We start from the raw sequence: 112632 nt of genomic DNA, 5'->3' as shown, positions 1-112632 counted from the left end.
CCTGACCCTCCAAATCAGACTGGCCCAGGTCCTGTTCAAAGCCTACCAAGCATACTCCAGAGAGACCATCTCCCTCTAATCTTGTAAGCCAGGTCAGCATAGCCTAACTGAGGTCCTTGGTCCATGATGGTGCCCTCAGTAAATTGGGGGTGCTAGAAATACCACTTTTCTTTAACTACCAGAAAGCTTCAGTGAACAATTAACTGCAAGAAAAATTCTTTCTCTGGGTGGAGTAAAGAGAAAATCTTTCATCCAACTGCAGGGAATAATGTATACTCCTTTTCCACTTTAACCATTATTTCTGGGCATACTGAAAGGAATATGGGTTTGTAGTCACTTCACATCTGGACATGAGGTCAGGCTCTGCTATAAAAGCAGGGGGAGCTTTTGCATGGCTATGAAGAATGCTCATCTATATGCTAAGTCACTTTAGTCGTGTCTGACTCTGTGCGACCCCAGAGATGGCAGCCCAACAGGCTCCCCCGTCCCTGGGATTCTCCAGGCAAGAACACTGGAGTGGGCTGCCATTTCCTTCTCCAATGCATGAAAGTGAAAAGAGAAAGTGAAGTCGCTCAGTCGTGTCTGACTCCTAGCGACCCCATGGACTGCAGCCCACCACGCTCCTCCATCCATGGGATTTTCCAGGCAAGAGTACTGGAGTGGGGTGCCATTGCCTTCTCCAATGCTCATCTATAAAATAAGACTAATAACTTTATAAGTTGTCATTTAGTCACTAAATTATGTCTGATTCTGATTCTTTTGCAACCCCGTGGACTGTAGCCAGCCAGGCTCCTCTGTCCATGGGATTTTCCAAGCAAGAATACTGGAGTGGGGTTCCATATCCTTCTCCAGGGGAACTTCCTGACCCAGGGATCGAACTTGTGCCTTCCGCATTGGCAGGCAGATTCTTTACAGCTGAGCCACCAGGAAAGCCACAGCTGGAAGAATAGAATTATACAAAATGTATAGCTAAGTGAACATAAATCTAGCACCCTGATTTTTGCTTCTAATACCATTCTCCAACAACAGGGACCAGGGCTTCATGGGAAGAAAAATGGCTGATTCCAGAACTAGGATTTCCCAGATGTTGCTAGTGGTAAAGAATCTGTCTGCCAATGCAGGAGATGCAAGAGGCATGGGTTCCATCACTGGGTTGAGAAGATCCCCTGGAGTAGGAAAAGGAACACACTCCAGTATTCTCACCTGGAACATTCCATGGGCAGAGGAACCTGGCAGGTTATAGTCCATGGGGCTGCAAAGAACCAGACACTACTGAGCACATAATCTTTCTTTTCCAGAACTGAGGCAGCAAATATACAAGGTGAACTGGGAGCCTCTTTTATGGCCAGGAAGTTATGAAGTGCTCACACAAAAACACACAACAAAGACAAAAAGAAAGATGATGGGTATATTGAAAGGGCACTGGAGAAACTGAAAGAGTTTTCAAGGGCCGAAACAATCTGAGAAACAAAATTTTTAAATTGGATTTGGATTATAACCCAAAGTATAAATTAACTACCCATGAGTCCACATTGATATAAACAAAGGATAAAGTAAAATAAATGGGGAAGAAGAGACAAATCTCTGAAACCGAAGAATCCACATACTGTGTGTAGATACTGCCTCCTTCAGGAGGGTTACACAGCTCCCTACTCCTTAAGTGTGGGCAGCTCATCATGACTACCTTTCACAGTGACTGCAAAGTGAGGGAAGGAGTCAAAGAGCAACTTAGCAGTGGAGATGCTTGACAAATACTAGCCCAGTCAGGTGATCAAGGTTCAACATCAACAGTCCTAAATCATGTTCACAGTATGTACTCTTAATAAGATGAGATGAGAGTGATACTTTACCTCTGTGATATTCTTCTCTCAAATTCATAATAAAAGTCTAATAATGAGAAAAAAAATAGCCAAATCTCCATAGAGGGACAATGTACAAAATACTTGACCAGTATACCTCAAAAAGATCATCAAAACAAAGAAATTTCAAGAAATTGTCACAGCCACGAGGAACCTAAGGAGCCACGACAACTACGTGAAATGTGGTATTCTGGAACAAATACAGAACACCACTGACTCGATGGACATGGGTTTGGGTGAACTCCGGGAGTTGGTGATGGACAGGGAGGCCTGGTGTGCTGCGGTTCATGGGGTTGCAAAGAGTCGGACATGACTGAGCGACTGAACTGAACTGAAGGAGACTTCAATAAATTACAGACTTTGGTTAGTAATAATGTGTCAATACTGGTTCATTACTTGTGATAAGTGTACCATGCTAATGCCAGATGTTAGCAGTAGAGAACAATGGGTTTGGAACATATGGGAACTCTCTATACAATTTTCACAATTTTCCTGTAAATCTAAAACTATTCTAAAATTAAAAGCTCATTCTTTAAAAAGTAGTATGAATAAAAGTTTGAGTCACTGGAAACTGCTTATTTTAAATATATAGCAACTCAACCTTTATCATCTTGTTAAAATAATTGAAGCCACCTTGGTGGCAATGTCAGGATTTAGATCTAAATTGATAGTATAAACTGGTTTCAGAAACAAATAGTACCTTAGTTTAGTGGGATAGCTCTGCCCTCTAGTGGCTTAATATAATGTCTACAATTTGTGTCAAAGGACAGCCTTCAGCTCCAGTTTTGAAGTTTCAAAGCCTAGACAAGCGTCAGAGCCCTTGACCTCCTGGAGCATATCTCCACTTCATTCATATACATAGATCTTTGCCCTTTGAGTGGTATCTGAAGAAAGGGACATGAATAAATCAGCTGATGGGAACATAAATAGCATGAATAGGCAAGAATTGTGTTAGTCACTCAGTTGTGTTCAACTCTTTGCAATCCCACGGACCATAGCCTGCCAGGCTCCTCTATCCATGTAATTCTCCAGGCAATAATACTGGAGTGGGTAGTCATTCCCTTCTCCAGGGGATCTTCCAGACCCAGGGACTGAATCCAGGTCTCCTGCATTGCAGGCAGATTCTTTGCCTTTTTTACACCATTGGACAATGTGAATAGAAAGTTTCAAAACTATTTATATACCTTTACCCAGTCATTTCATTTTTGGAAATTGTTCCTCAGAAAGTAATACAAGTTATAGTAAAAGGCTTAAGCTATTTTAAGAAATGTTTCATATAACAGTGAAAAATTAGAAACAAAGTAAATATCGAACAATCAGGGAAGTATGGAAGGAAGTAAAGAAGGAGGTGAGAGAGGAAGGAAGGAATGAATGTAGGAAGGGGAAAGGAAACTATACCTACATGATAGTTTTATTACACAGTCAGTAAAAACATACCCAAGAATATTTAATGGCATGCTTAAACTGCTTGTGATAGAATGTTCAGTAAAACTCTATAAACAGTGTGATAAAAACTTTAGGGACTAGCATAGATGATCACACATACACATACATGCTATGCTATGCTATGCTAAGTCACTTCAGTCGTGTCCGACTCTGTGCCACCCCATAGACGGCAGCCCACCAGGCTCCCCCGTCCCTGGGATTCTCCAGGCAAGAACACTGGAGTGGGTTGCCATTTCCTTCTCCAATGCATGAAAGTGAAAAGTGAAAGTGAAGTCGCTCAGTTGTGTCCGACTCTTAGCAACCCCATGGACTGCAGCCTACCAGGCTCCTCCATCCATGGGATTTTCCAAGCAAGAGTACTGGAGTGGGGTGCCATTGCCTTCTCCGTACACACACACACACACACACACACACACACACATATATATATAAACAATGATACGTATTTCTTAGGTCACAGTGTGCAGGAAATGTAACTTTATGTTCTTATATCTCAACTTGATTTTTTCTTTTACTACCTCATTGTGCCTGATGGCAGGAAATGAATCTAGTCCACTATGAGTTAGCTAAGTCATGCCAGGATACTCCCAAGCACTTTGTGTTTAAACAGTCAATTAAGGATTTCCCCCTTTCCGCTTCCTTCCATCAGATTCCGTTCCCCAGATGTTCGTGTCCCAGAGCGGGGAAGACTGGTCTTTCACTGTCCTCCGTCCTTCACTGGCACAGGTTGAGCCATCGTTTGCATACACAGTCATTTGCATTTCTAGGCTTGCATCTTTTGAGACATCTGTGGCTCCACTGTGGGTTGTACCTCAGCCTTCCCTCAGCCCTTCTCCACACCTTTAGGCCAAATGAAACACTAGGGACTTTCCAAGCCTCCTGGACCACCGTTAATGCAGGGGCTGGGCCCCTGCTAGGCTTTTCCTGCCTCGTTCGCTTCTTCACTTCTGCTGTGAACTCCGGACTTCTCTGTCAATGTCATTATCTTCTCAGACTTCCCCAGGGCTCAGGATCCAGTTCTCTGCTTGAGGTGCCCAGCCCCACTGCCCTGAGCCATCTGTCATTCCACAAGGTACAGGTGTGTCTCTGGGACTGACACCAGCACGAAACTCAGACTTCCCAAATCTCTCCTTCCTCAGCTGTGAAATGTTTGTCAAATCTGTGACCCAAAAACTAGACCTTACATCATTTGTTCTGCCAAAGTCTACTATTTATAGAGTAAAATTTAGCTTTTGTACAAAAAAATCAGACTCTAAGACACAGAAGGACTTCTCTGGTTGTCCAGTGGTTAAGACTCAATGATTCCACTGCAGGGGGCACAGGTTCGATCCCAGGGCAGGGAACTAAGATTCTGTATGCTGTGCAGCATGGCCAAAAAGGAAAAAAAAAATCATTGCTTAAAAAAAGGGGGGGGAAATGACTCAGAAATCCTTTTTCTCTAAGTAAAGTGTCTTTCGGAAATGTCAAGTCTATTTCAAAAACCTAAGTACTGATGATTGTCTCGTTTCTTTCTCTTTGCTTTCCTATTGTAAACTTATACTGACTGCCCATGGAAAAGTCTCGCTGGTGATTAAGCAATTTGGGAAAGGAAAGGAGTAAAAAGAAGTGAATATATGTACACATACACAAACATTTATGGATGCTTAAACATATGTATTTATATAAAGAACAGGAAAATCAATTCAACAAAAGGTTTTGATGGTTACCTATACATGTATCCCCACATTTCCTAAATTCCTAGAAGGAATAGGTTTCGACTCATCAGAAAAAGAAAATGGTATATAAAATGGTATATAAAAATAAATCAATGAACAAAGTCTCTGACTCCCAGCATCACCACTCGCAGTGGAGGAGGAAAAGGATGGTATCCAACCCATCTCTTGGCCTCACCCAAAGGCCTCTTCTCTTCAGTCTCTGTGTTACATGATCTTTGACCACTTTCTTCTTGAACCCTCTCTTTCCCTCAGCTTTCACAGCACCAAGGTCTCTTAGCTTTTTTCCTAGTTCTTTTATCCACCTCAATTCTGAGTCTCTTGCTGTAATAAAATGAGACACTTGCAGGTTCTTGGAGGGAAACAGGGCAATCTACCTGAGGGAGTACTGTCTAAATTTGTGGCCAGAGGCTGTACTATGGTAATAAAGAGGACTGCACATTTACTTGAATCGGACAGGCTCTGTGACTACTTTATCCAATATGCCAGACGTGACACTGACGAGGTCACACTTTAAGAGACTGACAGCTTCTACCTCTGTCAGGAGGAATCTTTTCTCTAGGAGTCCTGAGCCACAACATGAAAGGTGAACTAGCCTGAGAATAAATACTCTGCTGCAAGGAGCCCAAGCTAACCATGTGATATGCCATTTGGAGACAGGTAGGGAAGATTGAAGCAAGAAGAGAAGGGGATGACAGAGGATGAGATGGTGGGATGACAGAGGATGAGATGGTTGGATGACATCACCAATTCAAAGGACATGAGTTTGAGCAAGCTCTGGGAGTTGGTGATGGACAGGGAAGCCTGGCATCCATGTGGTCACAAAGATTCGGACGAGACTGAGCAACTGAACTGACTGACTGACTGAGGATGAAAGGGTGGTTGTTTTAAGTCACGAAATTTTGGGTAGCGTCTATGCTGCAATGGATAATTAGAAAAGATTCCTTCCAATAAAAGGGGGCTAATACTATAGTAGCTCTAGGAGGAGCTGTGGTGAGAATTACCTTCACAATAGGTTCCAGAGTTTCTATGGGGGGCTTTTCTTTTTAGGAAATTACCTTGATAAGCCAAAATAAGTCCCTAAGAGGATGAGGTGGTACAGAGAAATAAAAAGATATAACTAAAACACCTTGAATTGAAAATGGACAGGCATTTGGAGACAGGGAAGAGCAAAAAAAAGAGAGAGAGAGGAATGCAGTGATAAAGGAAGATAAATGGGAAAAGGGGCAAATAATGTGGTCAGAAGCTAGAAAGCAAGTTGCAGAAATGACCAAAAGATTTTTTGAAAACATGAGCATCTAACAAATTTGATTTATTTACATATTTGTGATGAAAATCTATTTCTCCAGAACTTCCATAAAATTCGGTATTAGCATTAGATTAGAAATTAAATTAAAGATTAAAAAAAGATTTTAATAATTTACATTAAAAAATTTTGATGGAAATAGAGAAAAATGATAGCCGCATGTATACAGACTTGGTGAGAACAGAGACAACAGGTGGCAGTTCCTACATGGTATTAAGTTAGAATAGTGGTTCCCAACAGGGAGTGATTTTGCACCACCACCCCATGAACTACAGGGAACATTTAGTATTGTCTGGGTACACTTTTGTCATGACTGGGGAAACGGCAGTCATGACATTTGAACTGGCATTAAGTGGGTAGATACTGGGGATGCTGCCAAAAATTCCTTCAGTGTACTATACAGCCACCCACAATAAAGAACTGTACAGTCCAAAACATCAATAGTCCCAAGGTTGAGAAATCTTGATTTGGGAGGATACAAAAGTTCTGAGTCAGATGTGTCTGTGAGAACCCAAATCTCCGACAGAATTAATAAAAATCTTGGAGAAGGTGTTAGACTCTGCAATCCATGGAGTAGAATTGCAGTCAATCTTATCTAAATTATCAGGGAAGGGTTATTGTAGTCAACATCTGGGTTATGACATCAAATAAGAAAATTGATTTAGTTACGGTTCTAATTTGCAAGTAACTGAAACTAACTCTGGGAAAATTAAGCAGGAAAGGAATGTATCAAGCAATAGTGGGTAGCTCATAGAATCCCTGGAAGAGGTGGAGAATATGGCCCAGAGGCTATGCAGAAAAGAACAGTCATAAACGCATACTGCAGAACGGGTCTATGGAGACAGTGGTGCTCCCGTCACTAGCACAGACACTGCTGGGATGAAGGGAGGAAGTATGGAGGTACTAGCAATTGTGATAGAATGGATGCTTCAAAAGAGAAAAGGAAAAAGAAACATGACGTCAAAAGAGTCTATTACAAAATATACAAATTATACAAATATACAAATACTGGGACTTCCGTGGTTAAGATTTCACCTTCCAATGCAGGGGGTGTGGGTTCGATGCTTGGTTAGGGAGCTAAGATCCCACATGCCTCATATAAAAAAAAATATATATATATATAGAACAGAAGCAATACTGCAACAAATAAAATGTTCCACATCAAAAAAAAACCCAAAAACTTTTAAAAAAGCATACAACTATCTTTAAGCCTTCACATTAAAAAAAAACCCTCAGCCATTTAGGCTAAAAGCTTCACTGTCACCTTTGACCTCATAATCCTAATCCAAGTCAGAACACATTGGATGATTAAAATATCCTCCTAAATGGGCTCTCTGCTTTTGTCTCCCACCTTTAACCAATACTACCAGCCACTGGCAGGTTAACCTCCACAGAGCATCATATGGATCATGGTGCTTCCCCACAAAGAAATTACAAATTCCTTTTGCCAAAAGAAAAATACCCAAACATAATTTGACATCTTCAAAACGCTCTTGTGTTTTGCTCTGAACCTGGTTTTCTGTTTTCTCTTCCATTACTTTTAGGCAAATGGTTTGCAAATGGAGCTGTAAATATATTAATACCATACTTGAACTTGAAAAAGTTCAAGTGTGAGCTTGAGAAAATGAACATATTTCTCTGAACCCATAAAAATAGAGCACGGAAGTCATATAGTCTACAATGCTCCTTGGGAGACTAGAACGTGGAAATCATATGGTCTACACTGCTTATCGGTCTCACTGGTAGCCCTAAATCCAGTGTCCAACATAACAGGAAGGTGAACATTAGAGCACAGTCTTTCTCATGTCTTTTCAGCTGATGCAGTGGGATTCATTTCCAAGTCCAATCTCTTATCAAATGGATCTCTAAGTTGCAACCCAGCATGTAGACATCTACATCCCACATAAACATTTCTGTTAGGACTCTTAAAAGAACTAGGATTTATTAACAATTCTGAAAGTTGAAAATGCTTCAGTCTCTTTCAATCTCTCTGCATACAGTGTGTATTTAATGGAGCAGGTATAAATCACAGACTGTAAACTCAGGTATGTGATAAATATTGTGTTTATTTAAATCAACTGAATTTTAATTATGAGCCTTCATGTATTTGGTTTCTGAGAAATTCAATCACTTTCAATATGATGGTCCTGTTACAGAAAGTACAATAAAACTAGACTATAGGACTTGCCCAGTTGTCAGTGGTTAAGACTCTGCCTTTCAACGCAGGGGGCACAGGTTCGATCCCTGGTCAGGGAACTAAGGTCCCACATGCTGCAGAGTGTGACCAAAAAAAAGTTTTTTAATAAAAAATAAAATTAGGTTATTCTCTCTTTATGGAGAATAAAAGTAATAAAAGTAGGTTTTAGAAACAGAAGGGCATGGGTTAAAAAGTAATCTAAAACTATAGGTTCAATGGAAATATAGATAGCAATACTTAGAAAAAATATCTCATTTTTGGAGAGCAATGAATGACACTATTGTTATTATAGCTAATGCTTATAACATGAAGCATTAGCAGAGATAGGCACTCTCTCTGTCCATGTTCTCCTCAGTAGTTTTGAGCTTTACTGGTGGTTAAGTTGGACAAGGGACTATGTTCTGGCCCACAGAATGTGAGCAGAAGTGAACTTTGCCCCTTTTAACCACTCACATAGTGGTCATACTATGAAATCATTTCTAGCCCTTAAAAATACCAGACAATGCTCCATGCTCACCAAAGTGGCCTTGAAGGCCGCATGTTTCAGATGGTATAGGGTCAGGTGGGAAGCCACTTGGGCATCCAGGTCACCTGCCTTCAGGAGACCCTCCCTGCCCAGGGCACATCAGACTATCATGTAAGAAGGAAATAACTCTACTGGGATTAAGTCCTTGAAATTTGGAAGTTTATCTTCTAGAGCAGCACATCTCAACCCATCTCAACCTACAATTATTATGTGTTTGCTCTGTACCTGGCTTTGCTTTAAATGCCTCATATGTATTAACTCATTTTGTACTCAGATAGATACATCAGCATGTACTATAATGCCATAGTAACAGACTAATTTGTTGTTCGGTTGCTCAGTTACATCTGACTCTTTGAGACCCCATGGACTGCAGCACACCAGGCTTTCCTGTCCTTCACCATCTCACAGAGCTTGCTCAAACGCAAGTCCATTGAGTCGGTGATGCCAATCATCTCATTCTCTGTCATCCCCTTCTCCTCCTGCCTTCAGTCTTTCCCAGCGGTGATGCCAATCATCTCATTCTCTGTCATCCCCTTCTCCTCCTGCCTTCAGTCTTTCCCAGCATCAGGTCTTTTCTAATGAGTCAGCTCTTCGCATCAGGTAGCCAAAGTACTGGAACTTCAGAACGGTGCAGAAATACAAACCTAAAATGGTCATTGACCCCCAGATTCACCACACACACCCTTATCGCATTTCTTCCCCCCATCCTTTCTGCTTGTCTAAATCTCACCTATCCCCTAGGATGGAACAAAATGGCAAGCTGGGTAAGGTAAAGGAAACAAAAGAAGGTATTCTAATTTGTGTTCATTTTATACAAACAGGTAAATCTAATTCTGATTTATTAAGAACTTCTTGGAGGCTATGCATTCCTATCATCTCTCCTACCAGTATAAGCTGATAAATGAATCACCTGCACACAGATTCAGTTTGCCTTCTTTAAATGTAAGTGCCATTGCTGCTAAGATGGTCTCCTGACCACGGGATGGTGGATCTCACTCTTCTGGTGGTGTTTGTAAACTGGATCAGCATTGTTGTAGCAGGCTGCTGCCTCAACCACCCATTTTGGCCTTTCCTGCCATGAAGGAAAGTTAAGGCGAACCAAAGTATGAGAGAATGAGGAGGCCGTCGACAATAACAAGCATATGGGAGCTTATCCCTTTGCAAGGCACACAGTTCAATCTACTTCTGCTGAGAAGGACACCAGAAAGCTGGAAAACGTGGATTACCATGCAATGTTACTTAACAGCTAATATATTTCTTGAACAGCTGAGCTTGGAAATCGGGGGGAGGTAGGGGATACGTTGTTCATATAAAAGACAAGAAAGGAGATGTTTCAAAGCGTAGAGAAAAAATATCTCTAAGCAGGAGGAAGAAAGCTCAGAATCCCAGGAATGGAGAAAGGAATATTCTGCAGGCTTTAGACATGACATTAGCCCAAAAGAGGACACAGCTGCATAAGTGGCCAGAGGTATAGGAAACTTCAAAACAAAGAGAAAAAACTAAATGGCACAATTTTTTGTCGATTTGTTTGGTGGGGGAGGGGATTGGCCACACCACATACCATGTGGGATACCAGTTTCCCAACCAGGGACTGAACTCATGCCCCGCCTTCAGAGGAACATGGAGTCTTAACCATTAGACAGCTGGGGAAGTCCCATAAGTGGCACAAGTTTTCAATGATGGAAAGGTGGAAGAAGAGTAGCCTGTTACCCAAGCCCACATGCGCACACCAGTGTTGTCCTGGGAAATGTTTAGCAATAGCTATTCCAAAAAAGCATTCATCCATATGCATAAGGTCATTATAAAGTTTACTAGGAATAAGTGCTTGATTATCTTTATTACTACTGATACTGAAGAACGTACTATCAATTACTAAATGTACTAAAGAAGTTGCTTATATCACTGGCCTATGAGTTCAGATCCGACACGAATATAAGTTGATATTCTCTATTCATTAACAAGTAAGAGAAATGTGAAATGACAAAGGCATGTCAGGACTTAGATCATCCACGATGATGTGTAAGATTTCTTTCCTGGATCAGATAACAGATTTTAAATACTGGAAGAGTATTTCCTCAATATTCTGTGCTATTCATAATGGAACAGCCACAGACACAACACACTTTTAAATCGAACTTGCAGTATTGCCATTTCTCTATCACCTACTTAAGACTAAGCAGTCAACAAAACAATAAATCAAGTCTTGATTAATTTATAATAACTAGTATAACTAATTTCAACCTCCCAGCAAGATGTCACTGAAAGAAGAGTTGGGGAAAGATACACAGTAGCACACTGCTGCTGCTGCTGCTGCTGCTAAGTCGCTTCGCTTCAGTCATGTCCGACTCTGTGCGACCCCAGAGACGGCAGCCCACCAGGCTCCCCCGTCCCTGGAATTCTCCAGGCAAGAATACTGGAGTGGGTTGCCATTTCCTTTTCCAATGCATGAAAGTGAAAAGTGAAAGTGAAGTCGCTCAGTCGTGTCCGACTCTTAGCAACCCCATGGACTGCAGCCTACCAGGCTCCTCCATCCATGGGATTTTCCAGGCAAGAGTATTGGAGTGAGGTGCCATTGCCTTCTCCAAGTAGCACACTATTATATAGTATTTCCATCAGACATAAATAATAGACGTAATAAATAACCACATGTGTAGAAAATAACTTTTTTTACCATAAGTGGTCATAGATAACTTCTGGAGTCCTCCAATTTCCTAATCTTCATCATGCCTTTGAATCTGATGGGTCTGCTGTTTCCAATCATGTTTTCTCACTGTTTTTGTTGTTTAGTCTCTAAGTCATGTCTGACTCTTTTGTGACCCCGTGGTCTCTAGCCCACCAGGCTCCTCTGTGCATGGGAATTTCCAGGCAAGAATATGGGAATGGGTTGCTATTTCCGTCTCCAGGGGTTCTTCCCAACCCAGGGATCAAACCCACGTCTCCTGCATTGGCAGGCAGATTCTTTACCACCAAACCACCAGGGAAGCCTATGTTGAATAATACATTCTTTGCAATAAAAAAACACAGTAAACCTGCTAGCCTAGTAAAGCAAGGAAGAAAAAGTGAAGCCTGTGAAAAAAATGTATGAAAGAATGGAAGGAGGTATGTGTAAAGACAGAGCTTGGTGCCCAGTGCATTCAAAGAGCATCCACTAGTGACTGTAATCACAACAGTCATAATAGATGCAGAGGAAGATGATATCCATGATTTTACTATCTATGAGATTATTTACGACAAGGATAAGAAAAAAAATTTAGATATAATTTTCATCTTTAAGATAATGAAAAAACTTGACCTCTAAGGTACAGGCAGAGAAAGCAATAAACATAAGTAAGGGCAATATCTCAAGATTTACAAGGCAAAAGAATATTAAAAATGACTTAGAAAGCAGGAAACACAACAGTACCATTGCAGAAAATGACATTTGTGACATGGAATGCACACTTGAGATTTCCTTTTAGACTGCAGGAAAAAATATGACAAATGTATACAAACATTAAAAATAAGAAAATGATAAATTTGTAAACAAAGATTAGAAGTACAAATTTAAAACTACAGATATTTCCAGGTGTAGCTGGGTGAACAGGTGGACCATGATACTTCAGACACACACACACACACACACACACACACACACACATACACACACATACACACATACATCCCATAGTATCAGAGAAAGATCAGTCAAAAAATTTAAATAGAGCTGTGTTGTAGGCAGGAGAATGTCTCCCACAAAGTCCATCCTAATTCCTGGAATTTGTGACTATGGAAAGGTGAATTAAGGATGCAGTTGAAATTAAGGTTGTTATCAGTCGATTTTAAAATAGGAAGATAAATGTAGATTATCTGGGTGGGACCAATGTAATCACAAGGGTCCCTAAATGTGGAAGAGGGAGAAGAGTTAGCATCAGAGTGTTACCAAAAGAATGTGTGGGGTCTGTCTGCTCGCCGTCCAAAAAGCCAATAAACAGACTAGGTTGGTGGAAAAGAAAGTTTGCTTTACTTCAGATGCTGGCAACTGAGGGTGGTGGGCGAAGGACATCTGTCCAAAGGCCAGCTCATTCCATTGGCAACCAGTGGAGCAAGAGCTTTTATAGGCTGAACAAGGGGGCTACATGCAGAAACAGCAGTCAGCTCTAACAGTCATCATCAAATTGGTCATCGGTGGTCTGACCAGAGTCATCTTGGTTATTTTAGGTACAGTTATTCTTCAGTTCCAAGGTCCATTTGTTCCATTTCTCTGAGGCCAATTCTCATAAATGTGCAGCTCGTGTCCTAGGTACAGTCTAGTCATCATGCAGTTGACTTCTCCACTGGTGTTTCAGTATCTACAAGGCAGCTCACAGGATATGGCTCAGAATATTATCTAGAGTCCTTGAGAAAGAACTAAAGGTCCCTGACCATGCTTGATGACTACATTATTATTATTATTATTATTTAGTCTCCTTTGACTGTTTTCCTTTGTTTCCGCATTTCTCATTTCTCTGATTAAACTTATTCTTTGACTAAAGTTTTCCACATACAAAAGGCAGACAGATGACATGGTGAGGGTGCAAAGACCACAGGGTCCTGCTCCATTTCAGCTATATCACTTAACATTCCTGTCAGCAGTGCCTGAGAGTTCTGGTTGCTGCACATCTTCATCAAATGCAGTATTGTAAGTCTTTAATTTTAGCAGCTTTAGTGGAAGCATAATCGGTATCTTGTGGTTTTCACTTGCATTACTCTGATGAATAATAGGGAGTCCCTGGTGGCTCAGTGGCAAAGAATTTACCTCCAGTGCAGGAGACACAACAGATGTGGGTTTGATCCCTGGGTCAGGAAGATCCACTGGAGGAGGGCATGGCAACCCACTCCAGCATTCTTGCCTAGAGAATTCCATGGACAGAGGAGCCTGGTGAGCTATAGTCCACAGGGTCACACAGAGTCGGACACGAATGAAGTGACTGAGCCTGATGACTAGTAACATTGAGCACTTCGTTTATGTGTTCTATGGTGTGTGCTGTAATTTTTGGATTAATGACTTCTTCCTTTATCTTATACTTTGAATAAGATACAGTTTGATCCTTTGGTTCAAATACTTTCAGGGCTGCGGGTTGGCACTCTCTTTAAGCAAATTCACTAAGGCCACACCCATGGCCATTGATTTCACATCAAATATGGGTAATAATTGAAGAAAGAAATGGCAACCCACTCCAATACTCTTGCCTAGAGAATCCCATGGACAGAGGAGCCTGGCAGGCTACAGTCCATGGGGTTGCAAGAGTCAGATATGACTTAGCAGCTAAACCGCCATGGTGTGTGTGTATATATACATATATACACACATACACACACACACACACATATATATATATCCTTTTATGTAGTGTTTGTTTGAATTTTTGCCCATTTTTAATTGGGTTGTGCCTTAGTCAATTAGGGCTGCTATAATAAAATGCCATACACTGGGTAGCTTAAAAAGAACATTTTTCACAGTTCTGCAGGCTAGAAAGTCCAAGATCATGGTTCCAGCATGGTCTCTTTCTAGTCGATTAGATCCTCCGCTCTCTGGTTCATCTTCACACTGCCTCCTCCTCTGTCTGTACGTGTGAGGTCTTACTCTTGTCAGGATACATGTAACGGCATTTAGGGCCCACCTGAATAATCTAAAATACTCTCCTCAGATCAAGATCCTTACTATAACATCTGCAAAGACCCTTTCCCCAATTAAGGTAACATTTACAAATTCCAAGAATTCGGACCTGATATGTACACAGGTGTCTTTGCAAGTATATAAAAACACAATTATTTTTTATATATACTTTTGGGGACTCAACTCATTGAATATTTCTACTGGCTTTTTTTTTTTTCTTAAGGTTTTCAATGTAAGCAATCAATTGAAAATGTTATGCCTTGTATTTCTTTTTCTTGCATTATTTCACTGAAGGTAATACTTTTAGCCCTAAAATAGAAACGTTATAAAATAATGTGGATTTAATAATTTATAAACAATTTCAAGTTCTTGCATGGTTTTACAAAGGTTAATGTGATTCAGTTTCATGTTTATAAAGACAATTCTCAAATCTGTATTGCAAGCTTTACCTCCCTCTGGAATTCCAGGATTTGATTTCTAAGAGCTTCATAGATTTTTCCACTTAGATAACTCATTAATGCCTCAGCATTAATCGTCAATCCAAAAGCAGCATTTCTATTCCAAATTAGCTTCCCAGTATCTGTGACTATCACTAGCACTGTTCATTTACTACAGATTGAAATACCAATCATCTTTGACTCCTGTCCTGAATTTATGCATTCAGCTTTCCATTGCTTTAAATACTCAGAAATATTCTTTTAGATAATCTTTCACCTCTATCCCCACTGTTGTACCGGGACCTCTCACACTTACATTTCTCCATAGCTTCTTATCCAGCCTTCCCAAAATTCAGTCTCTCTTTACAAATTCATCCTTTTCTGTTTTCTCCAGAATTATCTTTCTTTAGCCCACTTGCTTATGCTATAGTTCTGCCTGTAGCAGAACTTCCATTCCTTACTCGGTCCTCAGTGTCCACTTAACTCAATCTTTGTAAACACTCTTTATATTGCTTACCTTTTTAGGTATGGGTCTCCATAGCCTGACCATAGACACTTGAGAACAGGGTTGGGTTTTACTCTTTTTCAAAAACATATATCATTTTTCTCTAAATCCCCAAGTGAGGATTTGTAGAAAATATTTTATAAATGTTTGTTGATGAAGATTATGACATCCTTTTCTGAAGGGTGGGAATAGTTTGATAACCATAATGGTGCAGTTATGCATGACTTAGCTAGTTTCTCTCTCCAGGAAACTGCAGAGGAAGAGTGCAGTGCCAGGGAATTTGGGCATCTCCCAGGAAGAACCCCAGGAACGGGGGAGCCTGGTGGGCTGCCGTCTCTGGGGTCGCACAGAGTCAGACATGACTGAAGCGACTTCCTGCAGCAGCAGCAGCAGGAAGAACTTAAACTATCATAAAAATTCTAATATAAAACTTTAAAAATAAATGCAAACATTTCAGTTTCCATTAACATCTCCCTTTCTGAAGATCTCTGGGATTAAAAGATAAACTGAGTCATTAAAAATTTAAAGGGTTTATTTTTTAATGATGCTGATTCTAATCTTCTGCTATTTCATACAGTGCAGAAAGAAACATCATGCATACATCTTTGCACAGTTTGTAAGCAGATAAGGTAGAGGGTCTGGAAACAGAAAATCAGGTGTGGCTTTCTTGGCATGAGAAGTCATTTCTGGCCTAAGCTGTTTTGTGATCTAAGCCTGGCCACAACGCTTGTCCTCAGGTCTCAGGAATTAATGATCTTAACGGAACAGAGAACTGGACCATAAAGAAGGCTGAGTGCCAAAGAAATGATGCTTTCAAATTGTGATGCTGGAGAAGACTCTTTAGAATCCCTTGGATTGCTAGCAGATCAAACCAGTCAATCCTAAAAGAAATCAAAGAATATTCATTGGAAGGGCTGATGCTGAAGCTGAAGCTCCAATACTTTGGCCACCTGATGTGAAAAGTCAACTCATTGGAAAAGACCCTGATGCTGGGAAAGACTGAAGGCAAATGGTTAGATAGCATCACTGATTCAATGGACATAAACCTGAACAATCTCCGGGAGATAATGAAGGACAGGGAGGTCTGGCGTGCTGCAGTCCATGGGCTCTTGAAGAGTCGGATATGACTTAGAGACTAGACAGCAATAACAACAAAAGGGAACAAAGCAAAAGAATGCAGAAACAAAACTGTTATCAGGCAAGAGAAGCAACAATGCATTAAGTGTAAAGACTTCCAGTTCTAGTTCACTGGTAAAGGTTAGCCTGAAGCCTCAACCATCAGATCAACTGGAACCTAAGGGATGATGATGTTGACCTTTTCTGACCCAAGTGACTCCAATCAACTAAAGCTTAGATTCTGTTAACTGGCCAAGCCCCTTTATGAATATGCATGTACCCTTAGCTTAAAAACTTCCCCAGCTTTTTAAGAAAGGATGCACTGCTTTGGAAAAGATTCCCAGGTGTCTCATCACATGCTGCAAGTAATAAATTCTCCCTTTTCCCCAGCTTTGGCTTGGTTGTGTCTTTTGGCTCAACATCCACCAAGAGGAGAACCTAATTGTTGGGGGAACAGATTCAGCAGGCTAAATGCCTAGAAGTAAAAAAACAAAACAAGAGTTTTGTAAGATGTAAAGATAACCCATACAGGAAAGGAGTTGCCATTATTTGGTTTCCATTTTTTTCCCCATTAAAACAACTGGGACTTAACAGTAACAGGAATTTTTGCATAACTCCAGAGTTCTGCAAAAATAGTTTGTACAGATCAATACAGCAAGTTCCTATTTGCCCTTTTAACACAGTCACCACACTAAATATAATAAAGAAAATTCCCAGAGTCCTTCATGTGGGAAGTTTACTACCAAAAACTGGGTCTATACTTGGTGTCACTTTGAAGGAATGGATATTGACTTCAGTTCAATTCGGTTCAATCTCAAAGTCGTGTCCAACTTTTTGCGACCCCATGAACCACAGCATGCCAGGCCTCCCTATCCATCACCAACTCCTGGAGTTTACCCAAACTCATGTCCACTGAGTCGGTGATGCCATCTAACCATCTCATCCTCTGTCATCGCCCTCTCCTCCTGCCCTTAATCTTTCCCAGCATCAGGGTCTTTTCAAATGAGTCAGCTCTTTGCATCAGGTGGCCAAAGTATTGGAGTTTCAGCTTCAACATCAGTCCTTCCAATGAACACCCAGGACTGATCTCTTTAGGATGGACTGGTTGGATCTCCTTGCAGTCCAAGCAACTCTTAAGAGTCTTCTCCAACACCACAGTTCAAAAGAATCGATTCTTCTGTGCTCAGCTTTCTTTATAGTCCAACTCTCACTTCCATACATGACCACTGGAAAAACCATAACCTTGACTAGATGGACCTTTGTTGGCAAAGTAATGTCTCTGCTTTTTAATATGCTGTCTAGGTTGGTCATAACTTTCCTTCCAAGGAGTAAGCGTCTTTTAATTTCATGGCTGAAATCACCATCTGCTGTGATTTTGGAGCCCCCCAAAATAGTTAGCCATTGTGGGTTCTGATAATTAAGGGCAAAGGAATTTTCTTTGTGTATAGCATGTGTTGGGGCGGAGTCCTTAAAACTAAGGGTGCTCTTAGTTTTAAACCCAGCCCTTTGATTTTGGTTCTGGCTATGCCACTAATTGACTTCACTACCTTTTACAGGCCATGTCCCTCGTATGGGCCTGTTTCCACATAAAACATAGAATGGTAAGAGCTGTAAGGGGAAAAAAGATATTTAAAGTTATAGAACTGCCTTAGACTACTGGCAGAGATAATGAAGATAGAGATGGGGTCCAGGATTTCTTGAGATCTGGAACCCTTCATTGAAATGCTGGGAGGAGGAAACAACAAAGGAGACTGAGGAGTAGCAGGTCCTGGAGAAAAAAGTTAATGTGGGTCCTGAAACCCAGGAGAGTGCTGAGTATCCATTATTCTGAGCTGAACGTGGAGCAGTCCAGTAATCACTGGCAATATGGAATTGTTGGTGACTTTTGACAACAGCAATATCAACAAATTAGTGAGATTAAAAGCCAGATGACTGCCAGTTAAGGAGTGAATGAATAAAATTATTTTTGATGCCTTTATAAACTGCACATGCATGTATCAAGCCTTCAGCTCGCCTAATTCATGAGCTTCTCTTGGATCTCCTTCAGATTCTAAAGCATTTAACCTGTCCAATACTCCTCTCAGCCTCCCGAGATTGCTCTAAACTTATGAAAGTTCTTCCTAAACAAAGACGTCATACAAAGGAGCAGGGCAAAGAGGCAGCAGTGGGTTTTCATTATTCTATTGCTCTATCCCTGTATTAACTCATCCCGTATTCCCTAGCCTCCTCTATGCTCAAGCAATATTAAATTTTCTTAAATTGGTAGCCACCCAGTGAGAATTTATCACCTGTATTTCACGCCTTTCATTCCCTACCCTACACCTTCACCCGTCCGCTCCTCATTTATTTAACTTGAGAGGCACAAGTTCCCAGTTCCACCCCGGAGGCACAAGCTCCCAGTTCCACCCCGGAAACAGAGGGCGGAGAGGGGAGAGGGGAGGGGGAAATAAAGTGGTTCCTACAGAGGCTTTGAGTGCATGAGCGAGTCCTCCGCCGGACCGTTTTTGCTGCCCTCCTGGAAGAGCGGGGTGGAGGTTTGGCCGACGGACCAAGTACGGGTGCTGAGCAGGCTCTTACGGAAGTCCATTCGCCATTGGGAGGGCCGTAGAGGCTGCTCTGTGCCCTTGTTGCTGCGGGCCTCTTCCTGGGTCATTCCCGGAGCAGGAGCTGGACTGGGGCTGACACCCGGGCTCCCCGCTGGCCGCCTCGGCGCCTGTGTGACCTCCTTGCCGGCGGAATGTGGCGAGTACGCCGGGCTGCCGTGGCCTGGTAAGTCCGGGCTCCGACCTGGCTCCGTTATTTCTGGGGCGTCCAGAAAACGGGGCTGCCCCATCACTACCTCCAGAGTGTGCAGATAACTCTCAGGCCAGGCGGAGGGCAGTTAGATGGTTCCGGGATATTTTAGAGGTCCCAGAGTCGCAGGAGCCCTGACTGGGTTTACCTGAGATGCTTGCCCCAGTACTGGCCCTTGTCCCTATTCCTCTCGGAAAATTCTGGGCCCATTTCAGTCTTGGCCTGTTTCTGTTGTCCTTTTGTGCCTGCCCCTTCACCCGTCTGTCCTCGCTGTTATCTCTGTCTCTGGTCGCCCCTGGTTTCTGTCCCCTCTCTCTCTGGGCTCTATGGTGCTTGCTATCCATGTGTCACCTTTTCCGCGTCTTTTTCTTCTACCTCCACGCTAGGTTTACATTGCCTTTGCAGGTACCTGAGCTGTTCTGTTCGGATAAAGAGGACTCTGTCTCTTTCCTTAGTCCGCTGAAGAACGTGAATGGAGTCAGATTTGGAGCAGTGACACATACAGTATCAGAGATGGTGATTAGAGATATTTTCTTAATAACAGCTTTCTTTTCAGTGTTCATGGAGGGAGAGTTGCTTTTTGGATGTGAGGTGGTGAATGTAGCGCCACTTTTCTAATCACCGTGTTATTGTTGACCTGGTCTGACTTAATCCTAAACCGAAAATGATAGAAGTATTTACATTTCTGTGGGTTACTATGTGCATTTTAATGAAATTAAATTTGGCTCTAATTTTTACACGTAGTTGTGTTCTAATGTTCTTAAATACCTTCAGATTTAACTCACTGTTGACAGGCATTTGATGAGAAGTAACATGTATCAAGCAAAGTTGGAAAAACCTGATTTCCTGAGTTAACTCAGTCTCTAAACACCTGTCCTGAAGATTTTTTTAGGAGTGTTTTAAGTGGTGTAATTTATAGTGTTTGTAAGCTATGGAATCCATTTGCTTTATATAGATTAACCTTGAGTCTAAATTTAAAACTGAAAAACATACAATAGTTGTAGTTTTAGTCAAATAGAATACTTGGATAAGTTACTTCTGACCTCATGGAATTTTAATTTCTGAGTATATCCACAGCCTTTGGTACTAAACTAAGTTATTTACAACCTTTTTATTTCTACTTCTCAGTATTTACTGGGGAAATATATTTAGTTTTCTTTAAATAAGAACAGGAAAGACTTTTCAGAAAATAGCACACTTTGTTGAATTGATTAAGATATTTAGGGAATGCTTTAAAAATTGAGTTTAGAAACTAGATATCAACTGATAATTATTGATTCAGTTGGATTCTGTCAGCTAAATTGTTTCTAAAGTTACTAATGACTCCATAGTCATGGTTTAAGATATCTTATGTTGACTGCACTGTTGAGCTGCCTGCCCAAGTAGAGATGAGGAAGGTCAGATGCCCCATCTGAGGAAACTCAGATGGAGTTTAGGTTCTTACTCTTTAAACAAACATTCTTTGACATGTATATCTAAGTACATACTCAAAGACATGTAAGAAGACTAATGACCAACATTTATATAGGTGCAATAAGTATTTGCATAAAATTGTTGAAAAAATAATTACATGCTAGGAAACAGTGCTTAGGTTAAAAGAAGATGGATAAATGAGAATAGATGGTTTCTGGAGTGAAGGTCGGGGAGCCTTGTTTTGCATCACATTTGATTTTTAGTTTAGCCTAAATATAGAAGTATATATTCAAATTCTTTTCCACTGTCACTAGTCATTCTACCTTAGGTGAGACAAGTTTAAAAAAGCAAATTGGAAAAATAAGGATCCTTACCAGGTTTTTCTGAGAGTTAACAGTAGCGTTTGTGCAAACATCTGCCATAATGCCTGTCAGTTACATACCCCTTTCCCGTGACTGTCCTTCTTCACAACATAATTTCAGTGTTCCTCGATTCCTTTTTCTTAAGATATTTCTAGTCCCATGTAATTAAATGAAATATTTTAATTCTTTAGAGCGGGGCCTGGCCCGTAGTAAGCACTATGACTGTGTATTGAATAAGATAATCAAGTGTGTGTTTGTTGGTAGGAGACTTTCATTCTCTACCAGGAAGAACGAGGGAAGAGCTCAGATAGCAACATGTGCATTTAGATCCTTTTCTCTTTGGGGTGTTTTTTGTTCTCTTTCTGTTTCTGGGGAGCCTGGTACCTGAGGTGTTAATTTTTTCTTAATTTCCATCCCTGAACCATCTCTGGATTGTGAGACATGAGAAGGCAAAGAATAGATGTTGTAAGCTACTGAAACTTTTGTGATTAAAAGTAAAAGTTTATGTGCCCCTTTTTGTATAAGTGCATCCATAATTCACGTTTATTTTCTTTCTGTTTAAAGAAAATTTTAGTCATTTTATTTATGTCTGTGCTGGGTCTTTGTTGCCTCACAGGACTTCCTGTAGCTGCAGTGAGTGGGGTCTACTCTAGAGTCAGGGCCCTAGGGCACATGGGCTCAGTAGTTGTAGCGCTGGACTTAGCTGTCCCCCAACATGTGTGATCTTTCCAGACCAGGGATTGAACACATGTCTCCTGTATATGCAGGTGGGTTCGTGGCAACATTATTTTTTGCTATTTTAACACATCTTTTTTTCCAGTTTTATTGAGATACAATTGACATACGTCACTGTATAAGTTTAAGGTGAGCAGCATAGTGATTTAACTTAAATACATCATGAAGTGATTATGAAATAAATTTAGTGAACAGCTATAGTCTCATATAGACTCAAAATAGAAAAAACATTTTTGTGATGACAATTCTTAGGATTTACTGTCAACTTTCATATATAGCACATCAGCTGTGCTGATTATATTTATCATGTTGTACACTACAGTCTTAGTATTTATCTTCAGTTCAGTTCAGTCACTCAGTCATGTCCAACTCTTTGCGATCCCATGAACCACAGTACACCAGGCCTCCCTACCCATCACCAACTCCCAGAGTCCAGGCAAACCCATGTCCATCGAGTCGATGATGCCATCCAGCCATCTCATCCTTCGTCATCCCCTTCTCCTCCTGCCCTCAATCTTTCCCAGCATCAGGGTCTTTTCAAATGAGTTAGCTCTTCGCATCAGGTGGCCAAAGTATTGGAGTTTCAGCTTTAGCATCCGTCTTTCTAATGAACACCCAGGACTGATCTCCTTTAGGATGACTGGTTGGATCTCCTTGCAGTCCAAGGGAGTCTCAAGAGTCTTCTCCAACACCACAGTTCAAAAGCATCAGTTCTTCGGCACTCAGCTTTCTTCACAGTCCAACTCTCACATCCATACATGACCACTGGAAAAACCATAGCCTTGACTAGATGGACCTTTGTTGGCAAAGTAATGTCTCTGCTTTTTAATATGCTGTCTAGGTTGGTCATAACTTTCCTTCCAAGGAGTAAGCGTCTTTTAATTTCATGGCTGCAGTCACCATCTGCAGTGATTTTGGAGCCCAGAAAAATAAAGTCAGCCACTGTTTCCACTGTTTCCCCATCTATTTCCCATTAAGTGATGGGACCAGATGCCATGATCTTAATTTTCTGAATGTTGAGCTTTAAGCCAACATTTTTTCACTCTTCTCTTTCACTTTCATCAAGAGGCTCTTTATTTCTTCACTTTCTGCCTTAGAACTATAAATTTGTGCCTTTTGACTGCCTTCATCCATTTCCCCCTTCTACCACCATGCCTGTAATAACCACAAATCTGATCTCTTTTCTAAGTGTGAATGTTTGGTTTTGAAGTATAATTGACCTACAATGCTGCATTGGGTCCTATTGCACAGCATAGTGATTTGGTATTTCTGTACCATTTCAAAATGATCACAGCGGTGAAGTCTAGGTCGGATATGTCACTAAATAAAGATATTTTGTTTTCAAATTTATTGACAGCAAGTAGATGTCAACAGCTAATAAAATAAGTCTCTTTTTTCCTTTAGTTTGGATTTTTTGGGCCATGATCATTACCCACATATAGTAAATCGAGGGACAGGCTCTGGAGTCCCTCTGTCTAGGTTTGAGTCCCTCCATTACTTCTTACATCAGTGGGGACCTTAGTAACTTATTTATATCTGTCTGCCTTTTCCTTGTTGATAAAATGGGGATGATCTTTATACTTTTATCATAGGATTATCAGCAAGATTAGCTGAGTTAGCTCCCATTGCAGCAGCGTCTGGCACACAGTAAATGGTTAGTGCCCGTGTGCTATCGTGAGACAGGGTGTAATTGGTCAGGTGTGCCCTGTGTATTTTCCCTTTTGCATATTGTTTTGTTAATATCATTTCTTTACATTGTTTCCCTGTCTGATCTTTCTCCCACACCTACTTTTCTTTCAGTGAGGTCTGCCAGTCCTTAGTGAAACACAGCTCTGGAACAAAAGGAAGTTTACCACTACAAAAACTACATCTGGTTTCACGAAGTATTTATCATACACATCATCCTACCTTAAAGCTTCAGAGACCTCAATTGAGGATGTCATTGCAGCAGTTCTCCTCTCTAACTAGCCTTCCTTTACGTAAACTGAAACTTTCTCCAGTTAAATATGGCTACCAGCCCCACAGGAATTTTTGGCCAGCCAGATTAGCAGCAAGACTCTTGAAACTCCGGTATCTCATACTCGGATCTGCTGTTGGGGGTGGCTATACAGCCAAAAAGGTGAGTTTCACTTTGCTACTGCTTTTCCAGCTATTCCAGCAAATATTTTAAAGTTTCATAGCATATGTCATTTTTCTTTAGTGCAGTAGAATATAATGAGATGTTTAAACATTTATCGTGTGTCTCTGTCGTGTGCGAAACTGTTTTAATGGTGCTAATAGGAAAATGCTCTCAGAATCTTAGTTATTATAAGAGGTGAGAATGGCCTAATGGAAGGAGCACTGACCTGGGAGTGAGAATACCTTGGTTTGATTTGCAGCTCTGCCATTTAGTAGCCCAGGAAGGGAAGTTAGGTGGCATGCTCCTGCAACCACTTCGTGGCAACTGTGGGACCAGGCAGGGTCTCCTGATGCCTGGTTTGTTTTCCCTCTGTTCTTCAAATCATGTTTAAAGTCAAATCGTGAAACCTATTTGAAATAAAAGTGTATTTTGAATTTTTCCATTTTTTGTATTTAGCAGAGAAACATTTACATGCTTTATACACTTGTCTGTTAATTTATTTTTAGAAGAGCAAAGGCCACTTTGTTTCTCAAAATTGTGAACATAATACATTACTCTTAGCAGCTTAGCAAGTTTTAACAAAATAAATTTAGCTAGTTTTTCTTTATATTTTATATGGCATTCAGATCATTTGACTGGCATACTTTCTTATCTTTTAGACTTTTGATCAGTGGAAAGACATGATACCTGACCTTAGTGATTATAAATGGATTGTGCCTGACATTGTGTGGGAGATTGATGAGTATATCGATTTGGGTTTGTATCAACATCAGAATACTTTTCTTGGTTGTCTCTTTAGGAAAGAAAAATAGTTGTATTGAGATAGCTCCTTAACTCTAAATTTAAGGTTGCAGCAGTTTTATTTTCATAATGAAAGTGATAGACTAGCAGAGGAAAAATTGGTAAGAAACAAAAATAATCCACTGGTTCATCACTTTAATACAGCTGCCAGTGTAGTTTCTTTTAATTGTACCTATTTTGTGTATGTGGTTAATGTTTTACTTTCCTTTTTAAAAAAGGTATAGTCATAGTGAACAAACACTTTGCTATCTTGTCTTTTGTTAGCTAACACATTTGTCAGCATTTTCTACGCTGCCAAGCAGCCTTCTTGAACATCATTTTCAGTGTTGTATGTTACTCAGAACAGCTTCACCTAACTAACTCTCCTTGAGTACCTTGGTTACCTCTACTTTTTATTACCAAGTTCCTTAAAAGCCTGCTAGTGGCCAGAGTAATTTCTCCTGTTAGTCTGCCGTTGTTCCCTTTTTCTAGTAGTAGATGAGAAACAGGTATATTTGATAGTTGTAATTGCCAGTAAGTCATGGTGATCTTTAGGGGAAAAAAAAAATTGTCTGATGAAATTATTTTCCTCAGGTCTCTCTTTATAGACTTTGTGTAGACTTTTTTTAGACTTTAGCTTAGGTGTATGCAGGGATGGATTTAATCTCTGCATGCACTATTCACAACACTTTATTAAAGATTGTTGCACTGATAAAGATATATACAGGAAAAGCACGCCTTCAAATTATTTTTCTAACATATATGAGGAGAGCTTTTTAACTTGATAAATTCAGCACACAGTAATGGCTATGAGCCTCGGTTCTGAAGCTACACTACCTAGGCTTAAACCTGACTGCCTCACTTTGCTGGGTGCACAGGTCCTGTTACATCTCTGTGTTCCATTCCTTATCCGTAAAATGGGGCTGATGAGAACTGTTTTGTAGCATTTCCACGAAGATGGAACAAGTTAATGCTTTTATTGCATTTAGAATAAGACCTAATACATATTTTTATTTTGAGAAACTTTGTGTTTTATCTTCTCCAGAGAAAGTTAGAAAAGCCCTTCTTGAATTAGAAGACACTGTAAAGCTGTACCAAACTTGGACAGAATTGTTGAGTATTTGTAAACAAAAATAAATACTTGGTCACTTTATAAATAAGGTTAGCAAAAATAAAGGCTTGTCTTGGGTTCATACACAGGTTTTTCGAAATGGTAACATAAAAGGAGAAAGAGAAGTAATGAAATTCTGTTCTTGAGTTTAAACTGACATTACTTTTTTAGAATTTGGGCCAGGTGCTACAGAAGATTTTTAAAGTACTTCTGATTCCAATCCAGTGTTAACATTTATACCTTGTTTCTGTCTCAAGGCATTTAACTTATGAATCAAAAATATCTAAGCCATATGTTTGAGTCTTTTTAAAAATTTTTCATGGCTTATAGAATATCATCAGAATAACACATTGTTTCAGATACATGTAGCAGTTATAGTTGGAATAGAGAGAAAAATGGAAAACTATTTGTTTGTATATGATTATTTAAATTGTATAAATGGTTCAGTAGTCACATTTTAATTTGGAGACTATCCTTTTCTTTTCTTCAGAGAAAATTAGAAAAGCCCTTCCTAATTCAGAGGACCTTGCAAAATTGGCACCTGACTTTGACAAGATTGCTGAAAGCCTCAGCTTACTAAAGGACTTTTTCACCACAGGTAAGGAAAGACCTGTGTTCGATCTCATTTAAAATATCAGGAAACACAGAGGAAAGATACTTAAGATACATTCATATTTTCCATCTTTTAAATGAAAATGTTTAGTACAAATAAAAGCCATGTTTTTTTATTAGAAAGATAAAACAAAATTTTGTTGCTCCATAGTTTTAATTTTTTTTAATTTATTTATTTTTATTTTTTGGCCACATTGCACAGCATGTGGGATCTTAGTTCCCTGACCAGGGATTGAACCCACGCCCCCTGCAATGGAAACAAAGTCTTAACACTGGACCACCAGGGAAGTTCCCGTGGTTTTAATTTTTGTTTGGCCCAGCAAAATGAAGGTTTTCAAGAACTTAAACATCTTGGCTTTAGTTAGTGAGGGGAAAGTAAGTCACTTGTTCTTGACAAGCAGATGAGACTTCCTGTGTGTTTGCTTTCATAATTGATTAGAGCCGATTTTAAAACGTTTGATTATAATGGACCATTATGAGTAGAATTTGCTAAGGTCAATCCTGGTGTATTTGCCCAATTCTGCCCTACCATAATATAAATCTGAGGTCTCAGACATCTTTGTTTGCTCATTTCTGTTAAATTTTACATTTCTATTTCCCCTTTTGCTGATTTTTCACAGGTCACAAATTGGTTAGTGAAGTCATAGAAGCTTCTGACCTACTTCTCTTGTTAGGTGTGTAAACAGATATTTTTGCTGATCTTAACATGTCTTTTAAATGCTTCTAATAAACTAGTTGCAAATAAAATTGCAGACCAAATTTATAATGCTGCTTGTGCTGAATTTTAAAATGTCAGAATTATATTGGGCAAATTCATTATCCTAAATTTAGGTGGAAATAATAATTATTTTGTGATAAAACTAAAATTCCGAAGTATGTATCTATATTATAAGGTTAAAACTGTTAAAAAGAAAGTTTGCTTAATCAAACTATTTTCTTGAACCAGATCTGGTTGTTTCTCATAATTGAAACAAAGTCATTTTAGTTTGTCTCATCTGTCTGGTCACAGTTGACATTTTTACTTTTTTTTTTTTTACTGTATGTGGTCTCTTATGGCAGTAGTGTATGGCCGAACTGTAAGTACTCTCATGTAAAATAATCTTATCAAAGATTCTTATTTTTTAGTTGTACTTTTCAGTGACATTTTTAAAAATCAGTTAAACAGGTCCTATAATGGTTTTGAAAAATTTTTTTCTTAGGTTACCACTTTGTTTCTTAAAATGATTTTTGCTCTAAAAATCCACTTACCTTTCAACTGACTAAATATAATATGGAATTTAATTTAGACTTTTGGCTTCACTGGAGAATTTATAAGACTGAATATTTATCTTTAAGGTTCACCTGGAGAAACGGCCTTTAGAGCGACAGATCCCGGATCTGAAAGTGACAAGCGTTATAGAAAGGTAAGTATAAAGGAGCACTCTTCACATAGATAGTCTTGAAAGATTTTTTTTAAGTTTTTACCTACCCTGGAAGATTTTAAAATGGTAACATATGAGAAGCAAACATAAAATTATTCAGTGGAGGTATTGTTATTATTCTTGGTACAAAATGCAAGGCATTTATGCAACAGTTCTGGAAATATAATTGGATAATCCAGTTTCCCTCAAATATATTTGAGAAATATTAGTTTCCAGGGTTTCTGCAACAAAGGGTTTTGTTGTTAAATATGTGTGGGGGGAAACGTATAAATAAAACAAGCAGGCTTCTTTTCTCTGGGATTTCTCAGACTTTGATATATGCATGTGCATTGTGAAGCTATAAGAGATTCGTCAAAATATGCAGAGTTTTCTAAATATATTTACCAACAAAACCCCTTTTTCCATGAAATATCTTCTAGATACCAATGTTTCATGATATATACTTAAGGGAAATCTTAAGGAAATAACAAGTTTGTTACTGGGGGATATAGATTTCTATTACATTGGTAGTCAACAAAATTAACGTATGGAGTTATTTAGGATATGCTAATTTCCATACATGCTTTAAAATCCATATGAAGTTTTAGGAGATTTGCTGATATAGAATAACATGCATTGTTATGTATTTATATTCATTTTAGCCTGATACTGTCTTAATCTTCACTTTTTTTATCTTTTCAAAATTGTAATATAAGTGATTCCTTGAAAGCTTTTTTCAAAATAATACCTAGATAAATAGATATCTGGAAAATACTCTATGAACATTTAAAAATTAAGTGCAAACATTTAACAATTAAATAATGAAGGTTATTGTGGTTTTAATGCATTGAGGTAAATAATTTCACGGCTTTTGGGGGAAGCAGGAAGAAAATAATTCCTTTGTGTAGATTTCCATCTGGTTTCCTATCCTTCAGCTTTGAACTTTTTACATGATATTCCACGTGTCAATTATATTTCAAAAGATTTTTTTTTTTTGTCTTTTAACTTGATCTTTTGGAGAAAACATTTTTCAAGATGTGTTTATATATGTGTGTGTGTATTTTTTTAACTTGATCATTTTTTATATCCTTTTCCATTTCCTTTTCCTTTACCCTTGGTGTTATTTTGACCAGGGACACCCTTGACTATGCATGCTACTGGGAAGAAAAATCTGAATAGAAATTAGCCTTTGATGATCAACTTTTTTTTGAGCCAAAGGCTTGACCCTTGATGCAGGTAGATTTAATGTGCAGAGAGAAACGAATGTATCTGGGGAGAAGGAACCTCTATTAACAGAGGTGGTAGTATGATTTTCAAGTGACAAGATTTCTTGTTGCCTAGATCAGTTAGGTGAGGCCTGCATCTCTGTTCTTTTCTGACATGGCCTATGATTGTTTTGGTTCATGAGAATCCTGCCTGTTTTGGACCTGACAGATAATTCCCTTATAATCCTGCTAAAGTGATAAATGAGTAGTAGTAATTGATAAATGGTCAGGAGCTCCGCAGTATAGAAGAAACAAGAGAACTAATCTCTGAAAATTTATATTTACAGATTTTATTTTATACAGTAGACATGAGAGCAAATTTATTGCTTTATTTTATAATTCACTTTGCTTGAAGATAAATACTGCTGTAGACTATTTCTTTTAAACTTTTCCATAGTTTATGGTGATTATCTTTCCATTAAAAACTCATCAGTTATTTCCCACTATTTGTTATAAATACTACATCGAGTTCTAGTTAATCCATTTTCATAGGTTAAATCAGATAGTATTAAATGTAGTATAAATATTTACTATATAGAGAAAGTATTGTCAGCATCAACTGGTGGTTTTGAATTTTATTAATATGCTGCATTTTTTCAAGGCTTAACTGTGTACCTGTGATGTTTGAAAATAATGAACTATTCAGACAAGATGCAGATACATGGATTGTAAGAAACTTGTCTGTAAATGGATGGTTGAATGTAAGCATGGACAGGGAGACCTTAGCAGAAACCTCTTTGAAATTACTCTAAAATATCAAATTTGAAATTTTGGGCAATAATCAGAGGTGATAGGATGGAAGCCAGGCAACCCACTCCAGTGTTCTTGCCTGGAGAATCCCAGGGACGGGGGAGCCTGTTGGGCTGCCGTCTATGGGGTTGCACAGAGTCGGACAGGACTGAAGCGACTTAGCAGCAGCAGGATGGTAGCCAGAGTTCAGGTGGTGCCTTTTTGATTGGTTTAGTCTAGTGTCTGAGAGCCCCAAGATTGAAAAGCGAAGTCATGACTTAGCATAATGATCGACTGGTTTATACCAAAGTTTCTAGCTAGACTTATCTTAGAAATGTAAATGTGAATTGGATTTTTTTTAATGTAATAAAAAACATTTCTATGAATAGAACTAAAAAGAAAAACTTGTTCTTTTTATAAGAGAACACATCTGGAAAAATACTGGTGAGTAGAAGGATAGTTAGGAGCCTTTGTAAGTCAGCTTAAGTGAAAGTGACAGGGAGTTGCAGGAATACAGAGGTTGATTGACTTGAGTCAACAGAATGAAAACAAAATAGATTACCTGTGGTTCCCAGTCTGGAGTTGTTAGACTTTAGGTGTTCTGAAAAATTGTAATTGAGGTCTTCAGAAAGTCAAAAAGCATATTTTTCCACATAATGCTGCACAGGCTAACTAAACATCAATCAAATTTCTTTGACTTTGCCTGGGTTTATATCTGTGCAGTTTGTGGGCAGTAATTATGTCAATCAAAAGTTCTTTATGTATTTTTGATAAATAAAAAATGGAAAAGTACTGAAACTACATTTTAGTAAATGCTTTTAATCAGAATATTTTAAACTTGTGTCCACTATAGAAAAATACTGGAAAGAGCCCTTAGTGTGAACTTAATAATGTTTTTGAGACCTGGATATCTGAAGGCAAATTCAGAATTGGAGTGGCAAGCCTTCTTTAGTGTTAACGGACTCGCCTGGTTTGTAAATCCCCAAATTTCTGTATTCAGTCATAATATGCATAGTAACGGGACCACATAGTGTATCTCCTCTTTTTAGATTCAGTAACATTGTTGTATTCTAGTGAAAATTTGTTAAATGAGACATTATCTTTGCTTTTATTCTATCATGTTTCTGATTGGTCATAAACATCTCACAGAAGTAGGGAATATTATTCTGAGGGTTATAAGTACATTTATAATTTATAGAAACTATTTGAAGTCCAAATCATAAAGTGTTGTTACCATTTTAAAAATAATCATTAAATAGTAATGTTCTTCCTTCCCACATGTCACTGTAATTCTTATGTGTGGCTTTACTTACTTTGTACCCCCCCACTTCTCTATTCCCTTTTCTGTGCCTAATTTTCCCTCGTCCTCAAAGTCCAGCTTCATGAAGCCTTGTGTTAACCATTTTAGTCCCAATAATTATACTCTTAACATTTAAGGCCTTAGACAGATGAAACACTATTTACTTTGGGTTCCATTCTTAGTATTTAAGGGGCTGTTTTTGTCGCAAAATCTCTGTTCTCAAAGCATGTAGGATATTGCTGAACTCTTAAAAAAAAAATCTGTCAATTGATTTAACTCGGTAAAAGGCTAATTTAAAGTAAGTAAATTTGGCTAATGCTAACAAAAGTGGGCCCAGATTTTTATGTAATGTGTGTTTTTGCTCTGATTACCTGTGAATTTCTCTTGGCCTTCAATATTTGAACAACTATTGAGGAGAGTAAGAATGTGAAGGAGCACATGTACTTGGATTTCTGAATTGTAACAAAGCAGTATTGCTTAAGTGGGATTTACATTTCTGGAAATCCTCATGCAACAAATGATGTAAACTGGCAAAATGAAATTCTCAGAACCAGCACCATCAAGAAGCAACAGATTCAGGAAGCTTAAGTTTGCTGAGCAGCTAACGGCTAGCAACTGTACATGATTAGATACTTATTTTATTCCTTAATAATAAGCATATTGCATTTTTATGTTTTTTTTACATTAAATATATACTGTGTACATAACACTGTCTTTAGGTGTAATAATTTAGAACAAAGGGGATTTGGTAGAAATTGTAATTTTGATAAAAACTATTGGTAATAGACTGATTTGTCCATCTTCTAAAATTATCATTTGTAGAAATTGTCCAAATAGTGAAATAGGACATGGTATTTCTGACTGGGGCAAGTTAAATAATTCAAGTTGAAAGACTTATTTTCTTCTGATATCCAATATTAAACATATTGTGATTGGCTCTGAATATCTTGAGAAGAATTATATATTACTAGGAGGGAGAAAGGAGAAGGCAATGGCGCCCCACTCCAGTACTCTCGCCTGGAAAATTCCATGGGCGGAGGAGCCTGGTGGGTTGCAGTCCCTGGGGTTGCCAAGAGTCGGACACAACTGAGCGACTTCACTTTCATTTTTCACTTTCATGCTCTGGAGAAGGAAATGGCAACCCACTCCAGTGTTCTTGCCTGGAGAATCCCAGGGACGGGGGAGCCTGGTGGGCTGCCGGACCCGCACAGAGTTGGGCACGACTGAAGCGACTTAGCAGCAGCAGGAGGGAGAAAAATAGGAAAATAGATTTTTATAGCTAATAGCAGAATTATTCAAACTTTGAAAAGTAGATTAGTGCCTAGAAATATTTTTTAAGTGGAACGGAAAAGTTTTTACTTTCACAAAGTTGTTTTCTGGACCCCAAACTAATAAAACAGAATTTGGCAAGCTTTTTCTTAGAGGTCCAGGTTGGAAATATTTTAGGTTTGCAAGCCCTATGGGCTCAGCCAGCCCACTATAGTTTGCCAGCTCCTTCTCTAAAGAGTAATTTACATGTGTCCTCTGAAGTGTTGTAGTTTTACCATTTTCCTTATTTATGTGTGGATTGAACCTGAAGGGTCAAAGACACTGAAACCAGTGAGACTGTAGAGCTCACAGGATGCTATCTGGTGCAGGCGTTGGGGTCACACTGCCTGTGTTCAGACCCTGCCCTTCCAGTTTTCTGAGGTGTATGACCTTGGATAAGTTCCTTAGTTTCTCCAAGTTTTTGGTTTCCTCTTCAGTAATAGGGGGCATGCTACCTGATAATGGTTAGTGTGGGCATTTCGTAAAGCCCTTCAGCACAAGATCTGGCACATAATAAAACTCAATAAATATTTATATGATGATATTATTATCTTATACTTTGAATTGTTGCATAAGTTAACAGCATATTAATGTTATTTGATTAATTTCTTCTTCTTTTCTTATTTCCTGTTGAATGTGTTCTGGGAATTGTGATAAGTGGGAAAAATGGATTGTAGGGTTGATGTTTAGCTTATTTACAGAGTAAGCAATTTTTAGGAAACCCAATTTGGATTTTATGCTATAAACTTTGTGTATTTTTGCAACAAACATGTGCCAAGCCCTAACCTATGTGCTGGCCATAACATACCTGAAGTGTCAAGACCTTATTCTATGTGCTAGGTATAAAAACAAACAAGGTATAGACCCTGCTCTGCTATTAATATTTAGAATACTGTTAAAGATAAGTATTTTTATTTTTTTGGCCATGCCTTGTGGCTTACAGGATCTTAGCTCTCTGACCATCAAGGATCAAACCTAGGCCTTAGCAGTGACAGCTCCAAGTCCTAACTACTGGACAGCCAGGGAATTACCAAAATGCAGTATTTTAAATGTATTCACATAAAAATGAGTCACAATTTCAAGGTTTTAAAAAATAACCATCAACATTTAGAGGTCTTTTAGCACTTTCAGTTTGTGTCTTGGTTTTTGGAGTTGAGTTTCTTGGTCTGACACTATACTTTTTTAAAAACCGGAAAACATTGTACATACAAAATGGGACCATGAGAGCAGCAGTGTCAAACTGATAGTAACCAAGAGATGTTTTGAGAGTGTATCACATGTGGTTGTTTACAATAACTATTTTTATAGACCACAATTACTGCATTTTTAATATATATCATTTAAAAATTATGTGCTGTTTCTTGAGATTAAAATGTCTGACCTTGGGAAAATATTTATTAAATGTTTTGTTCATATAAGGATGTATCTTACACAGGAGGCACACACATTTTTCTTCCTCCTTATTCAACATGGCCTTGGCTTTAAAAGCTAGCCTAGCAGTGCTTAGATAAGTGAGATGTGATGCCTAAAATAAAAGTAACCATTTATAGTTGTATAGTATAGTGTAAGTAGTTTTTTTCTGTGTCTAATTCTTGTTTTCTTCCTACTTTTTCCAGGAGGTAACAGTTAATTTCAACTACCTTCACATAACAGTGCTTCAGTAACAGACTTGGAAGGAAAGTGAGGTGTCACTAGGAGGAGGATGTTTTTCTTATACTTAAATAGCTGTTAGAGTATTTACCATACAGTTTGTATATACATGTAAGCAATGGATTAGAGAGGGGTGTTTAAGTTATCAATAAATAAGAAACCTGTGCGTGAGAGACCAGCACAGTTTAGAAGTGTGGAATACTTTCATACTGCTTTGGCATTTTATAAACTATAATAATGGGGATTATGTTCATTAAAGCACAGGCACATTAATGTGTAAGCCAACATGGGATGCCTTCTTTAAAAGACAACTATTTTGAGAAATCTAAACACTTAGATGAGTAGAAGCTATTATGATAAATGACTGAATAAAAATGAGCTGGGTAATTTCTTTCTGCCTGATGAAAGGCAGGGATACATGAAATGAAAGAAAAGGACATAAAAAGTTATGCAAATGATGAGGCTAGTGAGTTGACGTTGCATTTCTTTCAGATTTATCAATGACCATAAAAATGTTTATTTAAAGAATATATCAAAAAAAAAAATACATCTAAAAGAGAACTGCAGTTTTTTATAAGTATATTTTGTACTGTTGAATTTGGAAACAAATGTCGAAATTTCAGTTATGTTACTTGCCACTTTGACGTTCTCTTACTTGTCATGCAGAAATATCAACTAGTTTCATCCTTTGATTTATAGTAAGTCAACCAGTTTCATTATATTGGTACATCTTAATGTATTAAACCTAAGAATCAAGGTAAAAATTCCCCTAATTGTTTAATATTTCCCTTAAAGTGCTGTACTATAATACAGCTTTTCTTTTTGTATTTATTTCTTTTCTGCTAAACTTTTTTATTTATATAAATGTTTGGATTATATAAACTAACTTATTAAGCTTCCGGGTGAGTCTGCTAATTAAAATGTAAATGTAACATTAATTAGTATTTCATTTTAAGAAGCTTTATGATTATATTAAAGAAAATAAAATATTTTTGGCAGTTGTTTATAAAGCTCTGAGGCTGTTTGAAACTCCTAACTTAGATTATTTTAATGAGTGTTAATTTTCCTAACTTTTAATTTTTATGACTTGGTAAAAATTGAGCCCATTGTTCTCCCAGGTAAACTATTCTTATGAAGATTAAAGGGTGACTTCATTGCAACTTTACCTTTTAAGGGTTTCTAATTGAGAAAATACAAGGTTCATAGCATTGTCAATTCCCAATTGTTACTTCTCCTACATTTCTTGAGGTTGATTATCTAATAGACCAGCAATTAAAAACACTGTATAGAAAATGACATGTATTTTAGTTTCATTCCACAAGTGAATGCACTGCATTAGATGGACATTTCATTATTATAAATGGAATGAGATTTTAGCATAGAAATAGTGATTACTTTGTACATAGGTCCAAACTGAGTTTCTTTTCTTTTTTGTTTTTGCAGCAACTGTATTATCTCCATATTTTAATTATGTTCTTTAATGGAACTTGTGCTTTAGTAATTAATGTACCCTTGGTTATATTCTCAGAGGCTGTTTTTACTTAATGTTAGAACAGCTCATAAAAAGTGAAAATTCAGTCACACTTCTTAATTTGTTGTTGTATAAAACTAAAACAATACCTCAAACATTTTTTAATTAAAAAAACTCTTAAATTTTAATCAAATAAGATTATGTGTTTAGGCATGTAAAATTTTGAATTAATGTAAAACCTTGATTAACTTGATGCTCAAAACTAAGTTTTCAGGGATATTTATTGATTTATTTACTTTTTGGCCATGCCACATGGCTTGCAGAAATCTTAGTTCCTGGACCAGGGATTGAACCCACGCCCCCTGCAATAGAAGCAGGCAGAGTCTTAACCACTAGACCACCAGGGAAGTTCCTTAAGGGATCTTTACTTGAAGACATTAGATATCAAAGAAAAATACTTACTTAAAAATAATGATTTAACACGTAATTAAGCTATTATATATTCTCCATTTAGTCTTAAGAAACTTTAACAGTTGAGAATTAGATTCAGGACCGCATATCAACGCTTGAAAAATCAGTTTGGGTTTTTTTTTGCCCCCTATGTATCAAGTCGGGAACATAACACTGGTTCATATTGGCAGTTCAAAAATACGGGTCACAGTATCTGTTTTCTCAGTGTTCCTGGTACTCATTTAGTTAACTGTAGTGCCACCTTCCTTGAGCATTCCAGTTAGTCTAGGTTTTACTGTATGTTGGTATTATATCTGGCTCATTTTATTCACCAAACAGTCACTTACTGCATTTTCCTTTTCACTTTTTAGACTATGGTGTTTTATATTTGAGACATAATTTTACTGAGGGGAAAAGTGGAAATGTGGTACAGAGCCCAGTTATATAGTGGCTCTAAAGGTACATAACTGAGTTTCCATTTTTGTTACAAGCTATCCATTCCTCTCTAACTTACATCTGTTCCTTTTTTGTACCCTTTGGTTTAACATTGTTCTCCTCCCCAATTTTCCTCTTCTCCTGGCTGTAAACTCATGGCAGGGTCTGCTTGGTGAGCTCATTCTCTTACAACAGCAAATTCAAGAGCATGAAGAGGAAGCACGCAGAGCTGCTGGCCAGTATAGCACGAGCTATGCCCAACAGAAGCGCAAGGTGATGGATGGTTTAAGGGGGCTACTGATTTGTTTACACTAATCAGCCATTTCTGCCAATATCACGTCACCTTAATCCATTCATGGACTAGAATTATGAGAAATTAGTTTTGACAAGATAAAAATATGAAAGATAATACAGATATGCAACTTTCTGGAGTATGCAAACAAACCCAAAATATTAAACATAGTAATTTATTTTCTGAAAACTAGATTATCTGTGAGGGTTCATGGACTTGTACTTAGATAATTGTGAATTGTGGTTTACTTGGCCCAGTTATTGAGTTACCCTAAATCTGTGGCCAACTTGTCTATTCTCTTAAGTTTTCACTTCTAAAATGAAAAGGGTTCCTGTGAATGACCATGTTAAATTAAAGAATGAAATGGTTTTGTTTTAGTTAAAATGATTCAGCAGAGAATTCTTTTTCCTACAAAAGAAAACTATTTTGACTTAACTTTCGGACAGTTATTCTTAAATACTTTGATTAACTTGTAATAAGACTTTTGACATTTATTAACAAAGTCAGCACAGATTTTCACCTTGTCCACTGAAAAATTGAACATTGGAAATTTGATATAATTCTAGTCACTAAAGGACAGATTCTAATAAAACTCAGTGTAACACTGTACAAATATTTGCTTATCACCAAGAAATCCTTAAAAGTAATGCTTTTGGCTTTAGATGATCCTATAATGTAGATCCACAGTTTAATGTCCTAAAGAGACTAGAGTCAAATGAAGTGTTTAAAATGATTTTTAAAATTTTATTGTAAAATCTTGACATCAGCTAGTTACATATATTAGAAAAGTTTTACAGTTAGGTACAAATCTTAAGAAAAATGATCCAGTCATATAATTAGTTTCCTGTACATTCTGATATTGAAATCAACCAATACTACAGATAATTAGTGAAATGATCCTGCTGGCTAACCCTGTCGCATTTGGTGGTGGTTAGTACAGTACTAATTATAGTTTATTTTTTCAGTGTCGCTTCCTGGCTTTTCTCAATTCCATGGCTGTGAAATCAACTGCTATATGTCATTTAGCTTTCAGTAAATGAATAATATAGGTGGAAATAGAAAACAAATTATTTTCCTACTTGTGTTAAATCACAGGAGGACTTAGTGTAAATGGTGCTTTAGCATTCTCTGTTCCTCATGCTGTTCAGAGTACCACTTAAATATACTAACAAGTTGGATGCTCAGGCTAAGCTTCTGTCCTTAACTTCATTACAAAAAAGAGGGAAAGAAACTGTTATGTTTTGGTGTGTTAGTTAGAAATATGAATATAGCTCTTGTTTTCAAGACCAGTAGATCTTGTTTTTTTCTTAATGGTAAAATAATTTACAGTGAGCCCCATAGATCTGCTATTTTAAGATTCTAAGATACAGTTTAAGATTATAAATATCCTATTGAATCTGACAATTTAAATGAAAGCAGTAGTGAATACTGTTATTTTCTACACTGCCAAGGGTTAGTGTTCATTTGGGGCCTTTTTTCAGACCTAGAGTTATCCTTCCTCTTCCTAATAGTCATCGGATTATCCATATATAACCCTTTTATTCCTCACTCTCCATGTTTGTGAAAGAGCTACTGATAGGGCTGTACCTCTGTCTGTTTTGTTTATTAAGATGTACTTAGAAGCGCACAAAACGGGGCTTGTTCCTGCCCACTTACCTTGTGTGAAAGTTAATGAGACGAAAAACAATTTGTGCACCTCTATAATAGTATCATTCTTTCACTGTCCTTAAAGATGATTTCCTTACTGTATCTTCCCTCCTTTCCCCTTATAGTTACACTGGTGACTTCAGCCTTACATTGTCATAATGACCAAAGTGCTAATTTGATGAGACTTCTATCTTTCCAGGCATTTGAGGTTTACTTGAGGTACAAAACCGCAGCTACTTTTTGTCATTTTTTGATGCTTCTTTCCTACTACATATTGTAAATATTAGTAGGCCTTTTTTTTTTTAATGCTTTTTTTTTTTTTGTAATACTGTGCAGCATGTGAGATCTTAGCTCCCTGACCAGGGATCAAACCCGCACCCTCTCCAAGGATCATAACTGCTGGACCTCCAGGGAAGTCCCTATTTATATCTTATTGGTAGCAGCTAGTAGATTTTCCCTGTATCATCCAAGCCGAGCAGCTCATGCAGAGATAGTAGATTAAAACTGCCATTGGTAGATTTGCCTCCTGTGAATGTATGTACGCATACATAGAAACTTTTGCGAGTCTTATACTCCATATTTCAGAATGGCTACAATTGCTTAGTAGGAAGAAATGCTTAAAATTTAAAAATCAGGCTTGGTTTTGTTAGGAGCTAGTAAAGGTTTTTCTTTTTCAGCTTTAGCTTGTTTCTGCAGAGGGTTCCGCTCTTTCTCCATCAGTTTTACAGCCCTGGAATTGTAGGAAAGCTCTGGTTTCAAGACTATTGATACCCATTTCTGTCAGGGTGAGTTTTGACCTAATTTCATAATAAAAACTAAATATATTAAACAATAGGACAAGGACTTACTGTAAGTAGCTGAATTTTACTAGTAAAGTGCATCAAAGTAAAATACATCCCAGGTTGCTAGTTAAGACTTCAAATAAGTGATAGACTAACAATAGCATGTATTATTCTCTCAAAATATGTCAAAGTATCTTATCACTAATCTTTAAGATTTATTTTGTGAACCTAAAGGTTTTAACCTTGTTTCCTGTAAAATCTTAGATCTAATTCTTGACTCATCATCAACTTGTCTTTTATATAATATAGTATTAACCTTTTAATTTAACGTTAAGCAGATAGGAAGTGTATTGTTGAAACTATGCATGAGTTATTCCTAACAGTCACACCAGAAGGGCACATGATAAATTTAAATACTCCTAAAAAGTTGTTACTAAATACTAATATTAGCATAAAAATTGTGTTTGTAATATTTTAATAACCTTATATCATTTTAATTCTTTATATATCTTTTTTATTTTACCAAATTGTCAAGGTTAGTCCTTTATAGTCCTTGGCTTGTATAAACATTCTGTTTTGTGTAATTATATTGCTTTCTTAATTATTGCCCCAGTTGTAGAGATATGTTGGATTTTGTACTGTAACTTAGATTATATTGCATGATATCATTAAGTATTCACATCCTATACTAATGCTGTTTATATATTTCATACCACTTTAACTTCAGTTGGATGAATATTTAATGGAACAGTAAATCAGAGTAACTTTCCAGATGAATTGGGATTATAATCTGCATAACAATTTTTGTGATCACATTATTACAGTGTGATGTCATGCCATATGATCAAAATATGGAATTAATTTCTTCATTGGCCTTCAGGAGTTTGTTCTTTGGGTTGTGGGCTCCTCAACATGCTTGTTTTGTCACATTTTAGGAGATGATTAATAATTCTTGTCCATTTTACACAAACACATAGTCACATGAAAAATGCTTCTATCCACAAGTTGCTGCTTGCTGTACTGGAGTGAGAAGCAGTAATACAAAGTTTGTTTTATGTTGCATTTTTCTCATTTGCAAAATAAAATTTGAAATTTTTAGACATAGGCTTTTTAGGAAAAAGCAATTGTGGATTATGTACCTATCATTTCTAGCAAGTATTGTCATTTTTATTTAAAAGAAGTTTGAGGGGAATTTTGAGAAAGCATTTGGAAACAGGAATTAAAATCTCAAAATAACATTTTATTGCATGGATAAGAGTTATTAATGTCCACTTCAATAAGCAAATCATTTAGAATATTTTCATGTGTATTTGCTACCATGAGGTCTTGGCTGCTTAAGCAGCCAGTGAAATCAGGATGAATAAAGATTTACCTGAGTTTTAACTTGATTTTTGTCTCCTATGGAATAAAATCATGTTTAAAAATTTTGAGTACAGAAATTAGATAATTATTTTAAGATTGAGAATGGCAACTTTGGTATCTCACTAAGGAGTCAAAGCAGTTATATAGATTTGTCATAAATGACATCATTTTAATTGCAATTGATTATTGTGTTTTATATTTAGAATTGTGATTACTTTAAAGCTTGTCGTAGAATAAAGTTCTTTATTTTAAATATCTTATCTTAGAACTATTAGCATTACTAATAATTAGAAGTAGTTTCCCTAATACCTGTGGATTTTATCCTACTTTTGTTTTATTTTCAAATCAATTGTTTGCTTTACTCAACTTCACTGCCTCTGATGCATTCGCTTTATTATGGGTTAGAAGATCTTGCAGTGGAACTAAATTTAAAAAGCAAGCATCTGGCTCCACTTAAAGCTCTGAAAATGCAATTGTTCTTTGCATATATTAAACACTTTCCTACTTACGGAATGAAAATGGATAAGTGTTTGCTTAAAAGATAAACTATGACCAATAAATTTTTTCAGTAGCTGTACATTATAACGCGTCTGACTTCTGAAAACATTATTGTAAGGATTTCAGTGCCTTATTTCTCAAGCATCCAAGTCCCTGTGCTTGAGTACAAAACAACCTGTCAAGGACCTAGTAAATGTATGTGTCAATCTATTTTTCTAACAAGCCAGTCATAAGAAATGACTAGAACGGCAATAAGAAGATGATTTCTTTTTAAGGTTTTCATTTATATAAACTTTTCCTGAGCTGTTTTTGTTGATGAATAAGATTACTTTTTAAAATAAGCATTTGATTTAAAATTTCCTTTTATTAAATATCCATGTAAAGTGTATAGTTTTTACTCTTAAAAATGGTTTATTTAAAAAGTTAACTTACTGTATATTCTATATAAACATAATTCTCAAAAAAATTTTATTTTAAATATTTAGGTGTCAGACAAAGAGAAAATTGACCAACTTCAAGAAGAGCTTCTGCATACTCAGGTAATACTAATATAATTCATAGTCAGGTAAAAAGAACCAAAGAGTTTGTCTTATACTCTAAATTTGGTGATGTGGGAATTTATCTTTTTAACTGAGCAAAGTTTGTAGTGATTTAATGATAGAACCTTATTATTATCAATAGATGCCCCCACAAATGCAAAAGCTAATTGAGAAATAAGGAATAATGAAGGAACTTGATAAGTTTAATTAACTCATTTATGTGTAAAACCTATTGTTGAGTGAATCATATGCTTTTAATTTTAGAGGAAGACTATGGCAGAAAAGACTGGGGAAAGTGACTTGTTCTTGTATAAACCTGTGCTTGTATTTTTACATTAATTGGCTAATTAGAGGAACAGTTAAAAGAAATTGGAGTGAAATCTATCACAGTTCTCTAAAGTCCAAACCCAATCAGATAATAATCTTTCCAAAGGTATTAATATTTCTGACACTAAAGAGTTATTCTCTTATAGTTGATGATACAATTATTATTTTAAAGACTTGTTCTGTGCAATGTAATCGAGTAGAGAACATTCTCCTGAAAAATTGCCACGTTATCCACTCTATCATTAATTATTCTCTATAGATACAATGATATGTGGTAATTCCGTTTAAATTAAAAAGACTCATCAGGTCTCTTTTTAGAGAAAAGTACGACAAAGCAATTTAAATGAAATTAGGAACCAGTGTATGTTGAGTCTCAGGTTTTCTTAATATCTATGTATTGATTCATATACTCAACTATATGTTAGAATCAAGTGTGCTCTGAGCAACCCTAATATTGTCATGGCTTCACAGCTGGGTGATTATAGTCTGCAGCCAGAGATTAAGAATCACTGGCCTCAGAATGTGATCTCTGGAGAATTAGCATCAGTAATACTCTTTGGGAACTTGTTGGAAATGCAGATTATTGGTCCTATCCCAAATGCACTGAAACAGAAACTCTGGATGTGGAACTTAGCAGTCTTTGTTCTTAAAAACCCTCAAGTGATGTTGATGAGTTCTTAAGTTTGAGAATTATTGGCCTAGAATTTTGCATGATGGCCCATAGCACATCTCTGTAGGAAGCCTGCAGATTGACATATACTAAAGAGTGTTTCCAGTCCCAGAAAATGTAGCCCCCATATTTGATTCGGTATTTACCAAGTGAACCAGTAGAAATCCTACCACCGTTATATATACCTATTGATATCAATCTTTCTATTTGTTGGAAGGTGCTAGGCATTGATGAAAGTACTTTATGGAGAATTCATGATATAATAATGACATTACCTATATTAATAGTGTCCAGTTGAAATAAAATGCAAGCTATATGTACTTTAAAATTTTTGCATTAAAATAAGGGTAAAAAGAAATAGGTAAAATTTTAATGTTAATAATATATTTAACAAAGTAGATCTAAAATAGTTATAGATCTAGTTAGTATAAAAATATTAATGTGGTATTTGTGTATTTGTACTGAATTATAGAAATCTGATGTGTATTTTATTCTTAACACACACCTTAGTGCAGACTTGCCACATTTCAAGTGCTAATTATCCATATGTGGCCAGTGGCTACCATCTGTATTAGACAGCATAGGTCTAATTCTTAGATAACTACCAGAAGTTTGTTGTGTGTACTGTTACTGAATATAAATGAACAAGTTCTGTAAAAATATATTTATAATATAAACCAGCCTATAGTTCTACCTGTCTCATACTATATAATTTCTTAAATTTATCTTAAGTTGGACATTCTCTGAGGATAAAGCCATGATCTCTTGTTATTTACTTTGTGCTTGGAAGATTGTAACAGCCTAACATATTTTCCAAGAAAAATTTTCCATTTCTTTCTTTCCATTAACAAAAGACATGTTACTGTAAAGTTGGACAAAAACATCCAGTTGGTGGGATGGGGAGGGAGGTTGTGGAGGGAGGGGATATGTGTATACCAGTCACTGATTCATGTTGATGTATGGCAGAAACCAACACAATATTGTAAAGTAATTGTCCTCCAATTGAAAATAAAATTTAAAAAAATCCAGTTGGTTGTAAGAAAGAGTAATTCTTAATAATTTTCTGAACTTGGTTAATGTTTATAGAAGAAATAATCGAGTATAAACAGACCAGTTAGAAAAGGATCACATTTATTGGTGTAGCCAAGCATCTAATTTGACAAAAAAGCTTGTATAAACATATTAGTCTTTTAAATTGTTCTTATGTCAGTATTTTAAAAATTATAATGTGTAATCTCTGGTCATAGAAGCTTACCAAAACTTAAAAGAGTTTGGGCCCTCAACTCAGACCTATATTCAAAACTATGTGACCTTGGATAGGCTCCTAAGCATCTCTAGCCTCTGATTCCTAACCTGTATAACCTTGGCCTCACATGAAGCCTTAAAGGAGTTAAATACAGGTGAAACACTGAGTAAAGGGCCTGTCGTGTAACGCATGGTCAGGTACCGTTAGCTATTTTTATTTTATACCATTTTAATAAAATAATATAGGGGCATAAACAAAATTTGAATTTTTGTCAAATGTGCCTTAACTGAAGATTTAAAATTTTGATGCAGGAAATAGTGCTTCATAGAGTATACTTAAGAGCTTGCCTTTTCAACTCCTTTTATTTTTAGTATTTTTATTAATTTCTTCAACATAAACAGCAAATAATTTTCCAATAAGATGCCAATTATAACAGAAAACTATGAAGTTCATTGTTTGAGATAATATTCATCATTATTTTGTTCAACATTTTCATAGTTAACTTTTAAATAAAATAATTCATTTTAAGTGCTTCAGGATCAAGGAAGATTTTAATTTGTACTTAATGTTATTTTTTAACCGATTGGTTTCTTATGAAGTTACTTGTATTACTGTGTTGCAGTTAAAGTACCAGAGAATCTTGGAACGGCTAGAAAAGGAGAACAAAGAATTGAGAAAATTAGTATTACAGAAAGATGACAAAGGCATCCATCATAGAAAGCTTAAGGTATTTTAAGTGTGTCTTAACTTGTTAGCTCTCAAAACTGCCACTTCACATTGTGTCTTCATCAATACCAGTTTTTAAGGAACTGCAAAGGGTTCTATCATCCTTTTCTTTCTAATCTTATGCCCTTGGGGGAAAGGGAGGTCTCGTCTTTTGTTAAAGACTTTGTAGATTATAGTCTCCGAACATTTGTTTTTTTATTAGATCCATAAATTCTTCATACTTGTGAATCAGTGAATCAGTTTATTTTTTTATGAAATATTAAACTTCCCTAGTGGCTCAGGTGGTAAAGAATCTGCCTGCAATGCAGGAGACCTGGGTTCAATCCCTGGGTGGGGAAGATCCCCTGGAGAAGGGAATGACAACCCACTCCAATATTCTTGTCTGGAGAACTCCATGGAGAGAGGAGCCTGGCAGGCTACAGCCCGTGGGGTTGCAGAGAGCTGGACACGACTGAGTGACTAACACTTTACTTCTAGGCTTACTTCATTTCTGCAGCTGTAAAATCAGTAAGTTAATAGAAAATTACATGTGTCCTCTTTATTGCCTTACTTGTAGTGCCACTGCATGAAGAGCCCATTTTCTTCAGTTTTACAATAGTTAACATTTTCTTCTGGAAGGTTCCTTAGGCATTTTAAAGAATTTTTGAATAAACATGCTGGTATTGTTATCAGCACATTGATAATTACCATTATCAGTAAATTAAATATTATTATTCCCCACTAAACAACCTGTATGTGCTACATTAAATTGAAGTAATTCTTTTTTTTTAACTTAAATGTCATATAAGTAAACAGAAGGTGTATGTAGCAAAACTTCAATAAATCATGACACATGCATTTTGTGGCCAAGGTCCAAGGATATACAGTTCTGGTTTAACCAACATGTATTAGTAGTTCTGACTCCAAATTACAACTGCATAATACTAGCATGACTTTATTTATAAGCCAATATGTGGCAGTTGGAAAAGTCACATCCAAGTGTTAATAAATACTGAGAATTTACCTGAGCAGTTGTATTTTCTCTCATTAAGTGAAATAGTAATGAAGATTTGAAAAGTTTGTTGTTTATCTTTAGGTCCAAGGGATAATAGTTGCTTTCCTTTTAATTACTTGTAGGTGTTTAGAGATGAAAGGAACTTCAGGCCCTCATTTTGTTCCTACTTTGGTATTAAAACTTACCTTTAATTATTAAATGCTTGGTAGTAGCCTTTTTCCCAGGCCTGTTTATATGTTCAGTCATTCCTCAAATACTTGAAGTTTGTTATTTTCCAGAAAACTTGTTTGACCCTGGTTTTACTGAGAGAACAATACAGGATGTCTGCTCCTGGTGCTCTCATGTTTTAGTCTGCCCAGTTATCAGTATACACTACTCGTCCTTACTGATTTAACAATAATTTTGGTGATTCTTTCTCTACTTTACCTTTTCTTCAGTCTCTCTCTCCCTCTCTGAGAGGGAAACACCAAACATTCCTTTCAGTTGGTACCTGGCTTATTGAGTGTTCATGGTCTTTCTTTGTTGGGCACTTAATATTAGCTCTTCAGTATTTTTTTTTTTAATATTTATTTATTTGTCTGCCCCTGGTCCTTAGTTTTATCATGTGGATCCTTAGTTGTTCTTAAGTTGCAGCGTGAAGGATATTTAGTTGTGGTGTGCGGATTCTTAGTTGCAGGCGTGTGGGACCTAGTTCCCGGCTCTGGGATCCATCCAGGGCACCTAGCATTGGACGCTGGGAGTCTTAGCCACCGGACCACCAGGGAAGCCCCTAGCTCTTCAATGTTAAACAGTAACCTCCCTCTTTTAGTGTTTAATTGGAAGATTAGGAAATCCTGAATTAACATACTGTGTTAAATCAGTGTCTCTTGAAATAAATTGGATAAGAAGCTATGGAATTTTATTCTATACTGTTTTACATTTACTCAGAATATAATTATGGGAACTCTTTGAATTTATCAGCTTTTTTATCCTGACACATCTGTGGGTTTTTTAAAATGTTTTCTGTATTTTATAATATTGATTTTTTGAATTTTATAGAAATCTTTGATTGATATGTATTCTGAAGTTCTTGATGTTCTGTCTGATTATGATGCCAGTTATAATACACAAGATCATCTGCCGAGGGTAAGTGAAAAATTAGTATACAGTGAAATTGCCCATTAGCAGAAAAGCACATTAGTTTTTTTAAAAAGTTACGTGTGTGTGTATACATAGACAAAGACAAAATTTTCTCTATAATATTCATGTGTTCTAGGTGATGTCTCAAGCATTGAATGTTGTTGGACTGTTTTGGTCCTTTAGTTTACTTGTATTTATACATAATGAAGGAGGGCTTTCAGATATTTGGCATTATATATACATGATGTCTATGATATTAAAATTCCTGCTTGGTAGATAAAATTAGGTACATAGGAGAAATATAACCTCACAGAATTGAAAATGTCTTTATAAAGAGTAAACTAGCTATGGAAGAGATTTATGCAATAGTAATGTTAATCTGGTTTTAAAACTAGTAGTTTAGCATTAGTAATAAAAATTTGGCTATAAATAATGGATCCAATTGATGTTTTATTGTTTATTTTCAGTACACATCCACGTATAAACTATCATTTTTTTTTTTCTGGATATTTTAAAATCATTTAACTGGACAGTTTTTAAAGACTAATTCCCAGCAGCATTCCAAATGTATTGAATTTAAGTTTGTATCAAAAAATTTGAATATGTGGTATTTATTTTGTGGTAAGGTTGTTGTGGTTGGAGATCAAAGTGCTGGAAAAACAAGTGTGTTGGAAATGATTGCTCAGGCACGAATATTTCCTAGAGGGTCTGGGGAGATGATGACACGTTCTCCAGTTAAGGTAAGAAAATAGGCCCTCTGGGTCAATAGACTTATTGTGGTGATCGTTGTCTAATGTATTTAAATGTTGAATCACTGTTTTGTACACCAAAACTAACATAATATTGTTTGTTAACCATATTTCAGTTAAAAGAAAAAGGTAGGCCAAACGAAGTTCTTCAGGGAAGTAATCACTTTAACGAAGTTTGTCCATTGTGTTGAAATGAAGAATTTTGACGAAAGAATTGATATGTAGCATTTGGAATTATTCCTAGTGTAGAAATTAGTAGAAGTCATCCCTCAGACAAGAACAAAGATCAGGAGTTTGGGGCTTGCCTTTGGGATGTTAACAAAGCAGCAGCTGGATGTGCAAGTTTGGAGGGCGATCTGGATTAGAGATGGAAATGGAGGAGTCATAATCAAACATCTAAAGGTGGTAGTTAACTCCCTAATGGATAAGATCACCTAGGGAGTGAGTGGAGATGGAGAACACCTACAACCTCTGAAACATTTAACTCTCAATAAATGTTAAAGAAATGAATTGTTACCTAAATTTACTGTTGATGTGCAATGCAAAATTTCCTTTTAGTTTTTCAAGTTTTGAGATTGATGGTTTTGTGCTTGGTACTCTGTACAACATTGACTGGGAAATGGAACCATGTAAGTACTGTGGGAATTAATAGAAATTGTAAATACAGTCTTCTCAATTTTCTGTTAATTTCAGGTGACTCTCAGTGAAGGCCCTCATCACGTGGCCTTATTTAAAGATAGTTCTCGGGAGTTTGATCTTACTAAAGAGGAAGATGTAAGTAGGTTTCGTATGAGGTTTATATGTGTAATTTTTTATAATCTGTGTAAACTTATAAAAGACAACTAAATGGAATATTTAACTGACAGTTTTCTTAGGATTTTGTTGTTTTTCCATTGATAGCTTGCCGCATTAAGACATGAAATAGAACTCCGAATGCGGAAAAATGTGAAAGAAGGCTGTACTGTTAGCCCTGAGGTAAGTCCTGCAATTCATTTCAACCATGTTTTATGGAAATCCAGTATTTTATGATTTGAAATCATGATATTAGCATTGATATTTAGATTGAAGCAGTTCGAAGATAGTCTTTTTTTTTTTTTTTTTAATATTCCAAAGAATGTTTCATTTTGTGGGAAAGTTTTATGAAATAATTATTCCCATGATCAGAAAGAGCATAACTTTTTTTCTGAACCACATATCTAAATGAATGAGATAAAGAATTTTCAGGATATGTGTCAACAAAAAAATTGCTAACAAGCTGTCTTTCAGTTAGTTTTTTGGCTTTTGGATTTTTTTTTTCCCTGAACAGACCATATCCTTAAATGTAAAAGGTCCTGGACTACAGAGGATGGTGCTTGTTGACCTACCAGGTGTGATTAATGTAAGTGTATACAAAACATGTATCTTATCTTATTCTGTTGTGGCAGACATTTATAATGACCTTTAAAACCTTTTTCTTCAAGACTGTGACATCAGGGATGGCTCCTGACACAAAGGAAACTATTTTCAGTATCAGCAAAGCTTACATGCAGAACCCTAATGCCATCATACTATGTATTCAAGGTAAATCTTATTGAAAGGTTTTAATTGCACTAGTATTCTTCCTTATTTAGCAATGAAGGTTTGTTTTACATATGTGTTACATAAACATGGGCTTCCCTGGTGGCTCAGATGGTAAAGTGTCTGCGTATAACACGGAAGACCCGGGTTTGATCCCTGGGTCAGGAAGATCCCTTGGAGAAGGAAATGGCAACCCACTCCAGTTCTCTTGCCTGGAAAATCCTATGGATGGAGGAGCCTGGTAGGCTACAGTCCATGGGGTCACAAAGAGTTGGACGCGACTGAGCAACTTCACTTTACATAAACATATAAAACAAATGTTTTATTTTCTCCTCCTGTTCATTTTATAAGTAGAATTGAGGTTGGTGATATTTTGATGAATTTCCCTGTGTAGGCATCATAGAAATTCTTATTGGCTAGAATTTCTTTTCACAACTAAGATAAAATATTAAGAAAGATGATTTTACTATAGTGTTAGACACAAGATGTAGCTTCTTGAAGTTTTTAAAACCCACTTTGTAGCCATTACAGTGTCATTTTTCAATTTATTTTCAGATGGATCTGTGGATGCTGAACGCAGCATTGTTACAGACTTGGTCAGTCAAATGGATCCTCATGGAAGAAGGACAATATTTGTTTTGACCAAAGTAGACCTGGCAGAGAAAAATGTGACTAGTCCAAGCAGGGTGAGGGCAAATTCTTTATGCAAGCTTTAGTTATGACAGAAACTGAATGGGGGGAAAAAGATTTCCTTGTGAAATAAAAGTAGTAATGGGATTTTTCTTGGTTTTCATTAAAAAAGCAAAGTATTGTAAAGTTATAGTAAATTATATAAGTGCAGAATTGAGGTTTAAGTGTAATTCTACAGTTATAACTAGTTTGATTCAAATTCTTAAAACTAATGTTGCTTACTCTAAATTTTGTAGGCTGACAGAGTCATTAACCTCATTGCAGTATTTTTTAACATTAGTTAATATTCATAAATTAGTGTAAAACTAGTGATGGTTTAAATTCCTTCTGGACATTACTTATGTTATTCTTTGTTTTAAATTTTTTTATTTTTTATTCAGATAAACATTACCTTTCTTAACTGATTAAAGAGCGTGTGGCAGATGTTCATAATAAAGAAGGCATTGGATGGGGTGTCTAGGCTCAGCATTCTTATCCATGCTGTACCAACAGCTGGCTACATGTCCTTGGGCAAATCTTGTTAATTTGTTCTGCATCCAGGAAGAGCACAATCCAGTCTATTAGGCTAGTTTATCTCTAGGGTTATTTTCATTTCTGATATTCTTGTGACTTCTATATGAGCTTCCCTGGTGGCTCAGTGATAAAAGAATCCACCTGCCAATGCAGGAGACACGGGTTCAATTCCTAGGTTGCGAAGATCCCCTGAAGAAGGATCTTGCCTGAAAAATTCCATGGACAAGAGGAGCCTGGTAGGCTACAGTCCATGAGGTCACAAAGAGTCAGACGACTTAGCCCCTGAGCATACACACAAACACACACACATGACATCTGTGCATGGTGTTCCGTGTCCATTTTCTCCTCCTCCCTTAACAAGGAAAGAACTTTGTTCCAAGGTACCATTGTGTGCAAGTTTTACTAGGGCATGCGCTCTTCTTAATTCTGAAGGCATAATGTAAAAGTGGGTGAAAGCGCACAAACTAAGCCAGATTGCCTTAGTTTCCCATCTGCTCTGCTGTTGCTATGTAACACTGGGTAAGTTATTTCACTTTTTCAGTGCTTTAGGCTTTGTCACCTGTTGGAAATGAAAATATTAATGGTACTAAAATTCTGCAGCACAGGAGACCTGAGTTCCATCCCTGGGTTGGGATGATCCCCTGGAGAAGGGAATGGCAACCCACTCTAATATTCTTTCCTGGAGAATCCCATGAACAGAGGAGCCTGGCGGGCTGCAGTCTGTGGGGTCATAGAGAGTCTGATACACCTGAGCAGCTAAGCACAAGCACATCTCATAGGTTATGAAGATTTATTGAAATAAGTTAAATGTTTGCTGTAAAGTGGTTGAGCTTAGCATGAGAGTGTTACGTAAATTGTGGCTATCATCCATTGTTATTATTATAACTTCATCCCCCATAGAACAAGAGCTTGAAATATAAATAGCCATCCCTTGTGCTTCTGTTTAGAACTTCTCTTTTTCTCACAAATCTGAAAATTTGTGGGACTATGCCTCTGTGGTAAGAATTCCCAAGAGAGACCACCCCTAGGTTCACTGATTGTCTGGAAAGACTCATAGGACTCAGTACATAGTCATACTTATACCTAAGAAGAAGATGCAAGAGATGATGTCTGAAGGAAACCAGGCTCAATTTTCCAAGAGTCCTTTCCCAGTAGAGTCACACAAGAAATGCTTAAGCCTCCACCAACGAGGTACTAACTAGAGACTCAGCACCTAAGGTTTTTATTGAGGGCTGGTCACATAGGCACCCACAAATACCAAAATTCCAGACGCCCAAAGGAAAGCAGATGTTCATAAACCACATTGATTGCACAATAAGCCACTGTTACTTAGGGAAAGTTCTGTAACAATGTAGGGGATTGTTTACCGGTTAAGTTCACAGATGCCAGCCAAGGACAAGCAGGCCTTTCTGAGGACAGCAATCTCAGCCTGCTGTGTTAACTCTTTTCTGCAGTCTCCATGACCTTAGCTTTGCCCTGTTTTCAAGGAGAAGGCCTGCCATGGCAGTATTGGTCCTGATATGGAAAAGGGAAAATGAGGTAGAAGCAAACTTCTGTGCTTCCTTCCCATTTCCCATCTTTTCCTTCATTTTCTTCTCTTCTTTAGGGTAATGAACTTGTATTTCCTTTGAATACAGTTGAAGCTTGTATCAGTCTTTTCTTTTTACACTAAAGATTTAGCATTAGCTTAAGAATGTTACTTAGAAGAGGGATTCTTACCTCAATGTTTATCTGAATGAGTTTCTGAAAGTAGGAATTCTTTTATATTATGTGTGAATGATAGATCTGTGCAAATGTTTGTTTTTCTGGGGACAGAGTCTGCAGTTTTTATTACATTTAGAAAAAGAGATTTGACCCAAAAGAGTTAAGGACCAATGGATCCAATTTTTTTTTTCAGAATTAATTAAAAAAGACCATCCAACTTTGTTAGAATTTAGATATTGGGGAAATAATAATAGTAGCTACCATTTACTGATTGCGTCTGCATGCCTGGCACTGTGTTAAATATCATGTACTCTTTTCAACTACCATTATGAAAAGTTAAGGAGCTTACTTAAGGCCACATACCTAGTTAGTGACAGAGCAGAAATTCAAACTAAGGCCTGACTCTAAGCCACTGTACATCATTCCAAGTTCTAATGTTGATACTTATGTTTAATAATACATTTTTAATATAACAAAATTAAATGTGTTTTATTTTTTGCTCAAATAGCATTTGAAATACATTTCAGCACTTGTACAGACATACATTTACCTAAACATATACATATACAGCATTGTTAAATTTGCTTTCTAAATAGCATATTATGCTTTGAAATTATGTAAACTCACATGTCATGTTTATTTTTTCCTACTTTTAAAAATAGATTCAGCAGATAATTGAAGGAAAACTCTTCCCAATGAAAGCTCTAGGTTATTTTGCTGTTGTAACAGGAAAAGGTATGCAAAGATGGATCATTAGTTTTTTGTTTTTTTCAAATAATAAAAATGAACTTAGTGAGAACTTTACCACCATCTTTCCATAGGAAACAGCTCTGAAAGCATTGAAGCTATAAGAGACTATGAAGAAGAATTTTTTCAGAATTCAAAACTCCTAAAGTAAGTATCTTATTGAAATATTTAAAGAATTGATAGTGAGGGAGTAACTTCAGCTGTTTCCAATTTAAAAGTTTCTCTTATAGCTGTCAGTTTAACGTTGACTTTTCAGAGATGAATTCTCAAACAGTCATCTGTATCTAGTAAGCAAGTCCTCAGACTACTGGGACACAGTTGGGAGCAGTTTATCACATAGTACAAAACATTGTGTCGTAATCAACTGCCCCTTGGCATATGGGCACCAGGGACAACACCAGTGCCTCTTAAGTTGTTTCCCTTACAAGGTGATTTTTAAAAAATCAACACTTATTTTTAAATATGTATCCATCGCTTCTCGGCCTTTTGGCTAAGATCAAGTGTAAATACGTATCCAGATTTCTCAGAGTATTGGGGAAACTTGGGAGTGAGAGGTGGCAGTGTCAAAGAGATATCCTTAAATAGATACTGACAGATGTTAACAGAAAATAAGATACTAACAGAAAAGCAAAAAGGAAATGCTAAAGAGCAACTGAATTTTAAAACACTGTAACATGTAGAGAGTCTTGAGCTAGAAGAGTGTGTTTTCCTCTATATTAGTATAGTAAGTCAAGGCAGACCTTTCACCCATAGTCTTGAGAATTATCTTTTGGGATGTGGGTAGAACTGTGCTAGGGCTTGCCTGGTGGCTCAGTGGTAAGGAATTCTGCATGCCAAGCAGGAGATGTGGGTTCAATCCCTGGGTCAGGAAGAATCCCTGGAGAGGGAAATGGCAAGCCACTAGTATTCTTGCCTGCAGAATTCAGTGGACAGAGGAGCCTGGTGGGCTCCAGTACATGAAGTCTCAAAGAGCTGGACACTACTTAGTGACTAAACAACAACAATAACTAAGCTATTCATTACAGTAGTCACTAACCCTGTGTGCTTGTTTGAATTCAGATTAACATTAAAGGAACACTGAAGTTTCTCAGTCACAGTAGCCACACATTTCAAGGCGTCAGTAACCCATGTGTCTAGTAGCTGCTGTATTGGACAGCACAGATATAGATTACTTTATCGTGGAAAGTTCATTGGACAGCCCTAGTATAAAGCAATTAAGTGGTTGTTCTCATTAGGTTATAACAAGCACATTCTCAAACTTGGTGATAGTATTGTCCTTTCTGCCACTTTAATGTACTTTAACTCTGGTTATTGTTTTGTAGGACAAGCATGCTAAAGGCACACCAGGTGACTACAAGAAATCTAAGCCTTGCTGTATCAGACTGCTTTTGGAAAATGGTACGAGAGTCAGTTGAACAACAGGCTGATAGTTTCAAAGGTACGTTGGGTTTTTAAAATAAGCTCTCAAATTTATGTATTTTATTACCTGACAGACTTAGGCATCCATCAGATTCTTGACTTCCTTTTTGTTCATTTACTATAATAGTATATGGGAAATGGAAAAATACCAATCTTCAGTTGTATGAGAGCAGGATTTTTCCTTTCAGAGGAACAATTGCTAGGAGCACATTACAGAGTTTAAACAGAAAGCTTGCAGTAATGTTTGAGAGAAAGAGCCTAGAAAACTATAGAGAACTCAGATTCCGCCTTGTTAGAGGAATGAGAGGAAATGTGTTGGGAGGCAGAGCAGCCAGTGTACTTTCAGGTATATTGTACTGGTTCCTGAACTCCAGGCCTTCCTTTTGCATGGTTTTGCTTGCTTCCATAGTTTCATTTGGCAAGAGTATACCCTCCCGTTTTCTCAGTAGGAAATCCTACCTATTTAGCCCATTAGTCCCTCAGCAATCTTGTATTATTCTCATTTTACCAAAGAGCAGACTGAGGCAGAGAATAACTTGCCTGAATAATAACGCACCCAGCATCACACAGTAACAGAAAATAGACCTGGGATTTGAATGGAGTTCAAAATCAGAGTTGAGTTGGTGACTTGACTTCAGAGTCCCATGCTCTTAGCAGCTGTACTAAATTGTGTCAGCTGTGTGATCTGTGGATTGAAAATGGAAAAACTAAAGTCAAAAGGATTACTTTGGAAAACTGTTTCAATAATGCAGATTCTGAGATATTGAGATGGAGAAGGACATGGCAAACCACTCCAGTATTCTTGCCTAGAGAATCCCATGGACAGAGGAGCCTGGTGGACTGCTGTCCATTGGGTCGCACAGAGTCGGACATGACTGAAGCAACTTAGCATGCATATGTGTGTTGGAGAAGGAAATGGCAACCCACTCCAGTATTCTTGCCTGGAGAATCCCAGGGATGGAGGAGCCTGCTGGGCTGCCATCTGTGGGGTCGCACAGAGTCGGACACAACTGAAGCAACTTAGCAGCAGCAGACATTTTCGCCCAGAGTACTCAGGAACTATCAGTGCACATTCAGAAATTCAGTTAATATACCGGATATGTGAGATAGCCTTTAACCACTGTGTCTGGAACGAAGGAGATTCCTCAAACCTGAGCATCTTTCCTTCTTCCTCAGCAACACGTTTTAACCTTGAAACTGAGTGGAAGAATAACTATCCTCGCCTGCGAGAACTTGACCGGGTAATGTTTGTGTGCCTTATGGATTTTGTGTATATCTAATTTAATATTGTGCTCTAACAGAATTTAAGTTAATGAGTAAAATCTGGTAAGCTAAATTGTTTTTAACCATGATTACTAATTTTAGAGTTACAGGAATACATTTGGAGGAACAGTTGTCACTTCTAAAATAATTTAAATCATTTATTACATAATATTAAAAATCCATTAGGGATTCTAGCATATGCAAACAAGTATTTAAAAAATTTTTTTCTAAGAAGTTGAAGACTATTCTTTCAAGGTCATAAATTAACATGTTTATATAATATAAACTTTTAAAAATGATACATCAGCTTTTTAACCTTTTTAACTATTCTAAGTTAATAGGACTTAAGTATTGGTTTTCCTTTATTTTAAAATGCCATCAGTTGTAAAATAGCATTAGATACTGTCACTACTATATTAAAATTAATATGTGTTGACAGCTGTCACATAACATTACATGAAAAACTTACCTAAACAAATGTTACATGAAAAGCTACATTCAGAATTGAGTGAATAAGGTGGGCATTTGTGTCCGTTTTTGTGTCCTTATCTGGTTATTGGCATTCCTGAAAAGAGTGTAGAAGAGAAGAGCATTACTTGCAGGTCATGGATACTTCAGACCTAAGCCCAGCCAGGAGCCTGTCACAGGCTTTCCTTTTAGTTATCTCTGAAAATCATGGCAGGGCAAATTGACTGTCTTATGAAAATCTTACTTACTTGTATCTATGTTGCCTAGAATGAACTATTTGAAAAAGCTAAAAATGAAATCCTCGATGAAGTTATCAGTCTGAGCCAGGTTACCCCAAAACATTGGTGAGTATTTGACCTTTTCTCAAAGACTTTACTATGTGAATTATAATGGAATACTAAAATTTAGATCGATAAGGCAGTGATTTATTGTAGCCTTGGCTCATCCCCCAAGCACTTAGTACTAACAGACAAGAACATAAAAATGTCTTTTTATAAAATAAAACCACTATTTTAGTCTAACCAATTAAATATTTTAATTATAATGAATTAGGTATTTATTAAGTATTTCTGAGAAGAGATATTCTGAAAGATAGCTTTCTCCTTGCTCTTTTGAAATCTTAATTCATCTTAGGTTTTTCCTTACTTATACTTAAAAAATACATAATTTTGATTTCTGTAAAATCTTTTAGGTAAAAGTTATGTTAAATCATGCTTTAGCTAAGTATCAGTCTGTCAAAAACTAGTTGTTCTTGTTTGGTCACACATAAAGAACAAAACTACAGAGAAAATTGATTTGTAAAAGGAGAAGAGTATATTATTTTAAAATTCTCATATCTACATAAGAACACTGGTGCTTTTGTAATGTGTCTAATATGTTTTGTGCAAATCACATTTGAAAATGAATCCTATTTGAGATTTTTTTAAAATAGCAAGTAAGTGTACTCTTTTGAAAAATACTCATGCAAATTGCTCTTAAGGCCAACTGTCATCTTCAATTTATGTTTTATGTCAATATGTTGGAATGGCACTGTAACCAAACTAGGGTCAATGTATCTCAAGCAAGCTATATATAAATGTCCTTTAAGTTTTTATAATCTGTATTTTAATTAATAAATAACATATAAAAATTACCTTCACAATTAAATCTGTAGTATTTTAAGAATTTATTAACTTCAGAGTAGAACTGTCTTTACTGCCGTTTATTATAAATATTTTTTTCTGTAACTTTTATATGCTCAGTTGGAGATTATCAAAATTGAACACAGACAGTAGTATCCGTTCCTGAAGTTTATATTCTGTGCTAGTTTCCCGATGTTGGTGCCCTTTCTTCCTCAGTAATCTCTTAAAGTAATCAAAATTTGATTTTGATTTTAAAGTAAAATCTCTCTTCTCTCTTAATCAAAATTTGCCTATTTTTAATCTTTTCTTGTTGTCCAAAAAAGAATTCTGATCTTACCTCTATTTGTTGATTAATCTGAGCCATCAGGAAAGTGCACACACACACATACACACACAACAAATTTGTTATCTTTATTGGAGATGCGAGTTCCATCCTTGGGTTGGGAAGATCCCCTAGAGAAGAAATGGCAACCCACTCCAGTATTCTTACCTGGGAAATCCCATGGACAGAAGAGCCTGGCAGGCTGTAGTCCACGGGGTCGCAAAAAAGTCAGACACGACTTAGCAATTAAACAGCAATGCTTTTCTGTAAGTCATCCAGCTTTGGAAGTTTGCCAGAGATAGATATGTGTGTGTCTGCATGTAAACATATACATATATACATACAGAATGAATAATACTATTGACCTTACTAGATTGTATGAGGATAATATACCAAAAAAAGTGATTTGTAAAACTATAATAACTGTAATACTATGGAGAAAAATGTGCCTTTGTAAATTTCTGGCATCATCAAATGGAATGGTTAGTTTTGTTTGGACAGAGGAGTTTGAAATCAAAGTATACCTACACTTAAATGAGCCGAGAAGATAAACGCATGGGTGGCGAAGTGAATTGTGGAGGCACAAGAAAACTATATTGTCAGATTGCCTATTGAGCCAGCAAGGAGAAAACTAGGACATCTGGTTGCTAGAGATTTATTCTTTGAGTTGCTGGATCTTTTCATCACCACCCCTCTTTTTCCCCAGACTCTATAGATTAACACAAACATTGATCAAAATAGCAGGTCCTAATCTTAGCTGTTTGTGCCACATTGATATCAACTGCATTGCACCCAAAATGTTTTATTTTTGTGACATAGTTTATGTTGTATTAGGTAGTATCTTTTTGCTACTTAATGTCTTATGTGACATTTTAGGATACACCTTTATAATGTTTATTATTATTTGAGTCAGAAGACTATTTGATCTGTATTTGGTGATCCAGAAGCACTCTTACAAGTTTTTTGTCTACTGTACTTCAGTTATATTTTAAGAAAGTTATTGGCAGTTTAGATTTGACTTATGATTCACTTTGCTTTCACTTTTCACTTTCATGCATTGGAGAAGGCAATGGCAACCCACTCCAGTATTCTTGCCTGGAGAATCCCAGGGATGGAGGAGCCTGGTGGGCTGCCATCTGTGGGGTTGCACAGAGTTGGACACGACTGAAGCGACTTAGCAGCAGCAGCAAACTCTCAGCATTTTCACATAGTATACATCACTTGATCATTAGGAGTTGATTATGTACACTAGCAGGAGATAATTATCCTTATTTAGAAGGATAACTGGCTGGATTTATAGAAATACACTTAAAAAATGGTATCATGGTAAAATGCATACATTTTTCGGTGAGAAGTATGAAGTTTATTTTGTTGAAGTTAAAAGAATGAAAGGAAAATAGGAATGCATAGTTAAGCACCCTAACTCAGGTGTAAATAATCAAAAAATGTTCTTATAATCTGAGATTTAAAGAATATATAGGTGCTAGGTAAGCCAGTGACCAGAATATTTCAGAGGCCAAGAGATAAGAGCAAGAAAAATGACACGGGTAACTTAAGGCAGTTACTTATGGTTTTAACATAGAGAAGCAAGAGGCAGAAGATGAAATAAATGTAGGTATAAACAAAATATAGATGATTAAGGGCCTTAGAAACCATGTTCAGAAAGTTGGAATCTATCCTACAAGCAGTGAAAGCCAGTGAGGAGTTCAGGTCAGATTTGCATTTTAGAAAGATTTTTGTAGTAGGAGGAGTGGAATACAGGTGGAGAAAACTGAGCAAGGAGACAGTTGGCTATTGAGATAGTCTAGATGAGAAGAGAATAGTGACTTGAATAATAGTTGTGCAGATGGAGAAGAGATTACACTTTTGAGATATTTGAGAGGTTACCTAGAGGATAGAAGTGATAGTATAAGTGTAAAAAAATTGAAAACTAGGTTTTTATTTGGGATTACATAATATTTGATTTATCTGTAGAGTGGATTGCTCTGCAGCCATTGAAAAATATAGGATGTTAACATGGAAAACCATGTACTCTACAGCTTTATACTGTATTAATTAAGCAGTATGTGTAATATCACCTGCATCAACACACAAATAGTAATGTAGGCATTAAATTTTTTTAAATGATAAATTAAGCTGTGAATAGTGATCATCTGGTGGCTTAGACGGTAAAGAATCTGCCTGCAGTGTAGGAGACCAGGGTTTGATCCCTGGGTTGGGAAGATCCCCTGGAGGAGAGCATGGCAACCCACTCCAGTATTCTTGTGTGGAGAACTCCATGGGCAGCAGGGCCTGATGGGCTGCAGTCCATGGGGTCACAAAGAGGCAAACACGATTGAGTGACTAACACTTTTACTTTCAGTGAAAGAGAAATTATGGAGGACTTCTTTTTCTGTATCGATTTTAAATTATTTTATGGAGTAAGTCCTATGCTTTAAAAGAAGAAAGAAAAAAAATTTTAATTAAAAGAAAGAATATATAGGTAAAGTTTGGGAGATGAAGAGGGTAATAAATAGAACTATAATGGTAACTGTATTTTGTGTTTTAGTGGTACATGGGGTTGCAAAGGGTTGGACACGACTGAGCGACTGAACTAAACTGAATCAAATCCCTGGATGATTGTAAAACTTAAGAGTAGAGAAGAAGCCTACAGTTACCTAGAACATTCACTGGGGAATTGGCCAATGTAAGCTGAGGACTAATGATTTGGAAGAGAGGTTGTGGGATTGGGAGAATGTAGCTTCCTCTTCCTGACACTGAAGCACGTTCAGCTAATGAGGAGCTTCAAGCAGCAGAATTTGAAGATAATCATTGAGGGTCCTTTGCAAAAAGTTACCTAAGTTTTGTCAGAATTTGATGGTCTGGAATTTTGTTACGATCTCCTTGAAAAGGTATATGGGTTGTAGAGTCTTGTCACAGACTGCAGCAGGAGCAGCGAAAGGCCTTCGTGGTCAGAGGCTGACTCGTGATTTTTTGTTCATCTTTCAGAAGTCTTGAGTTTGTGTTTAAAGTTGCCTGAATAGATGACCCTGATAAGCTTCTTTTCTTCCATCTTGCTCTTAAAATTCTCCCGTTATCTGTCATTATCGCCATGACTAAATGGACTTTATCCTTCTGACCCTCAGTGTGCATCCTCTCCTCACACTCTTTCTCTCTGTCTCCTTTCTCCCTTCCTCCCTCCCTTCTGTTTTTATTGAAATATAGTTGACGTACAGTATTATGTTAGTTTCAGTGTACCACATAGTGATTTGACATTTGCATACATAATGGAACAATCACTGTAAGTCTAGTAACCATCTGTCCCTATGCAAAGTTATTACATTATTATTGGTCATATTCTCCATGCTGTATATTATATCCCTGTGACTTATTTTACAACTGGATGTGTATATACCTTTTCATCTTCACCTGTTTGGGCCTCCCTTGCATACTTTTGTTTTCTGGTCGTAATGGAAAAAAGACCTGAAAATTAGCAAAGGAAAACCAGCAGCTAAGCTCATTGACCCAATAGACTTAATGTTACACAAAATGTTGAGTGAATATGAGTCAACTTGCACAGTAGGGAGTGTTGACTCTCCTCAACCAAGAAAAGTACAGTTTGGCTTTTGGACAGAAGAGGGTGTTCCTGTTACCCTGAGCTTTGTAACAGTACCCTAAAAAGTGAGATTACTTTTAAAACTGATCACTCGATAAGCAGTTTGCTTTTGTATGTTGTAGCACTATTTTACAGTAGAGATTAATTTTGGAGAATTTGAATAAATATTTTCTAGCGATAACATTTTTTCTTGATTAAAATAATTTTCTTTTTTCTATTTAGAGAACTGTGTTCTTGTAAGGTGTCTTTTAAGATACAATTTTCAGCTTGATTATTCATCCTTTATATTATCTTGAAATGTTGAGCAATTTTACTCAGCAATATTCCATAACATCTTTGTGCTCTGTGCTGATAAATTATTAAAATTGTACCAAGAAGTGTACAGTCTTGGACTCCACAGTCAACACATATAAAGTATGTATTAATATTAGGTAAATGAGTACGTAAAAAGATACTTAGAATTACTAGTCATTCAGTTCATTTCAGTCGCTCAATCGTGTCCAACTCTGCGACTCCATAAACTGCAGCACGCCAGGCCTCCATGTCCAACACCAACTCCCAGAGTTCACTGTGACTCACATCCATCGAGTCAGTGATGCCATCCAGCCATCTCATCCTCTGTCGTCCCCTTCTCCTCCTGCCCCCAATCCCTCCCAGCATCAGAGTCTTTTCCAGTGAGTCAACTCTTCACATGAGGTGGCCAAAGTACTGGTGTTTCAGCTTTAAAATCATTCCCGCCAAAGAAATCCCAGGGCTGATCTCCTTCAGAATGGACTGGTTGGATCTCCTTGCAGTCCAAGGGACTCTCAAGAGTCTTTTCCAACACCACAGTTCAAAAGCATCAATTCTTCAGCGCTCAGTCTTCTTCACAGTCCAACTCTCACATCCATACATGACCACTGAAAAATCCATAGCCTTGACTAGACGGACCTTAGTTGGCAAAGTAATGTCTCTGCTTTTGAATATGCTATCTAGGTTGGTCATAACTTTCCTTCCAAGGAGTAAGCGTCTTTTAATTTCATGGCTGCAGTCACTATCTGCAGTGATTTTGGAGCCCCAAAAAGTAAAATCTAACACTGTTTCCACTGTTTCCCCATCTATTTCCCATGAAGTGATGGGACCAGATGCCATGATCTTCGTTTTCTGAATGTTGAGCTTTAAGCCAACTTTTTCACTCTCCACTTTGACTTTCATCAAGAGGCTTTTTAGTTCCTCTTCACTTTCTGCCATAAGAGTGGTGTCATCTGCATATCTGAGGTTATTAATATTTCTCCCGGCAATCTTGATTCCAGCTTGTGCTTCTTCCAGTCCAGCGTTTCTCATGATGTACTCTGCATATAAGTTAAATAAGCAGGGTGACCACATACAGCCTTGACGTACTCCTTTTCCTATTTAGAACCAGTTTGTTGTTCCATGTCCAGTTCTAACTGTTGCTTCCTGACCTGCATATAGATTTCTCAAGAGGTAGGTCAGGTGGTCTGGTATTCCCATCTCTTTCAGAATTTTCCACAGTTCATTGTGGTCCACACAGTCAAAGGCTTTGGCATAGTCAGTAAAGCAGAAATAGATGTTTTTCTGGAACTGTCTCACTTTTTCGATGATCCAGCAGATGTTGGCAATTTGATCTCTGGTTCCTCTGCCTTTTCTAAAACCAGCTTGAACATCTGGAAGTTCACGGTTCAGGTATTGCTGAAGCCTGGCTTGGAGAATTTTGAGCATTACTTTACTAGCATGTGAGATGAGTGCAATTGTGCGGTAGTTTGGGCATTCTTTGGTATTGCCTTTCTTTGGGATTGAAATGAAAACGGACCTTTTCCAGTCCTATGGCCAGTGCTGAGTTTTCCAAATTTGCTGGCATATTGAGTGCAGCACTTTCACAGCATCATCTTTCAGGAAATAGCTCAACTGGAATTCCATCACCTCCACTAGCTTTGTTCATAGTGATGCTTTCTAAGGCCCACTTGACTTCACATTCCAGGATGTCTGGCTCTAAGTGAGTGATCACACCATCGTAATTATCTGGGTCGTGAAGATCTTTTTTGTGCAGTTCTCTGTGTATTCTTGCCACCTCTTCTTAATATCTTCTGCTCCTGTTAGGTCCATACCATTTCTGTCCTTCATTAAGCCCATATTTGCATGAAATGTTCCCTTGGTATCTCTAATTTTCTTGAAGAGATCTCTAGTCTTTCCCATTCTGTTGTTTTCCTCTATTTCTTTGCATTGATCGCTGAGGAAGGCTTTCTTATCTCTCCTTGCTATTCTTTGGAACTCTGCATTCAGATGCTTATATCTTTCCTTTGCTCCTTTGCTTTTCGCTTCTCTTCTTTTCACAGCTATTTGTAAGGCCTCCCCAGACAGCCATTTTGCTTGATCCCTGTCTCCTGTACAGTGTCACGAACCTCAGTCCATAGTTCATCAGGCATTCTATCTATCAGATCTAGGCCCTTAAATCTATTTCTCACTTCTGCTGTGTAATCATAAGGGATTTGATTTAGGTCATACCTGTATGGTCTAGTGGTTTTCCCTACTTTCTTCAATTTAAGTCTGAATTTGGCAATAAGGAGTTCATGATCTGAGCCACAGTCAGCTCCTGGTCTTGTTATTGCTGACTGTATAGAGCTTCTCCATCATTGGCTGCAAAGAATATAATCAATCTGATTTTGGTGTTGACCATCTGGTGATGTCCATGTATAGAGTCTTCTCTTGTGTTGTTGGAAGAGGGTGTTTGCTATGACCAGTGCATTTTCTTGGCAAAACTCTATTAGTCTTTGCCCTGCTTCATTCCGTATTCCAAGGCCAAATTTGCCTTTTACTCCAGGTGTTTCTTGACTTCCTATTTCTGCATTCCAGTCCCCTATAATGAAAAGGACATCTTTTTTGGGTGTTAGTTCTAAAAGGTCTTGTAGGTCTTCATAGAACCGTTCAAGTCATTAGGGAAATGCAAATTGAAACCATACTGAGATACCACTGTACACCTATTACAATGCAAAATGAAAATGACTAATGATACCAAATGTTGGCAAGATGTAGAGTATCTAGAACTTTCATACCCCTCTGCTGAGAATGTAAAGTGGTTCAGTCAGTTTGGAAAATGGTTTGACAGTATCTTATAAAGTTAAATATATAATTACTGTATGATTCAGACATTCCACTCCTAGCTATTTGTCCAAGAGAAATAATAGTCTGTGTCATACACAAACTTGTATTTGTGATAGCCAACAACTGGTAACAACCCAAATGTTCATCAGAAGGTGAATAAGTAAACAGATTCATGTAATGGAATATTCAGTTCAGTTCAGTAGCTCAGTCGTGTCTGACTCTTTGCGACCCCATGAACCGCAGCACGCCAGGCCTCCCTATCCATCACCAATTCTCGCAGTCCACCCAAACCCATGTCCATCGAGTCAGTGATGCCATCTAACCATCTATTACTCAGCAAAAAAGGAAATGAAATACTAATATATGCAATGTAATGGATAAATCTCAAAATAATTATGCTGATGCAAGAAGACAGACAAAATAAGAGTATATGATATATGATTGCATTTACATTAAGCTATGGAAAATACAATCTGTAGTGACAGAAAGTAAATCTAGTGGTTACAACTTTTGCAAATGATGAATATGTTATCTCGGTTACTGTGATGCACAGACATGTATGTATGTCAAAACTTTAAATACATGCAACTTATTGTAAGTCAGTGATAACTTTAATGATACTTCAGTGAAGCTCTTTATAAAAACTTGATACTATGTTTGAATTTGGTGTTCTTAGAACTTTTTTTTTTTTAATTTCAGGGAAGAAATCCTTCAGCAGTCTTTGTGGGAAAGAGTATCAACTCATGTGATTGAAAACATCTATCTTCCAGCTGCACAGACCATGAACTCTGGGACTTTTAATACGACAGTGGATATCAAGCTTAAACAGTGGACTGATAAGCAGCTTCCTAATAAAGCAGTCGAGGTTAGGATATAATTTAATTAAATGGGTAAGAAGCATTATCTGAAGAGAGTAGGAGCTGTGACTTTTATGATTTATTCCCATCACAGCCTCTATAGTTCCTTTGCTTCTTAAGCTCCTTTTATTCTTTATTCCTGATCTCTGTGTTGGGATTAACCTTAATGCTGCTATCAGTTACGACTATTAAAAAATTTGCTAATTGCTATGGTGTTGGTGTGAGGGTATTGGTTCTCCTTCCAAAGGTGGCATTTAACAAAACCAGCAAAATTTGCTTGAGTGTGAAATATTTTTAACTTCTTCTGTGGTTAGATATGCCACAAGGAAAGGGTTTAACTTTGTTTTCTGCAGGGTTCAATTTTAATGAAATAGTTTCCTTAGTTAAGACCCTGCCAAAAGGTTAGACTAGGAATATAAGAAAGTTACACTTTCCTCTTAGAGAATGCATTTCTGATACCTGTGTACCTTGGTTCTAGCACTTTCAGGCTATTTGCTTAGTAATGTTTCTGTTTTCTCATCTCTAAAATAAGGGTGAAAACCTGGCCTACATAAAACATTGTTATAAGGAGTCAAGAGTTAACATATGTAGAATACATAGACAATGTATGGTCCATGGTAATCACTCAGTAAATGCCAACTGCTTTACAATGATGACCATCATCATCCAAATTGATCTTGCCACGCACGTTATCTGAAGAGTGATTGTAGATCAGAGTCAGTGTGTTCTCTGCCTCTGTGTGAAAATTAGAATCCATGTTAAAAATAATTTTGTTTTTCATACTTACTAGAAACAAAATGTCAGTGTCCACTTATTCAAGTGTATTTTACCCTCTCCTGTCCTGCCAGTCTTTGCTTCTTTATCTCTGCTCAATTTCCTCAAGTCTCTTTTTCTAAGAACTCTTGCAGCCATTCTGCCTTCAGGTGTTCCTGACCCCTGGTCTCAACACATTTCCCCCTAAAGTAATTAGAGAGCTGCTGCCACCTCTTCTCACAAATGGCCCTGACATGGGCCATGTCCCATGATAGAGTATTTTCATATCCTAAGGTTCAAGCAGTGGAAGCAGTCATAAAAATGGCAAGTGACTCTCTTTTTTGCTACTTTCTCCCTTCACACACCTAGGTGTGGTAGAAAGACGTGAACCTGCTGAAGGTCAGGAAACAGATTTTAATACCTCACTCTGTATTCTTGGACAGTCACCTTCTTTATGCCATCCTTTCTTTATGTTTAAAATGAAGAGGGCAGAATATTAAGTGCAACAGTAACTAGCCCACATAGTCCTAAATAGGTTTAGTTCTTAATTGCTTTTGACACTGTGCTCTCATTTCACTGTTCAGATCATTGGGAGTTAGCAGTAATACAAAACTCAATAGTACTCACCTTTGTTTGAAAGTGTTGACACATTGCTTCATATATTTGCATAAGGGCAAAGATGTGAAAAAGACTAAATCATTAAGAAATTTAAAACTTTTTACAGTATGAAAGAGGCAGGCAAACTCAGATGTTGTAGAGAGTGAAATAAGTAAGTGAACTGAGTCTGGTGGCTGATGGGGGCTGCGTGCTTTCTCTGCTGCAGTGGGCAGAGGTGTGTAGAATGTGGGCCCAGTGTTGCTAGACAGTTCAAGTGAGACTGGGAACAGATTTTATATGAAGTCTCTCAGTCTTTAAATGTTGGTTACTAATTTTTTAAAGTTTAGGAGGCCATATATGTGTTGTAGCTTTCAAAACATATCGGTAGGCCAAATCTATCCCACCAGCTATTAGTATAAGGTCTTTAGGGCCGAGTTTATATTTGCTATCTTTTTTAAAAATGTGATTTCATAATGTATTTTCTGATAGACTGATTTATCACAGCTACCTGGTTTACATTCATGTGTTTATTTTTCCTGTTATACATTAAATGAAAGTATGAATATAAATACAGCTTTTTTCTTTTAAATCATTCTAGGTAGCTTGGGAGACCCTACAAGAAGAATTTTCCCGCTTCATGACAGAACCAAAAGGAAAAGAACATGATGACATATTTGATAAACTCAAAGAGGCTGTTAAGGAAGAAAGTATTAAACGTCACAAGTGGAATGATTTTGCAGAGGACAGCTTGGTATGTCATTTGTATATTAGGGTGCCAGTCTCATATTTTTGTATGATTTCTCAAATTGATATTCTTTTGTAGGAGACTATTTTTATATGGTTTTAAATTTAAATTAGGTTCTGAAAATACTGAAAATAATGAAGGGAAGAACTAGATTTATAGAATGCAATCGGCCTTTTGACATTTCTCTGGCCTTCTAAAGTCACCCTCTGCTATTTCTTCCTTGGCTTTCATTTCAGAAAAAAAAAAATCAAACCTTGCAGTAAACAGGTTTCTATAAACTTCCACAAAATTTGCATGGGCCTGAACTATTGATAGCTGCTTCTCATTTTACCCTCAGTGATAACAAAAGGAATTAGATGCATTGGTTTTCAGTGGAACTGAGTCAAAATGTTAAGACTCCTAAAATCATAACGTGTTGGATGCTCACATGGTACCAGAAGCTCGGCTGTGTATTTTGTAAACATTTTATTTCATTCTTAAGCATATCTATTATTGTCACTGGCAAAGCTGGGATACACACTCCCACTCTGTCTTAGTTATAAAGAAAGGTCTGGCTCCTGACCTTCATCACCTGATAAATCTTTTGTTATGTAGAATGTTCTCATCACCATAGTCAAACCTTCGTTAAGCACCAGTTCTACTCAGTTATGAGACAAACTGTTGGTAAGATTGCTCTGTTTTCTGGAAATGCATATCTCACTGTGGGCTAATCCTAATTATAAGGTGTTTTTGTTTTTAAGAAATGTTTGTCTTCATATTTGAAAGCCATGTTCATTCTTGTTAAGCATCTTAATAAGATTGGTTTTCTGAGAGAGAATGGTGCCATTTTCATTCATTCAGTAATTTAAAAAGTATAAGATTTGAAAGCCAATTTTTTATAAGTAGCTCACATTTACTTAAGATTGTGTAGACCTTTTAAGCCTCCTTCCATTACATTTTCCACTGCTAGTAACAGTGAGATAATGTTTATTGCTTTCTTTCTTCTTTTCCTTTTTTTTTTTTTTTTTGAAAATGCTAACACGTAGGTCATACGGCAAAAAGAAGCAGTAGATGTGATCTGAACCATTAGCTCCTGAGTACCAGGATTCTAGGGTGTAGCTTGAAGCATACAGGATGCTGACGCAGGCAGATAATGGGACCCTCTGCATTTGCATGGGAGGGACATACTTTTACGTTATTGTAGTTACATCTCTTAGTTTGGATATTTGCTGAGCTGTTGGTTAGAAAAAAGTTACTAAGATGACAAGACATAAATCAAAGTAGTTGTTTTTCTTTGTTATTTCAGAGGGTTATTCAACACAATGCTTTAGAAGATCGATCCATATCTGATAAACAGCAATGGGATGCAGCTATTTATTTTATGGAAGAGGCTCTTCAGGCTCGTCTCAAGGATAGTAAGTAGGAATGTGGATTATTAAATTCTTAGTATTCTCAGTGGAAAGTCATCTAACTTTAGTGACCACTGGTTAAAAAAACTTTAACATCTCAAGATCTTTGTCAGTACTACTCCAGTTGAATATTATTTGTGCAGTTTTTCAGTCAGCTGCTTGTAACTACTAAAATGTTAAAGTGGACACATGTTTATGTGTAATTATATTCTAAAAAGCTGTAATTCAGACTATTTTAGTATTTGCTACTATACTTATGGAAACTTCTTAAGCAATTATAGTTTTCATAGATTCTAAACATATAAAATTAAATTCTTTAGCTTCTATATGCACCATATCAATCATATAATTTTTTTCTTTATTTCAACTGACTATATTGACCCAGTGTTTTGAAGTAGTTAAGAAAGCAAGATAGTTACATTTTATGTGCCTGGTAAATGATTAATTTTTTTTTTTTTTTTAATTTTTCTAGCTGAAAATGCAATTGAAAATATGGTAGGTCCAGATTGGAAAAAGAGGTGGTTATACTGGAAGAATCGAACTCAAGAACAGGTAAAAACAAACAAATCTTTAGCATTTTAATTCAGGCATTAAAATATAATCTCTGAATGCCTCTAGACCAAACTTAATAATTTCAAATATTTTATATCAGCCTTTCTAAAATATAATAAATCTTTAGAATAAACAATAAACTACAAAAGAAAGTTTTTTGAAAAGTGAGGTAGCTGTTATTAAAAAGAGTGATTGATTATTTTGTTCATTTGAGGTGTTTGAGGTAAATAAAGACTCAAGTTTAAACAGAAGAAAAAAATGATAAAGATTTCAGAGGATGTAGAATAAATGTGATTAGAATAAAAGATATGATAACTTTTTATTCTGTTATCACTGAAATTTTCTGTTGTCTATTCAAGTTATTTTATTCTTTTGCATTTTTGCTCCTGTGTTCACAAAATAAGTATAAAAATTCAGACAGGAAGTAGAATTATATAATTCATTCATTTTATAAACATTTAATGAGCACTTTAACAAAATGGTAAGGCACATATAAGTAACTTTATAAGTGAATAAATAGGAAAATGTGTAGTCATTAAAATCCTCCCTCTACCCATTTTTATTCCTTCCTTGTTATGGTTTCTTTTCCTATTAGCATTGAATCTTACACCACTATCTCTTTCTTATGTCAATTCCTTAAATAAAGATTGTAAATAGAATAGAGAATCAAAATATATAGATGAAGAAAGTAATGCATAAGAAAAAGGTGGCGTACAATTCATTTCCTTTCTTCCTTTCTTGAATCCATATAATTAGCAAAATGAGACCATCAAATGTGGAAATACTGAAAGAGCAGATAAAGAGAATAAAAGGTTACCAAATGATATATCACATATTTTTTTCTTTATTTTTTGTTTTCATTTTAAAAAGAATTATATATATTAATTATATGATCAGCACCCTATTATTTTTTCTGGTTTACACATTTCTTGTTTCATAAGCTGACTATCTTGAGTCCCAGTTGTCTTAAAATAGTGAAAAGACAGTCTTCCGCCTGTCTTTCTTTCTAATTTGATTTTTTTTTGGGAAAATGAGTCATGAAGAGACTGAAGAGAACCTGATGAAGTTGACGGAATTACGGTTGGGTCTGGCCTCTGTTCCCCTGGAGAAGGAAGTGGCAACCCACTCCAGTATACTTGCCTGGAATATCCCATGGATGTAGCCGGCCTGGCTACAGTCCATGGGGTCACAAAGAGTCAGACACGACTGAGCAACTTCACTCCCTCACTCACTCACTTGCCTGTGTTCAGAGTACATCAGTTAGTTACCTCTGCTCTCCAGATGGACTGCGGGGAGGCAGTCTTTCAAAAAAGAATTTCAAGGATATCCATCAAATATTTCTGACTTTGAGACAGGAAGAGACATTGATTAGAAAGAACTGGTGTAAGGCAGATTAACTCCAGGGAAAGTGGTGTCTGACCCTTAAGGCTTCAGTTCAGTTCAGTTCAGTTGCTCAGTCGTGTCCGACTCTCTGCGACGCCATGAATCGCAGCACTCCAGGCCTCCCTGTCCATCACCAACTACGGGAGTTCACCCAGACTCACGTCCATCGAGTCAGTGATGCCATCCAGCCATCTCATCCTCTGTTGTCCCTTTCTCCTCCTGCCCCCAATCCCTCCCAGCATCAGAGTCTTTTCCAGTGAGTCAACTCTTCACATGAGGTGGCCAAAGTACTGAAGTTTCAGCTTTAAAATCATTCCTTCCAAAGAAATCCCAGGGCTGATCTCCTTCAGAATGGACTGGTTGGATCTCCTTGCAGTCCAAGGGACTCTCAAGAGTCTTCTCCAACACCACAGTTCAAAAGCATCAATTCTTCGGCGCTCAGCTTTCTTCACAGTCCAACTCTCACATCCATACATGACCACTGGGAAAACCATAGCCTTGACTAGATGGACCTTAGTTGGCAAAGTAATGTCTCTGCTTTTCAATATGCTATCTAGGTTGGTCATAACTTTTCTTCCAAGGAGTAAGGCTTAGTTAGGCTTAATTAGGTCTAGAACAACCAATGATGGCAGAACTTAATTCAGCAACTAGTTGTAAATATGCTTTAGCCAAACATTCTCAGAGAAAAATGGTTCCTGGTTGTATGTTACTTTCTCAGGAACTTGAACTTAAAAGGAATCCCTTAAAGAGAAGCAGGGGAATTACTGGATTGACCAAAAAGTTCGTTCAGGTTTTTCCATAAAAAAACAACAACAGGAAAAACCTGAACAAACCTTTTGGCCAACCCAGTAGTTTTAAGGTCAAAGCAAGGATCTGTAGAGGAAACTTTCTTCTAGGGTTTCAGGGCAGCGTGCATAAGATCCATAGATGAATGGAGGCCATCCTTTGGAGAGGGGAGTGACAGGAGAATCACAGGGGAGGTGTTTGTATAGGTATGTTTTGTTTTCTCTTTCAAAACAAAGCTTCATGTCAGAATCATTGAATTAAGTTCTCTAATCTCTCTAACCCTCCCACTCCCAGTTGAAAACCACTGGTCTAGGCTTCATACCTGGATGTTTTATTGAGAAACAGATTCTAGAAGAGATTGAGAATATTCCTAAAGTCTCATACTGCAAATTTAGATAGCTGTGTAACAGTTTCATTTCTTTTTGAATTGGCAGGACTTAGGAAAAGAAACTTAATTTTGTCCTGTGTTGAAGAGGAGAAATCCATGTTCTGAAAATTATTTTTTGCTTTTATATTGTTACTTTTACTTAATCGGGGGGGGGGGGGGTGCGGGATCCAGTCCTTTGAAGCATTCTCACATTGAGCTAAACTAATGGAAATCTTGGTCAGGATAGACAGGAGAGTAGTGGTCTCCTGGACACCCAGTGTGATGGGGACAGGTGGACAAGTGGAAGTGAAACAGGACAGGAAGAGTGCGAGGATGTCATGATTAGAGATTTCCTTCCTCTCTCAGACCAGATAGCAGAAGTTTAAGAAAACAGTGAAATTTCTCTTTATTAAATGTCTTTTAATGTGTCATGTTTTCAGAGAATAGTATTTAATAGTTTCATTTACAAGCCATTTCTTTGTGTTTAAGTGTTGTTCTTATGGGCAAGATGCTATGGCAGTAACTTGTTTCGTGTAATTCAGTGAATTTGAAGCTAGTTTCCTGTACCATGCAATTTGGAAAGAATGAAAAACTGAAAATATAAAGTTACTTTGACACCATACACTAGTTTTGCTTTCAAAGTTATCACTAGTGTGTGTGTTTTCCTCATTTGGTGAAGAGATTATAAGCAATATAATTGTTTAGAAGAGACTTGAAGTGAATTTAAGAATGATAGATACCTCACAGAAGCAGTCTAATAATGATTTTTAATGAAAAGACTTAAAAAAAAAACTATGACTTTCATATTTAATTTATGAGAAAAAGACTATGTCAACAGGCACAGGGCCTTATAGTCATCCAGTTCTTAGATATAAGGCATTCATAGAACATTATCTCTTCCCATGTATACAGGGTACTTTTTCCTAGATTGAACTCATACCCTAAGGTCAAGAAACGAAGTGCATAGTAAGGTGTCTTGTTCTGTAATTTGGACAGTAAAACATTTCAGCCAAAGTAAAATACAGTAAATAGGGCTAATCCCCTTCCCCCTGTGGCCCTTCATATGTCCAGGTTGTTTTGCATTCATAAGCCGTGCTGTTCTGGTCTTCCTTGTTTGTTATGATTGAGCGTGTGTCACCGGTCGTGCCAAAGTAATATATTTATTAAAATTGGGACTCTCTTTTTATAATTATGCCAAGTCATGAACTATCTAATAAACACAGTCCTCTTTTAAACATTTCAAAGTGTGTTCACAATGAAACCAAGAATGAACTGGAGAAGATGCTGAAGTGTAATGAGGAGCACCCAGCTTACCTTGCGAGTGATGAGATAACGACAGTCCGAAAGAACCTTGAATCACGAGGAGTAGAAGTAGACCCGAGCTTGGTAATAAACGTTGCTGAAAGGCATGAGTTTGCTTCCTAAGTCTTTGTTTCTTGTAGTAAAATGTTTTTACTTCTAATATATTACCTAAATACTTAAGTACTTAATTTGATTTTGATCATGGGTGCTTTTGCTGACAAAAAGAACTCAGTGATTTTGAGTGTGGAAAAAATTTGAAATTTTATTCTCAGTATTATTTTTTTAAGTGTAATGCTTTAGTTTGTAAATGGGGAACCTGAGACCTAGAAAAGGGAAGTATCTGGGCAAATTTAGCAGTTAGTTCTGGCAAAAGGGGATGAAACACATTCAGATCTCTACACCACATTACACTGGGTCAGATTACAAAATAAAATTTTTGCTTGAATATAGTTCATTTATATGTATGTTTTTTCAGTCATATGTATCTTAATCATACTTAATGTGTATGAGTAAATTGGATAATGTCTTTGAGTTCTATCTCTTTTTCCTTTTTTAAAATAAATATGATGCTATATAATTATAGTTTAGAGTAGTACTTTTTCACTTTCATGATGCTTATTTGGAGAAAGTCTTTAAGAAGCAATTGTGTTTCTGGATCTATATTCCCTAGTTAGGGTGTAAAGGATCAACTTCATTTTAATATTAGCTTAAGTGAATTCCATTTAGAAAAGTAATTCTAGTGGGTAAAATAATCATTAAGAAATTTCAAAGCCACACATAAATTCTTTTTAAAAGTATTTGCTATTTACGTCTCTGCACTTGAGAAAAGAGTATACTTATTTAAAAAATTAACCAGAGATCAGAACAAGAAAAGAAAACTGATGAAAAGAAACAGATAAAGCTGTTATATATCTCATTGTTTATAAATTGAAAATGAAGTTAAAGCTAGTGATTACATGCAGTTATTAGTTGAATATAGATGTAATTTATCCACATTAGTCCTAGTTCTCACTAACAATAAATTGTGTTTGGTTGGGTACTTTTGAACTTTATAAATGGTTAATACAGTAGGAGGGACTTTGTCCATATCTTAGGATGTGGATTGGCTATATATCTTAATTACTTTCTGTGAGTAAGAAAACACCAGTTTTTTCCCCAAGAGAAACTGTGTTCACTGAACAAAGTACTGTAATCTAGATGGGCTAGATGTCAAGAGATGTGACTTCTGGTACATTTCCACTCCATTAGCTAGTAATACTGCCTCTAACAATTGGTATAAACTCAGCCCCCTTCCCAACCGCCAGATGGTGTTGGTGACGCTTGTTTACTTTCTCAACATTATCATTGTCGTGCTCAAGAAAAGACAGTGGTGTAAGAGAACCTTGGACACTCTGACAGACTATATAGTAATAAAACGATGGGGTATCATATTGCTGAGGTAACAATGAAATTTAATAATAAGAAAGGAAATCTTGTTGGATTGATGGACATGGTCTAAGACCAGCTTCCTAGTCTAGCACTGACCTCAGTCAAGGCTCACAACCTCATTTGCCTCAGACACCTTAATTCTAACTAGGGGAAAATAATCCCCACCCTGTCTACTCTACTGCATTATTAACAATAATGCTTGTTAGAAACAGTACAAATTTTGAAGTACAAAGACTGTTAAGGAGTCAGATTAGTAGTAATCTAATCTTTATCTTGAAACAAAATTTTTAATGGATATAAACAGTTGACAGAATAACAACATTGCTGTTGTTTTTAATTTTTTATAAATAAACTTTGTATATGACTTTTCAAAATGTGTTTGATCAACCTGGAGGGTATACAGTAACTTTTTGGCCTTGGTTTTCTTCGTTTTTATTTTAGATTAAGGATACTTGGCACCAAGTTTATAGAAGACATTTCTTAAAAACAGCTCTAAACCATTGTAACCTTTGTCGAAGAGGCTTCTATTATTACCAGAGGCATTTTGTTGATTCTGAGGTAAGGTTTCCGAAAGCAAGGAGAAATGTTTTTAGTGATAGTTGTTTAAGTGCTTAAAAGTAACCTTGAGGTTTGGCATTAAAGTCTTTTGATCTTCTGAGAAAAAAAGTATGCATTATTTAGAAAGAATAGCCTAACTCATATTTTTCTCAAAGATATTTGCCACTTTGGTAGTAATTGCATTTTACATGCTATCATTCCAGTGCTTGTAAAACTGTGTGTGTATAATAGGCACTGTGCTACTTTTGAAAGACTTTTAAGGATTAACTTTATGTTAGAAAGATAAACTTTTCTATTTTGGAAAGTAAATGGAATAGGTAAATGTAAAACATACAAAAGTAAACAATAATTTATAATCCCCTTGAAAGTGAAAGTTGCTCAGTTGTATCCCACTTTTTGTGACCCCACAGACTGTATAGTCCATGGAATTCTCCAGGCCAAAGTATTAGAGTGGGTAGCTTTTCCCTTCTCCAGGAGATCTTCCCAACCCAGGGATCAAACCCAGGTCTCCCACATTGCAGGCAGTTTCTTTACCAACTGAGCTATGAGGGAAGCCTATAATCCCCTTGGTGAGGTGAGGTGAAGTCGCTAAGTCGTGTCCAACTCTTTGCAACCCTGCAGACTGTAGCCCACCAGGCTCCTCTGTCCATGGCATTCTCCAGGCAAGAATACTGGAGTGGGCTGCCATTTCCTTCTCCAGGGGATCTTCCCAACCCAGGGATCGAACCCGGGTCTCCCACATTGCAGGCAGATGCTTTATCCTCTGAGCTACCACATGTTGTATGTGTGTATATTTATAACATAATCATCCATTTCATAGTGGAAATAATAATATAATACATTTTTATCATGCTTTTTCTCCATTTTATAATTCTTTCTTTATATCATGAAAATTTTGCATTAACTAATTCTTTAAAGAACTGTATAAAGTTCTTAAAATGGACAATTGCACAGTTTAATGTCACATTTTACAGAGTAACCCCTAGGTGGCAGTGTGCGTGTTAGTTGTTCAGTTATATGACTCTGCGACTCCATAGACCTAGGGTAGCCCCTAGGTGGCAGTAGGCTAATGTATTTGAGCATTTTCATGCAAGCAGAAATGCTTTTCAAAGTATACTGAAAGAGCTCTGCTAATCAGCAGTCCTATTTGAGATCCATAAAATGTTTTTCTTTTGAGCAGCTTAAAAGAAAATTTTTGTTTAAATGTGACAATGTAAAAATTGACAAGTTTTTTTCGTCATTTTAATTGTTGGAATGTGGCTTCCCCAGTGGCTTAGTGGTACGGAATCTGCCTACAGTGCAAGAGACACAGGAGACACGGGTTTGATCCCTGCGTTGGAAATATCCCCTAGAGGAGGAAATGACAGCCCACTCCAGTATTCTTGCCTGGAAAATCCATGGACAGGAGGTTGGCGGGCTACAGTCCATGGGGCCACAAAGAGTCAGACACAACTGAGCAACTGAGCACGCATGCAGCTAGCACACAATTGTTGGAAAGACCTCTTTGTATAGAATAAGCTTTATGTCTCCCTCTTTTGAGAAGCAGCATGCTAGCTTTTTTTTTTGAAGTATAATTGATTTTACAAGATTATATTAGTTTCAGGTACACAGTATAGGGATTCAGTATTTTTATAGATTGTGTTCCATTTAAAGTTGTTATAAAATACTGCTATGTTTCCCTGTGCTGTACAATATATTCTTGTAGTTTACTTATTTTATACATAGTTGTTGGTACTTCTTAATCCCTATTCCTCTTTTACTCCTCACCCAGAGGATAAGCTTCTTTTTTAAAATATCACTAATTTATTTTCATATGCATGTGAATTTCAAAAATGGCTTGAGTGCACATTCAAAGAAAAGAGGTTAGCCTGAGGACATATTTAAGATAATGTGATTGTTAGCTGAAAGTAAATGCTAATTAAGGATATATTTTGTGGACTTCTACTTGTATAGAATGTAACGAAATGCTCTACCTCCCAAGTTTACTTTGCTTTGTCATTGAAATCAAAACTATGTAGCTGTGCAGCGGATAAAACCCAAATCATGCAGAACTTCATAGATCTATACAGAAAAAAATCACTAGGTTCTCTCTGTAAGAGGAATATGTATATTAGGTAAATCTGAATATTTTTAGTAGTTGTATGGGTTCATGATTGTGGTTTTCATTTTTAAATTGCATCTGGTAATCTTAACCACCTCATATTTCAGTTGGAATGCAATGATGTTGTCCTGTTTTGGCGAATACAGCGTATGCTTGCTATCACCGCAAATACTTTAAGACAGCAACTTACAAACACTGAAGGTAAGCCACAGAGGTACCGCTTTCTAATTTGACATCAAAAAACAGTAATGTTCATTTTAAATAGAAGGATGCCAAAATACTTCCTGAAAATTAGATTTATTAAAAAAAAAAAAAAAAAACATAATTTGCCTTTAAAATATTAATGAAAATAAAATCATAATTGAGAATTATGGGAAATAAACATACCAGGAGTCTTTATTACCCAAAAACTCTGGTATGAAAGGGGTGCTAAGCATCATTTAGGATTTGGGGGAATCTGTACTTCCATAAAAATATTAGGGCTTAAGATTAAGACTATCTCTGAGAATATATAAAGTACTGTATATCAGGTAGAGATTCTCCCTATAACTGAGAAATCTGAACTTAACAACAGATTTACCATGGTGAGAAAAATAAGAATTTGCTCTCTACATATATTGTTACCTTTGTCATTCTTGTACGTTCATAAAAATGGTGCTTCTTTATTTGCTTTAAACAGTCAGGCGATTAGAGAAAAATGTTAAAGAGGTATTGGAAGATTTTGCTGAAGACAGTGAGAAGAAGGTAAAATTGCTTACTGGCAAACGAGTTCAACTGGCCGAAGACCTCAGTAAGTAATCCTGCCTGCCCTCCATCTCACTGCCTTTTCCTTTCACCTTCCCCATGTCCATTTATTTCTCCATTTCATTGTAAACTTACAGAAAAGTGTATGCAAAAAGCTCTTTTCCCTTGAACTGTTTGAAAGTTGCTGTCCTAAAGTTCCATCAGTTCCAAGTATTTTAATGTGTACTTTTTAGAAACAAGAATTTTCTCCTAGCACCCGTCAAAATCAAGATTTTAACAACAAGGATAAATTACTACATCTAATTTTTAGACTCAATTCAAGTTTCACCTGTTGTCCTTATAGTGTCCTTCCATATCACAAGATATTCCATATGCATCTTTTATTTTCCCTGACCCAGCTTCCCTTTTTAGTAGAATGATATTTAGAAATCGCAAAGAGCCAGACACAACTGAACGACTAAGCACAGCACAACCTTTAGAAATCAAGAGCTGGGAACTAGATACATTTATTGTTACTGAAATACCACTGCTCCCAGAAGTGCTCAGTGGAGCAAGGGAACAAATATGCATGTGTGTGCATATTTGTGTATGTGCACATATACACATATTTATAACTGTATTCCTAATCAAATACTGAGCTCATTCTAATTTTCTATTTTTCTGTAATTTTAAAAAATATTTATTGATTTGGCTGTATCAGGTCTTAGTTAGTTGTGGCACATGGGCATGCAGGACCTCTTGCTCTGGCTTGCGGGCTCAGCAGTTGTGCCATGGAGGCTTAGTTGCCCCACAGCACATGAGATCTTAGTTCCCCAGTTGGGGAACAAACCCACATTCCCTGCCTTGGAAGGCAGATTCTTAACCACTGGACCATCCAGAGAAATCTCCCCTTTTCCGTATTTATAATTCATTTTTCTGATAATGAGAAATCTGGCTCTTAGTGTCCTTAATATATTTACTTATTTTGATCAGTCCTCTTACATTTAACTAAACTTGTCACTGTCCCCTTCATTGTTCAAATGTCCTCACCCAGCTCAGGTTCTCTTCACCTGACTCCAGGCCATCACCACAGTTCCTCCCCCTGTGTTAATACCCTTTCCACCTCATCTCAGTTGTGACATTCTGTGCCAGGATGCCCTTCCTGAGGGAGTCCTTTTAACTGATCTCATGCTCTGACACTGCCAGGCGTCTCTCCTCCTCCCTATCCAAGTACACAAGGACTCTTCCTCACCTGAATCCTGACCATGCTGTTGTAGAGATACCATTTTTGTCTGCCTGTGCTTTGGCACTTTGCACTGCCTGCCTGCCCTCCTCCATGAATCCTCTCCTCACTACTGGGCAGGTCACCACACCCTAATGTGAATGCCCTCTTAAACTTGGTCTGGCTTTAACACATATACCAGAATGCTATGGCTCCCTACCCTCAGCCCTCAATCTCGCTGGGCCTTATTCGTCACTTTGTCACTTTGTTTTCAGGGTATAGGGGTCAGGGGGTTCTTTCCTGGGTGCTAGTGAATCCCTCACTTCAAGCTGTTTGGATTTCATGTTAAGATTTACTTAGATACTTCTGAATCTAAGGAAATCCGTGAAAGATTTATATTATTAAATAAAAATACTAGTGGTCATTGCTTCTGTTTGCGTTAACCTTATAATAAGTTTCCCTTATTTTAGCTTCACGAAACAGTAGTTTTTCCTTTCAATGTATACTTAGCTTTACTGTCTATGAATTTTCTGATGTCCGAAAGATAGCACATGCTCGACAGAAAGCAGTTTTTAAGCTGATAAGTACATCCAAGAAAAACCAGGCAGTTTTCCGGTTTTCCACCCTGTGCCAGAGCAGCGTGTTCTCCTCCACTGTTTGTCCTCTCCTCTCTCCTCCCAGCTTACCTCAGCTTCTTATTTCTTTCTCCTTGCCTTTTCCTTCTTTTCTTTAGGTAATCTTTCTTTGAAACATACCTCACTCTAACTTTTGTTTCCATCTCCTGTTGCTCTTCTTTCAGTTTTTCATGCCACTTTGGCAGTATAGTTAAGTTTGTGCTAACTCACAGGTCTGTACTTAAATCTGAGCTACCATGTACTTTGTTGTCATCGTTCAGTTACTCAGTGGTATTCTGATTCTTTGCAACCCCATGGACTGCAGCGAGCCAGGCTTCCCTGTCCTTCACTATCTCCTGGAGTTTGCTCAAACTCATGTCCATTGAGTCGATGTTCCATTGTTCAATGGTGATGCCATCGAACCATCTCATGCTCTGTCTCCCCCTTCTTAGGCAGGCTATCTCCCACAGCCTTAACTTCCTGTGAAAGAGTGGTACTACAATAGTTCTTTTTTTATAGGATTGTTAGGGAAATTGGTTCAAAAAACATTTGTAAGTTCCTGGTTCATAATTTTATGCTGAATTAGTACTGTTCAGGAAGAGATGTATCAGTTTCACAGTGTATACAGATCTATTTCTTTCGTATCTCTTAAGAAATAGTTATCAGACAGTGAAGTACTTCCATGTGTTTTACCTGAAGATGCATTTTTAAGTGATTAGAAAATGATGTGTCTTTTCTCAAGTTTTAGAATAGTCTTCTTTTTAAAAAATATTTATTTACTTGGGTGTGCTGCGGCTCAGTTGCAGCACGTGGGCTCTTTAGTTGGGGCATGCGCACTTTTAGTTGGAGCGTGGGATTTAGTTACCTGACCAGTGTAACCTAGGCGCCTTGCATTGGGAGCTGGGAGTCTTAGCCAATGGACCACCAGGGAAGTCCCTTTAATAGAGTCTTGTGTAACCCCATCACTTTTCACTCCCAATTTGATTATTTAAAGAAAGCATATTTCTAACACAAATTTGTGTACTGTTAAGCCAATTCTTATGTTTTCCTGCTGTTTTTCCTGAAAAAGTACTCATATGACTCCCTTGAAATGACTTACCACTTTTGTGTGTGTGTATAAATATATAATTATCATCATGTTTCTGTACCAGATAATGTCCTTGGAAGCAAGTGTTTGACCAGTGACTCAGCCTCATCAGTCACACTAAAGGAGATGAGACATGACTTTGTCCATTAGTTGAAAAAGAATCTTGAGAGTACCTTTTCCGTACTGTTTATCTTCAGTCTAACACTTGGGAATATGGTCATGGATACTTTCAGCCAGAAAACTTTCAAAGTTTAATGGTTACTACTGTATTACACAGATCAAAGTTCCTGGTATAACATATTCAATTAGAATATGTTAAATTGGTTAATGAAATTTAGAGAAAGGGAAGCAGATAGGGCTCTGTTTTGTTTTGCTTTTTACAATTTGAAATGAATACAGGATGAAATATTATAGAAATTGGTACAAGTTGGATGCATCATGTATTTTGCCACTCTTAAGCTTGCCCATTTTCAAATCATTTCACCGCTTTACTTTGGAGGTTCAGCAACTGATGATACTTTAAGATGATTACATAAAAAATACTGTGATGTTCTTTCATTTTAAGAAGAGGTACCACGTTCAATATTGAAATGAAGCCACAAAACTAGAATTAGAAAGATGAAAGAAGAATTTACCTCTTCTAGTCCTAGAAGGCTCATCGGTTGAGGAGTCATACAAGGAACCCAGACTCTAGAAGCACAGTGGATTCCATCGGTGGAACAGGGAAAGGTCAGGAGGACCCTGGGGCGTCTTGAGGATGTAGAAAGTAAGGAAGTAGTTGAAGGATGATAGGGACATGTCAACAAGATAACAGAAGCCAACGTGCAGAGGCTCCTGCTAGCCAACACTAGGACAATTTGGGCATCAAAGTAAAGAAGGACACCGTAAGGAAAAAAGAGTAACTGTATGTTGGAAAAGACTGGTAATAGCCACCTTAATCAAGTGGTTAAAATAATATCAGTAATGGTCAGATCAGAACTATGTGATACCTTAGAGAATTCAGTGAGAGGAACCCAGTGTCACTTCTGTGATTTTCTTACCAAAGATGTATAACTTAAATTCAATCATGAAGATGCATCAGAAAAACCCAAGTTAAAGCACAGTCTACAAAGTAGCTGGCCTGTAATCTCTAAGTGTATCAAGATCGTGAGTGACAAGGGAAGACTGAGGAACTGTTCCAGCTGAGGGAGACCAAGAACAGGAAAACAAAATACAATGTATGTGATCCTGAACTGAATCTTTCTGCTCTGAAGGATGTTAATGGGACAGCTGGTGGGGATCTGAGGGTTACATGGTAGTCATATGTCACTGTTATCAGTTTTAAAAGTTTGATTGTTAGATTGAGATTGTTTAGGGAAATAATCTTATTTGTAGCTAACACACAATACAATTGGGGCTTGTGAGGCATAATGACAGTAAATGATTCAGGAAAATTATGCTCTTTGTGGTATTCTTAAAACTGTTTCCTAAGTCTGAGAAAAGGATTAAAAAGGATATATCCTGATACAGGATCAGGGATCATTTGAAAATAATTTAGAGAAAATGAGACTTTTGAAAACATCATCTCTGAAGATGTTGAAAGACTGGGTCACCTCATGGACAATTTAATAAAATACATAACTGATCTTTCCACCTTAATCCCTTTTTTGCAATGTCTACTCATATTCACAACTGCCTGGTATCTGCTGTGACATTGATGAAATTCTTTTGATTTTGTAGTGAATATTTTCTCAGGATTTCTTTTTTATAGATATTTAAGTACAACATTAATTTAGATAAAATCCATTTGGATTCCCAGCATAATTTTTAATAATGTGTCCTATCTATTTATTGAAATAGACTGCAATTTTAAAATGCCTTCTTTGGAGAGGGAAAAATCAGCATGTTATATAGCTCAATTCAAAATTTTTGTATAATCTGTTTAGGATTTATAAGATCTATTTTATGATTGTCATTATATAAAATAATATTGCTAAAACCTCGTATACTTTTTTTTCAGAATTTATTCTCCACTTCAGCCCAGAAACTGAGTGTCTGGGCACTGGTAACAGCCGCTGGTAGTGTTGCTCAGCTGAGTTTCATCAGCACAGCATGGGATTCTTTTGTTGTTTGTTCTATGAATATTGTATCAACAGTTAACTAGATTATTGTGAGTTTTTGGACCTTGATATCAGTTGCAAGGAGTTTAGAGCTTAGGTTTCTTTTTCAACTCTTATTCACTAAAGTCTGAGTTATACTTTTCATTCTTTGTGTAAATCATCAAAGAATCACTGATTCCCAATAATTAAAGGAGTATTAGCAGTCATTTAGATTTTCCTCTCCTTATTTTACAATAAATTCCTTTTCATTTTTGTATCAGAACTTGATTCTGCTTGTGAAAATGAATTAATATTTAAATACATTTCCTATGCCAGATATTAAGTTATGTGTTTAAAACGCATTTTCACATTCTCATAGGTACAGTCATTTTTTATCATTTATATATAATAAAGAAACAGAGTCCTAAAAACACCCACATCGTGGTAAAGCCAGGATTTGAGCTCAGGTTTTGTACTGTGCTGAACTATTTTTTTGAGGGGAGAAAAAAACCTCAAGGCATTAGGCAATATAAGTATATGAAATGGTCTTGTGTATTTGGAAACTTCCATAGTTTACAGGTCCCTTATGGAGTGGGTCAGAAAGATGTACATACTAGTTACGATCATGATCATGGTCATCCTGCGTACTTCCTGTAGCACAAAAGCATTGCAGCTTAAACTTTCAAACAGTGTGAAACCTTTCACAGAATTAGGAAGTCTGGGTAGAAGAACACTAAAGTGTGAACAGTACCAGTAAACATTGAAGGAAGTTAATTTTCCTTATATGACTTGTAGACCTGTCTCTAAGTGCACTCAATCAGATTCCGCCATAGGTAAGTAGTATCTAAGTTGCCCAAAATCTAGACACAGCTTTTCAGTCTGTTGTGTTTATACTTAGAGACTTAAGATCCAACTGTAACAGATACAGAACCTTTACTTGAGCATAATGGCTGTTATTCTTAGTTGAACTTTTTTGTTGAACTTGTCTAGGAGTGGGAGTGTTGAGATGTTTTATAATAAGCTTCAGTATATTTCTTCATATTTCTTGTATTTTACATGAAGAGAAGATAAGCTTCAGTCAAAGCCAAATATTTCATATTTACATTTCATTTACTAATGAAATATGAAAACAATCATACAGTTTTTACTTGGGCTACCATTGCACAGGCTTATTTTAATGATAATTTTGATGCCCTTAATGTTAAAAACAGCATAGATTAAAGAGGCTGGTAAATTAGAATTTTCCAATATCCGCAGCTTTTCTCTCCCATAGTTAATTTGCTCTGCTGACTCCCTACGCGAGGTGGCAACAGCTGGCCCTTTTACTAGAGCCCTGGGGATTAGAGTAGCAGTCGCAGCAGCATGCTCGGCCGCTTGCCTCTGTTGACTGTTCTTTATTGTTTGATGCCTGAGCATCTCCCAGACAGCCAGCAATTGTTTCTTGAATCCTAAAGTTTGTTTCTCTTGGGAGTATACAATGCTGGTGGGGCTCGTCTTTGTATCTCCTCTCTTTCCCAGTCTCCTCTTATCCTTTCTGTGCTTTCTCTTGATAATTAGAATGGGGTAAAGATACAAGTTTTGTATCTTAGTGTGCAGGAGATTCAGTTTTGATGCTAAAAACTTAGAAATATAGATGACAAATGGAAATTTCTTTTTTTCTCTGAGCTATCAGATAGTAACGAATTTTTTTTTTTAATGAAAACTTTGTTCTTCATGATTGGTATACTAGTGGCTTTATAATTTAATTTTATAAATTACATAAAAAGGGAGCAACAGCAGAATGATCCAGTGCTACATTTAAAAGCTAAGATTGGAAGAGAAATGCTCTTTAGCTGTTCCAGTTTAAGAAGTACCTTCATTATCTCTAAAATATAATTCTAATTTATAAGAGTTAAGTTTCTTCACACCGTGTTAAAACTTGGGTAAAAAGTAGTCAGAAAATATAAAGATGAGAAAAGCTTCAGCAAGAATAATTTTGTTCTTCATTTAGAAAAAAGAAATAGGTACCTCTTGAATTTAATTTTCATTGGTTCCTCCACATTCCTAAACTTCTGCCATACCTACAGAATCTTTGAGGGCCTTTGTGGATAAAAATAGCGGCCACACGGCAGTGTGAGACTAAAAATTATCCTTGAAAGATTATACTCAGAATCTGAAACTTAAAACTGTAGAAAAGGGCAGTCATGTTTAAACTACCTTTCCCAGAGCCAGGGCTCTGGCATGCGTATTTTGCCAAGTCTCCGTAGGTGATTCTTGCCATGCATCACAATAGCTATTCATGCCGTGCCCTCAAACCAGTACTCTAGAGAGTTCTTCATGTTTACAGCAGTACAATCTGCCAAGTTAGTAACTGGGATGAAATTCTCATGTATCTTCTTTTAGTAGAATGTGATAAATCATGTGACTACTGAAAATTTGTTATTTGAACCATCATCTGTAGTAGCATGTCCATTTTGTTTCTGTAAACATAACCAAAGAAAATTAATTTTGAAGGGATTTGATTTAAAGGATAAGAGGATAGTATTGAGTTGTAGAATTCTAGGTACCTAGACAATCTTGTGGCATCATTTATATATAAATACTATTATTGTGAGTTTTGGCCAATAATTATAGAACCTCAGTACTGGTTTCTCATCTCTGCTGGCTTCTAGCATGCTTCTAAGCATTCTTTTCCTTTGTCTCTCTTTTTCTAATCTCTCTCACTGTTCCTTTTTCTATGTCATTATTCTCTCTTGGTCCTGAGCTAGTGTTTTCCTCCTCTCTGCTTTTTTACCTTCCTTCAGTGGTTAGAAACCTTACTGAGGTAACTGCCAGTGTTGTTTAATTGAGCATAAGGCAGGCTTCCCACTATAGACAACTGTAGATCAACCAAAATAACCAATTTAAGAGAGTTTTTTCATGTCTATTATGTATGATCTCTTCTGCCCAAGTGATAAGCTTCTTTCGTAAATTCACCTTACTTTGTAAATCATACATTGTATATGTTTGCTGAATGTTGAATCATGTTGCTTCAATACAGACTCTTCATTAGCCCACTTCTCTTAACTTAAAAGAGAGGGAAAAGGAAGCTTTCTCATCCTAAGGAAGCGTTCCTCTGTGTTGCCAGGAAACTGCCATCTCATTTCTCTTGTGGAACAGCTCACATGTCCTGCATTTAGCTCTGTATCCACACATTCCTTTGCTCACATTTTGTGATCTAGCTTTCATCCCTAACAAAACACCTGCTTTCTAGGTCACCTGTGATGTCTAATCACTGGCCCACCCAATTCACCAAAGCGTTTTCATTTTTGTGTGTGTTTATTAGGAAGTCTTAAGTCAATTGGAGTATTTTTATTCTCTCTGATATTTAGTACTTTTTGGAATGGTTAGTAGATGTGAATATATTTGAAAAAGATTGGAATTTTTTTCTTCACTGCAGAATAAATAACTACTTCCTGTGTTATGTTATCAGTGTTTGAGGTCTTTCAGGCATCTTCTCAGGGTAAAAGTGGTTGAGTTTCTAAATTCTGCCTTTGTGAAATATTTTTCCTAGTAAAATGAAATTGACAAAGCAGCTAAGAAAGAGAGTGAAGAGTTATTTTTACCTTGAGTCTGCAGAGATGAAGTAGAGTCTGCCTTTGTGTTGTAGCCCAAAAAAGGGAAAGAGAGAGTGTGTGTGAGCTGACACAAAGAATAAAGTAATCCTCAGGGAGAGTCCTCTGTGTTAAGAGAAGTAGTTATTTACAGGCATGATTCCACACGATGAGTCCAAATTGTGTGCTTTCCAGGTTATTGATGAGAAAATTTAGACTCAAAATGGGGCTTTTAGAATCAAGCACATTTTTCATGCACTAAGTCTGTCTTTTAAGGACAGCATTGAAGGATATTGATAAATTGGTACAAGATTAAAAGGATATTTACTTCTCTAAAATCTTAAACAGGCTACTGGTACTCAATGCTTTACTAGCAAGTGTGTTCGTTTTGCTTAAAAGCCACATTTTTAACTGACAAAAGTCAGAATAAGGATAGGAAAGGACTCTTTAGTAATTTATGAATTGAATTTTGGTTATCATTTTAAAGTGGATTCTATTTATGTGTTACTGTGTTATGTGTTTGTGTGTATATTAATATGTATAAAAAAGCCAGTGCTCATATTTAAAACTAGAAATTAGGCTGTTTTCCCCCTTGTTATTAATGCTTACCACTCCCTCAGAGTTTAGAATGAAATAATATCTTTATATTTGGGATTAAACTTTGTTTTATTTTTAAATAATGTCTTTTGTACTATTCTCTCCATTCTGAGATGGAGAGAAAAATGGAATCTAGTCATTGAAAACTAAATCAGACTATGAAACAATCCATTGACATGTGTAACAGTATATTAAAAAATAAAATTAAGCAGAAATGAATAATTTTTTTCAAAAATTGTCTTGAAGGACAAATTGATGGATACTGGTAATCTTTATAAAATACGGTTCTCAGAATAGTTGTTGGGGGAGGGCGTTAAGGGCAAAAGGAATTTTAATTTCTTTACCATTTTATACATTCCTTAACTGCTTCTTTGCCCAAATGAGCATAATTCAGAATTACCTTAGAAATTTCATATTCTTAACTGTCATGTTCATAGAAATGATAAAAGCTGGTTTGTGATATGATAAATCTTAAGAGTGACTGATCAGATCAGATCAGTCGCTCAGTCGTGTCCGACTCTTTGCGACCCCATGAATCACAGCACGCCAGGCCTCCCTGTCCATCACCAATTCCCGGAGTGCACTGAGACTCACGTCCATCGAGTCAGTGATGCCATCCAGCCATCTCATCCTCTGTTGTCCCAGTCTCCTCTTGCCCCCAATCCCTCCCAGCATCAGAGTCTTTTCCAGTGAGTCAACTCTTCGCATGAGGTGGCCAAAGATACCTTCCCAAATAACCTCTTGGTGATTGTGACACCAAGAAACATTTCACGGGCCCACATAGTGATCATTAATGTATCATCCTTTGTGGTGGGAAATTCACATTGAATTCTTCTCATTTCCTTCATGGATCTGTCATCTGTGAATGAATTGAAACCTTTCTTGTTGAACTAGTGAAGTTTTTAAGCTTGTGCAGCCTATTAAAGATAACAGATTTTGTCTGCTTCTTGTTAGCTGGTGTATGGAAATGGTCTGTTTTAATTCCTCTTAGAATTCTTTCAGCCTATTCCTTTAGTTTTAGTGCTGTAAGTTAGATCTTTTTTGCTGGGTCAAGGAATTAGTTAGTCTCTCTCTTTAATGGCACCACCGCATGGTACCAGTTCTGAGTCATACGTACCTATTTTCACCCAGTACAACTGTCAGAATTTTGGGTGTTTTTGTTTTCATCTTTTTTTAAATCAGAGAACTAGTGCATATGCATTGTGTAAAATTAGAAAATATAGATGGCAGAACTTTTTAAGCTATTGCCACTGCCCAGAAATAACCACTGTAGCTCTATTCTAATAAAGTTTTTAATGTGATCTTAGGGCTATAATTTGTGTCACACATCTGGAACACACTTTTCATGAAGAGATCTTGGATTAGCTTCCATCTATACCCTGAGTCTTCAGTTTGTTGTCGTTGCTCCTATTTCTGGTTTCTCATCTATCAGAGTAGGCTAAATTTCTTTTTCTTTTCTTCATATAAACTTACTTCAGAAAGATTCATTGAGACGAATAAGGAGCATTAGTAAAAATAAAAACTATGATGCTCATTACTTCAAATAGATGAGGTATTCCAGAGGCTATCTTATAACAAAACATATACTAAAAATTACTGTTTTAAAGTTAATCTCCATCTGTATTTAGGACCCTGGCACTTCCTGTACATGGTTTTGCCTTCACTATGTCTCCCCTTCCTTCAGAGATGCTTGAAGTATTTGCTTCTTAAAACTGTGGGGTCAATTCATGATTCTCTTTCAAACAGGAAAGGATTTGAATGTTTGGCTGCTGCTGCTGCTAAGTCAATTCAGTCGTGTACAACTTTGTGCGACCCCATAGACGGCAGCCCACCAGGCTCCCCTGTCCCTGGGATTCTCCAGGCAAGAACACTGGAGTGGGTTGCCATTTCCTTCTCCAATGCATGAAAGTGAAAAGTGAAAGTGAAGTTGCTCAGTCGTGTCCGACCCTCAGCGACCCTATGGACTGCAGCCTTCCAGGCTCCTCCATCCATGGGATTTTCCAGGCAGGAGTACTGGAGTGGGTTTGGCTGCTACCTCCACTTTAAACCATCCACTCTCTTCTTAACTTTGTAACCTTTTATTCTCACTGAGACTGCTGACAATCAAGAAAGCAATGAGCCAGGCAAGCTTTAGGAAAAGAAAGTATTCTCGAGTAGCTGCATCATTAGGTACTTTGGAATCCCAGTCAAATCCTGCTTGGAACTTTTTATATATCCCTTAAATGTGTACAGAGCTTTACACTTTACACAGTTTCTTACGTTTGCCTTGTAAAGGCATATAAGGCTTATAAGTTATTATCCCCATTGTTCAAATGGGAAAATCTATGTTCATTGAGGAAAATGGTTTAGCCAAACACAAAAATCTTTATGGCAAAGCTGGGACTAACAACGTGTATTAGAGATAGTATGTTTTTAGATTTGTTTTGGGATTCTGTTCCTCTGGTCTGGGATTATGCTAGTGGGTGACTGTATATAACCAAGTTCATATAGTTTGGCTTCCTTTTTTATATTATTTTTCAATGTGTTGGTTTCCGACCCTGCTCTTCTAGTTAAACTAATCACTAACTCTAGAACAATAAGTTTGTCTCCTAAAGACATGTAATGATTTCATTCTTCAAAAAAAAAATAACTCAGGCATATAAATCTATGCATGCTTATTGCTTTTTCATGATTATTCCTTTTCTGTAGAAGAAATTATGGTTATAATTTAAAGGTGATTTTCTAAGTTAGTGAATGCATGAAATTAACTCAAGTTATTTTTGTTTTTGAGCTTTATTCTGACTTATGAAACCAATATCAGTAATGATACCTCTTTATAGGGTTATAGTGAGAAATAACTGAAAGCTTATGAAATCAGCCTAAAAAAAAAATGAATGCCTATTAGTTCTCCTTGTGATAAAATTAATAATACTTTGTTCTAATGCAATATTTTATTTAAGAAATAAAATTATATTTCATTTTTGTTTTTCATCTCACTTAATTCATAACTTTGTTAAAGTCTACAATTTTTAATTCCATACTTTACATTCTGCAAACTTTAGTTTGGTTCATAAATCAGAATTGCATTCTCCCTTCTTGTATTTTTTCTTTTACTTTTAAAATTACATTAATGAGCTGACTGTTTAAGAATCATTCTCATGATTCATTCATCTGTTACTCCTCCCTTTTAAACCTTCAGAACTGAAGGTCTTTTGACAAACCAATATTTATAACAGTTTGACAGCAGGATGAGGAACAGCGTTTGTCTTTGTAACAGCTTGAAGAAAGACCCTTTCCAGGATCCAGTCATGCAGTTACAATCTTGACCTCTTTCTTATGCTGGGAACATACATAGAGCAGCACCTCCCATGTGTTTTCTTGTCCCATTGACTGTCCATTCACTTCCCATCTGTTTGGCAGTCTTAAAGGAACAGAAGGGGCCCTCTTCTTATAAATCTGTCTTTGCAAGTGATAAATGATGTTCTGTCTCTTTAAGAGCTGCCTGGGTGGTTTTCCTTTTCTTAAAATGTTTCAACGTCTCTCCTAACAAAATTCAGAGTAAAATACGCTTTTAAGAATAAGAAGAAAATAGGAAAGAAAGAAATGATGAATTATTTTTATACTTTCTTAATTATTTGGGCCTGAATATCTTACTGGTCTTAAGTCTAGTGCTTTTTTAGCTTTCCCAATTAATTACCTATATCATAGTTGTTAAATTGTATTGATTTTTAGGCTTTCCTGTGGGCAAAAAAAAGAAATTATTTACTTTGAAATACTATATTTAAGCTTTTTTGAGGGAAAAAAATCAATATATTGTTAATGAGTTAGCATATAAAATAACTTCTAAATATTTTTTCATCATAATTTTGAGTTGATAGTTGTATGAATATGAAATATTTTATTACTGGATACAGAATTAAATAACTCACAGGAGATGATTATAATCTTATGGTAGAATCTAACTTTTAAAAAAATAATCATGAATCGTATAGAAATGTATGATTTTTTTCTGTTGCTGAAAATAATGACTTTAAGTATAGATATTTATATCTTTGAGTTTTCTGAGAATTGAGCAGAAATGAAAATACTTTATTTTTTCTCTCACATAGAGATTGTTCATTTCAGTTCAGTTCAGTCGCTCAGTCATGTCCGACTCTTTGCGACCCCATGAATCGCAGCACGCCAGGCCTCCCTATCCATCACCAACTCCCGGAGTTCACCCAGACTCACGTCCACTGAGTCAGTGATGCCATCCAGCCATCTCATCCTCTGTTGTCCCCTTCTCCTCCTGCCCCCAATCCCTCCCAGCATCAGAGTCTTTTCCAATGAGTCAACTCTGCGCATGAGGTGGCCAAAGTACTGGAGTTTCAGCTTTAGCATTATTCCTTCCAAAGAAATCCCAGGGCTGATCTCCTTCAGGATGGACCGGTTGGATCTCCTTGCAGTCCAAGGGACTCTCAAGAGTCTTCTCCAACACCACAGTTCAAAAGCATCAATTCTTCAGCGCTCAGCTTTCTTCACAGTCCAACTCTCACATCCATACATGACCACTGGAAAAACTATAGCCTTGACTAGACGGACCTTTGTTGGCAAAGTAATGTCTCTGCTTTTGAATATGCTATCTAGGTTGGTCATAACTTTCCTTCCAAGGAGTAAGCGTCTTTTAATTTCATGGCTGCAGTCACCATCTGCAGTGATTTTGGAGCCCAAAAAAATAGTCTGACACTGTTTCCCCATCTATTTCCCATGAAGTGATGGGACCAGATGCCATAATCTTCGTTTTCTGAATGTTGAGCTTTAAGCCAACCTTTTCACTCTTCACTTTCACTTTCATCAAGAGGCTTTTTAGTTCCTCTTCACTTTCTGCCATAAGGGTGGTGTCATCTGCATATCTGAGGTTATTGATATTTCTCCCAGCAGTCTTGATTCCAGCTTGTGCTTCTTCCAGCCCAGCATTTCTCATGATGTACTCTGCATAAAAGTTAAATAAGCAGGGTGACAGTATGTGATATTGTTTCCCAAAAATGTTCTTAAATTACTGATTTTAAAAGCGCTGCTGGTATAAAAAGATCATTTTTAGAGTATTATAATATATTGCATGAATCAGCTTCCTGTGGTGTCTCTTCTACAAACTAGCTTGTTAGTTTACTAATTACCTGCCTTATTCCTGAAATAATTTGATGCAGCTTATAAAGATCTACCCTGTGCAAAAGGTAAGTATACTTAAATGATAAGGGTGGAAGGGAAGAGAAAATGCAGGCAATGGAATAATGTGAAACTTAGGATGTGATTGGTGCTCTTGAGGGTTCTGCATACTTTGCTATAAACAAGCTGTCAATTTAGTCTTGAGCTTCCTACTGGTGTTTACGAATTGGTCTCTGATCCCCTAGCCCTGTGTACAGCAAAGCCAATCAACTGACACTGGGTTGTGGTGAAGAAATGTTGTTGTTGTTCTGTCACTAAGTCATATCCAACTCTTTGCAACCCCCATGACTGTAGCACGTCAGGCTCCTCTGTCTTCACCTGCTCCTCTGTCCTCCACTGTCTCCTGGAGTTTGCTGAGGTTCGTGTTCATTGAGTCATTGATGCTGTCTAACCATCTCATCCTCTGCCACCGCCTTCTCCTCCTGCCTTCTGTCTTTCCTGGCATCAGGATCTTTTCCAGTGAGTTGGTTTTTCACATTAAGTGGCCAAAGTGTTGGAGCTTCAGCATCAGTCCTTCCAATGAATATTCAGGGTTGATTTCATTTAGGATTGGCAGTTTGAACTGGCAGTACAGGAGACTCTCAAGAGTCTTCTCTAACAATTCAAAAGCATCGATTTTTCATTACTCGATCTTCTTTATGGATCATCTCTCACATCTATACGTGACTACTGGAAAAACCATAGCTTTGACTATACAGACCTGTTGGCAAAGTGATGTCTCTGGTTTTTAATACGCTGTCTAGGTCTGTCATAACTTTTCTTCAAGGAGCAAGCATCTTTTAATTTCATGGCTGCAGTCATCATCCACAATGATTTTGGAGCCCAAGAAAATAAAATCTGCCACTGTCTGCCACTGTTTCCACTTTTTCCCCTTCTATTTGCCATGAAGTGATGGGACTAGATGCCATGATTTTAGTTTTCTGAATGTTGAGTTTTAAGCCAGCTTTTTCCATTCTCTTTCACCCTCATCAAGAGACTCTTTAGTTCCTCTTCACTTTATGCCATTAGAGTGGTATCATTTACATATCTGAGTTGTTGATATTTCTCCCAGCAATATTGCTTCCAGCTTGAGCTTCATCCAGCTCAGCATTTCACATGATGTACTCTGCATGTAAGTTGAATAAGCAGGGTGACAATATGCAGCCTTGTCATACTCCTTTCCCAATTTTGAATCACTTATTTAATTGTTCCATGTCTGATTCTAACCGTTGCTTCTTGACCTGCATACAGGTTTCTCGGGAGACAGGTGAGATGGTCTGATACTCCCATCTGTTTAAGAATTTTCCACAGTTTGTTGTGGTCTGCACAGTCAAAGGCTTCAGTGTAGTCAGTGAAGCAGAACATAAATTATAATTTATTTCACAGACTTTCCTTATGGCAGCTTTCCTTCTAAATCATATTGTTTTGGGGTCTGACATAAACTTTTAAAATCATCTTTTAAAAAAATATATATTTATTTATTGGCTGCACTGGGTCCTAGCTGTGGCATGTGAACTCTTGGTTGCAGCATGTGGGATCTAGTTCCCTGACTAGGGATCGAACCTGGGTCCCCTGCATTGGGAGCATGGAGTCTTAGCCACCAGACCACCAGGAAAGTCCCTAAAATAATCTTTAATGTTTAGATTAAGTATTGCTTAAGTCAGATCACTCACCTGTCAATAAATGAGTGAACAATGAATGAATATTCATGGGCATCTATTACATAGCAAGTGTAGCACTTGCTGAGTGATTTTAAATGACAGGCTTCTTTGTAAGTAGATAATTCATATAAGCAGTCCTATTCCTGGGTGGAGGGCGGGGTGGGGACAATATAAAATGCATCTTTCTAAAATGAACTCTGCAGTCCTTTGAGAATAATATCATTTGTGGTTGCAGTTTTTGCTAGTAGCTTCAGTTCAGTTCAGTCACTCAGTCGCGTCCAACTCTTTGGGACCCCATGAATCACAGCACACCAGGCCTCCCTGTCCATCACCAACTCCCAGAGTTCACCCAGACTCAATCCATCGAGTCAGTGATGCCATCCAGCCATCTCATCCTCTGTCGTCCCCTTCTCCTCCTGCCCCCAATCCCTCCCAGCATCAGAGTCTTTTCCAATGAGTCAACTCTGCGCATGAGGTGGCCAAAGTACTGGAGTTTCAGCTTTAAAATCATTCCTTCCAAAGAAATCCCAGGGCTGATCTCCTTCAGAATGGACTGGTTGGATCTCCTTGCAGTCCAAGGGACTCTCAAGAGTCTTCTCCAACACCACAGTTCAAAGGCATCAATTCTTCAGCGCTCAGCCTTCTTCACAGTCCAACTCTCACATCCATACATGACCACCAGAAAAACCATAGCCTTGACTAGACAGACCTTTGTTGGCAAAGTAATGTCTCTGCTTTTGAATATGCTATCTAGGTTGGTCATAACTTTCCTTCCAAGGAGTAAGCGTCTTTTAATTTCATGGCTGCAGTCACCATCTGCAGTGATTTTGGAGCCCAAAAAAATAAAGTCTGCCACTGTTTCCACTGTTTCCCCATCTATTTCCCATGAAGTGATGGGACCAGACGCCATGATCTTTGTTTTTTGAATGTTGAGCTTTAAGCCAACCTTTTCACTCTCCACTTTCACTTTCATCAAGAGGCTTTTTAGTTCCTCTTCACTTTCTGCCATAAGGGTGGTGTCATCTGCATATCTGAGGTTATCAGATAAAAAGATACTAAAGAACAAAAGACCACGAATAAGTTTTAAAAGGTGCAATTATTAATAACATCAGAATAGTACATTTCAGTCCTGAGTTCTAAAGTACAATAATATATAGACTTTGAATTTTTTAAGACATATTCCCTCCTTTTATAGATAAAGAAACTAGGACTGTGATTTGTCCACAATACTAAGGTTAAAGGCAAAGCCAGGACTAGAAACTTAGTTCTCCTGATCATACTATCATACGCCTGTTAGTACAGTACGGTCTCATTTATATAAAAATCATATGAAATAACCCATTGATTATTAGGAGCCTTTGACCAGGGATTCCTAACACTGTTTTTTGTCAGACACTCGTTTCATTTTTGTATACTTCATTTTGTGAAGTCTATGTTTTATAAAATTTGTCTATAATACGCTTTTATTTTTAATATGAAACATAGAATTGCAGTTATATATCTCTTAATCAGCCCAAACAGATAATTGTTACAAGAGTAGATGTAATTCTAGCCCAAACAAAGATTTCCATTTGAACTTTTGAAGCAATAGAAATAACCCAGAGAACTCTATTTCTACCTCACAGACCCCTGGAAGTCTGGACCCCTCCCAGCTTTGAAATTACTGTCCCAGTCGCAAACAGCTTTCCCCAGGACACAGGGGATGACGCCTCCCTCTTCTGTAACAAACACGTCTACTGTTTGTCTTTATTAATGAATATGTTTAAAAATAATCATACCTATTTGTAGGGAAGAGAAAAAAATAAACTAAGGGCCAGGACTCAGAAGATAAGTGTTAGATTTAAATGTGCATCTTTGTATCTCTTTGGCTCTTCCTTTCAGCTGTCAAAGGTATACATGTTTCCTGGTGCTAACTCTAAGATTTTGAGTGTAGTTTTGAGAATCTTGAATCTGGTCTGGATTCACTTGTTTTTGGTTGGTGTTCTTTCCTTGTTTCCCTAAATGATTCCTTTAAACACTGAATTTCTAAAGAGCACTTACAGTGTAATTGTCTAATAAAAAGCAAGCCTGTACAGGAACAGCATATGTAACATAATAAGAAGTGTTCCTTTAATTTTCAGTCCCGTAGTGAACAGCTTTTTATAGCAAAATTTCACCTACAAGGTGTCCCCAAGCTTGGTAGAACATGTGCATGCAGCGTGTTATGAAACAGTTCTCTTAAGGAGCATTTGGGTCTTTGGATGTGTGCTTGTATAAAATACACTGCATCCGTAAGTTTGCAGCTCATTTCTCTACGCTTTCTCTAAAAACATCAGAAGTTGTCAAAGGTTTATTTCGGTTCATGTGTAGAGTTGTGCGTGATTCTTTGTTCCTGTTCTAAACTGTTACTAACCACTGAAGTGAGCCTTCTCCCGGGTTTGGCCTTTTGGATTCACAGTGTATTCAAAACCTAATTACAGATTAGTGTGGTTTTGAGACTTTTAGAACAACTATCAGAAGACTCAAAAGGAAAATGAGAGTAGTGGTATCATTTCACGTAGAGATAAAGAGACCCTAAACATGAATGGTGTCAAGTCATCTAAAGAAAAGAAAAAAGAGAAGGAACTTCATTCACTGAGACTGATGGTTTATGAGTTGGGGATTATGGGAATATTCATGACTCAATCAAGAAGCACAATGAATTGATGTTTGAAATTGTTCATCTTTTAAGTAAACATTGGATAAATGGAAAGTAGACTCCGTATTCACTACATGTGGAATTGGCTGTTTCAGTGTACAGAAATAGCAGTTTGTTAATCTCTTCCTGAGTTGGTTTAGTTTATCAAGTAAATCACAAATTTATAAGAATTCTCTAGCTATGTAAATATTTAATGCAAATATTTAATAGAAAAAGGAGTTTGCTCTATAATTAGCCTTGCTAATATATACACATTTTTCCGTGGGAAAGTAAGTTCTAATGTTGATAAATTAAATACCATTAAGATTTGGGGATTTGAAAACACTGTAATAGTGAGACATTAATTTGAAGGATCAGAAAGTGGAAAGTGTTAGTTGCTAACATCCCAACTTGATTTTTATGCATAACTCAGTTTTCTGTGCAGCCAGATACAAGACATTGTTGGAACTTTACATCAGAATTTAAAATTAATTCAAATATGGAAAATAATGTTGCTTATTATTTGTAATATAACTTCCTTGCAAAGCTTGAAATCATGCATGTGTGTGCTTATATAGTCATCATATTTTAGCCTTCTTAAGTAAGGTGTAATAATTAAGTCCTCCCTCCACTCCCCCATCAATTGCTATTGTATTCTAAGACCTGAGTATTCTCTGTTCCGTGTTGTTGGGAGCCTACCAGCTTTTCTTGATCTTCATTGTCAACATGTACCCTGCCTCTTGTTCACAGACTTGCTCTAGCTCTTGTGATCCTGACATAACATCCTGGAAGCATGTTAAGTGCTTCTTTCCCCCTTCTTGATAACCTGTAGCCATCATTCTCCATGCCATACTTGTGGTAACTTCATTTATCAAATATTTATTAAGCATGTATAGTAAGTCAGACACTGTTGTAGACACTGAAGACGCTGAGCTTTTTTGGTCCAGTTTCCTGCTCTAATATTGTTCTCCAAGGGTCTCTCCAAATGTGTATAGATCTAATCTCAAGAGGAAGAAGTAATAATAATACTCATCTTACCATAATATTCATATTATGATAGCATAATATACATTTTTTAGACACTCCTAGACACAGAATTACTTACGTTCTCAGTTAACTATCTTATTTTCTATTTTTATTATCAAAATATCTTGTTTCACAGAAGGCAAAACTTGCAACAAATACACTTGCAATAATAGCATTTGTTTTGTTACCATTTAGAATCTGCATATGGTAGTAGATCTGGTATGTGTCTCTGAATTGGAGGAAGGTGGACAAGGCTAACTCTCCAGGCTTAATAGCCTCGTCTTTGGCAGTGAAACGTGTGGGGTTATATGAGGACCGAATGAAATGTGGGATCTGAAATCACACAAAGCATAGTAGACACTTACAGACTTAGAGAGAGGTAGAAGGTAAGCAAGGAATTCTTCGTAAAGGCAGGGTATCATATGTCCCCATGTCACTTCAGTAAGTACATTATATAAGTGAAGGAACAAATGGAGAAATGAGTTCTCCAGTTTAGTATTAAAACATTTATCACAGTTATTCTTTTTTCTTTTAACTTTTACCTCCATCCTCTTCTCTCTCATCTCCTCCCATTAATTCCTAGTTACTTACTAGTGTGCTTTGTGTTATTCTTGAGGTTTCAGGGCACAGAGGTATAGTGTCTTGATGTTCCAGTGGTAAAATATTTTGTAAAAACAACTTTTTAAAGGGATAATTGGTAGTTTTTTATTCTGTGGTTTTCATATATAATTAGTTTTTTAAAAACTTTATGAGGAACATCACTTATCTTGAATTTTAGAAGAATTTGAATTTGATTCAGATTCCAGTGTTAGGCACACGCATCAGAGTGGCTCTTGGTCTCTGTCAATACACGTAGATCTTTCTGTGAACAGTGTCTTGTGAGTGATGCTACTGTCCCACACACTCACAGATAGTCTGTCCAGCTGAGCATAGAGGTCATTGACGGGGCAAAGGATGGATAGAGCTGGCCCTTCAGCTGCCTGATTGTACTCAGATGATGGAGCAGATAGATTGTGATTTACTTCCTTCATACAATACAGTTTTCCCACGTAGAAGTAGTTCTCAGTACAGTGTTTAGAGAGCTGCTAAGGCTCTGAACACTTGTTTGAGATTTCCATGTTTTGTGCTATTTAAGCTAGATGATTTTTTAAAGACCTCATCCATTTCCAAAATTCTGTGAGATGATTTAGAAAACTTTTTTCGCCCTATTTCCCAGCCTCCTCTAAAGAAGGTCGTCAACTGAACTATAGTATCTGAAACTCTGTAAATGTTCAGTGAAGAAGATAGGTGAACTGTTCTAAGTAACTATATGAAATAATTTTTAAAATAAAAATATGGCCTTTTTTTGTGAAAGGAAGGATGTTTACTGGTTTGACTGCTAGTTAAAAAAACAAACAAACAAAAAAACAAAAAAAACAGACTACAAAAAGTATGAACTAAATTTCCAGGAATCTGATTTTTTTTAGATAGAAGCAAGGAATTCTTGCTTACATTTAACTGTAGCATATTTTCTCAGTAAATACTTTGTTTAAAATAATAGGGGATCCCTCTGCCCTGGATTTTTTTGGTGTGTATTCATCTCAGTCTAATACCAAGAATTAGAAGTTCTAAATTACTGGAAGAAGAAAATGAAAACATTCCATTCTTTATATACAACTCCGGTGGGCTATGCTGAGCTCCTGCAGTGCTAACAAAAATTTACCAAAAGAACAGTTCTTTTTATTGGCTACTCATCACAAATGCTGTCTCATTGATAAAAAAGGATACTTATATCTTCGATTGCAGACTATTTTTAAATGTAAAAGATGCAAATGTTGTAAATCAATTATATTTCAGTTTTTAAAAAATAGAAAAGCTGAAAAAAAGAATAAACACTGTACGAGTAAGAATAGAAGGTAGAAGGCTTTGCAGTTTTGCCTTTAGGTCACCAACTTTGAACCAGTCATTTCACTTTAATTGATAATTGACTCACTAACATATTATGTTAACAGGGTAAAAGTACTTGTTATCATGCTTACTGTTGTTCAGTCACTAAGTCATGTCCAACTCTTTGCGACACCATGGACTGCAGCACGCCAAGCTTCCCTGTCTTTCACTATCTCCTGGAGTTTGCTCAAACCCACATCCATTGAGTCAGTGATGCCATCCAACCATCTCATCCTCTATCGCCCCCTTCTCCTTTTGCCCTCAATCTTTCCTAGCATCAGGGTCTTTGCTAATGAGTCACATCAGGTGGCCAAAGTATTGGAGCTTCAGCTTCAGCCATCAGTCCTTCTAAAGAATATTCATGGTTGATTTCCTTTAGGATTGACTGGTTTGATCTCCTTGTTGTTTAAGGGACTCTCAGGAGTCTTCTCCAGCACCACAGTTCAATAGCATGCCTAACCTGTGTTTTAAAATAGGAGCTACCTGATTAAGTTAGTAGTGAAGTAGAATAAATCATGACTCTTTCTGCTTTTAATATTAGGAGATTGGCATGCCATGTGAACACATTTTGAAGGAAATTTTTATATTTCAGGGAGAATTTGTAGATTTTATTTGAACACCTAAAGTGAAAACCTGAAATCAAATAAAATAAATCTGTCTTCAGTGGCTCAGGTGTTTTTAAATTTTCCTTCCTCATTCACAGAAAGAAAAGTACATTTTTATTATTTTTTAAGTGTTATTGCCTTTTTCATTTTTGTTGAAGGTACTTCCTATAGTTTCTTTTTTGTCTTCAGTGTTAGGACATTTTGACATGTAAAGTGTACATTTTAATGTGGTCATATTGGTTGATCTTTGTAACTCTTCCTATTACTTCACACCTAGAAAGTCATTTTCTAGTTGAAGGCCAGTTATATACTCACCTGTATTCTCTTCTAATTTTAAAAAGTTTGGTTTCATTATTTTATATTTTCCTCTGTTCCAGATAATGCTAACTGTGAGTACTTGGTTAGACCCCAGAGAATCTTAACAACTCCTTAAAATTATATACATAATTGTATGTGTATCTATATCTATATTTGCCTTTTTCTGTGTAAGAATCTGCAACATTTATTAGATTCTCAAAAGGATCTGTCCCCTACATACACTCCTCCCCTTTCCAAAAAATTATTAGAAGGGCTACTGCTATAATCTCTTTGAACTTTATTTGGATATCAGATGGTATGTCATGTGAAGGTAATTTTTCCCCTTTTCCTAAGTAGTTCAAGTATCCCAAACCATTGCCGTCAAGAAATAAATTTGTTTTTAATTAATTTGTTATCTTTTTATTTCTACAGAAAAAGTTAGAGAAATCCAAGAAAAACTTGATGCATTTATTGAAGCTCTTCATCAGGAGAAATAAATTATAAGTGAGTAAAAAAATCTCTTACTGCATTGGTACTGACTAAACACAAAATTTATATTTAAAACTTACTTTAACAGTTTACCATTCTACTTAACTATATCCTACTTACTCCTTAATAATAATCTTAATGTAATTAAATAATTTAAAAAGCAGGAATTTCCAAAACTAGATTCTACAGTTTTTATGTATGATGTTCCTTTGAATAACTTGATCGCCTTGTGGCTGAACTAAAAATATCCCCTAGAACTCATTTTGAACATAAAAAAAGGTGAACAAAGCTAAAATATTTCATGATATGCTGGTGGCTCATAGATTTTCTGTTTATAAAGAATTGAACTGTTGCACTCATTTTCTCATTGATCGTATTCAATGAATAATCACATATATGTTCACTTGCAAAGCTTTTTATTTTGGGTTGACTAAAAATTTTCATAATTGCTCTTAATCTTATTTTCAGTATTTAAAAACATTTGAATAAACTTTTTCAATTTAAAATAACTCGACAGCTATAGAATTTAGGACTCTTCTGAATGTATGGGCTCTTGTCTAATTCTGTAGTGTGGCATTATAAGCAGTGCCTAATAAAATATTATATTTGAAGACTTCCCTTAATAGCAGAGTTAATTGCTAATTATTGCTGAAAAAATATAATTAGGAAGTATTTTATTGAAGAGAAAGGGAAAGTGCTATAATTAAGACCTTATCACTTATTTAAAATGTTTAATTACTTTATTTGTGAGTCCTTGCTCTGTAAACAGCTTGCAACACAGAAGTTAACGGAGTAGAAATGTGAAAGTTTTTCTCCCTAGCTGCACTGTGTTCAGAAAAGGCCCTTAAATCAGACTGCCTACTTTCTTGTACTGTCGAGGCAATATATTTGAGAAAGCAAGCTAGAAAAAGGAAGCACAGCTCAGAGCCAGCATCACATAAAAGGGTACACCAGCAATGAATGAGAGAGGAAGGAGTAGAAAGCTTTAGAATAATGCTTTGTTACTTTGTTTCTCTTTCATAAGCTAAGACAGGTATATGGATGTATACAAAAATGTGTCTAGAAACTAAATATTAATCATCTTTCACACAGGCCAAAAATAATTCAGTATTTTTAAGTGTCTGTGCTCATAAACGTTTTATACAATTTCAGTGTACGAGAATTTTCTTTTAAAACCATGAAATGTTATGATGTCTTCCTCATTGTCGTAGTTCCTTACTATCAGTAGTTAATGTTAGAAACATTTGAGAATCTTCTGGATTTGGAGATTCTCTTCATAAGCATCAGAGTTTGCTTGATACTTTTGTTTACAAATATAGTTTTTTTGGGGGGTGGAATTCACAGAAACCCAATTAAAAATATCAGGTGCATTTCCATCTCTTTAATGAAATAAGGAAGCCCAGAGCCAACCAGGTCAGTGTCACTTACCTAAGCTGGTCACTGTGACATCTGGAGTGGTTGTTGCTGCCAGGAACATGCCTTTTCCTACCAAAGTGTTTGTCCCAGGTGAAGGCCGAGACAGTCCTACGAGGCAGGTTGTGTACCGGAAAACAGTCCCAGCTTTTTTTGTTCCCTACTTGTCTCTGCTCTCTAGGGCACTTCCCACCCCTTGGGATTCATGGCTCTGTGAACTGTTATATTCATCTGTGAGTTGGACAGATGATCTATTTTGTATCCTGCACATCCACTTAAAAGAATAAATCTGGGACTTCTCTCGTGGTCCAGTGGTTAAGACTGTTCTCCCAGTGCAGGGAGCCTAGTTCTATAGGTTCCATGGTTGGGAAACTGATCTCAGATGCCACGGGTGAGGCTAGAAAAAAAAAGTAAAAGAACAAATCTGGCAAAACTGTAGCCTTGCTTCATTTTGACCATTTAATAAAAGTTGCCAGGCATCTTAGGGAATTTGTATTCCTCTCAGTGAGTTTTGAGATGCGTGTAGTTACTCAGCCTGATCATTTTGAATAACTGATACTTGGCGAAGATGAATTCCAATATTTTTTGATTCATACATCATATTTGATAAAACTTTTATTGTTCTGGTGGATATTTCAAATTTATTAAAGCTAGCAAATTAGGCAGTTAAGCTTCAATATTTTTATGATCATACAATAGTAAAATTTACTTAGAAATTTTACATTTGTCTCCCCAGACCTAAATTTACCAATGAAAATTCTGTTTATTTTTACAGAATCCTACTCATCATATAATCACCTCAGCATACATCTGAAGAAAGAAAACTCAAAAGTCTTTTGTCTTGCCTTTTTTTTCCTTCTGCTATTCTGCCTTTCTAAACATAAAATAAAGTCATGGAATAAAAATAATTTATGTGTGTTAGAGGCACTTTAACAGTCAGCTGCCTTTTGAATGGAAGAACAGTGGAAATGCCATTAACATTCTGTTTTATTGTATTTAAGTGACAAGTTGGGATAATTTAAGTGGTGTGGCCATTAGGCTGTCCTTGAAGATAAGAAACTTGCACTCCTGCTTGTCGTCTCGTTTCTAGTGGCGCGAGTTCAGCTAACTCTTTAGCCGTCGTTACTCAATGTCATTTCTTTTGCAGAGAAAGAATGTTAGGTGTTTTGAAATAAAACTTACGGCAATTTTCTAAAGGCTATCAATTGTATGTAAAATGATGGTAACCTGCTGAGTTGTTGTCTGTATCTGCAGTGTTCTGTGTACAGAAGCTATTTGACCAGGATAGCTCAGTTTATATTTACTTGAAAGAAAGTGAGTTAACAGAAAAACTCTTCAAATAGGTTAATTTGTATTACAATTCTGTGTGCATTCAGTGAAAGATTTCGGCCCTTCATTGACAGCTTAGAAGTTGCTTTAGAAGCTAAGAGTAGCAGCTTACCTGTTTGTTTCAGTTGATGTTTTTGTACTGAATTCATTCATTTTGGATGTTTTATACTTGAGCTAGGCTTTCTTGTTGACAGTGGTTTTGTTTTTGTTTTTTTTTACCTGTTGACTGAGCTGTTGGATTGTGATGGGGAAGATTAAGAATCATCAATTGACTAATTCATTTAGACTATTGTCGAACATTTCATTGAGGCCTCAGGAAAAGCCTTCTTTCATAAAACTGTGTTTTAAATGGAATTACGTTTCATTTAAATTATTTCAACAATTAGAATTATGTTGACCATTCCCTTCTTCTCTGGATGTTTAAAGAAAAATATAAAGTTTAATTCATTGCAGTTCAATTACGGTAATATCCTCACATCATTTTCATGTTTTTTTTTTTAATAAATATTTTGTAATGGCTACAAGACTTTAAAGCAAAGAAATAGGCCATTTTTGACTTTGAATGTTTTTGCCATTTAACTATGCTTCTTGCTGCCATCTCATTACACCTTTAGTATTCTGATAAAAGTGTCCATTTGTGACAGTTTTTATTTTACTTAATCTTTAAGTTTCTTGGAATTACATTTTGGTAACAGTTCCCACATTTTTTTAAATTTAACATCAGTACATTCTTTATTGTGATCTCTATCAAGATCTGACACAATATGCAAGGTTAAAGGATACCACAAAATGTTTCAGAAATTGAAAATTCAGGAATTATTTTTTGTATACTGTTTGATAGGATGTAGATGCAGTTTTAAGCAGAGAGTAGCAATGTATTTTACTTGGGAGCTGAGTCATCGAGAACATTTCTGTGTCCTTCAGACCTAGGGACAGTGAGTGAGTGGGTGGGCGAATGGAGAGGGAACAGAGGGCCCTGATGTTCTGTACAGAGGTTAAGAAGTGACCGTACTGGTTAACTCCCTCCAACTAGTGCTGGCCAGTGGGTATATACCCTCACTGAAGCAGACATCATTCAGTTAGTAATTAATATTTTTGCAGTTGTAAAACACAGCAACTTTACAACTACAAATGTATTGCTAAAAAAAAAAAAAAGGAAAAGGACCGTGTTTATTTCTGTGAGCTATGGATAGGGAAAAATGCACTCAGCTGTGTTTCTACAGATTTCCCCCAAGCAAAAGGCTGATGTTAAGTCAGTGCTTTTATCGCATCTTTCTATAAATTTAAGAAGGGGTGGTTAAAGGAGATGTCTCCATTTCTTTGAGATCAGTATTTGTGATTTAAATATATAAATAATAAAATGTTATTAAAAATCCCATTTTAGAGTCCAGACATTTCCCTGTCCTACTCAGTAATATGACTTCTTTCATGGATTGTATATTGTTTTCCTTTATGGCTGATCTCACACTAAGCATGCTTCCCTCCCCACCCAAAAGCTATTTCTTAAAATCGGATGTTTTAAAAGAAAAAAAAAACCCTCAGATTCTCAACAGTAAACAGTAAACTGTTGTGTCAGTAGTTCAGAAATCACAAATGATTCAAATGTAAACAAATCACTATGCAAAAGTATAAAAATGTAACAAATAGAAACAAATTCTATGTACAGAAGTTAAATTCTAATGAGACCAGGAATCATTTTGTTTTTCACCACAGAATTTGCAAGGAATAGAATGAACAAAGCTCTGTACTGAAGACTGAACAACTGTAAATAGATTTAAAAGGTACTCGATCCAGGTATCAATTTAAGAAATGAAGCTATGTAGGCAGTGAATGATGGGAAACGAGCGGTTCCTGCAGCTTCACGGTTGAACCATAGTTCAGCTGAGCTGTGGTTACAAGTGGAGCAGTCAGCCTTTCTTAGCTGCTTAATTATGTCCTCTTTTCTCTGTATTATCCCCTTTCCAGGCTTGACTCTGGCACACTCCTTCCCACAAATTATTTAGCCTCCAGATACAAATGAATAGTGTAATAATGAATAGGGATCATTGCAGAGAGTGGTATTTCCTGACCTTATAATTTGGGAATTTTGCATATGATATTAAGATTCAGAGTGTAGGTTTAAAAGGTAAATCCCTTAGTCAATAATTTTATTTTTATTTATTTTAGATGTATTTATGTGCTAAAAGAAATATATTTTAGTTTTCCAATAAAGGGGATCAAAGTTTTGTGTTTTTTTTTTTTTACAGTTTTGATTCTCTAAGCTGGTATATGCTATAGTTTCAGGAACTTCAGCAATATAGAAATGTGCTTATAAATATGCTTACCTTTTGAATAATCATGGCTTTGTGTTTAAATATTTAAAACTTAGCCTTGTTTTTACTTGTGCACTATGAATGAACTTTGTATTATTTTTTAAAACGTTCACACTATATGTAGATGTTACTGCAATTTATATTTTGCCTGTGCTTGATCTAAAATCATTGGTGTAGATGAGTAATTAAAGACACTGAAATCATGTTATTGGAGATCATCTTTTAAGTTGTCTCTGTTATAATGAGGGGGAGAGAGAGAGAAACTTATGCACCCAGGATGATAATTGACTCCACAGTATAACCAAATTCACGGTCTAATAAGCCTCTTAACATGTGGCTCTTCTTGGAATGCTTGACTTTCACATGCCTCACATTGCATAGTTGTAATTCATGATCTAACCATGCTTTTTCATGTCTTGATATTTGTCAATACACTTTGGTATTTTCTTTGGTGAAATATATTTTTTAAATGTTTTTAATTGCATTTTGCTACCATGGCCATCATTTTCATTGATGATGCTAACCTGTTTAGTCATTTATGAGGCTGCCTAAGAAGGCATCATTAAGTCTTAGAACCAGAAGGAACCTTAAAGATCACTGCATTCCATCTACCACCCAATTACGAACTCCCTTTTTTTTTTTTAAATAGAATTTTTCCCAGAACTTTGCTCATGTGTGTGTTTAGTTGCTCAGTTGTGTCCGACTCTTGGCGACCATATGGGCTATAGCCCAGCAGGCTCTTCTGTCCATGGGGGTTCTCCAGGCAAGAATACTAAAGTGAGTTGCCATGCCCTTCTCTAGGGGATCTTCCCAACCCAGGGATCGAACTCAGGTCTCCCGCATTGCAGGCAGATTACCATCTGAGCCACGAGGAAAGCCCAAGAATACTGAAGTGGGTAGCTTATCCCTTTTCCAGGGAAACTTTCCGACTCAGGAATCAAACAGGGGTCTCTTGCCTTGCAGGTGGATTCTTTACCAGCTGACCTTAAGATTTGGTGACCATTAGATACATAAAATAAGACAGTGTGTGGATGTATCTTCTCCCTGATTCACACGGTTAGGTAAAGCCAAAACCAGGAAGAGTCTGTAAAGTCACGATTGCTTCCATAAGCGGCACACAGTCGCTGGAGTGTGGTATATTTTCTGGTGAATAGATGTTAAGACAGTTTTAAATTCCTTTAGAAAATTTAGAGGGAAGGACATATTTCAATCATATTAACAGTTATTTCACTTATCAGTGGTATTCATCCTTTGTGTACTTCAAGATCTTCCTACGTCAAAGTTTGAAGAGTTTGCTTCCTGAAGATTTAATAGGGTAATTTATCTGTTTTCTGCCAATACTTTCAGCTGAAGAATTAGCATCTTGGTCAAAGTGAAGTAGCTACCATGTGCCTATAAATAATAGAGATGTATTTAATTACGTTACAAAGTGTGTTTTAAAATAATAATTGCTATTTAAATTTAAACTAAAATATTCAACTTGTGATAACAAGTCATAAATAATTTCTACACATATTAGACTAAGTTGATAGATGTAGAAAACTTAAGAGTTAAGACAGGTACTATAAAAGTTGTCAGAGATTAAAAAGCAGAGTAGTGTCCAGAGTTTAAGTGTGAGTGATACTTAGCCTAAAGACACTTTTATAAAATAAGCTGAGAAAAGATGTACATCATAAGGCAGTGGGTTAAGTGTGTATCTTGAAATGAGAGTTGAGTTACCAGCTTGACAGAGAATGTGTATATGATCACCCTCTGAAGCCTTCATGTGGGTTTTGTTCACATTCTACGGATCAGTGTTAAGGTTTATTTGGGGTCAAGTCACTGACCGGGGTAACTACAGCTTTTAAATGTTTTTGTAAACCAGTTCCTTATTCTGTGTGGTAAAGAATTCGTATCATTTGTTTTGTTTTTAACTAACTTATATGTAGCATGGTTCCTACCCAAGTATTTGAGAATTGCAAAAAGTCATTTAAAAAATTGTAGGCCAGAGACCCCAGTGAAGATCCAATGAAAACTGCCAGCAGCCTCTACAGAGGCATGTCTTATGGTTGAGTTAGAATATAGGTTTCTCTCCTTAAGAGTTCAAAGAAGAATGTCCATTTTGAAACTGTCTCTTGGAATAACTAAATCATAGCAACAACACAAGAATTAGAATTTTATCCACTTGTGAAAAATTATGGTCATGGTATACATGATCTAACACTTGCCAAAAGCTTGTGAGACTTCTAACATTTGTGAGAAAATATGTAGGAAATAGGTTAACTCCATCTTCTTGTTTGTTTTGCTAAAGTTTATCTGAAAATTAGGCCAAATCAGAAAGCAATACTGCCTGAACTACTTACCTTTACCCACTTATTAATTTATCTAATATTATGCCCTTTGCTTTCACAAATATTTTATGATGCACCTGTTTAAAGAAAATACACAGCACCTTTTGCAAAAGTTAAAATGACATGTCTCAATTAACACTTAGGTTCTTTAAGGATTTCTAGATAGTTCAGGACCAGCCAAGTTTCCCACTCCCGAGCAAAGCATATAGTGCTTAAAAGTGTTAATCACTCAGTCATGTCCAACTCTGTGAATCCATGGACTGTGTCACCTGCCAGGCTCATCTGTCCATGCACTTCTTCAGGCAAGAATACTGGAGTAGGTTGCTATTTCCTTCTCCAGGGCATCTTCTCGACCCAGGAATCAAACCCGGGTCTCCTGCATTGCAGGCAGACTCTATTGTCTGAGCCACCAGGGAAGCCCATATACACTGCTTCACTTCTTTCAAAGACAACTCAAGACTTCACCTGTTTTTTTGCCTCAGCTACCAGGAAATATTGAAATGAACATATCTCTTAAGGAATGAACCTATTCATTTCTCTGCTTCCTTAGTTTGTGTTCCATTTTTATTTTTAATCTCTCTTTTCCATACATCTTAACACAGAAGTAATCATGGGTCATTAACAAAAATGCCGTACTTAACTCTTTCTCCATTAAGAACTGTATTTGCCTAGAGGGCTTAAGTCAAAAGTTCTCACACTTGCAGTCAGTGGTGCTCCGGGTGGTATGCAGCCAACACTTCTGATCAGCACAGGAGTTCTGACCTGCGCCGTTGCAGCCCTCCTTAGGCAACTTGGTAGTCCCCCACTCCCGGGAGGTCACCATATCGATGCCGAACTTCGTGCAGACACACAATCAGCATAGTGCACTACAGCCCAGAACTCCTGGGCTCAGATCATGCTCCCGCCTCAGCATCCCGAGTAGCTGGGACTACAGGCACACACCGGCTCTCAGAGAACGTGCCTCCCCCTGCCAGCAGCAACACTAATGGGAGGAGGTGGTGCTTGATGTGTTTCGGAGGAAAGGTGTGCAGCCACCTCAGTCTACAGCGTTGCAGGGGTGGCCACACACCCTGAGAAGGACTCCCAGAAGGACTCTTAGTGTCCATGGAAAGGACAGCAGGGCCATGAGCTGTCACTGGCCGTGAGCTTTTGGGGATCTATCTAGAAACCCCCTGAAACCCTTTAGGCCACTCTTCTGTCTCTTCCAAGGATTAATCCCATGAAACTTCTTTGACTTTCCTTTTAAATTTTGAAGAAAAAACTTTAAAGCAAAGGAACCAGTACGTCTTGTGTTATGCATCCATTGTCACAGGCAGGGTTATTTCCATTTTATAAATGAGAAAATAGGCTCGGAAAAGTTTTAAGTAACCAATGCCATTCATGTGAATAGAGTCTAAACTGGAAAACAGATCTGGTTACATACAAGCCACTGTCCAAAGCATGCTCGCTCGCTCTCAAAAATACTTTTAGGAAAATGAACTTATTTATAAATTCTGAATATATTAGGGCACTGATATACCTAGAAAGTGCGATTTGAGCTAACTTTACAGAAATGCCCTAGGGTGGCTTTCCCTAACTATATGAGGTTTCTGCTGCATCATGAGAATGGAAAGCCCTGCAGAGAGATGTGGTTCCCTACAGGGCCCTGGGAGGCAAGGTGATATTGAGATTCAGAGGGGGTTCTAATCTCAGGGTTATCCCAGACCTTGAAGTGGTAGGAGTGGAAATGAATACCCCGCAGTTTTCCCTCAACATCTTAATCATGTTAATTTTCCCATTTTACCTCTACAGATCCTCTCTTTTTGAGTTAGCCCAACTATTAAGATACAGAATTATTTTTACCTGTTTTCAAAACCTTGATTGAATATTTTATTTTTCCAAATTTTGACTGCCTTAAACACTTTCAGAAAGCTATTAACAGAAACCTTTGCCATCTTTAATAAGTTTATTTTCAGGAATATCTTATATACTCTTTAATTTTCTTGCCCTGAGACTTTCTAGTTTCCCAGGACTATTAGAATAGAAATAGATAATAAATACTTCCCTGCCAACATTCTTGCGAGCTTCTCTATCCCTCTGATAACCACTAGTGGGAATGCCTAGTTAAACATCCCTGCCCTCTGCAGCCTCTGCTGTATTAAGACTCTCAGCAGAAGCATGAGGCCACTCCCATTTTCATACATTCAGATTTCTCTTTTTAAATATCTGAGACACTGACATTCTTGCTAATTATACTAATTGCTCTGGTCACCACTGAATCAGAATCCTGAAACTGTGGGCCCATTCACTTCAAAAGTTCTGTGTTTTGTCACTGTAGCAGGGGACAGGGCATTTGGATCTCGTTCTCTGGGCCTGGCGGCCATCGGTGCAGTTCGCCAGCTGTGTGCCCTGTGATTGGCTGGGCTTTTGATGTGCAGATACTACAAGTTGGTCACCAACTTGTGTACAATGGGCGTGTTCTGGTTCATGTGAAAATCAACATCCTTTTTTTGTGTTCCTGGGTGACAGGATGCTACAATACTATTAGCATTTGCAAAGAATGTGCTCAGTCCAAGGGTGTAACCACAGATCGTGTGCTGCTCAGTTTGTGTTTCTCTATTATGTGAGAGACACAAAGAAGCTGAAGGCTGGCAAAGGCCTGTCAGATCTTGTAATGTAGCGCTCGACCCCCAAACTCCACTTGGCCTCCAAGGGGCTCTTGTTCCCAGTCCCACCCCTTCCCCTGAATGGGCTCTGAGGTAGGTAAATGAATTCAGGGGCCTGGTAGGCGGGGGATTCCTTTCTGACCTCATTCCTGTACCATTTGTTTGCAGGCTTGTAGGGGGAGAGGAGGACATTTTGGAATCCTTTGTGTCAAATAATTTTCTTGCAGGTTGGGGAGTTAATGGTAACTTTGTCTGAAGCCACCAGAGCAGAAAGCCTCCATGGCCGAGGCGTGGCATGCTCAACCTCAGAACGACAAGATGAGAATGAGGAAGCAGGGAAATTTCCATGGCAGATGGATATGTAGCAAGTCTGCATGCTCAGCATCTGGTGGCGGGCAGCTTCCATCTTCCCGAGCGTATGAGACCCAGCACCTCGTCCTTTAAAAATAGCTTCCTCTTTCTGAGTTACCATGACTTATATACCGGCGCCTATAGTTTGGATAATCTTTTGTGTTAACAGTTATATATATTCTGAAACATTTTCAAAACCTCCTACCACCTGGCTAACTGTACAGAGTATGGTGTGATTTCCAGAGGAATTGTATCTTTTTTTTTTTTCTACCCTCAGATTTACTTTGCTTATCTAGAAAATGAATTATAGTTTTAGAACAATAGCTCTTGTTTTTTTTTTTTTAAAAAAAAGTAGAATAAAAAAAGAGTCCCAGAGAGAAGAAGCAATTTGTTCAGTTAGTGGTCTAGCTGAAACCCTTGCCTCCTGACTCCCCAGGGAAGTATTGTTTCTGTTCCATGAAGATTTATGTCAGGGGACACAGATGTAGTACCTCCAAAGCCAATCATTTTGTAGAAGTTGAGGATCCTGAGAGTCCTGTGAAAGCTTCCACTGAAATGTTAGCAGCTGATTTTAAGAATCTTACTGTTTGAGTCAGACTGAAACATCTATAACGCACTACCCACACTACCGGGTCACCGTTTGAAATCTCTGATTTAAACTGTAACTTTATGCTCACCTCTGGCCTCAGTGGATTTGAATGACAGTATTACTAGGGCTTCTGAAAATAAAATGATTTCTAGTCATTCTTAGAGATGCATAGGTTTTTAGCTTCATTTAGATACACAGAGCTCTAGCTTCTCTGATGATGAGGCTGGACTAAAGGGAGCATGTTACCAGCAGTTCAACTCTGGCTCAGAGAGGCTACCTGCAGTCCTAAGACCGGCTTGTTGGCCAAGTCTTTCTGGGATCCCAGGTAGGCTTGAGCACAGAACCTTGAACAAAGTGCAGGTATTGGATGGGCTGGCCATGTGCTAAACAGCCCTTCCCTCCCCTCCTCGACTCTTTTGAAATGGCAGTTCGTTTTCATGTTGTGAGCAGCCTGGCAAAGAGGCAGGTATATTCATAAAAGGAGAACTGGATGCCCTACTTCCAGCATGATTGGGCAAGTCAGCGCTCAGGGAAAACCCCAACTGAACAAGATGCACAGACTTACATAAAAGCTTTTCATTCTAAACATCAAACTGTTCAATTCTGAAAGTCACACTGGTGAACCTCATAGCACTTGTCATGCCAGTTTTTCATATTTTCAGTGAATTCTGAGTATGCAGAGCATGAGGAGGAGGTAGGTACTGGGCTTCCGCAGTGGCTCAGTGGTAAAGAATCTGCCTGCCAATGCAGGAGACCCGGATTCGATCCCTGGGTCGGGAAGATCCCCTAGAGGAGGAACTGGCAACCCACTCCAGTATTCTTGCCTGTAGAATCCCATGAACAGAGGAGCCTGGCAGGTCACAAAGAGTCGGACACTACTGAGCACAAGGAGGAGGTAATCCAGAATCTTGGTATTAAATAAGTATTTTGTATTGATTATTTGTGGCACAGGTTGAATAAAACCACCTCACTCATTAAAGCATGCTTTGTCATAAAGGAAAGTCTATTG

General features: G+C 37.0%; 1 protein-coding gene across 4 annotated transcripts; it reads left to right on the top strand.

Moving 5' to 3' along the window:
• The first annotated feature begins 19308 nt into the window (after positions 1-19308).
• Positions 19309-105921, top strand: OPA1 (OPA1 mitochondrial dynamin like GTPase). 4 transcript variants are annotated; one of them, XM_070789707.1, is made up of 31 exons: positions 19309-19508; positions 23843-24161; positions 24821-24917; positions 26543-26650; positions 27285-27338; positions 28000-28067; positions 36835-36945; positions 41739-41792; positions 44658-44762; positions 46794-46880; positions 47501-47614; positions 48317-48397; positions 48524-48598; positions 48930-49001; positions 49084-49183; positions 49736-49866; positions 52750-52822; positions 52909-52981; positions 54157-54272; positions 55430-55494; positions 56252-56328; positions 64821-64986; positions 66927-67079; positions 68359-68467; positions 68934-69013; positions 72795-72935; positions 74721-74837; positions 77046-77139; positions 77618-77728; positions 100598-100669; positions 102843-105921. In XM_070789707.1, exons 1-30 carry the CDS (start codon positions 19477-19479, stop codon positions 100660-100662), a joined length of 3048 nt encoding a protein of 1015 aa, XP_070645808.1. In that variant the 5' UTR covers positions 19309-19476; the 3' UTR covers positions 100663-100669; positions 102843-105921. The 4 variants fall into 4 exon arrangements, with proteins under 4 accessions (XP_070645808.1, XP_070645815.1, XP_070645819.1 ...); XM_070789714.1 differs by lacking the exon at positions 27285-27338; XM_070789718.1 differs by lacking the exon at positions 36835-36945.
• Positions 105922-112632: the final 6711 nt, after the last annotated feature.

This window comes from Bos indicus, chromosome 1, assembly GCF_029378745.1.
Source record: "Bos indicus isolate NIAB-ARS_2022 breed Sahiwal x Tharparkar chromosome 1, NIAB-ARS_B.indTharparkar_mat_pri_1.0, whole genome shotgun sequence".
Taxonomy (NCBI): Eukaryota; Metazoa; Chordata; class Mammalia; order Artiodactyla; family Bovidae; genus Bos; species Bos indicus.
Note: the sequence above shows the minus strand (reverse complement) of the source record. Positions and strands in the feature narration are given on the sequence as shown.

Bases quoted from the DNA above. Each gene is read 5' to 3' on its own strand.
- OPA1 (XM_070789707.1), top strand. From the start codon at position 19,477: ATGTGGCGAGTACGCCGGGCTGCCGTGGCCTG. The intron at 56,329-64,820 runs GTGAGTATTTGA...TTTTAATTTCAG, and splicing joins CAGGTTACCCCAAAACATTG to GGAAGAAATCCTTCAGCAGT. The intron at 64,987-66,926 runs GTTAGGATATAA...AAATCATTCTAG, and splicing joins TTCCTAATAAAGCAGTCGAG to GTAGCTTGGGAGACCCTACA.